Below are 143,191 nucleotides of genomic sequence, written 5' to 3' on the forward strand. Positions count from 1 at the left end.
GGTATGTAAGGCTAACCTAAAATATGGATTGAGTTCTTCCATATGCCTATTGATGTGTTGGATAGAAGTTGTGAAAGATTTGAACCTCTTAGAAAAGTTTTCTTGAAATTTTCCTAAACCCTAGAATATTTTTATATACTGGAAATTGATGTATGATTTCATGACTTGATTCTTAAATAGTCAACTTTTATATTATTGACTACAAATGTATCTTTGTATATAGATTTATAGGTATTGACGATATTCTTGAGTTGAGTTTTGTTGAGAGTATGGATTCATGTTTCATTCACATGAACCCAAGATGAGATTTCTTTGTCATAAATGTCTTGAGGTCAAGATGGATGATTTTGTGTATATGTATATTGATTGGAATGAAAAGAATGAATTGGATAGTTAAGAATGTCCTTTTGCTTCTATAAATTGAACATAGGACTAAAATAAAAATTTTGAAGTAGATGTTTGACGATTGATGTGATGATGATATTTGACAATGATGTGATGATAATGTTTGATAATGATGTGAATGATGATATATGATGATGATGTGATGATGATGTTTGATGACGATGTGAATGATGATAATTGACGATGATGTGAATGAAGAGGTTATGTTGATGAGGATGTTGTGTGATGAAGTGGATTGGAGTCTAATGTGATTATGTGGTATGTGATTTGCATAATTTGAGTTGATTGGAGTCTCCTGAATATTTTGAAAATAAATGATCTTTTGAGAAAGAGCTTTAAATAAATAATTTGTGAACCTTTTTGAATAAACTATTTATACACTATTTTGAGTCTAAAGAATGATTATTTTCATCTTTGATTTAAAAAGGAGTTTAAGCATGAGTTGAGTTTGAGGAGCCTCTAAATGAGTTGAGTATTTTTACATTAAAGTATCTATTTTGAGTTTGAGTTGAGGAGTTAGAATTATATTTTAAATGTACATAATATTTTCTACATCCATTGAGTTGAGATGGTATCAAATTTGAAGAGAAGAGTTTGATGATTGAGATGAGTCGATTTGAAAGAGGCTCCAATGAGACCAGACTGATTGAGTTTTGAAAAGAGTCCAATGAGACTAAATGAGTTGATTTGAAACTAAGTCCTAAGAGACTAAATGAGTATTTTGAATATTTTACTCACTTGATAGCTGTGCGCGTATTGAGTCTTGGGAGGAGTATTGAGCACTGAATTGGGTAAGAGTATAGTCCATACTCGAATTCCATAAACTACCCCGCCAACGTAGAAAGGGATTATACCGTGTCGGATGTTTCCCTATTTCATTGTCTTGACATGATAGGACTTGATTGATTGACGGATCCATGATGAGTTGATTTGTTCATACCCTGGCAAGTATGAACGGGCGTGGCAACGCTGTGACTCGTTGTGCATCACCTATATATAGGTGGTGGGATTGTTGTCGGTTAGAGAAACTCCCAAATTGAGTGGATTGTGCATGATATGATTGGTTTGATTGGGATTATCGATGATTGAGTTGGATTGTATAACATTGCTAAGTTCTAATGTGCATATTTATTGAGTTGAGTCCCTTGAGTTGATTGTTGAATTGATTTTTGAGTTGATTGTATATGATCGGATTGGATTAGATGAATTGTGATTGGATAGTGTACGATTGGATTGAATTGGATTAGATGATATGTTGATTGGGTTGAATGAGAGGATATATGATTGGATTGGATAGGATCGTATATGACCGGATTGAACCGATTGTATACGATTGGATTGAATCGGATGATATATGATTTGATTGGACTGTATTGTGTATGATTGGATTGGATTGTATGATGTGTGATTGGTCTTTGTCTAAAAATGTATTCTTACTTTAGACTTATGACGCCTTATTTGAGTCTCTCTTATCTTTCTGATTTGAGATATTTGGACCGATGCTATTCTTTCTTGAGGTATGTTTCATTCTGTCATATTACATACTCGTACATTCCATGTACTGACGTCCATTTGGACTTGCATCGTTTCATGATGCAGAGACAGGTTTAAGAGATCGTCAATAGGAGCATCATTGGAGATCTATTCACACTCAGCGTATTGGTGAGTCCTCCCCTACATTCAGAGGACACCGCTCATGTTATTCTTGTGTTGAGTTTAGCCTTTTCATTTTGATTTGAGGTAGCCATGAACATGTCATTGGCATCAATTAGATAGTAGTGATAGAGGCTTCATAAACTAGATAGTGATGGGTCGATTGAGTATCTCTTTCATTGAATTATTCTTGTCAAACTATTTTTAATGACAAATATTAGAGTTGATTTGTTGGCCCATGGCCTTTATTTTTTGAGTTAGATTGATGTTTTGAGTTGCCCACCGACTATTCTCTTTATTTTAAGTCTTCCGTTGATTGAATGGACGAACGGATGTCTGATCAGGCTATGTGGTTCGCTTGAAAGCCAGAAATGGTTTCTGAGTGCCGGTTACGTCTAGGGTACCCTCCCGGGGCGTGACAAAAACATAATCAACAAATAATATTAATTCTTGATTTTAACAGCACATGAGAGTTGAGACACTTCTCAAGAAGATCAAATAAAGAAAATTAAACATAACACTCATTATATAATAAAAATCATTCTTTTACTCATTAATTAATTTAATTTCATGGACACTTTGGTTCTCCTGTCTGTTTCTTCCAATCTCTATAGCAAGGACAACAATCTTTATTTTCCCCAACAAATCCTGGTGGAACACATTGGCACCATCCACAACAATGGTTGCAATAAAACAAACATCTTTTTTTGTGACCTTTTTGTGAGCATCTCACATTGCATGCCTCTTCACATTCTGAAAAACACAAAAAGTTAAAATAAAAAATAATTATAAAAAGAAGTTAGATAGTCGACGGATACATAATATATGTATAATATGTGTATAATCAATATATAATCTATGTATATCGAATAAAAAAAATTAATAGTAATTTTGACCGACTATTAATTGCTTTATTTTAGGGATAAAGTTATTTTCTTTGTTCCTTTTTGATTATCATGTTTACTAAAAATATCTGATCGAAATAAGTTGTCAATAGAGAAAATTAATTATCTTTTTCAACTTTTTCTTCAACAGTAATTATTCTAGAATTAAAAATGCTCATTCATCCATTAACACTTTCCACCATGACTAATTAATACATTCCACGCGGTGACAAGTACGTTTATAAAAACTTTGTTAATGATAGGGATATTTTTAATCGCAGAGTATAACAAAAGTTAAATATAAACTATTTCTGAAAGTAAATGATAAATATGACCTTTTCCCCCTTCTTTTATCCCAAAATTTGTGATTAAATAAAAAAATATTTTTCGAACAAACTCAACGTACTCAGTTTGAACCAATAAGAGGATGGATGTGCAAAAACAACACAAAATGATAAAAATAGGTACTTACGATCTTTAGGCACAGGACAAGTTGTTGAACCAACAGGAGGTTGAGCTTTTAACATTGAAGCCATAATGAGCAAAGCCAAAAAAATGTGAAGAAGCCTCATCTCTATTTTTCTTCAAAAACTAATGTTAGTTTACAATTTTAATTTTATTTTTGTGAGAAGATAATTGCAATGAATCCCTTAATTGTGTGCATATATAGGCAAGATTAATTATAATCATAATCTCAAACTAAGATGTAATCAATATTGTAGATTATGTTGCTAATATAGCATATACATGCGTGGTTGCATTTATTAACATTAAAGTTATGAAAATCCTACATTTACACCACCTTTTTTTCTATATTTTTAAAAACATTTATATTTAAGTGCAAGAAAATTATTATTACTAATAGATGGCAGACATAAGGGAACAAATATTTAAATTAAAACATGTTAACTCATGTTGTAAAGTCCCCATATGACATCAACCATAACAACAAACAAATTGTAGAATACATACCAAGGTATAATTACACCAATTAAACCTTCCAATAAAATGTTGAGAAGAAAATTTCTTTCATTGTAATTGATATTATTACTATACTTAGTAGGATAAATAAAGTGAATAAATGGCTATGATGGTGTGTGTTTCTTTTGTTAGTTAGATGGTGAGGTTGTGTTTGTTTGATAAGGATTGTTGATGTGGCATGACTTGATTGGTGGAGATGGGAGGACAAGGATTGATGAGTGGTATGGGTTATGGAGCATTTTGGGCCAAATTTGGTCTTGGAAAAATTGAATTTAAAATTGGGCCAATTACTAGACTTTTGGGATTTTTTGAACGAGGAAACTTTAAAAATAGCTAAGACCAAAAATATAATCATGCAAAATAGCTATAATTTGCTTAATTATGATTTATAGTTACATGTTAGAAGGGAAGATAGACAAGCGAGATTGGGAGAGGGAGGAGAGAGGCAAGAAAGAGATAGGGGGAGAGAGAGGAGAGAGAGATGAATTGTATTTGTATTTTTGCTGGATAATTGTATATATGTAACTAGTATGTATATGTATCAATGAATACATTTGTATTAACGAATACAATTTGTATCAATGAATAGATTATATCAGCGAATACAATTGTATCATATGTTGTATCAAGTTCAACATTTGTATTTGTATAATTGATTGTTATCATTTGTATCAAGGTTTTATCAATTGTATTAACGAATACAATTTGTATCAATGAATAAATTGTATCAGTGAATACAATTGTATAAATGTTGTATCGAGTTCAACATTTGTAGTTGTATAATTGATTTTTATCATTTGTATCAATGTTATATCAACGAATACATATGTATTTTATATCATTGAAAAAGATATGTATAGTTGACACTGATCATTTGTATTTGTATAATTGACGGTTAATATTTGTATTTATATGTAATTATTATCATTTGTATTGAGAGAGAGGAGACTCAGAGAAGCGAGAGAGCTAGAGAGAGGACAGGGAGAGGAGAGGAGCGAGGGAGAGATGAGAGAGAGGCAAGGGAGAGAGGGGGAGAGAAAATAGCTACAAAATCTTAACTATAGCTACAAATTGTAATTCTTTCAAACTATAATGGTGTATTGTAAATAAATATCACATATTTGCCTAATTACGTAATTTCCCCTTTTTGAATTGACTTAGAGAGAACATTTATATACACAAAATAAGACTGATAATACCAAATGTAGCAATAGATTTTCGTTTACCAAACATAGAAAAAGTTTTTTTCCTTCTAAATCATATTTTGAATCTCGCTCAAGGATTAAAATTTTGCTCATAATTTCATGAATAATTTTTTTTGAATATAGATATAAAATAAATTTTGTATAAAGTTCATGTTAGGTTTATGAAGAAGAAAAAAAGGTAAGAATTTTGCTCACAATTTTGTGTGTAAAAACTTTATAAAATCGAAATAAAATAGGTATATAATTGTATAAATTTCATTTTGGTTTCTGAAAATTTACTAAAATGACAACAACATTGTATAAATTTCATATTACAAGCAAAATACAATGGTTCAACTAAAAAAATTTACATTTGTTGTATTTTCTCTTTATGCTAGGGAATTGTCACTTATCTAGTAGAAATAGTCCCTATACCTTTTTAGGTAATTGATAAAAAGAATAATAGAAGGTACTGTTGGATTTAATTGATAGTTTGAATGAGAAATTGAGGGAAAAAGAAGTGGAGAGGAAAATGATATGTTCTCTCTTGCTTTATTAAATAAGCTTTGGTCCCACATAGGTGGTGGAAAAGAAAAGTCTCCTACTTAAAAGTAGAAGCACTCCTTCATGTTGCTAAAGGGTCAAGAAGAGGGTCTCCCCTCGCGCCGTCGTCGTCGTCGCTCGCTCGGCTCCGGCTACGGCTTCGGCTTCGGCTTCGGCTTCGGCTTCGGCTTCGGCTTCGGCTTCGACTTTGGATTTGGATTTGGATTTGGATTTGGTCAATTGATTGATAATCTTTTTGGACCAAATTTTCTTTAAATTTTTAATTAATTAATATTATTTATTTATTTAATTAATTAAGTGAAAAAATCCTGACCCGCGACCCGTTTCTTTCCCGGATTAATTTAAAATTTCCCTCCGTTTTTCCAACGGATTTTTGAAAGGTTGCAACCTGTCCGAAAAGTTGCAAACCTTTTCTCAACAGGCAAACCTTTTCCCAACAGGTGCCTTTTCTTAAAAGGTGTAAACAGTCTATATATATCTGTTAATCCTCAGAATGTTCCATACGAAATTCTATATATACCATCTTCTTCTTTCTGCACTTCCTAAAACTCGTGTGAAATACAGCCATCAAGTGGTTCGCAGTCACCAAAAATTAGCAGTACCTCTACTTTGGTGAGTAAATCGTTCTATCCTAGGAGGAAAGATTCCAAAACCTCGGGTACTTTGAGGGGAATAATTTTCTTAAGGACACACTATGCAGTCAGTGGGCTCGATTTTGTTCTTGAATTAATTTTCCAGATTCTGTGTTTTATTACTTTTAGTTGTTGTTACTGTTTTAATATTTTCCAATACAGTTTACTAACAATCTTAAGGAAATTATTATTATTATTGTTTTCTAATCAAACTGTATTCTGTCTTTGGAGACTAAAACCTGTGTGGTTTTCTACTCCGTATGAAATAAATATTCTGACTTGAAGAGTATAAAAACTTCGTTGGAATATTAAAGTTCATACCTGTACAACGGTTTGAAGAGTATAAAAACTTCGTCGTTGTTTTTGTAAAAGGTCTGATATTCTGAAATATTAAGACAGTTTGTCTATTTTTACAGTGAAAAGAAATGACAAGTGATACTGCTACTACTTCTGCGACTGTTGCTGCAACAAGCCGCACTTTTGTGCCACCGGCAGAAAAATCAAGAAAATTTTCTGGAGCCAACTTCAAAGGATGGCAGCAAAGGGTGTTCTTTTGGCTTACCACTCTTGGTATGCAGAAGTTCACTAACGAAGATCCTCCTGTGCCCGCTGCTGATATGCAGGCCAATGAAAAATTTATGATTACTGGGGCATGGACACAGGCAGATTTTCTATGCAAGGGCTACATCCTAAGTGCTTTGGATGATGATTTATACAATGTCTATAGTGCTGTGAAAATTTCTAAAGAATTATGGAACGCACTTGAGAAGAAGTACAAGACTGAAGACGCATGCTTGAAAAAATTTGTGGTTGCTAAGTTCCTAGACTATAAAATGATAGATAGCAGAACTGTTGGAACCCAAGTTCAAGAACTACAACTTATTTTTCATGACCTTATTGCTGAAGGTATGATAGTTAATAAAGCATTTCAAGTGGCTGCGATGATAGAAAAGTTGTCTCCTTCGTGGAGAAATTTCAAAAATTATCTAAAGCACAAGCGTAAGGAAATGAAGTTGGAAGATCTTGTGATTCGTCTCAAGATTGAGGAAGATAACAAAACAGCAGAAAAGAAGTTGCGTGGAAATTCAACAATTATGGGAGCGAACATCATTGAAGATGCTGCTCCAAAGAATAAGAAAAGGAAGCAACCTTTTGGAAAGAATCAGGAGCAGAACAAGAAAAAGTTCAAGGGCAATTGTTATAATTGTGGGAAAGTTGGACACAAAGCTCCAGATTGTCGTCTTCCGAAAAAGGACAAGAGAAAGGGACAAGCTAATATGGTGGAAAATAAAGAAGGTATTGATGATCTGTGTGCAATGCTATCAGAATGCAACCTAGTAGGTAATCCCAAAGAATGGTGGCTTGATTCGGGATCTACTTCGCATGTGTGTGCAGTCCGAGAAGCCTTCTCTACTTATTCCCCTGCAGCACCTGATGCGACGATCTATATGGGAAATTCTGCAACTGCTAAGATTGAAGGATATGGGAGAGTATTTCTGAAAATGACATCTGGCAAGGTGGTGACGCTGAACAAAGTGTATCATGTTTCAGAAATGCGAAAGAATTTGGTGTCTACCGGCCTTCTTATCAAGAATGGATTCAAGTGTGTTCTAGTTTCAGACAAAGTAGTTGTCAGTAAGAATGAAATGTATCTAGGAAAAGGCTACCTCACTAAGGGTCTTTTCAAACTAAATGTAATGGTTGTTGATGATAATAAAGTTCAAGCTTCTTCTTACTTACTTGAGTCAAATAATTTATGGCATTCACGTTTAGGACATGTCAATCATAAAACTTTGTGAAAACTGATTAATTTAAATATATTGCCTAACTTTGATTGCAATAAATCAAAATGTCAAGTATGTATTGAATCTAAGTATGCTAAGCATCCTTATAAATCTATTGAAAGGAATTCTAGTCCCTTAGAATTGATTCACACAGACATTTGTGATATGAAGTCTACACCAATTCGTGGTGGAAAGAAGTATTTTATAACTTATATTGACGATTGCACTCGATATTGTTATGTATATTTGCTTAATAGTAAGGATGAAGCAATTGATGCATTTAAGCAATACAAGAACGAAGTAGAAAATCAATTGAATAAAAGGATAAAAATGATTAGAAGTGATAGGGGTGGAGAATACGAATCTCTTTTTGAAAAGATATGTTTAGAATATGGAATTATTCATCAAACTACTGCCCCCTACACACCTCAATCAAATGGAATTGCGAAAAGAAAAAAACGAACATTAAAGGAAATGATGAATGCTTTATTAATAAGTTCTGGTTTACCGCAGAACTTGTGGGGGGAAGCTATCCTTACACCTAATCAAATACTCAACAGAGTACCCCACAGCAAAACACAAACTATTCCATATGAACTATGGAAAGAAAGAAAACCCAACTTGAAATATTTCAAAGTGTGGGGGTGTTTAGCAAAGGTCCAAGTTCCTTTGCCCAAAAGGGTAAAAATTGGACCAAAGACCGTGGATTGTATTTTTATTGGCTATGCTACAAACAGCAAAGCTTGTCGATTTTTGGTTCACAAATCGGACAATCCTAAAATTAATGTTAATACGGTAATTGAATCAGATAATGCTGAATTTTTTGAAAATATTTATCCGTATAAAACTAAATGTGAATCCTCAAGTGAAAGATCTAAACGACCAAGAGAAGTTCAAAAGGAAAGTAAACCAACCGAAGAGGATCCAAGGCGTAGCAAACGCCAAAAGATATCTACTTCCTTTGGATCAGATTTTGTGACATTCTTGCTTGAAAATGAGCCTCAAACATTTAAAGCTGCAATGTCTTCTTCTGATTCAGCATTTTGGAAAGAGGCAATCAATAGTGAGATTCAATCAATTTTGAATAACCATACATGGGAATTGGTTGATCTTCCTCCTGGAAATAAACCTTTAGGATCAAAATGGATATTTAAAAAGAAAATGAAAGCTGATGGCACTATTGATAAATATAAGGCAAGACTTGTGGTCAAAGGTTACAGACAAAAAGAAGGTCTTGATTACTTTGACACATACTTGCCGGTAATAAGAATAACATCTATTCGGGTGTTAGTGGCACTTGCAGCTGTATATGGTCTTGAAATTCATCAAATGGATGTTAAGACGGCTTTCTTAAATGGAGAATTGGAGGAAGAAATTTACATGGAACAACCTGAGGGTTTCGTAGTTCCAGGTAAAGAAAGGAAAGTGTGCAAACTTGTTAAGTCACTTTATGGACTTAAACAAGCACCTAAACAATGGCATGCAAAATTTGATCAAATAATGTTGACAAATGGATTTAAGATTAATGAGTGTGACAAATGTGTTTACATTAAAAATACTCCAAATCATGAAGTCATTGTTTGTTTATATGTTGATGACATGTTGATAATGAGTAAAGACATTGCCAATGTAAATGCTACGAAGCGTATGCTTGCTAGCAAATTTGACATGAAAGGCTTAGGGGTTGCTGACTTAATCTTAGGAATTAGGATCCATAAAACTCCACAAGGTCTAGCATTATCACAGTCACATTATATTGAAATATACTTGATAAGTTTAAATATTTAAATTTCAATGTTGCAAAAACTCCAATTGATGTAAGTTTTGCACTTCAAAAGAATGAAGGTAAAAGTGACTCACAATTGGACTATGCACGAGTTTTGGGAAGTTTGATGTATATTATGAATTGTACACGATCAGATATAGCATGTGCTATTAGCAAGTTGAGTTGATTCACGAATAATCCTAATCAAACTCATTGGATGGCAATGAAATGAGTATTGGGGTATTTAAAACACACCCAAAACTATGCTTTGCATTATAATAAATATCCCGCAGTAATTGAGGGATATAGTGATGCAAACTGGATCACCGGATCATCTGAAGTTAAATCCACAAGTGGATATGTTTTCACCGTTGGTGGAGGAGCAGTGTCTTGGAAATCATCAAAACAGACATGCATCGCCCGCTCTACAATGGAGTCTGAATTTATAGCTTTAGACAAGGCTGGTGAAGAAGCTGAATGGCTTCAAAATTTTTTGGAAGATATTCCATTTTGGCCCAAACCTTTGGCACCCATATGTATACATTGTGATAGCCAAGCGGCAATAGGGAGGGCAGGAAATGTTATGTATAATGGAAAATCGCGTCACATTCGACGGCGACACAATATTGTTAGACAACTACTCTCTAGTGGTGTTATCACTATTGACTACGTAAAGTCAAGAGATAATGTATCGGATCCACTAATAAAAGGTTTATCTAGAGAGGCTGTTGAAAGATCATCGAGGGGAATGGGGTTAAGGCCTAGGACAAGTCAATATGGCGGTAACTCTACCTAGTAGACTGGAGATCCCAAGAACTAGGTTCAAAGAGACCAAACAAAGTTATGATTAACGGTTCAACATTGTCAAATAACTCAACCCATTCTCGTGATGATGACAATGTTCAGAAACAAAGGATAAAACCTTAAGGCTTTTTAATGAGTTAATAAAGCTTTAAAGGTTTTTTAATGATTATCTAAATCTGACGGAAAATGACTAGATAGTGTATCTATAGGACTACACGTTTAGAAATCACCTATGTGAATGTGAAGTATAAGCCACTTCAAGGGAAATGACGGTAAAGGCCCATTCTCTATGCATTCACGAAACCAGGCGGTGTTCATGGCTGAAACGAACACAATCGTGAGAACCATAAATGGTTGATGATTAATTGTGTGACTTATATTGTCTAGTTATACAACAAAGTTCGATGGTTCAAAGATATCGCATCTACCGATTGATCGAGTATATCCTATATAAGTTCACTATGGAAAGTTCAAAGGGAAACCTACTTATTCAGATGCAATTAATCTTCGCTTGTATATCACACACTTATCCGTGCATTCCTTTATCTTGTAGACATTCCCCATTCATGTGGGGGATTGTTGGGTTTAATTGATAGTTTGAATGGGAAATTGAGGGAAAAAGAAGTGGAGAGGAAAATGATATGTTCTCTCTTGCTTTATTAAATAAGCTTTGGTCCCACATAGGTGGTGGAAATGAAAAGTCTCCTACTTAAAAGTAGAAGCACTCCTTCATGTTGCTAAAGGGTCAAGAAGAGGGTCTCCCCTCGCGCCGTCGTCGTCGTCGCTCGCTCGGCTCGGCTCGGCTACGGCTACGGCTATGGCTACGGCTTCGGCTTCGGCTTCGGATTTGGATTTGGATTTGGATTTGGTCAATTGATATGATTGATTGATCCGTTTCTTTCCCGGATTAATTTAAAATTTTCCTCCATTTTTCCAACGGATTTTTGAAAGGTTGCAACCTGTCCGAAAAGTTGCAAACCTTTTCTCAACAGGCAAACCTTTTCCCAACAGGTGCCTTTTCTTAAAAGGTGTAAACAGTCTATATATATCTGTTAATCCTCAGAATGTTCCATACGAAATTTTGTATATACCATCTTCTTCTTCTTTCTGCACTTCCTAAAACTCGTGTGAAATACAGCCATCAAGTGGTTCGCAGTCACCAAAAATTAGCAGTACCTCTACTTTGGTGAGTAAATCGTTCTATCTTGGGAGGAAAGATTCCAAAACCTCGGGTACTTTGAGGGGAATAATTTCCTTAAGGACACACTGTGCAGTCAGTGGGCTCGATTTTGTTCTTGAATTAATTTTCCAAATTCTGTGTTTTATTACTTTTAGTTGTTGTTACTGTTTTAATATTTTCCAATACAGTTTACTAACAGGTACCACTTTCACTTAGAAGAAACTTGTTTAACGAACAAGTCAACTATTTGATTGGCTCCTCTATAGTAGTGAAACAATATTTACTTCTTTCTTATTCAAGGCTTGATCAAACAATCCGATTTGTTGATCCCACTGGGGACTTAGTTGCTGATAAGATATTTATTTGTCTATTATAATCAAGTTAACAGGCTAGTGTTGGCCAAATCAAGAGAGTTGTTTGTTTGTTTGTTGTTTATACCATTAATTATCATCACTAAAACATACGATTTGTTCATAGAGATTTTAGAGCCTAGGGCTATGGCGATTGGGTAAAGCTTAATGATTAACATAAAATTAAAGAAAAAAAATATGATTTTCAACCGATAATAAATGAACATGAGAGGGTGGGGTGGGGTGGGGTGGGGGTGAGTGAGAGAGTAGAAAGAATATGCCATGATACTAGAAAATCTAATGAATTTTAGATAACAAAATACACATTTAATTTTATTTAAAAATCACCAGTCAATAAATGAATAAAGTCATGAAAATGCATATAATCGAAAATTGGAAAAAATTTGACGATTCACGTAAAAAAAATTAAATAAAAATATGATTTTCACCCGTTTTATTGAATAATAAACAAAGTTAGAGAGAGTAGCGGGGGAACGAACCTTTTTTGCTTCACCTTCCTACCCTTTCTCTCTCTCTCTTTTCTCTCTTCCTATCTATGAAATGTGTGTATTTTTTCCTATAATAACTTTTTTTTCTTCTTCATTGATTTACAAGATATGAGCTTTATTTAATTCAACAATTTCATAAATCTAATGCCTTCTCATGTATGTTTTCTTATACCCCTATAATCTTTTGTCTACATTTGTCATGTGACCTTGTGTATTTACAAATCTCGAATGTTTGAATGGAGAAGCTCTATGGCTCAGATCTTCAATATTTTCCTATTTAGGCAGAATATCTTCATTTTCTTTTTTGCATGAATTCAAATATTTCTTTTTTTTTTTAACTCTAAAATTTGTGTATAGACTTTCATGATTTGACAGATTGCATCTAGAATTTTTGGTTAGCAATTCTTGATTATTCTTTTTGTCCTTGATTTTTGCATTACAATTTTTATGTTTGAATTCTGTAAAAGTTTTCCATCTCTATATCTGTCATAGCCTAAGAAAATTCGCAATGTTATTTTTCTAATTTCAATTGATCTTAGGTTTTTGAATTCAACACGAAATTAATTTCTCATCTCATTTGCATGTTGTAGGATTTTCCTACAATATTGTGGACGTGTTGTTGGTGGTGGCAAGAGTAATATTAGTGACAATTTGGTCAATTCTTCGAACCTTCAAGATTTTTCAAAGTCGAAGAGAACAATAACAACAACAAAAAGAAGACAATCAATTCTAGAATAATCTTGCGAGTCCTTTTAGAATCTTCTAGAAACCAAGGAATACTTGCAGATACTTTAGTGAAAAGCTAAATGGATTCATTTACCACAACTCCTGTTCCAACTTCTGACATTCCAATTAATCAAGGTAATAATCGATCGATGAATCGTAGGCTTTCTGCCCGTTTTCCTTCATACAAAGATGCCACGTACTCTGATGACACAGGTCACGAATTTGGGCCGAGGAGCAGGACGTTGAATAGAAATGCAAGTAAAGTTCATAGAGGAAGCGCGAAGTTTGACCCTTCAATGTCTATAAAAAGATCATTCACGAGTAGTGAATGCGAAAAGGATGAGTCAGAGGAAGAGGAAAATGAGGAAGAGAGCGCGGAAGAAGGAAAGGAAGCAAATGAAGGAGAGGAGCCGGTTAGAATGTCATTGATGGCATTGTTAGCAGAGTCAGAAGGGTCATCATACATGATGGGAGAGGAAGAGGACGAGGACGAGGATGAGGACGATGGTGGTGGTGATATTAGTGGAGATAACTTAAATAATTGTTGTGTTTGTCAAGTTAGACATAAAGGTGCTGCATTTGTACCTTGTGGACATTCATTTTGCAGGTTATGTTCAAGGGAACTTTGGGTTGAAGGAGGTAATTGCCCACTTTGCAACAACTTCATATTGGAAATTCTTGACATTTTCTAATCACTTCATCAATATTGATCAAATTTCCATTTAGATATGTGTTGTTATTTATTTTCATTTTTTTAGAAAAAGGAAATTCCTTTTTTGTTTTACAGTTAGTCTTATTTGTTGGAGTCAGAAATGTATCTAGTATTTGAAGTTAATGAATACATAGTATTGCATGAACATAAAATGGGGTTTGACATTCGGTTTTATATTTTTTTGTATATTACATATGGATCATGACTTAACATGTTTTATACGATTTTTTTTAATTATATGCGATTTATAAATATTTCTTAAACTTTTTCATAGTTTCTATTTCTTAACATGTTATTTCAGAATTGCATTTATAATTTTAAATGGTCTAATAAGTATGTTATAAAATCATAGTACATAGATATCTAGTAATTCATCAAATATAGAGCCCGTTTGGATGGGCTTTAAGTTGGTCAAACCAACTTATAGTCCCTTTTTTAGTTTTTGGACGTATTTGTTTAATGCTAACTTTAAGCCATAAAGTTCGTAAAGTCAATCAAAAATGAAAAGTTAGGATTTGTAACTTTTTTTTTCTAAGTGCTTAAAGTCATTTTGTTTGACCATAGAAATTACTTTTATATCCCTTATATTTTAACTAAATCCCCAAACTACCCTTTTTATTCTTTTAACCCTAAAATTCAAACACTTATTTTCAACATAAGCACTTTTATCCAAACACCAACTGCTTATTTATAAAAATAACTTTCACCATTTCAAAGTTCTAAAAGCACTTCATACATAAAAATTACTTTTTTTAAGCCCATCCAAACGGGCTCATAGTTATCAAATTAAGTTCATTATTCATTATTAACAATACTTGTTTTATGGAGATCCATTGTTTTTATTGTTTGGTGATATTATATTTTAGCATAATGCGCGTAAGACAACACTCCCATGTAAAACTTGATCATTATAGTAAACATAATTTGTTTCAGAATATTTAGCATTTCGAAAAAAAGATTCCTTTTTTAAATATTCCATATACTATAGTGTAAATCAAGTAATACATATAAGGAGATATAAATAGTATTCTAAGCAAATACATATAGTGCTACTAAATATCTTTCTTCAAAATTTGGCAAAAAACTTTAACGAGCAATATCACGGGTTGAGGGAAACAACGCAACAAACATTACTATTTTAAATGTTGAATTCGTCTTTATATACATATATTACATATCTATTATCTATTTTTAACATAAGTGATTAAATTTGAGGCTAATTAATTGTTCGTGCTAATTCAAGAAAAAGTTAATATCCAATTCATGTTCATTTTCTCTTCAAGTTATTTCTAAAATGAGCAAATTATGATCTGTAAAGTTGTGGGTGATGATATGGAGTGATAAAGATGGTTGCCCAACTCATACTTCCCTTGCCTTCATTCATTTGAGGCTTAAAACATTATCATTATCTTTGTACGAGTTTAAGTTTTATATAAATATATGTGTAGGATAAAAAATAATTACAAAAATACATTATCCCAAATTTATGTATAAATAATCTAGTAAACATTACGTGGGTGAGATAGGGTGGAGGAATGAGGCGGCAGTGAGAAGGGGACACTAAGTTCGGAATACCACCTATAGAGCTGTTCTTTTTCCTATTTGCATCGAGGAAATCATTGCCTTAATTTTTAAGAAACTTATTTTCCTTCGAAAATTATTAAATCAATCGATCGAATATACAAAAATTTGAAATTCCCCCACTTACCAAATACACCCTAAGCCTAAATTTCTTCTACTTTTTCTAGCCCCTCCCCCTCCCTCCACCCCCAAATCCCCCAATATATATATATTCCTCTAGTAGAAGCTTGTCAAACATCTACATAAAAAATAAAAAAAAACCAACAAGAATTCTCCTTTAACAACTATAAAATTTTATATCAACCATATATAAGTTTTATTTTTTTCTATTTTTATTGTTGCAAAATATGTATTTTTATATAAAACTTGTATGTTTATTTGGTCTTTTTCTAGTGAGAGCTTTAGCCAAAGATGTACCCTATGATGTCAATTATAATATTATATTTGGGAATCAACATGTTGTATCCTTCAACCAAGGAAGAGAACTTCAGATTTCAATGGACAAATCTTCTGGTAATTTAGTTATCTATTTTATTTTATTTTTTTTTGCTATATTTTGTTTATTATATTTTGTTTCATATGTTTTGATTTGTTTGTCGTAGTTTGATTTGGATCAGAGTTTAAAAATGAAAAAAAAAACTTTTGAAATTTGTATCATAAATATGCAAGGATGAAGTTATGAGTCCGGATACAGAAACTCATTAGGTTTTACTCAAACATTATATTCGAATTAATCAATACATTAAATATGTATAAATATTAAATTTAGAACTCAGGTATCTATACATTATAAAGTTAAAATTCTAACTCCATCTTTGTAAATATGACATAACATTTGTGTGATTATAATGTTTTTGAAATTTATAATCTTAAATGTGTCATAACATCTATATGGCTATAAGCATCTTATTAAAAAAATATTGAAATATATCATTATTTTCAAAACACGTTAAAAGAAGGATATAGTGTCAAATATTAATGTAAAACAACGGAAGTATCACTATAGTAGCAGCAACAATATTTATTTCACTAAAACACTCCTAACTAACATAATTAATAATTTATCGTTAATTCATCGTTAAATTGGTTTAGTGACATAATTCGTCCCATGCTAACTTATTTTAGTATTTATCTAATCAAATGGGATTTTCTTGCATAGCTTGCTTCAGCCAAATGTTTGCAAGTTTAAACAGTTAAAAAGAGCACATTTTTGAACCATACCTTTCTTGAGGCAAATACTTGAAAAATATTTATCAAAATTTTGCTTAGCTACTTAAGCTGGGCGACTTTCTCATTTAAAAGTTTAAACGATTATAATTATATAGAAATTTTTTTGATAGCTTGATTAATTTAGTAATTATAGTAGTAAATACTAATTAATTTGTTGAAATATATATATATATATATATATAGGATCTGGCTTTGGATCTAAGGTGAAATATGGTTCAGGCTTCTTTCACATGAAAATAAAGCTACCAAACAAAGACTCTGCAGGAGTTGTTATTGCTTTTTATGTAAGTAATATTATCTTTTATTAATTTTTGAATTAGTTAATTATAAATAACTGATATACAAACGTCGTATTAAGTACTGATAAAAAATTTTAAGTGCTGTAAATTATTTTATAAATAAGTAATTTATAAAATTTAAAAGTGATATGTGCAAAAAAAAATTGATAAAAAAATTAAAATGCTCTTAATTTTTTTTTTATAGTAAAAAATCATAAATTTATTAAAAAATCTTTGTAAGGAAAAGAATAAACGGCTGATCATATGGAATGAAAAGAAATTTAGTGATTTTGTTTTTAAAATGATATTTTGAGAACAAGAAGAAGAAGGAAAAAGGTTAATGATAAAAGTTTTATCAAACTAATAGCGTAAAATAAACCAGAATACGATTACTATATATAAGTTAATTTGACCACTTATAAGCTAAGCCACACTTTCTTCTTTTAAGCAAATTGAATTTAACTTCTACTATATTAACACCTTGCCTCCCACCCCACCCCCACACCCACACCCACCGCTTCATAGTGTTTGTCTAGGTTATGCGTAAATATTTTTGAAATAATATTTTTTATTTAATTGTCAAACACTAAAAAAATAAATTAAAAAAACTATTAGTTTTCAGGAAAAAACATTTTTAATCATATCAAACATTCCCTAAAAGCAAATGACAATAATATACATACTATAACAAATCAAAATACACCGATAGTGTAAAATAGTTGATGTTATCAGTGTATATAAAGTTAAATCCAAATTAAAAATTAAAAATTTATAAATAATTGTGTATATTTTTTTCAGCTACATTCAAATACGATTAATCATGATGAAATAGATTTTGAGTTTTTGGGCAATAAAGAAGGCAAACCATATACTTTGCATACAAATGTGTTTGCAAATGGTGAAGGAAATAAAGAACAAAGGATGCATCTTTGGTTTGATCCAACTGCAGATTTTCACAACTATAAAATCATGTGGAATGAACATCAAATAGTGTAAGATAATTATGTACAATTTATGCCATATAATACATGATTTTACGTTCGTATGAATTAGCAATTTTCGATCCTTTCAATCTTATATTCTTGATTCAATGTAGAGACAGAGTATGTTTTATAGCCTTCATGACTCGTATATGACAAGTAGGGGGTGTGACACTATATATGTTTCTTTTTTATTTTTCGCATGGTATCTGGTACTCACAATTGAGATTTTGATTAATTTCAAATTTGAGTCAGAATATCTCACATTGAAAGGTGAAGCGATCCCTAACAAAAATAACTTCATATCCATGAACTATTACTTACTACTCCACCATACCAGACTTGATTTATATATGTTGTTTATTTGAGTTGAATCTTCTTTACCATGTTGTTATAACATGATCTTAGAAAGTGTTTGGCTAAACTTATAAGCGGGTGAAAATTACTTTATGAACACTTTTTGGCTAATTGCGCATATGGTAACACCAAAGGTGCTTTATAAGCCAACATTAGTCATAGATTGATTATCCCTAACTTAGTAATTTAGAGTCCGTTTGGATTGACTTATATGTTATTTATAACTTGTTTTCAGCTTTTTTGAGTGTTTGACTGACTAATTTAAAGTCATTTTGGGCTTAAAATAAGTCCCAATAAATAATTGAGTTTGTTCGGATGTACTTATTTTAAGCAACTTATAAGTTGAAAATAGCTTATAACTCAAAAATAATAAGTTGGGTTACACCTACTTTTTTTTTAAAACTTATAAGCAATTTTCAACTTATAAATTACTTAAAATAAATTTATTCAAACAGGCTCTTATACAATTTATAAGTATTTTTGGTTTGATCAATTTTTTTTACAATTTAAATCCTCATATCTTTTGTAATATCCGAAATACTCTTTCTAAAACAAAACTTTTCATCATATATCTATTCTCTTTTCATCATTCATCCCTTTTTATACAACAATACTCTTAAATTTATATTTCCCATACATAGCTTTAAGCACATTTTAGTCATTTTAATAGAAAAGTGTTTATCAAGTACAATATTTTTACCATACACACTAATTACTTCTTATTAACAGTTTCGGCATGTATATCCAAACAAGTAACCTCGTAGTTAGGGGCATAGGAGGTTAAATTGCACTATCTATGTAAAATATAAAATAAGTATAATTTTCTACATGACAGATTTTACAGCGTAAAATTATAGTGAATCATCAATCCACATCTTTTGTGCGCTCTAGTGTACAATTTTATTACATCTCAAAATCTTGACGGACACATTTATCCGATATCTATGTTGATGATTAGTGATCGATAGAACATAACATGTATACTCTGTAGAATTACTCAAGACGTACATGAGTTGATCCCGACACAACCAACTAAATTGCAATAGTTATATAAAGTGTACTTACATTACAAATTTACATAAATTAAATCCTTTTTGTGTTTTTTTTTCTTGAACATTTCTCAGGTTTTATGTGGACAATATTCCAATTAGAATGTTCAAAAACAATGAAAATATAGGAGTTGGCTATCCAAAACAACCAATGCAAATACTAGCTACAATATGGTGTGGAGATAGTTGGGCAACAGATGGAGGATTAACAAAGACCAATTGGTCTTTTTCACCTTTCAAAGCTCATTTTCAAGATTTCAAAATTGGTGGATGCCCAATAATTAACTCAAATACTAATAATTGCAATTCACAAAATTATTGGTGGAACCAAAGAAAATATTGGAAGTTGAGTTCTACACAAAGAAAATCATATGATGAATATAGAGCCAAGTATAAAACTTATGATTATTGTGATGATAGGGCTAGATTTCCTACTCCACCCCTAGAATGTGTTTCATAAATATGATCAACATATAGAAAAATGGTACTTTTGTATAAACGTCAGTCATTATCTATAATAATATTATAATGATCAAGTTTTTTTCACTTTTTTTTCAAATCAATTTTTCATGTTATATTATATGTTTTCTATAATAATATTTTATTATAACAGTAAAAAATTATCTAGACAAAGAATATTATTATAGAGAAATTAATCGTGCATATTTTTTTTATTTAATTTTATAACAATATACATATACTATATATAGTTCGAATTCTAGACCAGGGTTGTATATTATACCAATATACACTTTAAATTCCTTTGCCCCAAAACATATATCTTCTGTGCCACTTACCTCAATTACCATCGTCATCTCCTACCAATCATATTCTCTTTAATTTGACAACGACGATGACATTCGATGGGTCAAATCGTTGAATGAAATATCAGTTGGTGGATCGAATACATAAAAAACTAGCTACTCTTTTGATTTCAATTTTTACATTGAATTAATCGATAACCGATGAATCACTAAACAAACTAAATGAATCGAGATTTTATTAATTTTATAGCAATTTAACACGTAATTTTTTTTTATAAATGATAAGCTAAACCGTTAAATACAAAAATTGAACAGAACCACCCGATAAGCGCTCCTACTTTCTATTGCCCCACTTAACCGCTTACGAAACCCGATCCGAACTTTGACCCCGACTCGATCCGACCCGGTTCATGGCAAATTAGTAGTTAAACAGAATATGTGCACTTATTTTAATTTTCCCTCTTCCTTAGTTATCCCTGCAGGGGCCACTTCCAATTTTCAGTTCCTGCCAGCTCGTGTACAGAATTAGGGTTAGGGTTCCGATCAATTCCAAGTACGATGTACGCTGATCGGGTGGAAACAGTAACCAGGAGGTCCATAAAAGAAAGGATTAACGGCAATGCTGATGATGATTCTCGTCGCCGGAGACAAATTACCGGCAAGAGGTTTTTTTTTTCCAGCTATCTCTGTCTATATCATTTATTAATGTATGCGGAGCATCGCGCTACTCATGTTATTACTTTGTGCTATGTGTGCGACCTTATTAGTATACTTTTTTGTTTTTATTTAGAAAATAGTTTTACTGTATGTGTTTCGAGAATTGCACCAATTACTGCTTTGAGCTTAGAAAGAAATCTTGGTTGCACAAGGGTGTGGTCTAGTGATCCATGAAGTGGTTGAGAGTCCCAAGACAAAAAAAGCTAGGTGTTTCTTACCATCTGTCTTAGGATAGAGTTACCTGGACCTGGTGTTGGTGGGAGGTGACAGGTGTCTCGTAAAATCGGTCGAGCTGTGTGAAAGCTGGCCCAAGCACCATGGTCATTAAAGAACTAAAATAAACCTTCATTTTTTTTAAAAAATAATCAATTATATATGTGCTTTAAGCAGCAGGCGGTGTTGCAGCATTGCCTGAATTTTTGTGTGTGAATTTGGTTATTGGAGAACATAGAAATAAATTTTTGGTTATTGTTTTCCAAAATTTGTTCAATTAATTTATATATGTGGTTTAAGCTGCAGGTTTTGCTGCACTGCTGCCCAATTTTTTTTTTTTGAAACTGGAAAAAATTGGACCATTTCTCGATTTCTGTGTGTCATCCTTGGTATGGGCCATGCTAATCTTCTCTATATCATTCTAATTTTATTGGATGTCCCCCAAAGGGACAGTGCTGACAAAATATTTGTGTGTGGATTTGGTTAGATATATTGCTCAGTAGTTTAAATCAGTTTTTTTGCAGCAGACCGTAAGATGCCTTGATATTAAGGAGATCAATCATGAATATTTGTTTAAAAATGGCTTATCATGTGCACAAAGGGCTCCTGGTTAGTGCAGGGAAGGTAGAGTGAGTGCATACTGTAAGTAGCATACCCTTTTGCATTTCTGCGAAGAGGTTATCTTACGCCTCGAACCCATATGACCTACAGGTCACCATGTCATTACGGGAGTAACTATACCATAGTTTCTTACTGGAATGATTATTCTCTTCTTTTAGAGTATCACAGGAGAGGCTTGTAGTTAGCATTTAAACATTCACTAGCTCACTGTTTGTCGTGATCTAATTTATTTTTTTGGACTCACTGAACTCAGCTAGAAATGGATAGAATTCAGCTGATTAGATTGGGTCTCCAGTTCAATTTTAGCTGGTCATCTTGTTTATTTCCCTTAGAAGAATGCTAGCTTTGGCCAGATAAAGACATGGGAAGATTCTTCTGATGATTGAATTTTGTTTTATTGAAAGCTTCATTGTTGCTTATTTGGTTTTCCGCTTATTGCTTGTTTATGTTTCCTAGAATTGGAAACTAAAAAAATATTGTTGGGGGCACTGGATTCATGTAGATGGATTTGATGCTTGATGTTTCAATAGCATTGAAAATTTTATTCAATATAATACTATGATCAGTCTAGCGAAAATACCGTATGTGGCCATTATTTATTATGAGTAATTTTATGAGATGAATCATATTTATCTTTACAGCTCAAAAAAGCATTTTCTTTAGAAAAAAAGAATCTTTTTGATCTTTTTGTTAACAACTTTAATTCTTTTTTTTCAGGCGTAGAGAAGAGGACGATAAATGGGTGCATGACCTTTATGAGCCTCATGAACTTCAAGGATCAAGTATGTGGTGTTTGATAACCACGCTATTCATATAGCAATTTTTCTTAAATGAATGGGCAGTATTTTGTGTTCTGCAGTAGAAGGTTGATTTTTTCTTTTGTTGTGCGCTTGTATAGATCAGAGAGTTGGTACAAAGGATCTTCGTCTCAAACTCCAACGAAGAAGAAGTATCCAACAAGCTACTCAAATTATAAAAGGTTCTTTATCTGGAGGTATGAGGGATCTGCGGGAAAAGCTCTCTGGTACTGTATTCTCGCAAACAGTGAGAACTGATGCATCCCCAAAAAAGTTGAAGTCAATTCCTGAAGTAAGCCAACCTGCCAAGAGATGTGTCATAGCTGAAGCTCCTGCTTCGGAGACCAAAACTGTTGCCACCAAAGTTTCTAAGAAGAAGTCTCAGCAGAAGGCAAGTATATCTCACTTACCCAGATTAATTTTACAAATGAGATCCTTGCTGCTAGAAATTGTGCAGCCCGTTCAAAAATTCACAATCTAAGGCAAAAAGCGTGAGTTTGAGAATGTATTTAAGCTCCACTTTTGGTTATTGTTTTATAGAATGTTATGTTGCTACTAAAACAAAACAATCCTTAAAGAAAACCACCAGCGGAGAAGGGTGAAGGGAGGTCTTAGACAAAGTTCTTTAAGTATTAAGATACTTAAATTTGCTGTAGTTGGATGTTGGATCTTGTTTTCCTTGTAGCTATTGCGTGAAAGTTCAGAAAGTATTATGCTTATAGGAGTCTTCAGGTACGGAATTAGAATGCTGTGACATGTAATCAGATGACAAGTAGAAGTGGTTGCTTAATTTAGGTATATCTATTAGTCGTCAATTTTATTTGTGTGGTTCATAGTAACTTCTGTTTCTTGCTTACCATTCACTTCCATAGTTGAGTCTGCTGGAAGATTTAAAGACTTCATTGTTGTGTATGTGTTTTCTGTGGGTAGGAATGATATATGCTTCCTGGACTTCTCAATATGGCTGGAGTAACTGGCAGTGGACACTACATTACACTGTCAAGTCTTCATTATAAGAGCCTACTTGCAATACCTTATTGCCAGGGACCGAACTACATGTATATAATTTGCTTTATCGTTATTCCCAGTTTGATACATGTGCTTTCTGGACATATTTTGTTTTGTTGTGTATGATTATGCTGTGGGTAGGAGTGATATATGCTTCCCGGATTCTTGAAAATGGCTGGAGTGACTGGGCGTTGACACAACATTACACTGTGAAGTCTTCATTTTCCAGATCCTACTTGCAATACATGTCTGGGCCCGAACCACATAGAAATTACTTTATCGTTTATGCCTTGTTTGATAGAGGTGCTCTTTGGGTGTACTAATTTTATTTTCTTGTATATGCCTATGATGAGGGTAGGAATTGTTTATGCTACCTAAACCCTTCAATGTTGCTGGAGTGATCGGGTCAATAGTAGGTAAAACTTATAAGATACCACTGACTCTGATATCTGATAAGGTTTACGACCCACCTTTCTAAACTGAAAATTAGACCAGTGTGGTATTCAATATACTTTTCCAAGAAAGCAAAGCTAAGACGTCTCCTCTCCATTTGTGCCAATTGTTCAGTGTGTTCACTTCCTGTATGTGACATCCCGATCAACTAGTTAAATAAATAGAAGCCAAAAATGTTATTGCAAATAAAACGAATATGCTTGGTCAACATTATGCAAGGTAAGATCATTTAAATGGAGTGTCTTTACCCCCCGGAAGATGATTATCCACCTATTTCAGCACTTTCTAGTGCTCATGCGTTGTTGCCAAGGAGGAACACATACCTCGTAAAGATCTAATTAAAGATAGATGGTGAATGAGAAGTACTCAACCTTATTTTGTTTTTTATTTATTTAATTTTATTATAGACTAGGGAAGGATATTCTTGTGGACAGGACCCTCCACCTTCAACCATGAGATTGGGAGTTCAAGCTACCGAAGAAAGCAAAATGGGAAAGGACCACTGTCCCGGGGGTTGGTGCGACTAAGGTTTGCCGAAGTTAAAAAAAAAAGGCCGTGTGGTAGTTGGTTTGGAAATGAGTTATACATGTATTAATAATACCACGTTTGGTAGTTGGTTAGAAGGTAATTATTCATGTATAAAATTAATAAGGTGTTTGGTTTGCAATTTCCATGAGGTAGTTGGTAAGGTCTGTGTACATCCTATCCTCCCTAGACCCACCTCACTTGTGGGATTTCATTGGGTATGTTGTTATTGGTTTGCAATTTAGATATCCGCATAACTGAGACATGTAATAAGTTATAAGGTTTTCTATGTATTATTTTATGCAAGATAGAAGGTGAAATAAGTAATACATGAATAACTAATACATGAATAAGTAAACCTGCATAACTAATCTCTACATAAAATAATTCTTGGATTCCCTTATAACTGATCCATATATTAGTAATACTTGCATAACTCTAACCAACTACCAAACGACCCCTAAGGGTATGCAACCTTTAATACTTTCTAGTAAACTACCATTGCTTAGAAGCCAGAATTAGCATAAGAGTAATAGATGTATGGAGCTCAAGGAAGCTTTAGTGAAGGATTAAGAAAAGATAATGCTTACATATGAGGGGATGCCCCAGTGCGGAGGTGTGAGAGGTTAGCTATGGATGGTTTCAGAAGAGGTAGGGGTAGACCGAAGAAATATTGGGGAGAGGTGATTAGACAGGACATGGCGCAGTTACAACTTACCGAGGACATGACCTTAGATAGGAGGGTGTGGAGGACCCACATTAGGGTAGAAGGCTAGTTCATAGTCTCGTTATTCTCTCTTATTAGTAGGCGTATTAGCGCATTATAATTCCCTATGGTCTGATATCTATTATCATTTATTACTTTCATTACTTTCTGTACTTTGATTGCCCTATCTTGCTTTTCTATATCGCTTTGAACTCCTTATTCTTATCTGATTTTACTGAGCCGAGGATCTCTCGGAAACAGCCGTCCTACCTTGGTAGGAGTCAGGTCTGCGTACACTCTCCCTCCCCAGACCCCACGTTGTGAGATTTCATTGGGTCGTTGTTGTTGTTGTTGTATGAGGGGAAGTTCCAGTGACTAGATTAGGATTAATACAGGCTGGATTCTCTTCTATCGAATTCGCACTATGCACATTTTTATTTACTGATTTCTGCATTTTGGTGTTGACGAAGAGTTCTTGTCTGAAATTGAGGTATTGGATTTAGTTCAGGGAAACGTGGTGCTGAATGTCAACCAGCTTGTGCATCCATTGTTATCAAACAGGTTATAGATATTCAGTCAGACAGAAGAATCAAATGCTCCACTTTAAAGGAACAGTGAAATTGAGATGAAAATATTCATAGGATTCTGGATTTTCATGAGCGAAGTCTAAACCACTTATTTTCACAATTTGGGACTTTTATGAGAATTGTTTATTTGTAAAAGAAAAGAGAGCATAATAAGGATATAGTTCTGGATCATTTGGGTGGGGTTGTGCTAAGGAAACCTGAACTGAACAGAGAAGCAAAATACCATATACTTCACCTGTATGGAGAGATTATCCTTGACCAGATCTGAATCTCAAGGTCTAGGCAAGTCGTACTTACCCTTTAATCAAAGAAAATGCATAGGCAAGTCCTACATCTTCCATCTTGAACCAGGAAACTTCACCTGAATCCATGTTGGCTCCTACTGGAATACAAACCTGCAACAGTGCCTGTATGAATGTTATCATTCAACTTCACTTTGGTTTCATCCTCAATTATGGCCGTGATTTCTAAGACAGAGAGATCTGTATTTAATCTAGTCTCCTGTCCATTGCATTTTTACCTTATGAGAATTTAGATGCAGCCTATGTGTCCTTTCCAGTATTTTCACATCAACTATGTTGTGCAGCACACTTGCACATGTTTGTGGCTGTTTATCTTGAGCTTCCACAATCAGTTGACGTGCAATTACAGTACTCTACATCATGTTTTATACTTGTGCATAAATATTAATCTGTTTTTCATGCCATTCATACTGCTTATCTTTTTTCATTTGGTCTTTTCCATCTATGTTATCAGCAAGATTATAGAGCCTAATACAGTCAATAACTTTGAGGTTGCTTTCTTATGTTAAATATTTTTGGTGCAGGCTGAATCAGTAGACAGGTTTCTGCAATCGTTGGGTCTTGAGAAGTATGCAATTACATTTCAAGCTGAAGAAGTATGTATTTTTTTTGCTCCTATTGTCCTCTTCAATTTTACTCATCGAATAGCTGCTGAATATCACCTCTTCCCTTACCACCATTTTCTTGCAGGTCGATATGGCTGCTCTTGTACACATGACAGATGAAGATCTTAAAGCTATGGGAATACCAATGGTAAGCATCTTCTTCTTCTTCTTTTCTTAATAAACAAAGACATTAGTTCAATCTTTGTAGTGACCATTTACTAATTTTTCTTAAAAATTCTTGGATTTGCAACTTTAGAGTAAAAATTTAACAAGTCTGAATAATTAGGGTTATATCTTTCCCTTTATTAAGTGCCAAATTAAAGTAAATGTCCTTTGTTTTCAGGGTCCAAGGAAGAAGATACTTTTAGCATTGGAATCTAAAGTCTGATATTTTGGGGTTTACATCTTCTGCTAGCTTTTGTACAAGTCTATTTCTGGGATTTCCTTCCCTTTTCTGGGTGGTGGTGGTGGTGGTGGGTTATAATGTGGTTAACAAGAACATAGACTCATGAGCTCGACCTTAATGGTATTTACTTAATGGTTTTCGGTTGCTTAGCATGTAATTCGGGTGCCAATTGAGGCAAAGTTTGCTTCTTTAAAGTAAGGCAATGATATCATGATCACCATCTATAAAGAAGAATCTTTCTAAATTACTGCTCCAGTGGCCTTCAAGCATCTCTGAAATGAATAGATTCACTAGTTACTCGTGTAATTGACCCTTAAATCTCGATGGAATAGGATAACATATTGTGTTTGACTGTAATTCATGCAAATACCGTCATTTACATAAATGGCCTCTAAATAATGCCTTTCACTTTCAGACAACTCCTCTTGCATCAAAGGGCTTCACTTATAAAGTCAAGATAAGAAAGGATAAAAGATAATCTACTATCAAAGGGAAGGCCTTTTTTGTTAAAAGGGTTCGGTCTCAATTAAATCACATTATATAAATTGACACAAAGGGAGTAACTCTTTTTGGCGGGGCGTAAGTTTTATGCTCCATTTGTTCATTATTTTAAAAATATTTTTTTTTCACTTTTACTTATCATTTTTAACATATCAAGAAAAAACTAATCATTTTTTCCTATTTTACTTTTAGCTTTAATTACTTATTCTCCAAATCATTTTTTAAGACTTAATATTATACATCAATTAATATAATTATTATTATAATAAAATATACATATTTATCACTACTTTTCTAAAGAAACATACAAAGTCCAAAATAAATAAATAAAAATATACGAAAAATATATTTTCAAATCATTTTAAAAAAATTGCTCTCTGCTTGAGAAACCTTGCCACCAAACCCTAATTACATCGGAATCGCATCGGAGACATGGCCACCTTGGCCGTTGGCCAGCCTCCTCTGGTGGAGGTTGGGTCAATAGTTGTGTTAACAGAAGAACCAAGGAGGATGATGTATGCAAACACGAGCAAAACCCCCAAGCCCAATACAAGCTAATTCCTTTTAAACAGATTGCATACCTACATAGGGAACCAAGAATAGTTTGGGAAAAAGAGGAGATAGACCAGATGATTTTGAATGAAGTTCTTCAATATACAGTGATAGGCAAATTTTCATATGGGTGGCCTGACATTCAAGATCTAAGACCACTTATTCCTAAACAATGTGAGTTGAAAGCTGAGGTGAATAATGGTTTATTAAGTAGTCGACATATTCTGATTAGGACTACAAGACTTGATGACTATGTGAAGCTATTGTCGAAGCCACAATTTTATATTGCTCATAATCATTGGTCATACCCAGTGAGGACACTCAAATGGGATCCATGTTTTGATCCAAAAGAGGAGACATCAATGGCTATAGCTTGGATCTTGTTCCCATCATTACCATCAATTTTTTTTCCGCAAAGAGGCAGTTTTCTCATTGGTTGCAGCAGTAAGTAAACCATTGCAAGTTGATTTGGCCATACAAAAAAAAATTCGGCCAAGCTGTGCAAGGGTCAAAGTGAAAGTGGATTTACCAGCTGAATTTCCAAAAAGAATAAATATTGGCATAAAGATGAAATCAGAAGAATTGAAAGAAAAATGGATCACAACCAAATATGATTATGACCCCAAATACTGTAAGAATTGTAAGCTTCAAGGGCACAATGAAAAAGAATGTTTTATCATTCATCCAGAGTTGTACCCAAAAAAGAAAGAGCAAGAAGAACGCAACAACAATAAAAAGGAGGGAGAGGACAAAGATAACACGAATAATAATCCTGTGATGAAGGGGGACAAAGGGAAATAAAAGGAGGTAGAAGAGGCACCTTTCCAGGAGCAAGAAAGGAAAAAATACTATAAATGGGGGAGAAATCAGTACTGGGATAGAATGGAACAAAAGTGAAATTCTAGATAACAAACAAAAGATCAAGGGGCAACTATAGAGAACAAATTCAAGGCTTTGGAAGAGAAAACACAGGAGAACGGAGGAGATGTAGGAAATGAGGTGATTACAAAGAAGACTAAAGAGGTACAAACACAAGAATTAAAAGTAAACTCAAATAAAGATAAAGAAAAGAAGTCAGAGGAAAGAGTAGGAACACAATCTATGGAGTCCAATAGTAAAAGCAGGTAGCAAGATGATCAAAGTCCAGTCAATGAAATAAGTAATGAAGACATGATCAAAGATTCGAGGCAACCAGAAAAAACTCCAAAGAAAAGACAGTAGGTAATCATTGAAATCAGTGGGGAGGACAATAATGGAGGTGAGCATGAATTGCATCAGGTGGAGGAACCAAAAGAAGAAGATAAACAAATAGAAAAGGAAGTAGAAAAAAGTTTAGAAAAAATCAACAATTTGTCAGAACAACGAATCAAAGATAAACAAAATTTTGAGGAGGATGAATGCATGGATAACAATGTAGAAGGTGTCAGTAAAAGTGGTGATCTCTCACCAAGGAAGATTGCAAATTTTAAGGGGAAGATAAAGAAGACAACAACGCAGACTTAGTCTCAATCATAAATAATTATAAGGAAAAAAAAGGGTCCTCTACATCGGTTTAATGATTAATAAAGCCATTTTTTAAAATATTAGGTCAATAAAAACTCAAAAATCTTTTGAGCAATTAGTTGGGCATCATTACTCTTACGTAGCTTTACTAAAACTATTTACTAGCCCTACAGAATTAGAGGTATATAGGAGGAAGCTCGGGCTTCCTAATGCTAGGGAAAATTATTCATCAAAAATCTGAATTTTTTGAGAGGAAAATTGAGTGGAGAAAGGTTCTACAGATACTTATCAACAATTGACAATAAATTACCAACTAAGGAGAAGGAATGAATATTTCAGTGTGATAGCAGTGTATGCAAGATGTAGTGCTCTGGAAAGACTGAAATTATGGGATGACTTGGAGAGTATTTTTGAACATAGAACCATCCTTGAATGGTGGGGGGAGACTTCAACTCTATAGTAGATGAAGCAGAAAAGTTAGGTAGACTATCAGTGACACAACAAAAAACCACAAATTTTGCTTATTACATTAATGTTTATGCATTGAATGAAATAAAATTTGTGGAGAGCTGTTATACTTAGTGGAATGGAAGAATTGAAGATGACTTTATTTTTAAGAGATTAGACAATTTTTTTTGGAAATAATGAATTCATGCAGATGCTACCTAATTCTGAGGTGCATCATCTCATTAGACAAGGTTCAGATCATACCCCTTTACATATAGTTTGTGATATATCATAGGAGGTACCAGAGAAGCCTTTTAGATTTCTGAATTTCTAGACAAAGCACAAGGAGTTTCTGAAGGTGATGGAGGAAAGCAGGAAGGAGGACATAACGGGATCTTCTTTTTACATTGTTCATGCAAAGATGAAAATGCTCAAAATTGTGCTAACACAGTGGAGCAGATGTACATTCGGAAATATCTTTCAAAAAACTGCCACATTGGAGGATATGGTGAAAACAAAGAGGATTTAGATGAAAATTTATCCAACTGAAAAGAACAAGGGTCTACTCAACAAAGTAGAAGCAGAATTGAAGAAATTCCTTCACATAGAGGAGGAATACTGAAAGTAGAAAGCTGGTATGAAATGGTTCTCAAATGGGGAAAAAACACCAATTTTTTCATGCATATGTGAAGGGCAGAAGGAGAAAGTTGCAAGTAAATGAAATCCAGACAAGAAATGAGGATATTATAAATAGTCATAATAACATTGGGGAGGAAGCTGTCAATGTATTCAAGGAGCAGTTTATAAAGAATCAAGAGATGATGAACAGTGAAATCATACAAAGAATTCCTAAACTGATTACTGAAGATGGGAGTGAGGAGATAGGTAAAATGCCAAATATAGAAGAGGTGAAGCAAGTGGTTAGTTCATTAAATTGGGATAATACAAGTCAATCATATGGCTTTTCAGGTCTGTTCTTTCAATTTTGTTGGCATATAATTAGGTTGGATGTCACAAACATGGTCAAGGAATTCTTCCGTGGACAGGAGTTACCCAGGTATGTGGCTCATACCAACTTGGTGCTCATTCCTAAGAAGGAAGAGGTAAAAACTTTTGGAGATTTGAGACCTATAAGTTTGAGTACTTTCATCAATAAAATCATTTCTATATTGTTGCATGAACGGTTGGTAGAAGTGCTCCCTAAAATTATCTCTCCTAATCAATCAGGCTTTGTGAAGGGAAGAAGCATAACTAAAAATGTTTTATTGGCACAAGAGATTATCAGGAATATTAATAGGAGAAATAAGCTGCAGCATAATGTAGTAGTAAAGCTAGATATGGCAAAGGCTTATGATAAGATGTCTTGAAAGTTCATTGTAAAAATATTAAGAAAGTTTGAGTTTTCTGAAAGAATCATAGATATGATTGTGAGAATGATAAGTAACAACTGGTATTCAGTGTTGATGAATGGTCAGTCTTATGATTTCTTCCAATCAACTAGGGCACTTAAACAAGGTGATCCATTATCACCTACTCTGTTTATCATTGGTGCAGAGGTACTAGCTAGAAATCTAAATGGACTTTTTGAAGATCATGATTATAAAGGATATGGTATGCCTAAGTGGAGTCCTAAAATAAATCATTTATCTTATGTAGATGATACCATATTATTCTACTCAGGGCATAAGGGATCAATGAAAAAAAAAGATGAAGGTGCTAAGAGAATATGAACTGGTGTCAGGACAAATGATCAATCTGTACAAGAGCCTATTCTCTCTACATCAAAAGACTTCGGTGAGGATATGCAATCGTATCAAAAGAATAACATCAATCATGCAAGGAGCTTTTCCTTTTATTTATCTGGGATGTCCTGTATTTTATGGTAGAAAGAACAAATCTCATTTTGAAAGACTTAGTCTATGTCATAATCGATTACTATCATTTGGGGAAAGGTATATTCTTATTAAACATGTTCTGCAGTCCATGTCAGTGTACCTACTTTCAGCTATAAACCCTACTGTAAGTGTGATAAATCAGCTTCATAAAAAAAATACTTAAATACACAATTTATTTAAATAATTTTGCGAGGTCAGAAGAAGAGAAACACAGAGAGCTCAGGGCAGAGGGAACAAAAAAGAAAGAGTACTGAGTAATCTTTGACAAAATTCAGATATTTTTCTCAATTTAGGAAACCTAGAAATGATAATGGATCGGGTTTCTTTTTGGGCCTGCCATTATTTGTATTGAACTGATTTCTTGTTCATTCAATTTACTAATAAATGGGAAAATTACCCACTTACACATGTTATATTACCATATTTACTAATACTCCCAACTAGTTGGAAAAATATCAAAAATTCCTATTTTTTTTAACTCTCTCACTCTTTCACTGATACATCACTTTTACCTTATATCAGTTACCTAAATTCACGCCTATTCTTCAGCCTCCTCGATGACAGTTTCTTTTTTTTTCAATTTCAGTCCATCTATTACTCAATTTCAAGCATCTAAGTAAGGTATAATCAAGTTTTTCCTTTAATGGTATATTACTTCATTCTCACTTTCTTCGATTTCCTCTGTTTTTTTCTGTAATTTTTTTTACTCACATTGTTCACTGATACACATGAAATTTGCTCCATCTTTTAGTGTTGGTCTTACTCAGTTGAATAAAAATCAAGAAATTCTTGTTTCACCGGACGAGGTTAGATCCAAACATCGTAACGATCCATCAGTAATGGATAAGCTCTGTGAGAAATTGAAGTCGAAATCTCAAGTTCAACATTCACCCAAAGAAGCCGACAAGAAGATTGAAGGGGTTTCAACACGCCTTAATCTCCCAAAGGTATGAGTTTCTATAAGTTTTTTTTAATGTGATTTTTTATGAAGATTTACTGCTTCTGATACATATAATTTTATGTATCAGATTCGTATGCATCAAGCTAACATTAGAATCTGATACATCCTATTTTTTTTTCTAAATGTCATTTTTCTAAAGTTTTACTGATTCCTGATACATATACTTTATGTATCAGATTCTTATCTATTTTCTGATACATCGTATTTTTGTATCAAATGCTCATATATCAGGATTTATTGCTTCTGATACATATTATTTATGTATCAGATTCTCATGTATCAAGCTTACATGAGAATCTGATACATCCTGTTTATATAATTTTTTTAAATATCATTTTTCTAAAATTTTATTGATTCCTGATACATCTACTTTATGTATCAGATTCTTATCTTTTTTTTGATACATTATTTTTTTTGTATCGGATTCTCATTTATCAAACATTAATGCTCATGATACATCTTGTTTATGTATCAGAATCTCATGTATCAAGATATAATGCTTCTCATACATCATGTTTAAATACAAAAATTAAGTTGTATTTAATCAGTTTTCATGTCAATGCAGGGAATGAAGTACGTCATCAAGAAGATCCCCTCACACTCCCTAAGATTCAACACTGCATATACGACTAATTTTATTGATGATTTCAAATCATCAATAGGTGATGAAGCTATACAATTATTTCGACAAATCATATTTGATCACTATCTAGATATGTCACAGTATAATTTTCAAGGGCAAATCATCAAATGCGTCTTACTTCTTGAGTTCGAGAAAAAAACAGAGAGGAATTGCATACCTCCTGGTCAAGGAGAATCGATGGACGTCGAGTAGCTTTTTTTTAATTTTACAGTAATAGAATGTACAATTATGTTTTTGTATCAATAATAAACATTTTTTTCTGGCTATTCAACAATTTAGCAAACTTTTAAGTTTTTCTAATATTTATGTATCATATTTTGATTTATCAAACTTGAATGCTTCCGATACATCTATTTCATGTATCAAATTGTAATGTATCAATATTTAATGATTCTGATATATCTACATTTATGTATCAGAATCACATGCATCAATCTTTTACAGCTTCTGATACATATTATTTATGTATCAGATTGTAATGTATCAATATTTAATAATTCTGATACACCTATATTTATGTATCAGAATCACATGCATCAATCTTTACGGCTTCTGATACATATTGTTTATGTATCAGATTGTAATGTATCAAGATTTAATGATTCTGATACATCTACATTTATGTATCAGAATCTCATGCATCAATCTTTACAGCTTTTGATACATATTGTTTATGTATCAGATTGTAATTGATTGGTATTTAATGATTCTAATACATCTACATTTATGTGTCAAAATCTCATGCATCAATCATTACAACTTCTGATACATATTGTTTATGTATCAGATTGTAATTGATTGGTATTTAATGATTCTGATACATCTACATTTATGTATCAGAATCTCATGCATCAATCTTTACAACTCTTGATACATCTACAATCTATATCAATACAACATGTTATGTATCAACCACAATCTAGTTGAAAACTAATACAACAACCTTTAAAGTATCAACCTTAATACGTCGAATGTTTATGTATCCGCTATTCTTATATATCAGATTCGAAATTACTATCAATACCAAGTAACTTACAATGAATATAATTATCAACTATCCATGTATCAATTATTGATATTCAATTACTATTCTGGTTAGTTGATATATGTATAAAAAACAACCTATAATGTAAAAAAAAACTATGTAGATATAAGTACATGATCCAAATAGAATGTATCCTGGCATAACAAAACATCATTTCTCTTTGGGAATGAAATTACAACTCTTTCTGTTGTGGCCTTTATGGCCACAACGACTATAAGAATTTGTGCTCGTTCTTATCTTCTCATTAGAGTACTTTTTTCTTCTTTTCTTTGGTCTTCCTGCATCCTTTTGTATCTTGATGGCAAGACGAATTCTTTCAAAATTTCTTTCGGAACAGACCAATCTTTCTTATCTACCATTGGAATAATTGGAAATTCATAAGTATTTGCCAACGCCTCTGATTTGTAGTAATCAAAATAGTATGGGTGCATGCCTGTAATGTTCTTGCTCTTCAACACTGCAATTGCGTGTGGACATGGTATCTCGTCTAGTTGAAACCTGCCACAACAAGACACACAATGTATCTTATACTTGACTCATAAACAAAATAAAGATATTCTGATGAAGCAACAACCTGCAGTAAATAATTATCACAGATATGTATCAGCAATGATGTATCAAATACATAAATAATGTATCAGAACTGATATATCAGGTAATACTGATAACAAAAAATACAGAACTGATGTATCCTATAGCTATGTATCAAGCAACTATGTATCAAGTAGATAACTACTTAAAAAAAATAACTGGTGTGTACCTTCATTCTCGAACACTTCATTGTGTTTGATACTAGGATATCTTCGAATTTTCTACCAAAGTATGTTTTGTATAAGTTGCTATTTCCCTATTTTTGCAGTTCCAAGCACCAAACACACCCTTTTTTGTTAGAACTTATGCTCTGTTTTGAGTTTTCTTTCATAGTCAGATCTGTTTCTTTTTTTAAAAAATTCTTTGCCTTAATTAGCATGGTAATTGATTGAAACAATCAATCATAACTTGAATTACATTACTACCCATAAATAACCCAACAACATTAATTATTTTACACCAAAAAACTGATGTATCAGCACAACAAGTAATGTATCAAAAATTTGAAAAAAAAGAGAAAATTGCGTAATTTCATAAAAATGAGGGATATATTGTAATTGGGTCTTTTCACTATGTGATTTAGGCAAAATTTACTTAATAAAATGAATTAGAAATGGACTCAAAAATTTAATTAAAAAAATAATATATATATATATATATATATATATATATATTTCAAATCATAATATCTTACAAATTATATTGAGCGTCCTCGCTCGCAAACCTTGCAATTAAAACAAATTTGTGTTTAACAGTATTTGAATTTCAAAGTTGATAAAACCGCTGCTATTCACTCTTTCTCTAAAAACCCTAATTTATGCCCTTTTGATTATGAATTTTTTGGAGTTCTGAACAAATTCAGGTTCGATTTTCATTCGGATCCTTTAATTTCTTTGAAATTATCGCTTCAATTGTCTCGTGTTCTTAGTTTTTTTTTTTATCTGTTTGATCGATTAATTATACAGCCTTGTGTTGTGATCAGCAAAAGTTTCGCCTAATTTTTTGTGTTGTGACGAAAAAAAAATCATGTTTTTGCTCCAATTATATGTTATATATATTTACTGAAATTGTTTGTTATTAAGTATGAATAGATAGATAGCGGGTTTGGTGGTTGTTGCTATAGTTGTATGGGTAAGGTTACTTTGCAGCATCGCAAAGTAGAGGGGGTGGTGGTGGTGGACTGGTTTCTGTAGATTTGACATTCAGTCTAAAAATAGTCAACATCTGGAATTAATTGAGGTGCAAGTTGGCTTGGACAACATGATTATAAAAATAAAATAAAATAAGAGTGGAATGGATGTGTTGAATTTATATAGCCAACTCACTAGTTTGGGATTGAAGTGTTCAGTTGATTTAAGTTGTGTGTTTTCTTTCGAGCATCACAGAGTAAATGAGGGTTTATGTAGATTTGATATTCAGTCTAAAAATAGTCAAATTGTGTACTTGGTACCTGTTGTTGGTGGGAGTTGATGGATATTCTGTAGAATTAATCGAGGTGAGTGCAAGTTGGCTTGGACATCACGATTATCAAAAAATGTAAAATAGTGGAAATTGGATATGTTGGATTTATATAGCCAACACACTAGCTTGGGATTGAAGTCTGTTGAGTTGATTTAAGTTGTGTAGTTTCTCTTGAGCATCACAAAGTAAATGAGGGTTTCTATAGATTTGACATTCAGTTTAGAAATGGTCAAATTGTGTACCTATTGCTGGTGGAAGTTGATAGGTATCCCGTGGAATTAATTGAGTGCGTTCAAGCGGACCTGGACACCACGATTATCAAAATTTTTTAGAGTGGAATGGATACGCTGAATTTATAGGCAACACACTGGTTTGGGATTGAAGCGTGTTGAGTTGATTTAAGTTGTGTGGTTTCTTTTGAGCATCACAAAGTAAATGAGGGTTTCTGTAGATTTGATAATCAGTCTAAATATAGTCAAATTGTGTTGAATCCTCTGAATAGGGACAAATAGAGTGTAGGATACACTGGATTTATATAGTCAACTCACTAGATTTAAGTTGTGTGGTTTCTGCTAAAATTTTGCCAAATTGCTGAGTTTTTGTTTAAACAGTTCGATTTAAAGTGAGGATCCTCTTACTGCTTTCACACTGTTAATATTGGTTTTGAGGTTTTAATACAACAACAACAACAAAAAACCCAGTGTAGTCCCATAAGCGGGGTTTAGGGAAGGTAGAGTGTACCCAGAGGTAGAGAGCTTGTTTCTGAAAAATCCTCAACTCAAGTAACGCGCATCAAATCAGTTAAAGGAAAATACAGAAGTGAAGAAGACATAATAAGTTTTTGAGGTTACAATGTGGAAGTTAATTTTGTGGTCCGGGTCTTCTTTAACTATGTGTAAGATTCAAATTTGGACTTGAATGGGCTATGGTTAAGCCGGATAACTTTTCAAAGTCAAAGTTACTTAAAAAAAGAAGAAAAAGCTATTTGATTCTGTTGTACTGAGCTTAGTATTAAGCTGTAGAACTTGACTAAGGTTGGCAGATGGAGTGTGAAGGGTTCTAGTGATACTCACACAGTGCTATCAAACTTTCGATGTCCATGCTTTCCTATCCATTGATCGCAGTCCGATTTAACTTCTAATTTGCTAAAATACTCGAAAGCATACAACTTGCAATTTGCAAGTCTATTCATTTCTGCTTCTCGCCATGGTGTATGTTAAAAATCCACTTTAAGAGTTAATGCAGAAGTATACTTAGTAAATTTACGATACTTGAATTATACTGCCAGTTCTTGTTGTCCCTTGCATTATGATATAACAGATTATGATGAAAATAAACCCTAGCATAACTTCAAATTGTCTTTCCCTTTTCTTGATATATAATTTCACTTGACATCTTAGGAATCAATACTGTCGAAGCTAACCCCTGGAGATTACAACTGAGCATAGCATGAGTACCGGAGATAGAAGCGCACAACCAATTAGGCGTACAAGGTCCCAGTCGAGAAGAAATACTGTGCTAAATGTGGATCTAAATGCTGCACCACCAGCTGAGAACAGAGATCAGGAAGGAGCTCCTATTCATGTTGTGTCTGGGGATACAACACATGGACTAAGAGGTGCCTCTTTGACACCTGCAGCAATTGATGTTGAGGCACTTGATGATGATGTGATTATATCATCCCCTAGGGCGTTTGCAGCAGTATGTACATTCCAATACTATTCTATTTTCCTTCGTTAAGATTGTTTAGTGGTGCATCATGTATGTGATTACGGCTGATTTTTCCCATCAAGTCTAATATGTTAAGAGATTTTCTCATTTTTCATTAGGCTAAGAACAACGCCAGAAGGAATCAAGGTCGGGTTATTGTGCTTGATGTGGATTCTGGTAATTTATTCTTCTCTTACACCTGTTACACCTGCAGGTTGTTTGTTCATGTTTAGCTATAAAACTTCTTCTTCTTTTTTGCCTGATCAGGAGCTATAGAACTTTTTTATTTGCTCTAGATAGGAATTATCTGACTAGAATAGCTTAGAGTAGCCTCTCTTTTTCTTCTTTAATGATTAAGTAGATATGAGATTGCAATTATAGTATTCTCTTTATGGGTGGAGCAAGATGATCTTTCATCTCTTTTTTTTTTTTTTTTCCAGATCCAGATATTCTGGACCTGTGAAAGTCGTCCCTTTCCTTAAGGGTACCAATTCAATACTAAATTTGTGCACTCCAGGAGTATCTATTCTGATGGAATGGAGGATTCGTTTTTTCCTAGATAAATTCAAAGCAAGATAATGATACAGGAAAAATCAGGATTAAAATGAATCTTGAAGTGACATAATACTTTGCCAGTATCAACTGAATTTTCTTTAGAGTAATTTTTTTCTTGTTATCCTCTTGTGGTTGCGCGGAGAAGGAATGTGTAGATAACACAGGGAATTTGAGCTGTGGCATCTATGGTTCTCTAATTAATTTTGCATCAAAAGTGCTTGACCTGATGTAATTTTGGGTTGGTCCATTTTCATGAAAAGCTTGGCTTGATTTATTTCTTCCTTTACCCTTTGTGATCGACTTTGGTTGGTTCATGGCTATTGCAGAGGACCGTACGTCTAGGGGTAACAGTCGAGACAAGCGTAGAAGAGCCTCTACAAATCAAGCAACAAACAATGGTGATATTCACATTGATCTAGAAGGACATAGCTGTCCAAGGGTACATGCCATGTACTATAGCTGAAATTATCTTGTTTTTAAGTATCTATTTTTTTTTCCAAAAAATATATTTCAGTGGATCCACCATATTAAGTTTCAATACATTATTCTAATTAATTTTGCTCCTCGTTCCAGAGAGTTGATCTAAAAAGCGTAATACCAGCACCACCAAAAGAGCCTACATTCAGCTGTCCAGTGTGCATGGGTCCATTAGTTGAGGAGGTGTCGACTAAATGTGGTCACATTTTCTGCAAGGCGTGCATAAAAGCCTCCATTGCTGCTCAGGGTAAATGTCCTACGTGTAGGAGGAAATTGGCTATGAAAGACACCATAAGAGTATATCTTCCTACCACAAGCTAAGTCCAAGGTTTGTTTACCGCTCCCTCAATCTTTGTTCTCTCTCTTCCCCCCTCTCTTTCCTGAATAAATGGATAAGATTCGTTCTTTTGTTCTTGTGTTGTAATCTCCTCCTTACACACAGAAAGTGCTAAGTGGTTGTTTGGTTCACTTCCTAGTTATGTGAGAGTTATAATGTAAAGATGATTTATGCCTTGAGAATTATTCACTTTTTTTCTGGAATAATTCTACTTTATTTCAATATCAGTTTTGGTTATAAAAGTACCAAATCCAACTTGGAGTTTTGATTCCAAATTTAGGAAAGTGCTCCGAACTTTTTTTCCAACTCCATCTTCATAAATTCCAAAGCAAGTGTTCTCTTCTCGCCTCTGCAAAAAGTATAATCCAATCACCCCTTAGGTGATTTGGTGTGAGGTATAAGGTATAATAATCCAAGGGTGCAGGACTATCTATCCTGTGTTTGGTTGGAGGTATTAGGCGGTCCTGAGATTATTTATCCCACCATTTATACTTTAGGTGATGGGATAAGTTATCCCATATACATGGTGAAATAACTTATCCCGGAATAAATTGTTCCCAACCAAACGACCCCTTAAAGTTTTGCTATCTTGCAGATAGAACATCTCATGGCTATATTATATGACATGGTTAACCACCTTCTTTGACAGGATTTGGCTATCAGTTACATGACCTCTGGAGGAAGTGTGACTGTGAGAGTGGAAGGGAAGTATGACTGGAAATACTTTTATTAAGTTTTAGGTCACAATTAATGATGTACTCTTCAAGTTTGTGCCTTAAGATGGTGTAATTAGCAAATGGATTAAAGTTATATGCATTGACAACTTTTTTCACATCATTAGTGTAAAATACCTTGAGGAAATTCTATGAACCATTCAGCAAGCACCTGCCTAGGGCTCCCCTTCTTTTTTTTATAACCGAGACATTCTCGAGCGTCAGTGATAGGTGGTTCGAACTCGTTGGAAAAATGGGACTGCTATCTCCTTTCTGGGGTTCCCTTCTTCGATATTTGAAAAATCCTCGGAGTGTCAGTGACACACGGTTTGAAATTTGGCAGAGAATGGTCTTTTATCTAAGGCATTTTAGATCTTATCAATGAAGAATATAGGGAAAAGGAACGGTTTGGTACCCCCTCCTCCCCTTCTTACTTTTAGATCATGTCAATGAAGAATATAGGGATAAAGAATGGTTTTTGGAAAAGGCTAGGTCCCCCTTACTTTTAGATCTTATCAATGAAGAATATAGGGGAAGAGAATGGTTTTTGATGATGGCTAAGGCCCCCTTCTTTTAGATCTTATCAATGAAGAATATAGGGAAAAATCATGGTTTTGTCAACTTTTATCATTGAAGAAAAAAGTAGCAAACTAAGTTAGAATTAAGCCACTAAACAAATATATTTAGGCTTGTGTCTAGATTGGTGAATTGAAAAGGGCTTCAAGAAGATCACAATTGAGAAATGGATCCACCACCAAAGGTATGGTGGAATGGTTGAGATCTTTGTGCCTTTAACCAGTTGGGTTGAAATCCTATAAATAGAGATCTTTTTGGTATACAACGCTTTACTCTCTCATAGTAGATCTATTCAGTGTGAATTCAAATTAGTCAGACCAGTGGACTTCATGAATCGAATGCCTTAAAAAATGAATTTCTCATTGTTATTGAATTAAGATTTAAGTCAAGGTAAATCCTCCATGGAATTTTTCAATTATATAGAAGATGAGAAGAAAGAGTGCACAAATATCTTTCTCATCTACACCTTATTGATATCGATTATGTAGTAGAGTAAAATTTAAATCCTTGTGAGATTTAAAATTATTGTGTGTATTGATCGTTCATAAGTTGTTTTACTCATCTTTTTTTTCTGATTTAACCATCTGATATTCGAATCTTACGGGTTTGACCACTTAAGTATTCTCTTTGTATGGATTAACACAATCGACACACAAACATGAAACCAATTGTGTTGCATCACACAATTTACATGACCAATCCAGTGAGGAGAAGAAAACATAAATTTGTCAAAATACTTGAAATCATTGTAGCATCAATATTTGACGAGTTTTATAGCATCAATAATACAAACAAAGCTTGAACCATTGACCAACTCTTCATGAAACTCTAGTAATGCAAAACAGACTTAAGAGTCGGATCAAGACGAGTTTTGTCGGTTTAATTAAACACAACATTTTGCTCGAACTAAGTATACATATGTAAAAAAGAAACTTAAAATAATACGTATAATAAGACAACCATCACGTTCATCATAATATTCTGAATCCTAGATCCGCCTCTCAATCAGACAGAAGATTGACCATCTTTGCCTTGAGTTAGACACTTTGCAACCAAATCCATTATGGCCTTGAAGGGTTGGATACTAACATATGATACATTAGCTATTGCTTCTTCCTTGACTTCATACTCAATTGTTGCTTTTGTGATACATGTTTCTTTATCCTTCTCTATGACTTCAAACTTAACCTTATAAAGTGTAAATCCAAGATCAAGAAGTCCACCTTCCACCACTTGAGCTATTTTCACCCTCTTCTCATCATCAATAACAACAAATTTCTCTTTGTGAGATGTCAAAAGTGGTGTGCCAGGTGGAAATGTTACTTTGATGACTGTGCCAACACCACCATCACCTTCGAGTATATCGGCCCTATGAACGATATTCGGAAGCTCTTTAACTACAATATGTGCTAGTTGAATAGTGCCATAGATTTTCCAAGCTTCATTTGCTGGAACAGGAACTTCAATCTCTTCATAAATTGTTCCAAACATATTGTTTGATGAGTGAAAAATATAGTATAGTTTTGAAGATGTTTTGGTTATTGATGTTTTCCGTTCATGTATATTGAGTCATATATAGAGACAAAAGATAATAATTGGCATATAGTTGGGCCTACTGAATGAGAGATTAGATGTTGACATATTCTTAACTTATATTAGCATATGGCCGGCCAATTGTACCATCACATCTCTATATAATCGCGTATAGAGATTTTTTTAGTTTATTTACATACGGACTGTTATAGACATAAAAATTTTATACGACTTTACAAGACGCGTTCAATTTCAATTGAAACTCTAAAAGACATGTTCAATTTTAGTTAGGGTTCTTGGGAGCTACTCAACTCTAAACTCTAGTTCATGCCGATATAAAAGGTATTATATTATCTTAAAAATGCATCTCGAGAATTTCATAAATTCATGGAATAATCACAAATAGATCAAGATGAGGATAAATTTATTGTTGCTTTATGACTCATCTTCAAATGTGGTGGCATGATTGGACCTACTAATATAAAAGGTGTAATACATAAAACCAGCTTGTAACTTGCACTTTTAAATTAGGTAGGATTAAATTACCTACTAAGCTTTAATCTGAGCTCCTAGGCAAATAAGTGAATAACAAATGAAAAACCAAAGTATTTGGCATGGAGGAAAATATTTTTTGGAAACTATTTTTCAATTTTCCTTTATTGGTTGGTCAATATTTTTGGAAATCATTTTCTCTATAAAAATAAGTTCCTTAAAAATGAGGAAACTGACTTCCCTAATAGAAAGAAGGAAAACAAGTTGGATAAGTAACATTTTAAGCTTTTTTTGTTTCCGCCCAACACATCTAGTCCCTCCAACCACCACCCCTTGACCATCCAATCCCTGCCACTCCCAAACTCCCACTTCTCATCTTCCACCTTCATAATTTTTACTAGATAATATATAAATATTTTTGAAATAATATTTTCTTGTTTATTTTTCAAGCACTAAAATTACTGTGTGTACTGATCGTTCATAAGCTGTTTTACTCACCCTTTTTCCCGATTTAACCATATGATATTTGAATCTTATTGGTTTGACCACTTAAGTATGCTCCTTGTATGGATTAACACAATCTACACACATAAACATGAAACCAATTGTGTTGCATAACACAATTTACATGACCAATCCACTAAGCAGAAAGAAACACAAATTTGTCAAAATACTTGAAATCATCGTAGCATCAATATTTGATGAGTTTTGTAGCATCAATAATTCAAACAAAGTTTGAACCATTGACCAACTCTTCGTGATTCTCTAGTAAAATAAAACAGACTTAGAGTCGGATCAAGGGCGAGTTTTGTAGGTTTAATTAAATACGACGCTTTTGGCTCGAACTAAGTATACATATGCAAACAGAAACTTAAAATCATACATATAATATGATCACATTCATGTTCATGATGGTGTTCTGAATCCTAAATCCACCTCTCAATCAGGCGGAAGATTGACCATCTTTGCCTTGAGTTAGACATTTTGCAACCGAATTCATTATGGCCTTAAAGAGTTGGATACTAACATATGATACATTATTAGCTATTGTTTCTTGACTTCATACTCAATTGTTGCTTTTGTGATACATATTTCTTTACCTTTCTCTATGACTTCTAAATTAACCTTATAAAGTGTACATCCAAGATCAAGAAGTCCACCTTCCACCACTTGAGCTATTTTCACCCTCTTCTCATCATCAATAACAACAAATTTCTCTTTGTGAGATGTCAAAAGTGGTGTGCCTGGTGGAAATGTTACTTTGATGACTGTTCCAACACCACCATCACCTTCGAGTATATCGACCCTATGAACGATATCCGAAATCTCTTTAACTACAATATGTGCTAGTTGAATAGTGCCATAGATTTTCCAAGCTTAATTTGCTGGAACAGGAACTTCAAAGTTCAATCTCTTCAGAAATTGTTACAAACATATTGTTTGATGAGTGAAAAATATAGTATAGTTTTGAAGATGTTTTGGTTATTGAATGTTTTCCTTTCGTGTACATTTAGTTATATATAATACAAAAAGAAAATATTATTTGGCATATAGTTAGGCCTACCGTATGAGAGATGAGATGTTGACATATTCTTAACTTACACCTCTCTATAATCGCCTCGTTTGTATTGAATTTTTTTAAATTTATATAGAAATTGACTGTTATATGTATGTAGACATAAAATTTTTATACGACTTTACAAGACGTGTTCAGTTTTAATTGAAACTCTAAAAGACATGTTCAATTCCACTTAGGATTCTTGGAGGCTACTCAACTCTAAACCTTAGTTCATGCCGATATAAAGGGTATTATATTCTCTTGAAAATGCATTTCGAGAATTCCATAAATTCATGAAATAATCACAAATAGAACGAGATAAGGCCAGACTCTTCTTGACAATCAAATACTTCATGAAGATTCATAAAATTCTTTCGTGGAGATCAAATAAAGCTCAAAGAGGCACATCATCCTAATTCAAGAAATACGTCACTAAAACACATTATCTACAACACTGCACGGGTCGATACGCACAACGCCTAGTATCCATCATTTACGGCTAGGACTACTAGGGTATCTAATCTCATTCGCTCCCCTAACTTTTGTCTCTCAGCGTTAGTGTCGGCCCAGCAAAGTGCTTTCGCCGTTGGTGTTCTTTTTGATCTCTACACATTTCACTGCTCCACTGTAAATTCCCTCTGCCCCTACCGTACTCCAGCTTGGTAGTTTCCACCGCCTGTCCAGGGTTGAGCCCTTGGATTTGACGGCGGACTTAAATAGCCACCTATAGACGCTTTACGCCCAATCATTTCGGATAACACCCTTTCTCTTTTTCTAAATAAGGTAAGCTTTGAAGCCGTAGCTTGCTGACATTATGAATCAAATCCCATCTACACAGATGTTCGCGCTGCCCTCGAATCACAGAGAAATTTTAGAAAGAAGAATCAAGGGAACACATAAATATGTACTCACAATCTTGATAAATAAAATAATATTTTAAATTTATTTTGAGAAAATTTATTGCAAACAGCGCCTATAACAATATTTGATATTTAAAAATATTTATGTTTCAATAATTCAAAATTAAAGAAGGATAATTCATCATTAATAAGATTTGAATTTTTGTTGTCTAGTGAAAACCAAATATACGCCAGATCTTTCAATGTAAATTTTTTAATTTTACCAAAGTATGTATCAAAGTAATATTCTTTGTCAAAAATAGTGTATATAAAAATTTAAAATATTTGATCAAAATGCTAAACTATTACTACTATATATGGTTTTATAATAACAAAGCATTTAGTATTATTTTTAGGAAAAAGACATAAATTCCCTTTTGAACCTGTACCGAAAAGTTAGTTACACGTTTAAACTATCGTGATGATCTATTACACACTTAATCTTTTTCAAAGTGATATTAATATCACCCCAGAATTGACGTGAAAATTAAATTAAATATATATAAAAAATAGGCGCGTTTGAATCAAAAATAAAGTCACAATATATTTTAAATTTCCCCACTCCCCCACGCCTCCCTCTATTTCTTCTTCTTCTTCATGCTAATACCCTTATTCTCCTTCACACTTCTTTTCCTTCATTTTTTTCTTATCACAATTCAACAATCTTTCACTCAATTTCATCACAACCTAAGAAATTTTCCATTGATTTTGATGAATTTACATGTTGCTTCAATGGCTTCAATTGGATTAACAAAGAAGACTAAATTGGATAAAGTTATTGATTACAACAACAATTTATGTATCAATAATGGAGGAAGAAGAGAATGATATTGTGGGTGATTTTCTTAAAAACAAATATGAAGTTACTAAGGTGAGGAAAATGAGAGAAAATAAAGGCAAAAATGGAGTTCTTCATGTGAGAAAGAAGAGAGAAGATAGATGCAAAAATGGTTGGAAAAAAAGTGTGTTTTTTTTTTTAAAAAAAATAACACGTGTAGGCTTGCATAGATGTGGCAGGCGTGTGCATACCACGCTATATTGTGTGACTGATTTTGTACGTTTGAAAGGAGTATTAATATCACTTTGAAAAAGATTAGGTGTGTAATACGTTGTCGCGATAGTATAAGCATGTAACTGACTTTTCGGTACAAATTCAAGAGAAAATTTATGCCTTTTCCCTATTTTTTAAAATTTATTATGAAAATAAATGACTAGCAATAAAAGTGGGAAAACAGTAGACTAAAATAATTAATATTTGATAAGGTTGTTATAAAAGGGGTCATTTACAACGATCGGAAATCAGTTACAAAAGAAACTTGACTTTAATAGTGAAGTGTTATTTTTTTTTTATAAAAATGTTTGGTGGTATAATATGTGGTGGCATGATTGAACCTACTAATACATAAAACCAATACTTAATACGTAGCTTGTAACTTGAGCTTTTAAATTATGTAAAGATTAAATTACCTCCTAAACTTTAATCTGAGCTCCAATGCAAACATCAAATAAAAAATCAAGGTATTTGGTGAAAAATATTTTCAATTTTCCTTTATTGGTTGGTCAATATGTTTGAAAATCATTTTCTAAAATAAATTTCTTAAAAACAAGAAAAATGAGTAAGAAAAATAAGTTGAATAAGTGACATTTTAAGTTTTTTTTATTTCCTCTCGACACATCCAATCACTCTAACCACCACCCCTTGACCATCTAATTCCCTGCCGCTCCCAAACTCCCACTTTTCATCTCATTCCACTTTAATAATATTTTACTAGATAATATATAAATATTATTAAAATAATATTTTAAACCCTAAAATCTTAATTATACAATTTATTTCTGTGTCCCCAACAAATTTAGGGCACACTGAGATTCGTTAGCCATTGAAGATGAAGAGAATTTCTGTGCGAAAAGGCAATGATATTCCCTTTATCTCTTTCTTCCCTACTTGGGAAATTACAGTGAGAGATTATTCTTCCTATCATAGTGATAAATCCATTTTAGGAAAGGATAATGTTGGGTTAAATAGTAGCAATTTTGAGAAACTAAAGAGTTTAGATGATGCTGTTACTCTCTTCAATCAAATGGTTACAATGAACACTCTTCCTTCAGTTGTTGATTTCTGTAAATTGTTTAAGATTATGATAAGTATGAAGCATTACACTACTGTCCTTTCTCTTTTTCGAGAAATGTAGAAATTGGGTATCCCAATTGATGGGTTCATCTTGACTGGTGTGATTAATAGTTATTGTCTGATGGATCGTTCTGATTGTGCATTTTCGGTGTTACCCATTTACCTGAAGAATGGCATTCCATTTGATGTTGTCACCTTTAGCACCCTATTAAAGGGTATCTTTACTGAAAATAAACTTAAAGATGGAGTTGAATTGTTCAAAAAATTGGTGACAGAGAAAATTTGTGAGCCCGATGAATTCATGTATGCAATCGTCATGAATGGGCTCAGCAAAAGGGGGCATACTGAAAAAACTGTAAGTTTGCTCTGGTTAATGGAACAAGGGAACTCTAAGCTCGACACATATATCTACAACATTGTTGTTGATGCCCTTTGCAAAGATAGAAACTTAGATGCTGCTATCAACCTTTTGAACGAGATGAAGCAGAAACGCATACCTCCAACTGTAGTCACATATAATTCAATAATTGATGGTTTGTGTAGGATTGGTCAGTGGGAAAAGGTTAAGATTTTGTTATCTGAGATGGTGAACCTTAATATTTATCCAAATGTGCGAACCTTCAATATACTAATAGATGGACTATGCGAAGAAGGGAAAGTTGAAGATGCTGAGGATATAATTAAACACATGGTCAAAAAGGGTGTAGAGCCTAATATAATCACCTACCAACTTTGTGTTAATTACCAGGAAAATGCTATTTGTTATCTTCTGTATTGTCATTTTCTATCTATTTGAGTAGTAGTATATCTCAGATAGGTATTCCATTAAATAATGTCAATGGCAAGCTCATCAGTGAGTGTCACAATTTGCAGCAGTTGTGGGTAGGTTCTAGTTTGTGTTTTACTTTGGTATAGATTTGTGTGTTTTAACATTCGAGACTCGATACATTAACTGCATTTGTGATAAAATAGAAATGTTGTTCATGGTTATCATCCTAATACCTTCTGAGCATGTTGTCTAGTTGTCAAAGCAGAAGTCTCTCAGAGAAGAACAATAATCCTAACTTATTCATTGTTATGCTGATTCTGAAAACTGCCAGGGATAAATAAACAGCATAGATAAGCTTCGGTGTATAGTGAATAACGTAGCTGAACGATTAATGTCGAGTAATTTCTCTGAATAATTTGCTGGTCAGCCATATGGAGAATAACTTACTGTTGCATAGTTGTTGTTAACTGGATTAAAGACTTGTCAGTTATTTGATTTTTGATTCTACACTTTGACAATGAGTCTCTGTTGTCCAATACTTCAAAGTTGGAGACAATGCGATCCCTATGGGTGTCTAATTGTGCAGTAAGTTTTGAAGTATGTAAGCTGCTAGCTCAGAAGTTACCAAGGCTTAATGTTGAAGTTATAGAGGGAGGGGTCATCTGGATACGAGGCCAGAAAGTTGCCCTGTGTATACCGACCATGTATCACATCAAATAAATAAAATAATATTTGTTATAAGTAATTTTTTTTTTATACCAACCATGCATCGCACGAATACTAATATTATGAGATAAATAAAATAATATTTGTTATAACTAAAATTTTCTTATACCAATCACGCATCGATATTAATACTAGTTATAAGAAAAACAAAAAACATGAATGGTATTTGCTCACATTATCTGCCAAAAAAAACCCACCTTGTGTTGTGCATGGTCATTGTCACAACCTGTTGGATCTTGTAGAAGTTGCACCTTTCTTGGCAACTAGCCAAACAAAAAGGGCTCTTGGAGTATGAAAGACACCTAAATATGTTGCTAAACTAATATATCAAAAGTTTTGTTTAACATAAAATAGATAATATTATTTAGTAAAATACTATGGAGTCGGAATGAGCTAGAGAGGATGAAACTGTCAATTGATCTCTAATCCTCTAGGTGAATAGTATAACATTTAATCAAGTACACCATTTAGCATGTCGGCCAACATATAATATTATACCAATTTTAATTTTTTTTTTGCATAAAATATTTTATTTTACAAAAAAACCATGAATCCACTAATTTTTGATATTTCCATTAAAAAGGTCATTTTCTAAATTTGGAACTTTGTTTTTCTAAAATAATATTCATAATAACATTTCCCACTTAAAAGTCTCTTACAAAATTAGGTCACACTGAAAATTATCAGTAAGAGAGATTCCTTTGGCAATGGCGATGAGGAGAATTTTTCTGCGGAAGTGTTATGGTATTCTCTCTATATCTTCCTTTCATATTTCACATTCTTATTCTTCTGCATGCCCTAGTAAAGTAAAGGGTAAAGTTGGGTTAAACAGTAGCAATTTTGACAAAGTAAAGAGTTTAGATGATGCTGTGAATCTATTCAATCAAATGGTTAGAATGAAACCTCTTCCTTCACTTGTCCATTTCTCTAAATTGTTTAACAATATGATAAGTATGAAGTATTATACTGCTGTCCTTTCTCTTTTTCGAGAAATGCAGAAATTGGGTATCCCAATTGATGTTTTCATCTTGAATATTGTGCTTAATAGTTATTGTCTGATGCGTCGTTCTGATTGTGCATTTTCGGTGTTACCCATTTACTTGAAGAGTGGCATTCCATTTGATGTTGTTACCTTTAACACCCTATTAAGAGGAATCTTTGCTGAAAATAAGGTCAAAATGCAGTTGAATTGTTCAAAAAATTGGTGAGAGACAAGATTTGTGAGCCTGAGGAAGTAATGTATGCAACCGTCATGAATGGGCTCAGCAAAAGGGGTCATACTAAAAAAACTTTTAGTTTGCTCCGGTTAATGGAACAAGGGAACACTAAGCCCGACATATATATCTACACCATTGTTGTTGATGCCCTTTGCAAAGATGGAAACTTAGATGCTGCTATCACTCTTCTGAATGAGATGAAGCAGAGAAGTATTCCTCCAAACATAGTCACGTATAATACAATAATTGATGGTTTGTGTAGGATTGGTCAGTGGGGAAAGGTTAAGATATTGTTCTCTGAGATGGTGAACCTTAATATTTATCCAGATGTGTGCAGCTTCAATATACTAACAGATGGACTATGCAAAGAAGGGAAAGTTGAAGATGCGGAGGAAGTAATGAAACACATGGTCGAAAAGGGTGTAGAGCCTAATATAATCACCTACAATGCTATAATGGATGGGTATTGTTTGCGTGGTCAACTAGATAGAGCGAGGAGAATTTTTGATATGTTGATAGAGAATGGCATTGAGCTTGACATTTTTAGCTATAACATACTAATAAATGGATACTGTAAGAAAAAGAAAGTGGATGAGGCCATGCAATTGTTTTGTGAAATTTCTAGAAAGGGATCAAAACATGATACTGTTACCTACAATACTATCTTGCAAGGTCTGTTTGAAGTTGGAGGAATTGGTGTTGCAAAACAAATTTATGTTGAGATGCTATTTGCGGGGACCAAGCCAAATATATACACTCGTGCCATTTTGCTCAATGGTTATTTTAAGTGCGGACTTATTGAAGAAGCTATGTCACTCTTTAATAAGTTAGAAAGAAGCAGAGAATATACTGATATTGCATTTTATAGTGTTGTCATTAATGGATTGTGCAAAAATGGTAAACTCGACGCAGGTCATGCTATTTTTGAGAAGCTTTCTTTCGTTGGATTGCTTCCTGATGTGAGAACATACAATGTAATGATAAATGGATTTTGTCTCGAAAGGGTTGTTTGATAAAGCTAAAGATATTCTAAGAAAAATGGAAGACAACGGTTGTTCTCCAAACAATGTCACTTATAATATTATTTTGCAAGGATTTCTGAGGTGCAACAAAATTATTGAAATGACATCTTTTATGAAGGAAATGGCTAGAGGGGGTTTCTCATTTGATGCAACTACAACTGAGTTTTTGGTAAACATTGTAAGGGAGAATCCTTCTGTCCTTGACATGATACCAGAGCTTCACTCGAAAAAAAATAAGTGAATATTTCTTTTGTTTGGTTCATTCGGCTATGCTATCACTGTGATACAGCTTCCTTTTTTACCCTGCAAAAGAAATGACACCCAATGCATTTGCCAAATGTGATGGCAATTAGAACATCGCTTGAGCTTTCTAGGCAGACCTACTGAGGAGGTACATCAAATTTTGATATTTTGAGTTCTATATCCTCTTTTGTTTTTCTCAGAAATCAAATGTTATTGCATTTTTATAGTGTTGTCATTAATGGATTGTGCAAAAATGGTAAACTCAACAAAGCGCATGCTGTTTTCAAGAAGCTTTCTTTCACTGAACTGCTCCCGGTTGTGAGAACAGCTGGTTTTTTGGTAGACGTTGTAAGGGAGAATTCTTCTGTCCTTGATACCAGAGCTTCACTCGAATAATAAGAAGTGAATATTTCTTTTGTTTGGTTTATTCGGCTACGCTATCGCAATAATACAATTTCCTTATCATCCCTGCAAAAGAAATGGCGCCCAATGCAATTGCACAAGCTGATGGCAATTAGCATGTTGCTTGAGCTTTCTAGGCAGGCCTTTGGAGGAGGTACATCAATTTTGATATTTTGAATTTTTATTCCAGTCTCCTTTTTCTTAGAAATCATATGTTATCTAACTCTTAATATGTGAAAAGATGATGACTATACCTTTTTTAAAAAAAGATGAATAATGGTGAGTTCCCTTATGTGTATACAGTCTAGTAATATCATTTTTAGTGCTGTTTAGTTATCTTTTGGTATTTTTATTATTGTTGTCATCAGGTTTTATCATTTTCTATTTTTTCTTAGAATCAATAACAACTGATTTTAACTTACAGATTGCTACCAGAATAATCTTCTTACTGGTTTCTGAAGTCGTAGTTACATCATTGGGAAATGGAATGCTAGAACTGACAAGATCAACCCAATCCTTACCAAGGGGTGATTCATTAAAGGAGAACTTTGGTTGCATGGACGTAGATGGAATGTTGAAATTGTTCCATGATCATGTCTCCACATGTTAGCTTCATCATAGTTGTCTTTATTTTTTTTAATGACGGTGGTGTTCGGGCCCACCTGTGTGTACCTTCTACTATTCAACAAGTACATGCTACCTCCCACCAACACAAGTACCGGTTATCTTTGACTACTAGATATATTCAGTTGTCTATGAAATATTAATCTTTTGGACAATTTAAGCTAGGAGTTACACATATTTATTTCCTTCTAAGTTTAGTTTATCACGTGACGTGATCATATTCTGTCACAAATTTAACCTCGTCTTTAGAATCATTTGAATGTCAGTTGTGATCTTTTGTTTCTTCTTCATTAACGTAATAGAGTGCACTTGATGTTTATGAATGTCATGCTGATACTTTCTTGTTGCGTTCGCTTGCCTTGTTTTGGCCATGTGAAGGGCAGCATTATAAAATAAGTAATGTTTGGGAAAGGAATACACAAACAATTGCCATGCTGAAGGGTTTTGAATATCCATTTTCTACTTTGTAGTATTTGCAAGATCGTAGTTAGATGCAAATTTAATAAATGCCATTTGTTCTTCTCTTTCTTTTTATTCCTTCTTCTCACCTCTAATTCATTAACTCTGTTGAACCAGATTATCTCAAGAAAATCATAGTAGAAGATCATTCAAGTCAACAAAAGTCAAAGGATGTTATGACCGAAGAGGTAATCCTTAAAACTTCATCTTGCTATGATCTTGAGTACTTTGCAACATGTTAGAGCAGTTTGTACTGGTTTATTGCAAATTTTGACCTTCAAATAAAAATTAAAAGGCTATTTTCTGTTTGGATTTATTTATTCGTTTCTGTATCATGTTTTTAGTGTTTTTTAGAACTTAATTTTGGGTTTAGAGTTCTAACTAACTGAGATGAATGCATGTTCATAAAATAAGACACATTTTCTATTGGAAATAAATACATAAGTATTTTAAAAGGGTCAAATATACATCCTTGGTTTTAACTGAGGACTAGTCACCAGGCTTGCATGCTATGCTTATGTCAAAATTCCGTAAGCTTAATATAGTCAATTAGCTTATTGTGGAAAAAGCACAAAACATCCACTTGTCCTTGTCAGTTTCTTAATAGACTCTAAAGTATGTTAAGACTTAATTGACTATTGGACTTAATACTCTAGGCATCTATACTTAATTGACTATTGGACTTAATACTCTAGGCATCTCTTTTGATCAAATCTCATAGAATTGTCTTTGATCCTTCAAGTCGACGGAATTAATAGGCATCCCTGATTTCTACAGTTCTATGTATCTTTGTAAACAACAGTTGTCATCAGATATCTTTAATTGTTTTAGGATGAATTAATGTCATGTGAAATTTTCCAATAGACTGCACATGATACCCCTTTTTGCAGGAAAAACTGCTGCGAGAAGAAAACGAACTTCTGGAGGACCATGTAAATATTACCTCACAACATATGCTCTTCTATCTGTCATGTTTTTTCCTAACTAATTAATATGCATTATGTCCATACAGATAGCTACTATCAAGAAAAACACAAAAGTGAATGAGATGTCAATGGACTTCACTGACCTTCCACCACCCCACATAATTTGTGGACAACAGAGAGCGACCCTGAATTTCCTCTACCGATTATTGTTGTATTTGTCAAATAGCCCCGGGAGTAATAACCTGCAAAATTATCACAAGTCAAGGTGTCTCCAGGAATAGCTAATATTGTGCAGTTTCAATAAAACTAATTATTCATCTGAGCTTTGGCCCTCCGGCTTGTGTTTTCGTTGCATGTCCATGAACTTATTCATGTTTCTATTGGAGGATGATTAATTTATATCTGTACTTGAGGCCATGCAATTGTTTTGTGAAATTTCTAGAAAAGAATCAAAACCTAATATTGTTAACCTATAATACCATCTTGCAAGGTCTGTATTAAGTTGGAAGAACTGGTGAAGCAAAACAAATTTACGCTGAGATGCTATTTGTAGGGAGCAAGCCGAATATATACACTCATGTCACTTTGCTCAATGGTTATTTTAAGTGTGGACTTATTGAAGAAGGTATGTCACTCTTTAATAAGTTAGAAAGACGTGGAGAATATACTAATAATGCATTTTATAATGTTTTCATTAACGAATTGTGCAAAAATGGTAAACTTAATGAAGTGCATGCTGTTTTCGAGAAACTTTCTTTCCTTGGATTGTGCCCGGATGTGACTTGTGAGAACATACACTAATGATAAATGAATTTTGTCTTGTAGGGTTGTTGGATGAAGATACAAAAATTCTAAGAAAAATGAAAGACAACGGTTGTTCTCCAAACAATGTCACTTATAATGTCATTGTGCAAGGATTTCTCAGGTGCAACAAAATTAGTGAAATGACATCCTTTATCAAGGAAATGTCTGGAAGGGGCTTCTCATTTGATGCAACTACAGCTGGTGTTTTGGTAGACATTGTAAGGGAGAATTCTTCTGTCATTGACATGATACCAGAGCTTCAATCGAATAATAAGAAGTGAATATTTTTTTTGTTTGGTTTATTCGGCTACGCTATCGCTGTGATACAATTTCCTTATCATCCCTACTAAAGAAATGGCATCCAATGCAATTGTACAAGCTGATGGCAATTAGCATGTTGCTTGAGCTTTCTACACAGGCCTTTTGAGGAGGTACATCAATTTTGATATTTTGAGTTTTTATTCCAGTCTTCTTTTTCTTAGAAATCAGATGTTATCTCACTCTTAATCTGTGAAAATATGGTGACTATATCCTTTTTTTTTTAAAAAAAAAAAGAATAATGGTGAGTTCCCTTATGTGTATACATGTCTAGTAATATCATATTTAGTGCTATTTAGTTATCTTCGGGCTTTTTTTTTATTGTTGTCTTCAGGTATTATCATTTTCTATTAGCTTCATCATAGTTGTCTTTATTTTTTTTGTAATGATGGTGGTGTTCAGGCCCTCCTGTGTGCACCTTCAACTATTCAGCAAGTACATGCTACCTCCCACCAACACAAGTACCAGATATCTTTGACTACCAGATATGTTCAGTTGTCTATGGAATATTTAATCTTGTGGACAATTTAAGATAGGAGTAAAACATGTCTATTTCCTTCCAAGTTTAGTTTATCAAGTGATGCAATCATGTTCTGTCAAAATTTAACCTCGTCTTTAGAATGTTTTGAATGTCAGTTGTGATTGTTTGTTTCTTCTTCATTAACGTAATAGAGTGCACCTGATGTTTATGAATGTCATGCTGATACTTTCTTGTTGCATTCGCTTGCCTTGTCTTGGCCATTGAAGGGCAGGATTATAAAATAAGTCATGTTTGGAAAGGAATACACAAACAATTGCCATGCTAAAGTGTTTTGAAAACTCAAAAGTATATTATGACCAAAGCGGTAATCCTAAAACTTTATCTTGGTATGATCTTGAATACTTTGCAACATGTTAGAGCAGTTTGTAATGGTCTATTGCAAAATTTGTGCTGGCTTGGCCTGACCAGACCTTCAAATAAAACCCTATTTTCTGTTTGTATTTATTTATTCATTTCTGTAGCGTGGTTTAGTGTTTTTTAGAACTTAAGTTTTGTAACACCTCGAAAATTTCTATGCCAAGACCCAATCATTCTTCATGTGTGTGTAGGATCGAACTCGGTGACTTCGAGTTGTATATATGAGTTAGGATCTATTCCTAAGTATTTAAGGTGTATTAGATGTGGTTTGTGGTCATAAGGGATCTTTAACACCAAGCCGAGTCCAAAGAAATTTTATCGGCTAAGTTTTCATATGAATTCGTATAAGGGTCAACTTCAAACGATCATATCTCCTAGATTATAACAAATTGGGTGGACCATGACCTATCAATTAAAGGTCTTTGAGTCTTTTTTTCAACGCCATCAAGATTGCATTTTTTGGAGTTCGGAGTCAAAAATTATGACTGTTTTACCAAAGTCTATCGCTGCAGTAGGTCTTGGCGCGGCGCGCCAGCAGAGCGCCCAAAACTAGCTACAGTAGTTTGGGTGATGGCGCGACGTGCCACTATCGCTCCTGCAAGCCACTGGACTCGTTTTTTTAGTGTTTTCTTGAGAAAAGGGCATTCTGGACCTTTCCCACTCATCCTATATCTAAACCACTACATTAGGGATCACCATTTCCGTCTCCATATAAGTTTCTAAGGAGTTTTCTCTCCAAAAACACCCGAGAACGTTGAGAGCAAGAATTGGAGAAGAAGAGGCTAGAGTTCAAGTTCTTCAAGTAAGGCCATCAAATCCTTGATTTGTTCTTCAATTTAGGTATGTAAGGCTGCTCATAACATGGATTGCATTCACCCATGCGCCCTACATCTTCTTTGAGTTAACTGTTCATAGGAATTGAGTTTTCTTGATAGATTCATGTCCTAATGAGTTTTACATCTACTAACTTGATTTTGTTAGGTTGATGTTGATAAGTTGAGAAATTGATAAATGCTTCATTTCTTCATCCCCATGAACCCGAATTGATTCCTAAATTATAATATTCTTATACTATGGTTGGGTCTAAGAGTTGATTGATATGAGTTGTTATATATGTTTTTGTAAAACTTAAATATTTGAGTCTCCTTAATTGTTGATTTGGAGTCTTGATTGTGATAGAATCGATGAATTGATGAGAGTCCAAAAGAGACTTGTCGAAATGATTAAATTGAACTGATTGGATAGAGTTTTATGAGCATCGAGTCTTGGGAGGAGTGTCGAGCACCGAATTGGGTAAGAGTAAGTAATAACTCGAACCCAATAACTACGTCGCCAAACGTAGGAGAGGATTGAATCGTTAAAGTCGGATGTTTCCCAAATTTTTTTCCTGACAAGATATAACAAGTCTTCTTTTTCTTCTTTTCAAACAAAATTCAAATTTAAATTCAAGAGAAGTGATAAAAAATATTTACTATAAAAACAAGATCATCTAAAGCCACATAATAAATTTACAAAATTTGGGGTGTTACATCATCATTGTCGTTCACTTCTTCGTGATGAATGGGTGTTCTAATGCCTGAGAAACAGTGATTCTCATTAGAGGATCTAACACAGATTATTTCTATCAAATCTTTGAAGTGAGCCAACATCTTTAATTCTTCACCTGGGTCACGTGAAATTACTGAACTGATATCTTTCGGCTTCATGTTGACAATCAGCTTCCTTATAGCCTGCAAACAAATAGAAGCACATGCAAATCTTAAAAGTACAACAAAGTTATTACCATTCTTTATCATAAAGGGTTGTTTATCGGGGATTGAAAAGACGGGCTCAAGGGTCTACAAGACATACCTTCTTTGTAACATGATCCTCTTCAGTGGCGAGGAAATTGAGATCTTGGTCAAAATATTGATATGTAAATGCACCCTGTGATAAAAGAAGAACAAAGAGTATTATTATTTCCATACTAGCTATATCATGTCATTACTCATTACAAACTATAAAAGCCACCACATAATACAATCATCATAACAGAATTATCCACAGCAAATTATTGACAAGCCTATGAACTTCAAATCATAAACGTTTTCATTCAGAGAATGTCTTAAGACGAACCTTTCTAAGCATCTTCTTCGGAAATGGACCTTTCAGTTCCATATGAAGACGGAGCATGTTATTATTAGTACAACCTGGAAATAAGACTTTCCCAGCATAAAGCTCAACAAACAGCAATCTACTGACCAAATATCCATCGGATGATCGTATGACAAGCCAAGTACTGCAACAAGAAAAAATACATTAACAAACAAAACCCCAGATCCATAAAACTACTTAGGATCAAAACATTGGAGCATCAAACAAAAGAAGCAAAGTGAAAAGGAAGATCAAAAAATAATAGATGGAAAATCTTGAGAAATGATACTTACTGATCTCGGGGGCGCAGTAAAAGCGGCTCACGAGGTATGGCAAATCTTGAGAAATGATACTTACTGATCTCGAGGGCGCAGTAAAAGATGGCAAATTTCGTTTTTTCCAGCAAACATAGCATTGCCAAAGTCACAAAGCTTCAGCTTGTCTTTCACTTCATTTACCTTAACAATTAAATATAGAAAAGTCATCATAGGCATACAAAAACAAAGAAATGAAAAGATACTCTCAGCAGATGCAAAGTGGGTGAATCAGCAAGCCAGCAAAAGATACAATACTTAAAACATTTCACTTACCAAGACGTGGTCAGGTTTAATATCACAATGAAGCACGCCACAACCCTTTCGATGCTTCAAAGCACTGAAAAGTTGCTTGGCGTAAAGCCTCACAACGTCAAGGCTGAGTCCAATGTTACGCCCAAACTTCTTCTGGATCTCACGGAGATTCATCCAGAGAGACTCAAATACTAGACAAAGATGATTCCGGTACTTGAAGCTAGAGATTAAATGAACACAGTGGCGCTTGTCTTTAGGATCTGAAGCAACTAGCTTCTTCAATATGACCAACTCTTCCATATCCGCTTTATACATTATGGTACGAAATGGAGAAATTAATAGATTAACTCACATCGTTTCATTATTATGAATGATTTTTATTGCTACTTTTATCGGGTCATCGGGTATAGCCTTCAAATATTTATCCCGAACAATAGTATAAAACACGCATTTCCCATGAGCAGAAAGAATCTCATAACGGCCATCAAGAATTTCTCCGAAGCGGTATCCTGCAAAAGTCAATGAGAATTACAACATCAACTAAGACAAAAGTTACCAGCCATTACAGGAAAAGTTGACAAAAATAGGCTGAAGGATAAAGCTATTTTCTTGAGGTAACAATGTCAACTTGCAGTATGATATATCAAATAACAGAATGAAGGGACTGTCATGAGCAAATATCAAGGAAAAGGGAGAAAAAAACTAAATTTTAAAGTGTGATCAACATGCTATGAAGCAAAAGCTCAAATAAGAAGGATCCAAGCAAAATGTGAGATGATATACTCACTATAATACCCTTCCGGATCATTCCAGTTATCATGAAGACAATTGCGCTCTGTCGGCATGCCATCTCCTTTGCCCTGCAAAACGGATATAACCAGACACATGAAATCAGTTTACTTATTACAGCCTGATTTGCCAAAGAAAAGACTCTCCATAAGCACAATAAATTATTTCCCACCATTCAGTCTAAGCACGAGTACAAAAAACAGAACAATCCTCTTTTTTTCTCTCACTTATTGGTCGGGGTTTTACCTTAGAGCATACAACACAAGATAGAGGGATTCATAGAATCAATAGAGTTCAAACAGTACATGATTCCTAGATATCACACTCTAAACTGAACAGTAGTAGCAAAGGACAAAGGAAATAACCTTCAACTTGAAACATAATAAAATAAAAGCCATTTTGCAATCATCACTTTAATAAATGGCTCCTTTTTACGTTGCATTTTGTGTTCAGTAGGAAAGAAAGGAACACTCACATTTTGTTTGAATTAATATAACAATAATAATAATTTCCGAAGACGTTACCAAGACAGATTCACCGTTTTCGAAATGACAGCAGATGATTCTCCAAATATATCATCACAAAACATGTTAGCTGACCTCTCACTCTGTGAAGTGTTAAAATAGTAAGTTAATCATCATATAGAAGAAGCCAACATTTAGTAAAAACACTAAAGGAGAAAAAAGCTAAATCGTTATACTCCGGTTGATGCTGTTGGAGATATTCAATTTGTTTAGCAAGCTCTTTCACTAGCTTTTCTGTAGGAAACTGCAAAGTAATGACTAATGATCAAAAAAATAAGTTGTATTATCAGCATAAAGTATTTTTATTTTTATTTTTGAAAATTATCAGCATGCCAAAGTATTTGAGCCCAGTTGCTAGAAATTCAGTGGTCAACTATATTTAACAGGTTATTTTCAGAAGTATACAGTTCAATTCCATCCTGTTGCTTAACTCTGTCCTCATGCTCTTGTTGATGTTGTTTGAATTTTTCTATTTGTATAGGAAGCTCCTTCACTAGCTCTTTTGTTAAAAACTGCAAAGTAAAGACAATGATCAGAAAAGTAAGCTGCAATATCAGCATTTCGAAATATTATTTCATCGACTAATTTTAAAACAAACCCATAACACGGGAGAATGATTACAAGCTCACATAAATAAGTGTTGAAAGATAGGGGGAAAAGAGAATGAGGACGTATTCTAACCTGTGGTTGCTGTTGGAGACGTTCAATTTGTTTCTCAAGCTTCTTCACTAGCTCTTCTACTCCTCTGTTGAAAACTGCAAAGTAATGACTTATGATTAGAAGAAATAAGTTGCATTATCAGCATCCCAAAATATTTGAACCCAATAGGGAAGTATTTCATCAACTAATTCTAAAACAAACCCCTAACAAAAGGAAAAAGTATTAAGATCTCCCAGAAATTAGTGTGGAAGATAAATAAAACAAAAAGAAGAATGGTATCACCAGAAAAGAAAAACCCATTTGAATCTCAGGGTCAAGTGAACACACCTACCTCTGGAGTAGCCTGTCCCAATCCACCGGCTCCAGAAGCCTTCTCTTCAACATTATTACCACCTCGCGAAGGTGATTTCCCAAAACAAAATGTTGGCTCATCAACATGGACATTTGCACCATTGGTTGGACCATCAATGGGCTCTGGTACAACACTATCTCCAGCTAAAGGCTTCTTAGCAGAGAGAGAGAGAGAGACATGCAGAGGAACAACAGAGAAAATAGCTCTGAAGAGGCTCAGGTGCATTTACAATCTTCATAAAATCTTAAGTGGAGACAATATCCAACTCAAATCCTAAATTATATAACACGCACATTTAAGAGTTCGGATCCAAAATTAAAATACATTAAGAAAGTAGGAACTTGGCAGTTAAATTGATTAGCAAAATTAGGTTATTAATTAGTCAACAACAACAACAACAACATACCCAGTATAATCCCCAAGTAGAATTTGGAGAGGGTAGGATGTACGCCTACCTTACCCCAACCTTTGTAAGGTAGAGAAGTTGTTTCAGGTAGACCCTCATCTCAAAAAAAATTGGAACACAACCAACCAAGGACCCTTCCCTCTTTAGATAGAGCTCTATAACAGGCAAAAAGAAATATAGCAAAACTGAATTGAATTATATTTTACAAAAATCACAGGTCAAATTGTCGCGCCCCGAGAGGGTACCCTAGGCGTGGCCGGCACTCAGAAACCATTTCTGGCTTCCGAGAGAACCACTTGGTCTCATTTCTTATTTATTCATCAGCGGAAGACTTAAGAATACTAATGTGGGCTTGTCATAATCAAAGGAAAAATAGATAATTCTTATAAGAAGTAGTTTCTAAGGAGAACTACTTCGATTACATCATCAGACTCTGTCTATGAAGCCTCTAATACTCTTAGATGGTGCCAATGACATGTCCATGGCTACCTCAAAAGAAACATCATACTCAACAATAATAAAAGGATAAGGAGTTCCTTCGAATACAAGAAGGACTCACCAAATAGCTGAAAAGAAATGATCTTCAACGATGCGCCTGTTGAGGATCTCTAACACCTGTATCTGCATCATAAAACGATGCAGGTCGAATGACGTCAGTACGTGGAATGTACGAGTATGTAAAATGGCAGGAAGGTAAGGACAGATATCAAGAAACTCCTCTCAGCTCAGAACTCAACATCATCTCAACATGAATATGTAATGCAAGTTTAAAAAAATAATAAAAATAATAGTAATAAGCAATGCTTACTCAGTTGGGAGTTTCTCTAACCGACAACCATCACTTATGAGCTAGCGATGATACAACGAAGCGATGTCGTTGCCACATCCATCCAATACCTTGCCAAGGTAAAGGACATCACCATCTTGGATCCATTCATCAAAGTCCTCTTTTTGGGACTTAAGAGGCATAGCCTCCATCCTACGATGGCTACGTAGTTCTGGGGTTTGAGTCAATTAAACTCTTACCCAACTCGGTGCTCAATACTACTCCCAAAATATGTGCTCATATTAAACTCATCATCTAGTCTCATTGGACTTTAATTTAAATCATCAAACTCATCTCATTTCATGTTCATCAATCATTATACTTCCAAAAACATCATTTACATCTCATCAAAACATCTTGCTCAAAATATCATTTTTTCTCAAATTCATTCAAATTCAACTCTTTTACTCTTTCAAAACTCAATAAAATACATATATAGTATTAATTCATATAACTCTCTTTTTATCAATAAAAATAATAAAAAGCCAACATCTTTACTCAAAACATATGTAAAAATATTCATGAACATCAAATCAATTAGAATTCATGGGAAAGTAGCCATGAACAATAATTCCAATAATATGAGAGATAACAATATTAATATTAATGCATAAATATATCAAACTCAATAGAAGAAGAATTAATTCATCTAGAATTCAAGATTTGAATAAAACTCAACTATAACTCAATTATAATAAATTTAAATATTGGGCGCATGGACGAACTCAATTCAATGCTATGAAAGCCTTACATACCTTAAATCCGAAGGTTTACTCCGAATTGGAATACTCTTGGATCCCTAGCCTTTTCTCCTCGCCGGAGCGTTTTGTGTACTACCCGGAGTATAAGAATAACCGGAGTAGTATTTTTATACTACTAAAACTAAAACTATATTTGAGAAGAAGTATATAGAGAGAAGAAATGCTTAGGAAAGCTTGATGAATAAAATGAGGAAATAAGGTGGGTATTTATAGGTGGGAAAGAGGGACCTAACAATAAATAAAATAATTATAAAGAAAAATCTGAAAATTTAATGGAATATATTGATGTCATGGATGATGTTAAATGGAGGACAATTTATGTCATGCATGATGTCAAATGCATCTAGATGTTTCCATGGTAGGTAAGATGAGTTCTTTTTAACAGAATACTCATTTTCGAAGCTACGTTTGAATAAGATAAATTCCTTATTAGGATTTGGTTTCTTCATAAAAATTGTAGATATGGAAGTCTAGTTTCTTTATTGATTTGTGGTAGCCATGAATATGTCATTGTCACCTTTTAGATTGTTGATAGAGGCTTCATAGACTAGAGTGTGGATGATGTTGATTTGTTTCGTTTTGACTAGTTTCATTCTTACTAGTTGTTGATTGGATATGTGGTTGACCTTTGGCCTTACTTATGAATAGTATTCTTGTGAGTTGAGTCTTCCGTTGATAGAATTTAACTGAATGAAAGTATGATTGGACCAAGTGGTTCGCTTAAAGGCCAGCAATGGTTTTCGAGTGTCGGTCACGTCTAGGGTACCTTCCCGGGGCGATACACGTTTTGGCTTTGTTGTCTCCGGAATAGACTTGTTTGTATCCCCTAAATACCATGCATGCGATATTTTCCAAGGACTTTTTTCCTTCAAATCTTTCTTTCTAATTTTCTGCATAACGTGTCACCAGATAATCGCATCAAGCACATTCTAGTCGTTGATTAGACTGGTATGGCATCCATGCAGATGTTGTCTATGCTGTTGCAAGTGAACATTGGGATGAGCTGAACCGTTTAAATTCTACATATAAGGAGGTCATTAGATGTTGATGGAAAGAAATATGCTTGGGTCTACTGTTTGGAAGGAGACCTTTCAAAATTTGACTTTACCTCTCTTTGGTAAACTTTTTAATTCTTTGTACCTATTTGCATTGTTAAGGGGAGCCTTGGTTCAAAAGTAAAAATTATTGTCGTGTGACGAAGAGGTCATAGGTTCAAACTGCAGAACACAACCTTTTTTTCATCAAATTTTGATTAAGCTTCTGCACGGATTGCCCTTATTTCAGGATGGTCTTTAAGTTTTGCTCTTGCTTTTCATAGTTAAAGAATATATGACATAGTTTTGCAACTTGTCCGTGAAAAGTTCCGTAGGAATAAAGTATGCATAATTATTGTGAGCTGTCAAGCTTTTCTTCTGAAGTTTCTCTTCTACAAACATCAGAAGCTTTTCCTATACACTGCAGTTAAGCCACCATCATGGTCTATCTGCATGAACTTCAGCTTCCCTGTCAAAAGAGAATCATAAGAAATTATGTCATGAATAATTGAGTTTTGAGAAACAAAAGCAATATACATTCAAGATTCAGCAAATCATCTATTTTCCTTTATATTTGTCTCCCCCACTTGCAACCTTTTTATACTACTCAATGTGTGACAAAATCGAATAGCCCCACCTTTAAAAACCCTTCGAGACCTCCTTAACTCATCTCTCCCATTCAAAACTTGCTTTCCTTAGTCTCTCTAATGTTTTCATGCTACCAAAGCCTCTCATTCTGCCACCACTCCCCTTTTACTAGAGATCCTTCTTTAGTGATCTCATCCATTATTTCCTTGACATGCCGAAGGCACCATCTCAGTTCACTATTACTTCCATGACTAGTTATTTTGCCATTTTTACAAACCCACCCTGCTAAAGTTTTGCTTTCTCATAAAGTACATGGTTACTAGTTGTGACGCAATACAAACTACACTCGATATGGAACTTAATATTAGGAATAGAACATATATATTGGTAGCACCAACATTTGGATCAATTTCCCCTACCATTTCCTTATTAGCCATTTTGGTCTCGTTATCCCACAAATCACCCCACAAAAATGTCATTATCATCTTTTCACTTGTGCTCGACAAGCTAATTGCTAATTTTATCTTAAAACTTCTTTTTGTTAGTATTGATCTAGTTATGTACTCATCTACACCCACAAAAATTACATTGTCATCTTCTCAATTGTGCTCGACAAGTTAATTGCTATTATTGTCATAATACTCTTTTTTGTGAGTATTGATTCCTTAATGGTCAATGTTCAACAAAGTAAGCAAACTAGCTGACAGCCTGTTCAAAGGGTACAAAATGAAAAATCAACGATATTATTGCAATCGGCAACTCTATTAGTGCTTTAGTACAAAACCTGAAGTTCACAAAGGTGTTTTTAAAATCACAAAGAAACCGATTCTATGTCAATTCTAAAGAAAGGAAGAGCCTCTCTCTTGCACCCATTCATTAGGGTGCACTAATGTTGGAATAATAGTTCAAAATATCCTTTTTAGACTCCAACCCCCAATCTCCTTCCTAAGATTCACATCAAAGAAGCCTCTGATTCAAGTGGCAAGTCACGTCTTTCACATAAAAATCTAACCAAGAAAGTCAATTTTATGAAATTAAATCAATACTCTTAAGATGATTTTCACAACCCAAAATAACTCTATACTTAGACATCCAACAATCATTATAAGCACAAAGTAAGGGATGGTACCAAGTGTGAGATTTTGTTCTTCAAAATGAACAAAATAGAGTAAGGCTTTTCAATAAAGAAAGCTGAATACTTTTATTTAAACCAAGAATTGAATCAATTAAAACCCTGAGGGTATGGCCAAATGGTCAATGAAGTGACAAACATGAGGTATCAGGTTTTAGATCTCAGTAGAGGCAAAACACTATGTGATTTCTTCTCATCTAAATCTTGGTGGATTGAGTTACCCAGTACTAGGTGATATTAGTGGAGGTGCATATAAAATTGGGAGACAAGAGGTCATGATAGCTATTGTGACTTTAACGTATTCATAACCCAACTACAAAATTGTACACTCAATGATAGCTAATTTATCCAAGTGTCCAAGAGTCAAGACATACTTTCTAGCAACAAAATCAATATGACAACAACAACATCAACATACCTAATGTAATCCACACGTGAGTTTTGGGAAGGTTATAGTGTACGTTGACCTTACCTCTACCTTGGGAGGTAGAGAGGTCATTTCTGATATCTTAGCAAAATAAATTAAAAGGAAAATTCAAGTTTATGTGCAAACGACGAAGCTTTAGTGTTCCAAAAGCTCAAACAAACATCAAGTATAGATCCTCAAAGCAAATAATCAAGCAATTATGTCGACCTCCTTAGCTCGAGTAAGTAGCTTTAGTACCTTAATACACAACCAAACACCCACTAAGGGTTTGAAATCTGAAGATGTTTAAAGAAATCATGATGAATATCAACAAGATATAACAAGTCTTCTTTTTCTTCTTTTCAAACAAAATTCAAATTTAAATTCAAGAGAAGTGATAAAAAATATTTACTATAAAAACAAGATCATCTAAAGGCACATAATAAATTTACAAAATTTGGGGTGTTACATCATCATTGTCGTTCACTTCTTCGTGATGAATGGGTGTTCTAATGCCTGAGAAACAGTGATTCTCTTTAGAGGATCTAAGACAAAGATTCTCTCCATCAAATCTTTGAAGTGAGCCAACATCTTTAATTCTTCACCTGGGTCACGTGAAATTACTGAACTGATATCTTTTGGCTTCATGTTGACAATCAGCTTCCTTATAGCCTGCAAACAAATAAAAGCACATGCAAAACTTAAAAGTACAACAAAGTTATTACCATTCATTATCATAAAGGGTTGTTTATCAGGGATTGAAAAGATGGGCTCAAGGGTCTACAAGACATACCATCTTTGTAACATGATCCTCTTCAGTGGCGAGGAAATTGAGATCTTCGTCAAAATGTTGATATGTAAATGCACCCTGTGATAAAAGAAGAACAAAGAGTATTATTGTTTCCATACTAGCTATATCATGCCATTACTCATTACAAACTATAAAAGCCGCTACATAATACAATCATCATAACAGAATTATCCATGGCAAATTATTGACAAGACTATGAACTTCAAATGTTAAACGTTTTCATTCAGAGAATATCTTAAGACGAACCTTTCTAAGCATCTTCTTCGGAAATGGACCTTTCAGTTCCATATGAAGACGGAGCATGTTATTATTAGTACAACCTGGAAATAAGACTTTCCCAGCATAAAGCTCAACAAACAGCAATCTACTGACCAAATATCCATCGGATGATCGTATGACAAGCCAAGTACTGCAACAAGAAAAAATACATTAACAAACAAAACCCCAGATCCATAAAACTACTTAGGATCAAAACATTGGAGCATCAAACAAAAGAAGCAAAGTGAAAAGGAAGATCAAAAAATAATAGATGGCAAATCTTGAGAAATGATACTTACTGAACTCGGGGGCGCAGTAAAAGCGGCTCACGAGGTATGGCAAATCTTGAGAAATGATACTTACTGATCTCGGGGGCGCAGTAAAAGATGGCAAATCACGTTTTTTCCAACAAACATAGCATTGTCAAAGTCACAAAGCTTCAGCTTGTCTTTCACTTCATTTACCTTAACAATTAAATATAGAAAAGTCATCATAGGCATACAAAAACAAAGTAATGAAAAGCTACTCTCAGCAGATGCAAAGTGAGTGAATCAGCAAGCCAGCAAAAGATACAATACTCAAAACATTCCACTTACCAAGATGTTGTCAGGTTTAATATCACAATGAGGCACGCCACAACTCTTTCGATGCTTCAAAGCACTGAAAAGTTGCTTCGCATAAAGCCTCACAACGTCAAGGCTGAGTCCAATGTTACGCCCAAACTTCTTCTAGATCTCATGGTGATTCATCCAGAGAGACTCAAATACTAGACATAGATGATTCTGGTACTTGAATCTAGAGATTAAATAAACACAGCGGCACTTGTCTTTAGGATCTGAAGCAACTAGCTTCTTCAATATGACCAACTCTTCCATACCTTCTTTATACTTGATGAGTAGAAACAACAAAAATAGGCCACCAAAACAAGCAAGGTTGGTACGAAATGGAGAAATTAATAGATTAACTCACATCGTTTCATTATTATGAATGATTTTTATTCCTACTTTTCTCGGGTCACCGGGTATATACTTTAAATATTTATCCCAAACAATAGTATAAAACACGCCTTTCCCATGACCAATAAGAATCTCATAACGGCCATCAAGAATTTCTCCGAAGCGGTATCCTGCAAAAGTCAATGAGAATTAGAACATCAACTAATACAAAAGTTACCAGCCATTACAGGAAACGTTGACAAAAATAGGCAGAAAGATAAAGCTATTTTCTTGAGGTAGCAATGTCAACTTGCAGTATGATATATCAAATAACAGAATGAAGGGACTGTCATGAGAAAATATCAAGGAAGAGGGAGAAAAAAAACCAAATTTAAAAGTGTGATCAACATGCTCTGAAGTAAAAGCTCAAATAAGAAGGATCCAATCAAAATGTGAGATGAAATACTTACTATAATACCCTTCCGGATCATTCCAGTTATGATGAAGACAATTGCGCTCGGTCGGCATGCCATCTCCTTTACCCTGCAAAACGGATATAACTAGACACATGAAATCAGTTTACTTATTACAGCCTGATTTGCCAAAGAAAAGACTCTCCATAAGCACAATATATTATTTCCCACCATTCAACCTAAGCACAAGTACAAAGAACAATCCTCTTTTTTTCTCTCACTTATTGGCCGGGGTTTTACCTTGGAGCATATATCACAAGATAGAGGGATTCATGGAATCAATAGAGTTCAAACAATACATGATTCCTAGATATCACACTCTAAACTAAACAGTAGTGGCAAAAACTGCCACCAAGTAATACAGTCCTACAATATGGACAAAGGAAATAACCTTCAACTTGAAACATAATAAAATAAAAGCCATTTTACAGTCATCACTTCAATAAATGGCTCTTTTTTACGTTGCATTTTGGGTTCAGTAGGAAAGAAAGGGACACTCACATTTTGTTTGAATTAATATAACAATAATAATAATTTTCGACGACGTTACCAAGACAGATTCACCATTTTCGAAATGGCATCAGGTGATTCTCCAAATATATCGTCACAAAACATGTTAGCCGACCTCGCACTCTGTGAAGTGTTAAAAGAGTAAGTCAATCATCAGATAGAAGAAGCCAGCATTTAGGAAAAAACACTAAAGGAGAAAAAAGCTAAATTGTTATACTCCGGTTGATGCTGTTGGAGATATTCAATTTATTTAGCAAGCTCTTTCACTAGCTCCTCTATAGGAAACTGCAAAGTAATGACTAATGATCAGAAAATAAGTTGTATTATCAGCGTAAAGTATTTTTATTTTTATTTTTGGGAATTATCAGCATGCCAAAGTATTTGACCCCATTTGCTAGAAATTCAGTGGTCAACTATATTTCATAGGTTATTTTCAGAAGTATTCAGTCAAATTCCAACCTGTTACTTAACTCCGTCCTCATGCTCCTGTTGATGTTGTTTGAATTTTTCTATTTGTATAGGAAGCTCCTTCACTAGATCTTCTGTTAAAAACTGCAAAGTAATGACTATGATCAGAAAACGTAAGCTGCAATATCAGTATTTCGAAGTATTATTTCATCGACTAATTTTAAAACAAACCCATAACACAGGAGAATGATTACAAGCTCACATAATTAAGTGTTGAAAGATAGAGGGAAAAAAGAGAATGAGCACGTATTCTTACCTGTGGTTACTGTTGGAGACGTTCAATTTGTTTCTCCAGCTTCTTCACTAGCTCCTCTAGCTCCTCTGTTGAAAACTACAAAGTAATGACTTATGATCAGAAGAAATAAGCCGCATTATCAGCATCCCAAAATATTTGAACCCAATGGGGATGTATTTCATCAACTAATTCTAAAACAAACCCCTAACAAAAGGGGAAAGTATTAATATCTCCCAGAAATTAGTGTGGAAGATAAATAAAATAAAAACAAGAATGGCATCAACAGAAAAGAAAAACCCATTTGAATCTCACGGTAAAGTGAATACACCTACCTCTGGAGTAGCCTATCCCAGTCCACCAGCTCCAAAAGCCTTCTCTTCAGCATTATAACCACCTCGCGAAGGTGATTTCTGTCACGCCCCGGGAGGGTACCTTAGACGTGGACGGCACTCAGAAACCATTATCCCAAGCGAACCACTTGACCGATCACACATCTGTTCATTCAATCAATCAGTGAAAGACTTAAAATAAAGAGATAATTAGGTGGACAATCCCAATCAACAATCTAACTCAATAAAGAAAGGCCAAGGGCCAACAAGTCGAACTTCAATCTATTTCATTAAATAGTTTGACAAAAACAAATCAAGAAAATAAAATACTCAATCGATCCATCATTATCTAGTCTATGAAGCCTCTATCACTATTATCTAATTGGTGCCAATGAAAGGTTCATATCTACCTCAAATCAGAATGAAAAGACTAAACTCGACGCAAGAATAACGTAAATGGTATCCTCCAAATGTAGGGGAGGACTCATGTAACACCCAAGAATTTTTTTCTGCAAAGATTCGAATATTTCTTCACGTGAGTGTAGACTCGGACCGGAGGACTTGTAATTTTACACATGAGTTAGGATTAATTCCTAAGTAATTGAAGTGTGTTAGATCTGTTTAGGGGTCATAAGGGACCTCTAACGCCAAGTTGAGTCCAAAGAACTCCAATCGATTAAGTTTTCGGACGAGTTAGTATAAGGGTCAACTTCGAACGACCATATCTCCTAAAATAGGATGAATTGGGTGGACCATAACCTATCAAATTAAAAGTCTTTGAGTCTTCTTTCCAACGCCGCCAAGATTGTAAATTTTGGAGGTCAGAGTCAAAAGATATGACTATCCTAAGACGGACTGGTACTGCAGGAATTTCAGGCCTGGGTTGTAACTGCAGGAAACCTGGGCTTGGCGCCGCAGTGGCGCGATGCGCCACTATCGCGCCATGAAACAGCTTTAGTAGTTTGGTCCCTGGCGCGACGCACCACTATTAGGCTTGCAGGGTTTTCAAGCCTATTTCCCAAAACCCAAAAAATTAGGCTTGGCGCTGTAAGGGCGCGACGCACCACTATCGCGCCATGAAATAGACTCAGTAGTTTGGTCCCTGGCGCAACGCGCCACTATCGCACCAAGAGTGTTTTTGGACCATTTTTCAGTTCCTCTCTCTCTCTCTAAAAAGCCCTAGAAAATCTCCCTCTCTTCTTCTTTAAATCCTCCTACAACAAAGACTGCCTTCAAGAGCTTCAAGACTTCAAGCCTTCCATTGAAGACCTAACATCAAGGTTTCTTCAAAGTCTTCAAGCAAGGTATGTAAGGCTAACCTAAAATATGGATTTAGTTCTTCCATATGCCCATAGATGTGTTGGATAGGAGTTGTGAAAGATTTAAACCTTCTAGGAAGGTTTTCTTGAAATTTTTCCTAAACCCTAGAATATATTTATATACTAGAATTGATGGATGATTTCATGACTTGAGTTACTAAATGGTTATCTTTCATATTATAGACTACAAATGAATTGTTGTATATAAATTAATATATATTGATGGTATTCTTGAGTTGAGTTTTGTTGAGAGTATGGGTTCATGTTTCATTCATATGAACCCAAGATGAGATTTCTTTTGTCATAATTGTCTTAAGGTTGAGATGGATGGTTTTGTGTATATATGTATTGATTGGAATGAAAAGAATGAATTGGATAGTTAAGAATGTCCCTTTGTTTCTATAATTTGAACATAGGACTAAAATGAAAATTGTGGATCAGATGTTTGATAATGGTGTGATGATAATATTTGATAATGATGTGATGATAATATTTGATAATGATGTTTTGATGATGGTGTAATAATGATGCGAATGACGATGTTTTGATAATGGTGTGAGTGATGATGTGAATGGTGGTTATTTACCATATGTAGAATGATTGATGAAGAGGGTATGTTGATGACGATGTTTGAGGTGAAATGGATTGGAGTCTAATGTGATTGTGTGACATGTGATTTGCATAATTTGATTTGATTGGAGTCATATGAGTATAAATTATGGTTTGAGGAGTTTTAAATAAATGATTTGCGAACATTTTTGCATAAACTATTTATACACTATTTTGAGTTTGAAGAATGACTATTTTCATCTTCGATTTAAAAGGAGTTTAAGCACGAGTTGAGTCTGAGAAGTCTTTTAATTATTTTGAACATTAGTATGTTGAGTATAAACGAGTTGAGCATTTGTACATAACAATGTCTATTTTGAGTATGTGTATTTGGAGTATAAATGAGTTGAACATTTTTTTGTCATAAAAATGTCTATTTTGAGATTGTATCCAGTTTAAAGAGAAGAGTTTGATGATTGAGATGAGTCGATTTGAAAGAAGGTCCAATGAGGCCAGATTTGATTTGAGTTTTGAAAAGAGTCCAATGAGGCTAAATGAGTTGATTTGAAAGAGTCCAATGAGACTAAATGAGTATTTTGAGTATCTTACTCACTTGATAGATATGAGCATATTGAGTCTTGGAAGGAGTATCGAGCACCGAATTGGGTAAGAGTATAGTCCATACTCGAACCTATAAACTACGTCGCCAAACATAGGAGGGAATTAAACCATTAAAGTCGGATGCTTCTCATGGGATCGAACCGTTAAAGTTGGATATTTCCCAAATTATTGTTCTGACATGATAGGACTTGATTGGTTATGGATCCATGAATGTTGATTCGTTCTTACCCTGGCAAGGTATGAACGGATGTGGCAACAACGTCGGCTTGTTGTACTATCACTCGCTCATATGGTGATAGTTGTTGGTTAGAGAAACTCCCAATTGAATGGATTGTGTTTGATATGATTGGTTTTATTGTGATTGTAGATGATTGAGTTTAATTGTAAAACATTGCATAATTTAATTTGCATATTTATTGAGTTGAGTCCTTTGAGTTGATTGTCGAGTTGATTGTTGAGTTGATTGTTGAGTGGATTGTGTATGATTGGATTGGATTAGGTGATGTGTGATGGATTGAATTAAAGGATATGTGATTGGATAGTGTACGATTGGGTTGGGTTGGATTAGATGATATGTGATTAGGTTGAATAGAAGGGTATATGATTGGATTGGATCGGATCGTGTATGACCGGATTGAACCGATTGTATACGATTGGATTGAATCGTATGATATATGATTGGATTGAACTGTATTGTATATGATTGGATTGGATTGTATTGTATGATGTGTGATTGGTCTTTGTCTAAAAATGTATTCTTACTTTAGACTTATGACTCCTTATTTGAGTCTCTCTTACCTTTCTGATTTGAGATACTTGGACCGATGTTATTCTTCCTTGAGGTATATTTCATTCTGTCATATTACATACTCGTACATTCCATGTACTGACATCCATTTGGATCTGCATCGTTTCATGATGCAGAGACAAGTTTAAGAGATCGTCAATAGAAGCACCATTGAGGATCTATTCACACTCAGCGTATTGGTGAGTCCTCCCCTACATTCGGAGGACACCGCTTATGTTATTCTTGCGTCGAGTTAGCTCTTTTCATTTTGATTTGAGGTAGCCATGAACATGTCATTGGCACCAATTAGATAGTAGTGATAGAGGCTTCATAGACTAGATAGTGATGGGTTGATTGAGTATTTCTTTCCTTGAATTATTCTTGTCAAACTATTTTGATGACAAATATTGGAGTTGATTTGTTGGCCCATGGCCTTTATTCTTTGAGTTAGATTGATGATTTTAGTTGTCCGCCAAATATTCTCTTTATTTTAAGTCTTCCGCTGATTGAATGAATGAACGGATGTGTGATCAGGCTATGTGGTTCGCTTGGGAGCCAGAAATGGTTTCTGAGTGCCGATCACGTCTAGGTACCCTCTTGGGCGTGACAACTCACCAATAACCTGAGTGTGAACAGATCCTCAATGGAGCACCCATTGATGATCTCTTAAACCTGTCTCTGCATCATGAAACGATACAGGTCCAAATGGACGTCAGTACATGGAATGTACGAGTATGTAATATGACAGAATAAAACATACATCAAGGTAGAATAATATCAGTTCATATATCTCAAATCAGAAAGATAAGAGAAACTCAATCAAGGTGTCATAAGTCTAAAGTAAGAACACATTTTAGACAGAAAACAATCATATATAATCCAATCCAATCATATACCATCCAATCCAATCCAATCATATACAATCCGATCCAATCCAATCATGTACAATCTAATTCAATCCAATAATTTACAATTCAATCACATACCATCCAATCCAATCTAATCATATTCAATCCAATCCAATCCAATCATGTACAATCCAATCTAATCGCTTACATTCCAATCACATACCATCCAATCCAATCCAATCATATACAATCAACTCAACAATAAAGTCAAAGGACTCAACTCAATAGATATGCAAATTAGAATTTACCAATGTTTTACAATTCGACTCAATTTTCTACAATCACAATCAAACCAATTAGTTGGACCATCAATGGGCTCTGGTAAAACACTATCTCCAGCTATAGGCTTCTCAGTAGAGAGAGAGAGAGAGAGAGAAAGACATGCGGAGGAACAACAGAGAAAATAGCTCTGAAGAGGCTCAGGTGCATTTACAATCTTCATAAAATCTTAAGTGGAGACAATATCCAACTCAAATCCTAAATTATATAACACGCACGTTTAAGAGTTTGGATCCAAAATTAAAATACATTAAGAAAGCAGGAACTTGGCAGTTAAATTGATGAGCAAAACTGGGTTATTAATTAGTCAACAACAACAACAGCATACCCAGTATAATCGCCAAGTAGAATTTGGAGAGGGTAGGATGTACGTCTGCCCTACCCCAACCTTTGTGAGGTAGAGAAGTTGTTTCAGGTAGACCCTCATCTCAAAAGAAATTGGAACACAACCAACCAAGGACCCTTCCCTCTTTAGATAGAGCTCTACAACAGGCAAAAATAAATATAGCAAAACAGAATTGAATTATATTTTACAAAAATCACAACTTACCATTGTCTCCGGATTGAGTAGCTTGGTCCTTCTGTGAAGGCTGATTCTTATACTTTTCAAGAATAGCTTGCCTGCGTCTTCTGCTCTCCTTCTTAATTCTAGCAAGTTCTTCTTCTTCTTCTTCCTGTTGAGCAAGTTGGAAAGCAATTTTTTCCTGGTAGTCCTCTTGTACAACTTCATCTCTGCAATGAGAGAAACAAAAACCAGTATCAGAAACAAGAAACTAAATACATTGACTAGTTTTTTAAAATAGAAGAAAACCATAGAATTGCCAATACCTTTTAGGTTTCTCACTCTCTGTCTCTTCAGTTTTTTGCTTTTCAGATTTTACAAGATCAACTGTTCCATCCCTCTCAACGTCAGTCTCATAACATCTATTACGTCTATGGTAAGCATGATCATCGTCGTCAAGGTCATCATAGTCCCTGAAATGTCCATTTCTATCACCATCCAAGTTACTTGTTTATCTTTCCCTTTACACCTCATATGCATCATCTTGCTTGTGAGACTTATGAGACTCCTCTAAAATACTTTCGGATTGCAATCCTCCTCTATGAGACTTGTTAACTTGCCCCTCTTCATCATAAGAAGACCACGCCTCAATGTAATCAAAGCTCAGTATGAGAATAGGTAATTATCATGTCTCGCGTTGTTGTGCAACATATTAATAATTTGATATGTTGTCATAGAATTTTTTTAATATTTAAAAATAATTTGATTTTAAATTTTCTATATCATCCTTCATGAGATGATTATAATTACATGATCATATATGAATTGCTTTAAAATACATGTTCCAGAATTTTCTTTATTAAATTCCACTCTCAGCAATATATTATCACATAAATTAAAATATTTTTAGTAATTATAAGTTTCCCAAAAACATCAACAATGAGGAAAGTGTATAAACCAATTTTGAGGTTTTCAAACTAAAAGCATATTTTTACACATATATTCCTACTTCTATTTTGTACTTTAATTAAAAAAGAATAAAATGTATAAAACCTAAAGAGTTTTAATACAACAACATGGATTTTTTTCCCTTTAATATTGAAGACTAAAGAGATATATGTGCATGTAAGTGATTTCTTAAATACATCCACGTAATATTGCTTATGTTGATTGTGAATAATATTGAATTTTTTAAAAATACTAATAAACATAAAGTTTCGACTTAGAGCAACAAATCTCAACATTTGTTCTATTAAATCACTCCATTCGTTCATATTTTACTTATTTATATTTGATTTAGTACATTCTTTAAAAAAATAATAGAAAAAATTATTATATCACTCCTAATTATTATAAGTCATCTTACTCATTAAAAATTGAATTGAAAATAACTAATACTTAATAATAAAATATAAGATAGACACAAAGAAATGAAAAGAAATGAAAAGGTTAAAGAGCCATGAAGAATAAGGGGGAAGAAATGAAATCATATAAAAGTACATAATTGAGTGGTTAAAATGTCTAATAAATTGGTTTATATTTTAAATATTCATTACACTTTGCCTCTCATTATTTTACAAGCCTTATTGAGTTTCTTCTTACCCCGTGGTTGTATGTTATTTTAAATTTAATTTTATATAAAAAATTCTTGTTCTTGCCAAGTCAATTGAAGATTTATCTAAAAAAAAAGTAATCTTCTAAGATATATGGTTAATACTTCTAAGTAAGTGACTTGAAATCGTTGTTTGGGACGGACCTTCGAATAAAAGACTATTTTTATTTTTTGAGTTGATATAGTTATTTCTAAGATAGATTTTAGTTTTATTGAAATCTTAAAGCTAAATTTATATTTGAAAATCAAAATGAGATATGTGTTATTTTTTCTAAATAGCTTCCTTTCTTCGACCACTATAAATTTATCTTCTTTGAAAGTGGCTATCGATTTGCAATGCCTATTTTGGTTTTAGTATATTCTTAAGAAACACGAGCGTATACGCGTGTATAATACACCTCAACTATTCTTTTAAAGTCAATGACTTCTCATGCTCCAAAACTTTTTTTACATTGTTATATTTTTATCTTTCTGATACAACACTACACTTGACAGATAACCACTTCAAATGTATATCAATAATTGATTAAAACAGATAACCACATCAAGCATATCTCAATAGTTGATTAAGAGTGATATCATAAAGGGTGGTCCATTGAAAACGTTGTCCATGCTATTAAATTATTTTTTATGGCATTGGACACCTCTTGATCACCCCTTCATCCTCATGTTCTCAATTAGAATATATTGAAAAATCTTTGTTTATTGAGGTAATTTATTTTATCAAGATTTTGGAGATTATTTTATGTAAAAATTGGATATTGATGTAATTTCTCAAAAATCATTTCAAATTCAAATTAACTTATTTGAATTTATCCACATATTTGGAGTATTCGAATGTGTATGATGGATAATGTATTTTCTTTATCAATAGAAAGTGAATTTTCATGTTACTAGCCATGGAACTTTTGTTAAGTAAAAAGATATCCAGAGTATTAGTCACTAACTCACTATTGTTTCTATTTTATAAGCATTTCGTAAAGTTATATTATTGTCTTCTCGCGTCAAATTGTTGAAAAAGTCGTATAATTATTTTATGAGCATTTTTTTATTGGTTAAATCGAAAATCGAACCATTAGGAACCAAAAAAGATAAACTGAAAATCGATAAAAAATATCTTATTGATTTGTTATTTGTTTAGCATATTTAAAAATTGAAAATCGATAAACTGAACCGATAATATATAAAATTGAATGAACTGATTGATACACACCCTTAGTGGAGAGGATAAAGTGTATACAAACGTGACATCTACCTCAAAGATAGAGCCAAAATCTAACTCTATATATCAATTAATATGGTAATGATGATAATAAATATACTCATATTAATCATTATTTGTTAAAAAATATGTAATAACTAAAATTGAAAAAGAAAGCATGACATTCTTTTTGGGATCAACTAAAAATAATGATATAAATTACATTAGAAAAAGTAATAATTTATAAGAATTATTTACTTTTTTACTTGTAAAATATTCTAAAAATTTCCAAAAAGCACAAAGTCTATACATTAGGCCACGCTGAGCAGAGCAACACTGACACATCCATTAGCCATTGAAGATGAAGAGAATTTCTCTGCGAAATGGCAATGATATTCCCTTTATCTCTTTCTTCCCTAATTCACATTCTGCTTCCGCAATTACAGTAAAGGGTAAAGTTGGGTTAAACAGTAGCAATTTTGACAAAGTAAAGAGTTTAGATGATGCTGTGAATCTCTTCAATCAAATGGTTAGAATGAAACCTCTTCCTTCAGTTGTCGATTTCTCTAAATTGTTTAAGAATATGATAAGTATGAAGCATTACTCTGCTGTCCTTTCTCTTTTTCGAGAAATGCAGAAATTGGGTATCCCAATTGATGGGTTCATCTTGACTGGTGTGATTAATAGTTATTGTCTGATGCATCGTTCTGATTGTGCATTTTCGGTGTTACCCATTTACTTGAAGAGCGACATTCCATTTAGTGTTGTCACCTTTACCACTCTAATAAGGGGAATCTTTGCTGAAAATAAAGTTAGAGATGCAGTTGAGTTGTTCAAAAAATTGGTGAGAGAAAAGATTTGTGAGCCCGATGAATTCATGTATGCAGCCGTCATGAATGGGCTCAACAAAAGGGGGCATACTCAAAAAACTTTTAGTTTGCTCCGGTTGATGGAACAAGGGAGCACTAAGCCCAACATATATATCTACAGCATTGTTATAGATTCACTTTGCAAAGACAGAAGCTTAGATGCTGCTATCACTCTTTTGAATGAGATGAAGCAGAGAGGTATTCCTCCAAATATAGTCACGTATAATACAATAATTGATGGATTGTGTAGGATGGGTCAGTGGGGAAAGGTTAAGATATTGTTATCTGAGATGGTGAACCACAATATTTATCCAAATGTGCTCACCTTCAACATACTAACAGATGGACTATGCAAAGAAGGGAAAGTTGAAGATGCGGAGGAAGTAATGAAACACATGGTCGAAAAGGGTGTAGAGCCTAATATAATCACCTACAATGCAATAATGGATGGCTATTGTTTGCGTGGTCAACTAGCTAGAGCGAGGAGAATTTTTGATATCTTGATAGATAAGGGCATTGAGCCTAGCATTTTTAGCTATAGCATACTAATAAACGGATACTGTAAGAAAAAGAATTTGGCTAAGGCCATGCAATTGTTTTGTGAAATTTCTAGAAAGGGATCAAAACCTGATATTGTTACCTACAATACTATCTTGCAAGGTCTGTTTGAAGTTGGAAGAACTGGTGAAGCAAAACAAATTTACGGTGAGATGCTATTTGCAGGGACCAAGCCGAATGTATACACTCATGCCATTTTGCTCAATGGTTATTTTAAGTGCGGACTTGTTGAAGAAGCTATGTCACTCTTTAATAAGTTAGAAAGAAGCAGAGAATATACTGATAATGCATTTTATAATGTTGTCATTAACGGATTGTGCAAAAATGGTAAACTTAATGAAGCGCATGCTGTTTTCGAGAAGCTTTCTTTCCTTGGATTGTTCCCGGATGTGAGAACATACACTGTAATGATAAATGGATTTTGTCTTGAAGGGTTGTTTGATGAAGCTAAAGATATTCTAAGAAAAATGGAAGACAACGGTTGTTCTCCAAACAATGTCACTTATAATGTTATTTTGCAAGGATTTCTCAGGTGCAACAAAATTATTGAAATGACATCTTTTATGAAGGAAATGGCTGGAAGGGGTTTCTCATTTGATGCAACTACAGCTGAGTTTTTGGTAAACATTGTAAGGGAGAATCCTTCTGTCCTTGACATGATACCAGAGCTTCACTCGAAAAATAAGAAGTGAATATTTCTTTTTTTTGGTTCATTTGGCTACGCTATCACTGTCCTGCAAAAGAAATGACACCCAATGCATTTTCCAAATGTGATGGCAATTAGAACATTGCTTGAGCTTTCCAGACAACCTGTTGAGGAGGTACATCAGTTTTGATTTGAGAAAAAATGGTGACCATACTCAGTCTCTTAAAAAAGAAATAATGGTAAGTTCCCTTTTATGTACACATTATAAGTCTAGTAATATCATTTTCAGTGCTATTTTATATCTTCAGAAACATCGAAATATTCATGTTTTTGAGTAAACCCTCCCAAAGAAAAAAAAATGTCTATTAATATTTTCTTTTGCCGATTTCTCCAGCATTGCTTGTAAATCAAGCAGCAAATTTTGTTGGCATAAAACTGGGCCAAAATATATCCTAGTAGATCCTACTTTTGGTTTTTGAGGCTTAAAATAGCTTACATAGTGTGTAGATCTGCTCTTAGTTAGCTCAGATTAGCTCATCTGCCTAAGACTAACGTAAAATTGAGTGATGATTTTTTCTTATATTGTCTAGTATGAAATTCTATTGTATTGGAGCTCATTTCCCAATCAGCTTACTTACAGTTAGTCCAGATTGTCTTACCTGGAGGGTTGATTTTGTAATCTAGAACACCTAGTTCTACGAACAGCTTCATCCTATGTAAGCCAATCGAAACAAAATTTTCCTTTGAGACTGATATGTCCAAACACTTATCTGCTCTCTGTAATTCTTTCATACAGCAGCATTCAGAAAATCAAGATGAATAGCTTTAGTCTGCTATATTTTTGGTGTAAACAAGATTTGGTGGGGGAGGTAGAAAGTTTAGTGGACTTTATAGCTCAATTGTAAAGTTTTTGCCCAGTTTTTGGCTTTTGAAATTACCCCCTGGGGGCTGTAAATCCCACCTGATCAGGTTTTGCTGTTGAGTATTGATGTGAATATAAAGTTACCTTTATCCAAAAGAAAAAAAAAATCTTTCATACAGTTTAGTGGTGTTATTTAAGATTTGAGTCTTTACTATGCTTTTGTGACAATCTTGCTGTCGTTTTCATTTCTTGTGCCATCATATCAAATTCCATCATTGTAGTTCTGTTATCTTAACTTGATGCTTTGAAATCTGACTTTAAATTTAAGAGAAATATCAGTGAAAGAATTGTTGGCTACGATTTGTTTAAACTATTGTTATGATTCCTCTGAGTGGAAGTGATGTCTGTTGTGAAATGCTATATGTGATACATCTAAGACTAATTCTTAACTTAGCGCGTTCAATTTTTCTTTGTTAACCCTTTGTAGGGTATCCTGGAAATTCAATTGCCTTCTGGTGGTGTAGTATCTATACAGTGTACTGCTTTTAGGCTGGACTGCTGCAATACTATTCCAGTGTTCATAAACTTCATGCGTTCTCCATTGGTGAGAAACTAAAGGTGGGGGGAGTTGGGGTACATGAGCCTTGCAAGTCTATTTGTATGATATAGACCTCTTAGCATTTTCTTGTTGTAGTATTGTTCTGTGTTTTTGTTACTTATTGTCTCTTGGACTTCCAGTACGTCTTTTCTGTAGACTGTTTTTGTCTTGAGCCGAGGGTTTATCGGAAACTGCCTCTCTACCTCACCTTTGAGTTAGAAGTAAGATCTACATACACTCTACCCTCCCCAGGCCCCACTTTGTGGGACTACACGGGGTATGTTGTTGTTGTTGGCCTTTAGCATGTGATTGATTAACATCGACTGCTCCATTTTGACGATGTACGATCTTTTTGATGTGTTTTAGATGGAGCATGGCTTTTATTGTGTGGCCTAAGTAGTAGCTAAAGTGGCATCTGATGCAGTAAGACTTTCATGACTTCTAGACTTCTAGTTGAAGTATCCTTACCTAGTTGTATTTTTTAGTATTCACATCATTTCTTGTTCATCCATTGTACTATTACTTGTTTCTTTTGCTGTGTGTATCCCTCAGCTTTGTTGTCGCTATTTTCCTTTCATTCATGCTTTGATTTTTACATTTTTTTAAGTCGAGGGCTATCAGAAATAACTTTTCTACCTTACAAAGATAGGGATAAGGTATGCGTACATCCTACCTTTCTCTCACCCCCACTTGTGGGATTTCACTGTGTTTGTTATTGTTGTTGTTGACTTGGAATTGACGGTCAAGTCGACCTTTAAATAAAAGGGGTTTACTTTATTTAAACTTTTAAAATTTGAATTTCAGTTTTAAATTACAACTGACATATATGTTCATCAAATAAAACACCTTTCTTCTAACCTCTATAAATTACGTTGTCCTTGAAAGTGGCTTATCGCTTTGCAATACACATTTTGGCTTTATTATATCCCTGAAGAAACTTGTTTGTATTCTCCTAAATAAATAAGGATAGTGATTTTTGCACGCTTTAAAATTTTCTTTCAATTTTGTGTTTCTATTTTTCTAACACAGACATTTCACTTGCCAGATAACTGCATCAGGCACACTCTTGTTGTTATTCGTTGGAGATGTTCGTCTCGTTGCAAATGAATGTAGGGATGAGCTGAACCATTTAAATGCCTACATACAAGGAGGTATTAGATGATGATGGCAAGAAATAAATGGATCATGCCCTTAATCTTGTAAACAGCAACATTCTTTGGTTTACTGAACTATTTTTTCAGTTAAGTGTGCTTATGATTTTCTTTAAATGTTTTTGGGGGTAGGGGAAATGGGGGAGGGAGTTAAAAGGTGCGGGAATCGAACGCTCACCAACAAGGTGAATGTTGAAGAAGTTAACCAATTGAGTTATTAAGATTTCTCCGTGTGCTTATGACCAACAATTGCTTGATATTGACATATTCTTGGACTTGTTTTTTAGGCTTTTAAATGCTGGAACATATGTATCTAGTACAACCTTTCAAATTTGTGAGTTTGCCCTCTTTTGTAGCTATATCCTTTTTCTTGGCAACATTTTTTTTGCATTTTGAACAACCTGCTCTACTCTCCATCTATGCTACATAATAACGTATGGTATTATTTAGTACTATGTTTGGCAGGAATTTTGGGCCTATATGTATAACTATTAAGGGTCGTTTGGTTTGAATACAAGTTATGATGGGGTTAGTTATGATAGGATAAGTTATATTGGGATTAGTTATACTGAGATTATTTCTTATTGAGTGTTTTGTTTGTTGTTTGGTAGGAATTTTGGGCCTATGTATAACTATTAGGGGTCGTTTGGTTTGAATACAAGTTATGATGGAATTAGTTATGATGAGATAAGTTATATTGGGATTAGTTATGCTGAAATTATTTCTTATTGAGTGTTTGGTTTGTTGTATTCAAATTAATATACATTGCATAAATTTTAATAATAGGTTGTTTGTTTACAAATATACCTTTCACTTTATTTGTTTTTTATATTTTCTTTGCAAGCTTTAGTTATTCAATATTCATTTCTTAAAATAAAACTTTCATCTTCTTTACAATAAATATTTTTATGTGTGCATTTCCATGATGTTCATATGTATTTAAAAATAAAACTTTCTTCTTATTTAATTTAAAAAGAGAATTTTATTTTAAGTTTGTTAAAATAAAACAGGATTTATGAGCAATCAAAATATAAATAAACATAAGAATTGGTCAAACAAATTTATAAATTAAAATTATACTATATAGTGAAATTTTTTATAGAAAAAATATGAAGAATTATTATAAAAATAAGGAGTGAATGTTGTTATATATGGTATTAAAAATAATGTAAATATATATATGAATGTGAAAAGTGAGGTATATAAAATATTTAAAGGGATATATTTGTCATTTATCTATTTTATCTTGGATAACTTATTCCGGGATTAGTATATCACCCAAGAGGAGAATAACTTATTCAGGTATTATTTATTAACTCCGAGATAAGTTATCCCGGACTTGCCAACCAAACACCAACTTACAACAACAACAATCCAGTGAAATCCCACAACGTGGGTCTGGGGAGGGTAGAGTGTACGCAAACCTTACTCCTATTAAATAACTTATTAGAAATACAAGACAACCAATCAGAAATGTTACGAAATCCCTCCAAGGTAGGACAGCTATTTTCAAGAGATCATCGGCTCAAAAAAGGCATAAAAAGGGATCAGATAAGGTTAAGAAATTCAAAGCGTTATAAGAAAATAAATAACGAAAGCGTCGTAGATAAAATAGAGTAATCAAAGTACAGAAAGTAATAAATAATAACAGAAATACTAGAAAAGAGAGTACAAGAAATTGTAATGTGCTAATGCGCCTACGAATAGGGAAGTATAACGAGACTATGTATTAGCATTCTACCCTAATGTGGGTCCTTCATACCCTCCTATCTAAGGTCATGTCCTCGGTAAGCTGTAATTGCGCCATGTCCTGTCTAATCACCTCTTCCCAATACTTCTTCGGCCTACCCCTACCTCTTCTGTAACCATATATGGCCAACCTCTCACACCTCCTCACTGGGACATCTGTATCTCTCCTCTTTAGATGCCCAAACCATCTCAGTCGCATTTCCCGCATCTTGTCTTCCACTGAGGCCACTCTCACCTTTTCCCGAATAGCCTCATTTCTAATCCTGTCGCTTCTGGTGTGACCACATATCCATCTCAAAATTCTCATCTCGGCAACTTTCATCTTTTAAATGTGAGAGATCTTAATTGGCCAACACTCTGCCTCATAGAACATAGTCAGTCTAACCACCACTTTGTAGAACTTGCCCTTAAGTTGTGGTGGCACCTTTTTGCCGCATAGCACTCCGGAAGCGAGCCTCTATTTCATCTACCCTGCCCCAATACGATGTGTGACATCATCATCAATCTCCCCGCTACCTTGCATGATAGACCCAAGATAGTTGAAACTACTTCTCTTTTGGATGGCTTGGGCACCAAGCCTAACTTCCACGCCTACCTCCTGAGGTGTCTCACTGAACTTGCACTCTAAGTAATCTGTCTTGGTCCTACCCATCTTAAACCCTTTAGACTCAAGGTATGTCTCCAATCTTCTAGCTTAGCGTTAACTCCGCTACGGGTTTCATCGATCAGGACTATGTCATCCACGAAAAGCATACATCATGGCACCTCACCTTGAATTTGTCGCGTCAATCCATCCATCATCAAGGCAAATAAAAATGGACTAAGAGCTGATCCTTGATGCAACCCCATCACAACTGGGAAGTGCTCTGAGTCCCCTCGTACTGTCCTTACCCTGGTTTTGGCTCCCTCATACATATCCTTGATCACCTTAATGTATTCCACAGGTACATCTTTAGCCTCCAAACATTTTCATAGTAGATCTCTTGGAACTTTATCGTAGGCCTTTTCTAGGTCGATGAATACCATATGCAAGTCCCTCTTCCTCTCCCTATACTGCTTCACCGGTCTCCTCATAAGATGGATGGTTTTTGTAGTTGAGCGTCCCTACATAAATCCGAATTGGTTCTCTAAAATAGACACGCCTCTCCTCACCCTCATCTCCACCACTCTTTCTCACACTTTCATAGTGTGGCTTAGTAGCTTGATACCTCTATAGTTGTTGCAACTCTGGATATCCCCTTTGTTTTTGTATAGAGGGATCATTATGCTCGACCTCCATTCTTCGGGCATCGTTGCCGTTTTAAAGATGACATTAAATAACCTAGTCAGTCACTCCAAACCTACCGAGCTCGCGCTCTTCCAAAATTCCCCAAGAATTTCGTCAGGTTCGGTTGCTCTTTCCCAGCGCATCCTGCGAACACCACCCTTGACCTCTTCGACCTTAATACTCCTCCAATACCCAAAATTGTGACTCCTCCCTATATGATCCAAATCTCCCAACACAAAGTCTCTGTCCCCTACGTCATTCAAGAATTTTTGAAAGTATGACTGTCATCTCCGTTTAATGAGAGTCTCATCTACCAATACTTTTCCATGTTCGTCCTTAATGCACTTCACTTGATCCACATTGCGTGCCCTTCTCTTCCACGCCCTGGCTAGCTTGAACAATTTCCTATCCCTACCTTTCTCTTCTAGTTCAGCATAAAGGCGTTCAAAAGCTGTCGTTTTTGCCGTCGAAACAACCGACTTCGCCTCCTTCCTCGCTATCTTGTAAAGTTCCTTATTCGTCCACTTCTCCACCTCATTCGTGCTTTCTATCAACTTCGCGTACGCCATCTTCTTTGCTTCCACCTTCCCTTGCACTTCTCCATTCCACCATCAGTCCCTTCGATGTCGACTATGACTACCTGTCGAGACTCCCAACACTTCCCTTGCTACAACCCTAATACAACTAGCCGTCCTATCCCACATACTGGTCGCATCCCCACTACTATCCCAGGCCCCCATGTCCTTCAATTTCTCTCCCATCTCCAGGGCACTAGCTGTGGTCAAACTCCCCCATCTGAACCTAGGTCAATCATCCCCGACCCTCTTCTTCCTCGTCATCTTGATCTCTAAATCCATCACCAAGAGCTTATGTCGGGTTGTAACGTTGTCTATCGAAATAACCTTACAGTCTTTGCACAGACCTTTATCATTCTTCCTAAGGAATAAAAAGTCTATCTGAGTCTTAGCCACCGAACTACGGAAGGTTACAAAGTGGTCCTCCTTTTTTGGGAAACTCGAATTGGCTATCACCAACCCAAAAGCTCTTGCGAACTCCAAAAGTGAAACTCCTTCTCTATTTCTGTCCCCGAAGCCAAAGCCTCTATGCACATCATCATACCCTCTCGAAATAGACCCGATGTGGCCATTGAAATCCCCTCCCACGAAAAGCTTTTCAGTAGGCGGTATGCTTCCCACTAACTCACCCAAATCCTCCCAAAAGCGTCTCTTCTCCTCCTCGGCTAAGCCCGCTTGCGGTGCATAAGCACTAATAATGTTCAAAGTAGTCCCTTCAACGACCACGTTAATCGACATCATCCTATCAGTGATTCTCCTAACCTCCACCACCCGATCCCTTAAATCACTATCAACTAAAATGCCTACCCCATTCCTATACTTCGATCTACCAGAGAACCAACGCTTATACCCGTCTACCTCCTTAGCTTTAGTACCTACCCATTTGGTCTCTTGGACACAAGCTATATTAATCTTTCTTTTTTAAAGAAATTTAACTAGCTCTATGAACTTTCCCGTTAACGTCCCAATGTTCCAAGAACGTACTCTCAGGCTAGACACTCCTTTAACCCACTTACCCCTCGTTACAAACACCAACTTAAGTGCAACTATAATTTAATTCCAAAATTATTTGGTGTTATCCTTTACACCAAACAACCCGTCAGTTATACACCTAAATCATTTGGTGGTATATTAGTAATACATTTGTTTAATATCATGGGATTAAGCTATGTAAAGACAAAAATACCCTTCAAATCCTTTTAATCATTTTATTTATTTTATGTTTTATATTTGTACTAGTAAATTTATTTAAATAAATTAGCTTACAAATTTTAGAATTAACATCGGTCTGATTTTCTATTGATTTAAAAGTCGATCTATTTTTGATAGTCACAATTAGTTTTTAGATCCATATTATTAGTTGGACCAAAAATGCTTCACTTTAGCAAATTTAAGAAACTAGAGATATCCAAAATTATATATGAGACTTTTTAATCATGCTCTTATGAATTCCTAAAGCAATTTAAAATTAACAAGCAATACAAATTGGATTGAAAATTAAATATTCGTCAAGTTCATAAATGACCCTAAAATGAGTTGCTCTTGATATGTAAAAAAAAATTTATATTAAAAATGATCTCCATTAGACGTAATTTCCTCTAAATATTCATGTAAATTTTAGTCTTTGATAAATAAACAAATATTTTTAGTGTTTATATGTTATCAAAAAGCGGGATGAGATAGACGGTAGAAGTCAAAAGGGTTAGATAGGGGTATGCATCGGTCGATTCAGTTCAGTTTTATATATTATCGATTTTTAATTTTTAAATACGTTAAACCAAAAATCAAATTAGTAAGATACTTTTTATCGGTTTTGATCCTTAACAATTCAATTGTCGATTTAACCAATAAGAAAATGCTTATAAAAAAATTATATTACTTCTCCAACAATTTAACGCGACATGCTCAGAAAATAGATTCAGTAGTAACTAACATAAAATGATTATACTAGTGCAATACAAATAAAAAAAAACTAAGAAAAGAATGTGAATTGAAGAATAAATGGCAAATATACTAACTAATAATTTTCTCTAAATTTAATATGTCTTAATAAGTTATCAGTTTATCCAATAATCTAATATCAAAAAATCAATATTGAATCAATAAAGTAAAAGGATGAGAATTTCTAATTCTTATTCTTCCTTTCATATTTCCCATTCTTACTCTTCACCTTCACGCACTACTAAAGTAAAGGGTAAAGTTGGGTTGAATAATAGCAATTTTGAGTGTTTAGATGATGCAGTTACTCTCTTCAATCAAATGGTTACAATGAAACATCTTCCCTCAGTTGTCGATATCTCTAAATTGTTTAAAAATATGATAAGTATGGAATATTACTCTGCTGTCCTTTCTCTTTTTGGAGAAATGCAGAAATTGGGTATCCCAATTAGTGTTTTCATCTTGAATATTGTGATTAATAGTTATTGTTTGATGGGTTGTTCTGATTGTGCATTTTTGGTGTTACCCATTTACTTAAGGAGTGACATTCTGTTTACTCCCGTCACCTTTACCACTCTAATAGGGGGAATGTTTTCTGAAAATAAGGTCAAAGATGCAATTGAATTGTTCAAGAAATTGGTGAGAAAGAAAATTTGTGAGCCCGATGAATTCATTTATGCAACCGTCATAAATGGGCTCAACAAAAGTGGTCATACTCAAAAAACTTTTAATTTGCTCCGTTTAATGGAACAAGGGAATACTAAGCTCAACATATATATCTACATCATTGTTGTTGATGCCCTTTGCAAAGATGAAAACTTAAATGCTGCTATCACTCTTTTGAATGAGATGAAGCAGAGAGGTATTCCTTCAAATGTATCGCTGGTTTGTGTAGGATTGGTCAGTGGGAAAAAGTAAAGATTTTGTTTTCTGTGATGGTGAACCTTAATATTTATCCAAATGTGCGCTCCTTCACCATACTAATAGATGGACTATGCAAAGAAGGGAAAGTTGAAGATGCCAAGGAAGTAATCTCCATTTTTTCACATTTTAAAATCTATTTTTTGTCACAATTATGTAATGCAGTTTGATTAGGTACAAAATTTAAAAAATATGAGAAGATTTTGTAATGTTAATTTTAACATATCAAGAAAATATCAAGAAAATACAATTACTTTTTTTTTAAACTCTCAAGATTAATTACTTGTCGTTCAAAACATTTTTCAAGATCTAAGATTATCCAACAAAACAACAACATACCTATATAATTTCATAAAGTAGGTTGTGGAGAGTAGGGTTATTGATTCGATATTAGTTTTTAATATTGACTTATTGGGTAAACTGATAGCTTATTAAAATAATAGTAATTTACTACTTTACACCTAAATAAATATTAAATTTTAATATCAATGCCTTAGTGGTTACTATCTTTGTCCTTTAACATTCAATTCACATTATTGTCCTTTTATTTGTGCTATACTTGCAAAGTTCTTTTCATGTTAGTCACTAACTCACTATTGTTACTATTTTATGAGCATTCCGTAAAGTTATATTATTGTCTTCTCGCGCCAAATTATTGAAAAAGTCATATAATTATTTTATGAGCATTTTTTTATTTGTTAAACCAAAAACCAAACCATTAGGAACCAAAAAAGATAAACTGAAAATCGATAAAAAATATTTTATTGCTTTGTTATTGGTTTAGTATATTTCAAAATTGAAAATCGATAAACTGAACCGATAATATATAAAATTGAACCGGACTGATTGATGCACATCCTTAGTGGAGAGGATAAAGTGTATACAAACATGACCTCTACCTCAAAGATAGAGTCAAGATCTAATACTGTATATCAATTAATATAATAATACATATACTCATAATATTCATTATTTATTAAGAAATATGTAATAACTAAAATTGAACAAGGAAGCCTAACTTCTTTTTGGGATCAACTAAAAAAAATGACATAAATTCCGACAAAAAAAGTAAAAATTTATAAGAATTATTCACTTTTTTACTTGTCAAATATTCTAAAAATTTCCAAAAAGCACAAAGTCTATACATTAGGGCACGCTGAGCAGAGCAACACTGACACATCCATTAGCCATTGAAGATGAAGAGAATTTCTCTGCGAAATGGCAATGCTATTCCCTTTATCTCTTTCTTCCCTAATTCACATTCTGCTTCCGCAATTACAGTAAAGGGTAAAGTTGGGTTAAACAGTAGCAATTTTGACAAAGTAAAGAGTTTAGATGATGCTGTGAATCTCTTCAATCAAATGGTTAGAATGAAACCTCTTCCTTCAGTTGTCGATTTCTCTAAATTGTTTAAGAATATGATAAGTATGAAGCATTACTCTGCTGTCCTTTCTCTTTTTCGAGAAATGCAGAAATTGGGTATCCCAATTAATGTTTTCATCTTGACTGGTGTGATTAATAGTTATTGTCTGATGCATCGTTCTGATTGTGCATTTTCGGTGTTACCCATTTACTTGAAGAATGGCATTCCATTTGGTATTGTCACCTTTACCACCCTATTAAGAGGAATCTTTGCTGAAAATAAGGTCAAAGATGCAGTTGAATTGTTCAAAAAATTGGTGAGAGAGAAGATTTGTGAGCCCGATGAAGTCATGTATGCAACCGTCATGAATGGGCTCAGCAAAAGGGGCCATACTGACAAGACTTTAAGTTTGCTCCGTTTAATGGAACAAGGGAACACTAAGCCCAACATATATATCTACAACATTGTTATAGATTCCCTTTGCAAAGATAGGAACTTAGATGCTGCTTTCACTCTTTTGAACGAGATGAAGCAGAGAGGCATTCCTCCAAATGTAGTCACATATAGTTCATTAATTGATGGTTTGTGTAGGATTGGTCAGTGGGAAAAAGTTAAGATTTTGTTCTCTGAGATGGTGAACCACAATATTTATCCAGATGTGTGCAGCTTCAATATACTAACAGATGGACTATGCAAAGAAGGGAAAGTTGAAGATGCCGAGGAAATAATGAAACACATGGTCAAAAAGGGTGTAGAGCCTAATATAATCACCTACAATGCGATTATGGATGGATATTGTTTGTGTGGTCGACTAGATAGAGCAAGAAGAATTTTTGATATCTTGATAGAGAAGGGCATTGAGCCTAGCATTTTTAGCTATAACATACTAATAAATGGATACTGTAAGAAAAAGAATTTGGCTAAGGCCATGCAATTGTTTTGTGAAATTTCTAGAAAGGGATCAAAAGCTGATATTGTTACCTACAATACTATCTTGCAAGGTCTGTTTGAAGTTGGAAGAATTGGTGTTGCAAAACAATTGTTTGTTGAGATGGTATCTACTGGACCAGTACCTGACTTATGCACTCATCACACTTTGCTTGATGGTTATTTTAAGTACGGACTTGTTGAAGAAGCTATGTCACTCTTTAATAAGTTGGTTGGAAAGAAAGAAACTATTGATATTAGATCTTACAATATTATCATTAATGGATTGTGTAAAAATGGTGAACTCGATAAAGCTCATGCTATTTTTGAGAAGATTTATTCAATGGGATTGCTTCCAAATGCGAGAACATACAATACAATGATAACTGGATTTTGTCTAAAAGGGTTGTTAGATGAAGCTATAGATATGCTTAGAAAAATTGAGGGGAACAATTGTCTTCCAAACAATGTCACTTACAATGTTATTTTGCAAGGATATCTTAGGTGCAGGAAAATAAATGAAATGGTAACTTTTATGAAGGAAATGACTGGAAGGGGCTTCTCATTTGATGCAACTACAGCAAAGTTATTGGTAAACTCTATAAGTGAGAATCCTTCCGTCCTTGACATGATACCAAAGTTTCATGTGGAAAACAAGAAGTGAATATTTCTTTCGCTTGGTTTATTCGGCTATGTTATAACTTTGATACAATTTCGGTTTATCACCTCACATGAAAAGGAATCCAATGCAATTGTGGAAGATGAAAAATGAAAATCAGAACGTTGCTTGGGTTTTCATGCTGGCTTATCGAGGAGGTACATCACTTCTGATATTTTAATTGTTTTTCCACTATTCTTTATCTTGAAAATCTGGTATTACTGGTCTCTTGATATGATAAATAGTGTGAGTTACCCTTATGTGTACACATTATATGTTTAGGAATAGCATTTCCAATGCTATTTGTTATCTTCTGTATTGTCATTTTCTATCTATTTGAGGAGTAGTATATCTCAGATAGGCATTCCATTAAATGATGCCAATTTAATTAATGTGTGGTTTGCAGAACAGGTTCATCACGGTCACGCCTGAAACTGAAGTTCTGAAAGCGAAGCAACTGATGATAGGTACTACTTTCTGCTTCATTTCTTTTTTGAATGCCCTTTTTTAGTGTATTTGCTTTATACACAATAAGATTTGCAATAATGTACTATATGATGGACTTGAGGAGTAACATATGATATACAAACAATTTAAGCCACGCCAAAACGAAAAGAGAGTATACAAGAACAACAATTTTGAAAGAACAAATTTTGGAATACTTAGCAAGACTACTGTTTTTTAACTATAAAGCACACAAAATGAAGAAAAAAAGGGGGAAACTTGACAAGAGTTCTTATTCACCACAACAGACTTGTCTGAGGATTTATCTTTTCCCTCTAAGGCTGATGTACTGGCAAAGAAAATTGTATCTCGTATTCCTTACACGCCCTCTGCAAAGAAAATTACACTGGTTGAAGAAATCGGAATAAAAGAAGAAGAGAACTTACTCCATTTTATGTGGCACTCTTTTTTTCTTTTTAGCATGTTTTTAATAGTACAACGCCTTTCTATAATTGAAAATAATTTAATTATAAATTTCTCATTTTACCTTTAATGACATGCTTTTATAGCCACAAATATGACATGGCATGTTTAAGACTAGAAGTTCCTTCCTTTTTCAAACTCGGTGTCCAGTCAAACTCTACCACATAAAATTAAATGGAATATGTAATAAGTTCCATCTATACTTGCATATTTCCCAAGGTAATAGCGCTCACTACTTTTCACTCATGGTGCTTAAATAACGAGATATTATTCAGGCCAAGGACCTGAAGCTCGTCCCCTCCCCTAATATCTTCAGCATATTCCTTAATTTTCTTAGCGGAATATTCAAGTTTAGGGCTCTCTACAAGTCTTTCAATTTTAATGAATAAATATCGCTGAAACTAGGCTGAATCTCCTCAAGCTTACGACATCCCCAGTGTACTAATTTCTGACGCACGGGAAAGGATTCCTCCCCAACCTCCCACTTGGCAAGAGTCAGTTGGCTCATATTAAACAAAATTGAGATTCATAAAGGTGTCTTCCTCCCCCATGTTCCATTTTTCTCCCTGGATAATTGAGTCAACAAGGGTCAGCTCTTCAAGGTTGGGCAGTCTCCCTATTGTGGATAGTGAATTGGATGTCAGAGGAAAGTCAGACGACCACAAATTTTTCAAACTCAATGGGAAGTGAAAATCCCTTGGCTGATTTGTCTCTACACTGTCATTTGTGTTTGTACTTATCAAACCTACTGTAAGCGATTCTAGTTCATTACAGACATCCAATTTTGGGAACCAATATCGGTCTGTTGAATAATCCCATGCTTTCTTGAGACTCAATTGAAGATTGGAAAACCTTTTGAAAATATCTTTTGTATCTTTTGAATAGGAAACCACAAGTTTATCTAAACATCTCAAGTTCTCTAACTTTGTATCCTCTGCTAACAGTATTGGTTCATCTGTATCCATATCAAAAAAAGAACAAGCACTCAAGTATACGTGAAAGTCATGCTCAAACAACTTTTCATTTCTTTCTTTTCTCAAACAGAAGTCCTGAAGTTGGAAAGTCGGGTATATACCTATCTCGTTGAAAAGAACTACCAAGCTACTGTAAATTAAATTATCCAAATAAACGTCCATCACTTCTTCCACACTCATCATCTCAGTCTGCTCCTCAGCACACCGTACCATTTTCAAAACATTGACTGAATTATCTCTGTCCTTCTGGAAAGTTGCAAGGTAAAGAAAGCATGGCTTTTGGTGATGTTGTAAATGGTCATAACTTAATTCTATAATCTTCATCACTTCCACTTCACTGTTGAAAATAAAGGAACTCAAATTATTTTGAACTTCAAGCCACACAAGTCTTTTTCTTTTCCAAACCTGCAATGACTCCAGCTATCAGATCAGCCACCAAAGGAAGACGATGAAATTTTGGGCTATTTCTTTTCCAACACCCAATAGTTCATCAGGGCAACTCTCTTTTCCAAATGCCCTTTTCTCTAATAACTTCAATCTTTCATCTGGTCTGAGCAATTGAAGGTTAAGAGATGTGTCGTTTTCCATGCAAAGCCACTTTCTTTTCTCGAGTAGTAAAAATAATTCTACTACCTTCTCAACGTATGGAAAAGGTCTTGTTAACTCATCCCCTGTTGTGGTATGCCATAAGTCATCTAAGACAATAAGATACCACTTTCCATACAATTGTTTCCGTAGCTTATCATCAACATCAATATTCTCACTCAATTTCGAACCAATCCAATAACTTGACTAAAAAATTTATTCAACAACTCCTAAAATATTCTTGGTGGATTGTGCACCATGCGCGAATGTCGAAATGACTAGAAACTGATTTATCAAAAACTGATTTATCATTGTATACTTTGTACGCCAAAGTAGTTTTACCCGAACCTGGCATACCAGCAATCGTAATAATATCTAGATCTGCCGGTCCACTCGTGAGCTTCCTCATTATCCAATTTGTCTCCTCCTCAAAACCTACAGTTATGTCACTCACAATTTGCTTCAGGAATCTGAGTGAACTGGACTTGGGAGAAAGTGAATTGGAAGACCTCAGTGGCCATTGGCTTAAGTCATTTTCCTGAGATCTCCATGCACACCGCTTTTGTCACTTAACATTCCTTGTTCGGCTTCTGGGGTCAGCTTCTCAGCTTTGGAGCATCTAGTTTCTCGCTCTCCTCATTTAAGCACTCTTCGGCTCAATCGTGCTATGTCCATCGAGAAACTTCGATAGCTACTTTGCTATGCCTCCCAGTTGGTTGAATATGGTACCGGATCCTCACTGCTGACATACAGGCTGAAGTTCTTAAACATATCTCAAGCTTTTTCAGGCTGCAATCAACTCAAAAGCTTGAGTGAGGTTTGGCAGGCCGTGCCAGCCTACTATTTATCCAGTCTACTCCAAACTCACCTCTTTGAATTTAAGCTATGCTGCCATTCAAATACCTTGTCTTGGCAAACTTTCTTGGCAACTCTTCAGCGCTTTTTAACAACACTGGTGATACGCCTAAACTTACACTTCAATTAAGAAATACAAAGCGATCGCTGTCAAATATAGAATCCAACTAGGTTGGGGTTGAACCCACAGGGAATACGGAGGAAATAAGTCTACTAGCACTTAAACTCAGTTGTAGTCAGTATTTCCAAAATAATAAACATGCATAAAGTAAATGGGGGATTTATTGTTTTAATAAGTAAAAGTTCACAGTAATAGGATAAAAACCTAAGATTGTTAACAATTTGAGACAATAACTAGGACTGTGTTCCCCATGACATATAACTTAGTAGTCGCTAAGTATTGGTGATATCGTATCAATGCGTAGTATACAAAATCTAGCAAGTTATGTACATCTAAACATCTCCCGGCCCTATTAAATGTATTTCACTCATCTCCTCTCGGTATCAGAGTGTATTGCCAACTAACGCTTGCTTTGGATCTCAGAAAACTATCCCGACCCGGACTCAAGTTCTTAGACGCAGGTTATGCTTCAAATATCTGTTGTAGTTATCTTTTTCTAATCACTACCCCTCTCCTAAGCAAATCATGAATACAGACGAGTTTTAATGCGTGCATTCATTAAAAGGAAAACAAGACGAAGAAAACTACAATACAATGCTAAACACTAACCGACAATCACCTATACGTTTGCCTACTTCATTATTGTGCCATGGTTCCCACAACCCTAGTTATGGGGTTTAGCTACTCATAATCGCAAGGAATGAATCAAGAATTAATGTTGAATTCATAAAACAATACTTACGTTTATAGAAAAGTAAACCTTGAATCACAAGATGAATGACGAATCAAGAACGAATAAAGGATTGAATTTCGTTTGTATCTTGAAAAGTCACCAAAGTATGCTTTCACAATGTTCACAATATGTCAAAACTAAGAATAAAATGTGTAACCCTCAAAATAGAACAAATTAGGGTATTTAGTGCTATTTAGTTATCTTCAAGCATTTTTTTTATTGTTGTCTTCAGGTATTATCATTTTCTATTTGTAATGACTGCTTTTAACTTACAAATTGCTACCAGAACAATCTTCTTGCTGCTTTCTGAAGTCGTAGTTACATCATTGATAAATGGAATGCGAGAGCTGACAAGATCAACCCAATCCTTACCAAGGGATGATTCATTAAAGGAGAACTTTGGTTGCGCGGACGTCGTTGTAATGTTGAAATTGTTCCATTGTAATGACCTTGAGGGTGATTTTCGAAAATTTGTACAAAACACGCGTGAACAGTAACACGCGTGAACAGTAACTTTTTTGGCAGAAAATGCCCCTTTCTTCCCATTTCAATATTTTTCATCATTTGTTTGAGTTCTTGAACTCCTTGAGGTGATTTGAGAAGAGATTTTTGAGGCAAAGTGTTGGGTAAGTGATTTTTGACCTAAAACCTTCCTTTTTCATTAAGTTTTTGACGATTTTAACTCTTAAATTTTAGTTTCAAACCCCAAAAATCTTTGTTTCTTCCCTAATCCGAATTTAAGGAAAATTGTGATTTCCAACTCGTTTTGAGCTCTATTTTTATGGGTTTTTCAACCATGAGTTCCTTATTACCAATAGAATGGGATTGTTCAATAAATTTCCAGATTTGACCCTTTTCGAAAATAGTTAATTTTTGGACCATTTTACCCCCGGTTCCGAAACCTATCAATATGGGTGTCATTGGACTCCTTGTGACGTGTATGTTTCATTGTTGATAGTGGGTTGTCATTCCGGGCGCTGAATTCGAGAGTTGCTTGTCCGGTGGAGGTATTCGAGTGCGGCTTCGGCAATTGAGGTAGGTTTGGCTATCTTTCTTTGAGATTGAGATGGGGTAATTAGTCATTCATATGTTATAGACTTTGGGATGGGGTTGTAGTATGAGTTGAGAATGTTATATATATTGTGATGTCCGTGTGGAGGCTTATTTATTAATGTGTTGCCGTGACGGGGTTTATTTGTATTACATAGCCCGTGTGGGGGCCTTATTTGTTATCTTATTTGCTTTGAGAGCATGTGAATTATGATTTGCCTAAGAGAGAGGCTTGAGTATATTATTTGACTTGTGATGCCGCCTGAGAGATTGAGTTGGGGGTTTTGAGCATACTTGAGTATTGAAATATTGTTGAGAAAGGGGTGAATATTTAAATGAAAGTGTGTTCTTCCCGTTACTATTTATTGAGGGTGAATATCATGTGTAGGTTAAGTTTTGAGAACTTTGAACCTTATACCACATGTGAGTTGATTATTACTTCCATGCATATGTGTTTTGATGCATTCATCCTCATTCATCATATCATGAAACATGGGAAGTTGAGAAATATGAAAATTCTTTTTGAGAAAGAAAATGAAACACCTTTAAACCTTTGTATCTTGAGTCCTTGACCGAGGCAGTTTTCCGGCAGGGTAGTGGATGCATTGTGATCCCAACCTTTGTATCTTGAGTCCCTGACCGAGGCAGTTTTCCGGCAGGGTAGTGGATACATTGTGATCCCAACCTTTGTATCTTGAGTCCCTGACCGAGGCAGTTTTCCGGCAGGGTAGTGGATGCATTGTGATCCTAACCTTTGTATCTTGAGTCCCTGACCGAGGCAGTTTTCCGGCAGGGTAGTGGATGCATTGTGATCCCTTGACCACGAGGAGGTGGCAAGGATAATGAGATATTGTGATTGAGGTATATGGTCTGCGAGACCCCCATGGGTCCTGCTTGGTAGCACAGCTCGGCAGGTGTATACGACAGGCTGTGCGATAGTCTTGATTCCACCGTACCACCACATCATTGCATCATCATATTGCATTGCATTGCATTGATATCTGTGCTGCTTGAATTATCTGATTAATTGTGATTATGAGCTGTTATTATGGGTTTACTTTACTCGTGCCAATATATATATAAACTGGCAGCACCGATGCCGAAGTGGGACTTTTCTGTATGCAGGTGGAAGCGTTCCTTAGTTTATTTCATAGGTTTGATTAATTCCTTATACTCAGTCAGCTAAAACCTACTGAGTACATGTGAATTGTACTCACCCCTACTTCTGTGTCCCTTTTTGATGCAGATACTAGTCGGGGTACCCCACGTGGCAGTTAATATTCTAGCGGATTGTGTATTCTCAGATTAGTGGTGAGGTCCTAGAATTCGGATCGTCACTAGTCTATCTTTATTTTTCAGTCTTTTGTATCATTCAGAGACTTATGTTGTATCTTCAGATTCGAACCTTGTATTAGATGCTCTTTATACTTATGACACCAGGTTTTGGGATAATTTCTTTTTTTTTTTTCTTTTTATTTAAATCGTGGCATCACTTTCCCCTTTGGGAGTCTTGTATGAGTTTTATTTTTAGGGTTACACATCAGATTGGGTTTTGAGATGTGTGTCATCATGACCTCAGTTTTTGGGTCGTGACATCCATGTTCATGTCTCCACGTGTTAGCTTCATCATAGTTGTTTTTATTTTTTTTAATGACGGTGGTGTTCGGGCCCTCCTATGTGTACCTTCAACTATTCAGCAAGTACATGCTACCTCCCACCAACACAAATACCAGTTTCTACTTTGTAGTATTTGCAAGATCGTAGTTAGATGCAAATTTAATAAATGCCATTTGTTCTTCTCTTTCTTTTTATTCCTTCTTCTCACCTCTATTTCATTAACTCTGTTAAACCAGATTATCTCAAGAAAATCATAGTAGAAGATCATTCAAGTCAACAAAAGTCAAAGGATGTTATGACCGAAGAGGTAATCCTTAAAACTTCATCTTGCTATGATCTTGAGTACTTTGCAACATGTTAGAGCAGTTTGTAGTGGTTTATTGCAAATTTTGACCTTCAAATAAAAATTAAAAGGCTATTTTCTGTTTGGATTTATTTATTCGTTTCTGTAACATGTTTTTAGTGTTTTTTAGAACTTAATTTTGGGTTTAGAGTTCTAACTAACTGAGATGAATGCATGTTCATAAAATAAGACACATTTTCTATTGGAAATAAATACATAAGTATTTTAAAAGGGTCAAATATACATCCTTGGTTTTAACTGAGGACTAGTCACCAGGCTTGCATGCTATGCTAATGTCAAAATTCCGTAAGCTTAATATAGTCAATTAGCTTATTGTGGAAAAAGCACAAAACATCCACTTGTCCTTGTCAGTTTCTTAATAGACTCTAAAGTATGTTAAGACTTAATTGACTATTGGACTTAATACACTAGGCATCTATACTTAATTGACTATTGGACTTAATACTCTAGGCATCTCTTTTGATCAAATCTCATAGAATTGTCTTTGATCCTTCAAGTCGACGGAATTAATAGGCATCCCTGATTTCTACAGTTCTATGTATCTTTGTAAACAACAGTTGTCATCAGATATCTTTAATTGTTTTAGGATGAATTAATGTCATGTGAAATTTTCCAATAGACTGCACATGATACTCCTTTTTGCAGGAAAAACTGCTGCGAGAAGAAAACGAACTTCTGGAGGACCATGTAAATATTACCTCACAACATATGCTCTTCTATCTGTCATGTTTTTTCCTAACTAATTAATATGCATTATGTCCATACAGATAGCTACTATCAAGAAAAACACAAAAGTGAATGAGATGTCAATGGACTTCACTGACCTTCCACCACCCCACATAATTTGTGGACAACAGAGAGCGACCCTGAATTTCCTCTACCGATTATTGTTGTATTTGTCAAATAGCCCCTTGTTGAGGCCCCGGGAGTAATAACCTGCAAAATTATCACAAGTCAAGGTGTCTCCAAGAATAGCTAATATTGTGCAGTTTCAATAAAACTAATTATTCATCTGAGCTTTGGCCCTCCGGCTTGTGTTTTCGTTGCATGTCCATGAACTTATTCATGTTTCTGTTGGATGATGATTAATTTATATCTGTACTTGAGGCCATGCAATTGTTTTGTGAAATTTCTAGAAAAGAATCAAAACCTAATATTGTTAACCTATAATACCATCTTGCAAGGTCTGTATTAAGTTGGAAGAACTGGTGAAGCAAAACAAATTTACGCTGAGATGCTATTTGTAGGGAGCAAGCCGAATATATACACTCATGTCACTTTGCTCAATGGTTATTTTAAGTGTGGACTTATTGAAGAAGGTATGTCACTCTTTAATAAGTTAGAAAGACGTGGAGAATATACTAATAATGCATTTTATAATGTTTTCATTAACGAATTGTGCAAAAATGGTAAACTTAATGAAGTGCATACTGTTTTCGAGAAACTTTCTTTCCTTGGATTGTGCCCGGATGTGAGAACATAAACTATAATGATAAATGAATTTTGTCTTGTAGGGTTGTTGGATGAAGCTACAGAAATTCTAAGAAAAATGAAAGACAACGGTTGTTCTCCAAACAATGTCACTTATAATGTCATTATGCAAGGATTTCTCAGGTGCAACAAAATTAGTGAAATGACATCCTTTATGAAGGAAATGTCTGGAAGGGGCTTCTCATTTGATGCAACTACAGCTGGTGTTTTGGTAGACATTGTAAGGGAGAATTCTTCTGTCATTGACATGATACCAGAGCTTCAATCGAATAATAAGAAGTGAATATTTTTTTTGTTTGGTTTATTCGGCTACGCTATCGCTGTGATACAATTTCCTTATCATCCCTGCTAAAGAAATGGCATCCAATGCAATTGTACAAGCTGATGGCAATTAGCATGTTGCTTGAGCTTTCTACACAGGCCTTTTGAGGAGGTACATCAATTTTGATATTTTGAGTTTTTATTCCAGTCTTCTTTTTCTTAGAAATCAGATGTTATCTCACTCTTAATCTGTGAAAATACGGTGACTATATCCTTTTGTTTTTTTTTTTTTAAAAAAAAGAATAATGGTGAGTTCCCTTATGTGTATACATGTCTAGTAATATCATATTTAGTGCTATTTAGTTATCTTCAGGCTTTTGTTTTTATTGTTGTCTTTAGGTATTATCATTTTCTATTAGCTTCATCATAGTTGTCTTTATTTTTTTTGTAATGATGGTGGTGTTCAGGCCCTCTTGTGTGCACCTTCAACTATTCAGCAAGTACATGCTACCTCCCACCAACACAAGTACCAGATATCTTTGACTACCAGATATGTTCAGTTGTCTATGGAATATTTAATCTTGTGGACAATTTAAGATAGGAGTAAAACATGTCTATTTCCTTCCAAGTTTAGTTTATCAAGTGATGCAATCATGTTCTGTCAAAATTTAACCTCGTCTTTAGAATGTTTTGAATGTCAGTTGTGATTGTTTGTTTCTTCTTCATTAACGTAATAGAGTGCACCTGATGTTTATGAATGTCATGCTGATACTTTCTTGTTGCATTCGCTTGCCTTGTCTTGGCCATTGAAGGGCAGGATTATAAAATAAGTCATGTTTGGAAAGGAATACACAAACAATTGCCATGCTAAAGTGTTTTGAAAACTCAAAAGTATATTATGACCAAAGCGGTAATCCTAAAACTTTATCTTGGTATGATCTTGAATACTTTGCAACATGTTAGAGCAGTTTGTAATGGTCTATTGCAAAATTTGTGCTGGCTTGGCCTGACCAGACCTTCAAATAAAAGCCTATTTTCTGTTTGTATTTATTTATTCATTTCTGTAGCGTGTTTTAGTGTTTTTTAGAACTTAAGTTTTGTAACACCTCGAAAATTTCTATGCCAAGACCCAAATCATTCTTCATGTGTGTGTAAGATCGAACTCGGTGACTTCGAGTTGTATATATGAGTTAGGATCTATTCCTAAGTATTTAAGGTGTATTAGATGTGGTTTGTGGTCATAAGGGATCTTTAACACCAAGCCGAGTCCAAAGAAATTTTATCGGCTAAGTTTTCGTATGAGTTCGTATAAGGGTCAATTTCAAACGATCATATCTCCTAGATTATAACAAATTGGGTGGACCATGACCTATCAATTAAAGGTCTTTGAGTCTTCTTTTCAATGCCATCAAGATTGCATTTTTTGGAGTTCGGAGTAAAAAATTATGACTGTTTTACCAAAGTCTATCGCTGCAGTAGGTCTTGGCGCGGCGCGCCAGCAGAGCGCCCGAAACTAGCTGCATTAGTTTGGGGCTTGGTGCAGCGCGCCCAAAACTAGCTACAGTAGTTTGGGTGATGGCGCGACGTGCCACTATCGCTCCTACAAGCCACTGGACTCGTTTTTTTAGTGTTTTCTTGAGAAAAGGGCATTCTGGACCTTTCCCACTCATCCTATATCTAAACCACTACATTAGGGATCACCATTTCCGTCTCCATATAAGTTTCTAAGGAGTTTTCTCTCCAAAAACACCCAAGAACGTTGAGAGCAAGAATTGGAGAAGAAGAGGGCTAGCGTTCAAGCTCTTCAAGTAAGGCCATCAAATCCTTGATTTGTTCTTCAATTTAGGTATGTAAGGCTGCTCATAACATGGATTGAATTCATCCATGTGCCCTGCATCTTCTTTGAGTTAAATGTTCATAGGAATTGAGTTTTCTTGATAGATTCATGTCCTAATGAGTTTTACATCTACTAACTTGATTTTGTTAGGTTGATGTTGATAAGTTGAGAAATTGATAAATGTTTCATGTCTTCATCCCCATGAACCCGAATTGATTCCTATATTATAATATTCTTATACTATGATTGGGTCTAAGAGTTGATTGGTATGAGTTGTTATATATGTTTTTGTAAAACTTAAATATTTGAGTCTCCTTAATTGTTGATTTGGAGTCTTGATTGTGATAGAATCGATGAATTGATGAGAGTCCAAAAGAGACTTGTCGAAATGATTAAATTGAACTGATTGGATAGAATTTTATGAGCATCGAGTCTTGGGAGGAGTATCGAGCACCGAATTGGGTAAGAGTAAGTAATAACTCGAACCCAATAACTACGTCGCCAAACGTAGGAGAGGATTGAATCGTTAAAGTCGAAATTTTGTCCTAACAAGATATAACAAGTCTTCTTTTTCTTCCTTTCAAACAAAATTCAAATTTAAATTCAAGAGAAGTGATAAAAAATATTTACTATAAAAACAAGATCATCTAAAGCCACATAATAAATTTACAAAATTTGGGGTGTTACATCATCATTGTCGTTCACTTCTTCGTGATGAATGAGTGTTCTAATGCCTGAGAAACAGTGATTCTCATTAGAGGATCTAACACAAAGATTATTTCCATCAAATCTTTGAAGTGAGCCAACATCTTTAATTCTTCACTTGGGTCACCTGAAATTACTGATATCTTTCGGCTTCATGTTGACAATCAGCTTCCTTATAGCCTGCAAACAAATAGAAGCACATGCAAATCTTAAAAGTACAACAAAGTTATTACCATTCTTTATCATAAAGGGTTGTTTATCGGGGATTGAAAAGACGGGCTCAAGGGTCTACAAGACATACCTTCTTTGTAACATGATCCTCTTCGGTGGCGAGGAAATTGAGATCTTGGTCAAAATATTGATATGTAAATGCACCATGTGATAAAAGAAGAACAAAGGGTATTATTGTTTCCATACTAGCTATATCATGTCATTACTCATTACAAACTATAAAAGCCGCCACATAATACAATCATCATAACAGAATTATCCACAGCAAATTATTGACAAGCCTATGAACTTCAAATCATAAACGTTTTCATTCAGAGAATGTCTTAAGACGAACCTTTCTAAGCATCTTCTTCGGAAATGGACCTTTCAGTTCCATATGAAGACGGAGCATGTTATTATTAGTACAACCTGGAAATAAGACTTTCCCAGCATAAAGCTTAACAAACAGCAATCTACTGACCAAATATCCATCGGATGATCGTATGACAAGCCAAGTACTGCAACAAGAAAAAATACATTAACAAACAAAACCCCAGATCCATAAAACTACTTAGGATCAAATCATTGGAGCATCAAACAAAAGAAGCAAAGTGAAAAGGAAGATCAAAAAATAATAGATGGAAAATCTTGAGAAATGATACTTACTGATCTCGGGGCACAATAAAAGCGGCTCACGAGGTATGGAGTAATTTCGTTTTTTCCAGCAAACATAGCATTGCCAAAGTCACAAAGCTTCAGCTTGTCTTTCACTTCATTTACCTTAACAATTAAATATAGAAAAGTCATCATAGGCATATAAAAACAAAGTAATGAAAAGATACTCTCAGCAGATGCAAAGTGGGTGAATCAGCAAGCCAACAAAAGATACAATACTCAAAACATTTCACTTACCAAGACGTTGTCAGGTTTAATATCACAATGAAGCACGCCACAACCCTTTCGATGCTTCAAAGCACTGTAAAGTTGCTTGGTGTAAAGCCTCACAACGTCAAGGCTGAGTCCAATGTTACGCCCAAACTTCTTCTGGATCTCACGGAGATTCATCCAGAGAGACTCAAATACTAGACAAAGATGATTCCGGTACTTGAAGCTAGAGATTAAATGAACACAGTGGCGCTTGTCTTTAGGATCTGAAGCAACTAGCTTCTTCAATATGACCAACTCTTCCATATCCGCTTTATACATTATGAGCAGAAACAACAAAATTTGGCCACCAAAACAAGTAAGGTTGGTACGAAATGGAGAAATTAATAGATTAACTCACATCGTTTCATTATTATGAATGATTTTTATTGCTACTTTTGTTGGGTCATCGAGTATAGCCTTCAAATATTTATCCCGAACAATAGTATAAAACACGCATTTCCCATAAGCAGCAAGAATCTCATAACGGCCATCAAGAATTTCTCTGAAGCGGTATCCTGCAAAAATCAATGAGAATTAGAACATCAACTAAGACAAAAGTTACCAGCCATTACAGAAAAAGTTGACAAAAATAGGCAGAAGGATAAAGCTATTTTCTTGAGGTAACAATGCCAACTTGCAGTATGTTATATCAAATAACAGAATGAAGGGACTGTCATGCGCAAATATCAAGGAAGAGGGAGAAACAAAACAAATTTTGAAGTGTGATCAACATGCTCTGAAGTAAAAGCTCAAATAAGAAGGATCCAAGGAAAATGTGAGATAATATACTTACTATAATACCCTTCCGGATCATTCCAGTTATCATGAAGACAATTGCGCTCTGTCGGCATGCCATCTCCTTTGCCCTGCAAAACGGATATAACCAGACACATGAAATCAGTTTACTTATTACAGCCTGATTTGCCAAAGAAAAGACTCTCCATAAGCACAATAAATTATTTCCCACCATTCAGTCTAAGCACAAGTACAAAAAACAGAACAATCCTCTTTTTTTCTCTCACTTATTGGTCGGGGTTTTACCTTAGAGCATACAACACAAGATAGAGGGATTCATAGAATCAATAGAGTTCAAACAGTACATGATTCCTAGATATCACACTCTAAACTGAACAGTAGTAGCAAAGGACAAAGGAAATAACCTTCAACTTGAAACATAATAAAATAAAAGTCATTTTGCAATCATCACTTCAATAAATGGCTCCTTTTTATGTTGCATTTTGTGTTCAGTAGGAAAGAAAGGGACACTCACATTTTGTTTGAATTAATATAACAGTAATAATAATTTCCGAAGACGTTACCAAGACAGACTCACCGTTTTCGAAATGGCAGCAGGTGATTCTACAAATATATCGTCACAAAACATGTTAGCTGACCTCTCACTCTGTGAAGTGTTAAAATAGTAAGTTAATCATCATATAGAAGAAGCCAACATTTAGGAAAAACACTAAAGGAGAAAAAAGCTAAATCGTTATACTCCGGTTGATGGTGTTGGAGATATTCAATTTGTTTAGCAAGCTCTTTCACTAGCTCCTCTGTAGGAAACTGCAAAATAATGACTAATGATCAAAAAAATAAGTTGTATTATCAGCATAAAGTATTTTTATTTTTATTTTTGAAAATTATCAGCATGCCAAAGTATTTGAGCCCAGTTGCTAGAAATTCAGTGGTCAACTATATTTAACAGGTTATTTTCAGAAGTATACAGTTCAATTCCAACCTGTTGCTTAACTCCGTCCTCGTTCTCTTGTTGATGTTGTTTGAATTTTTCTATTTGTATATGAAGCTCCTTCACTAGCTCTTCTGTTAAAAACTGCAAAGTAAAGACAATGATCAGAAAAAGTAAGCTGCAATATCAGCATTTCGAAATATTATTTCATCGACTAATTTTAAAACAAACCCATAACACGGGAGAATGATTACAAGCTCACATAAATAAGTGTTGAAAGATAGGGGGAAAAGAGAATGAGGACGTATTCTAACCTGTGGTTGCTGTTGGAGACGTTCAATTTGTTTCTCAAGCTTCTTCACTAGCTCTTCTAGCTCCTCAGTTGAAAACTGCAAAGTAATGACTTATGATCAGAAGAAATAAGCCACATTATCAGCATCCCAAAATATTTGAACCCAATAGGGAAGTATTTCATCAACTAATTCAAAAACAAACCCCTAACAAAAGGAAAAAGTATTAAGATCTCCCAGAAATTAGTGTGGAAGATAAATAAAACAAAAAGAAGAATGGTATCAGCAGAAAAGAAAAACCCATTTGAATCTCAGGGTCAAGTGAACACACCTACCTCTGGAGTAGCCTATCCCAATCCACCGGCTCCAGAAGCCTTCTCTTCATTATAACCACCTCGCGAAGGTGATTTCCCAAAACAAAATGTTGGCTCATCAACATGGACATCTACACCATTGGTTAGACCATCAATGGGCTCTGGTACAACACTATATCCAGTTAAAGGCTTCTTAGCAGAGAGAGAGAGAGACATGCAGAGGAACAACAGAGAAAATAGCTTTGAAGAGACTCAGGTGCATTTACAATCTTCATAAAATCTTAAGTGGAGACAATATCCAACTCAAATCCTAAATTATATAACACGCACATTTAAGAGTTCGGATCCAAAATTAAAATACATTAAGAAAGCAGGAACTTGGCAGTTAAATTGATTAGCAAAACTGGATTATTAATTAGTCAACAACAACAACAACATACCCACTATAATCCCCAAGTAGAATTTGGAGACGGTAGGATGTACGCCTACCTTACCCCAACCTTTGTGAGGTAGAGAAGTTGTTTCAGGTAGACCCACATCTCAAAAAAAATTGGAACACAACCAACCAAGGACCCTTCCCTCTTTAGATAGATCTCTATAACATGCAAAAAGAAATATAGCAAAACTGAATTGAATTATATTTTACAAAAATCACAGGTCAAATAACTTACCATTGTCTCCGGATTGGGTAGCTTGGTCCTTCTGTGAAGGCTGATTCTTTTACTTTTCAAGAATAGCTTGCCTGCGCCTTTTGCTCTCCTCCTTAATTATAGCAAGTTCTTCTTCTTCTTCTTCCTTTTGAGCAAGTTGGAAAGCAATTTTTTCTTGATAGTCCTCCTGTTCAACTTCATCTCTGCAATGAGATAAACAAAAACCAGTATCAGAAATAGAAAACTAAATACACTGACTAGTTTTTTAAAATAGAAGAAAAACATAGAATTGCCAATACCTTTTAGGTTTCTCACTCTCTGTCTCTTCAATTTTTTGCTTTTCAGATTTTACGAGATCAATTGTCTTGTCTCTCTCAACATCAGTCTCATAAAGGCCATCAAGAATTTCTCTGAAGCGGTATCCTGCAAAAATCAATGAGAATTAGAACATCAACTAAGACAAAAGTTACCAGCCATTACAGAAAAAGTTGACAAAAATAAGCAGAAGGATAAAGCTATTTTCTTGAGGTAACAATGCCAACTTGCAGTATGTTATATCAAATAACAGAATGAAGGGACTGTCATGCGCAAATATCAAGGAAGAGGGAGAAACAAAACAAATTTTGAAGTGTGATCAACATGCTCTGAAGTAAAAGCTCAAATAAGAAGGATCCAGTTATCATGAAGACAATTGCGCTCGGTGGGCATACCATCTCATTTGCCCTGCAAAACAGATATAACCAGCTTACTTATAACAGCCTGATTTGACAAAGAAAAGACTTCATAAGCACAATAAATTGTTCCCACAGTTCAGTCTAAGCACAAGTACAAAGAACAGAACAATCCTCTTTTTTTCTCTCACTTATTGGATAGGGTTTTACCCTGGAGCATACAGCACAAGATAGAGGGATTCATAGAATCAATAGAGTTCAAACAATACATGATTAATAGATATCACACTCTAAACTGAATAATAGTAGCAAAAACTGCCACCAAGTAATGCACTACCACAATATGGACAAAGGGAATAACCTTCAACTAGAAACATAATAAAATAAAAGTCATTTTGCAGTCATCACTTCAATAAATGGTTCCTTTTTAAGTTGCATTTTGGGTTCAGTAGGAAAGAAAGGGACACTCACATTTTGTTTGAATAAATATAACAATAATAATAATTTCCGACGACGTTACCACGACAGACTCATCATTTTTGAAATGGCAGCAAGTGATTCTCCAAATATATCGTCAAAAAACATGTCAGCCGACCTCTTACTCTGTGAAGTGTTAAAACAGTAAGTCAATTATCAGATAGAAGAAGCCAGCATTTAGGAAAAACACTAAAGGAGAAAAAAGCTAAACCAACCTTTTGCTTAACTTGGTCGTTATACTCCGGTTGATGGTGTTGGAGATATTTAATTTGTTTAGCAAGCTCTTTCACTAGCTCCTCTGTAGGAAACTGCAAAATAATGACTAATGATCAAAAAAATAAGTTGTATTATCAGCATAAAGTGTTTTTATTTTTATTTTTGAAAATTATCAGCATGCCAAAGTATTTGAGCCCAGTTGCTAGAAATTCAGTGGTCAACTATATTTAACAGGTTATTTTCAGAAGTATACAGTTCAATTCCAACCTGTTGCTTAACTCCGTCCTCGTGCTCTTGTTGATGTTGTTTGAATTTTTCTATTTGTATAGGAAGCTCCTTTACTAGCTCTTCTGTTAAAAACTGCAAAGTAAAGACAATGATCAGAAAAAGTAAGCTGCAATATCAGCATTTCGAAATATTATTTCATCGACTAATTTTAAAACAAACCCATAACACGGGAGAATGATTACAAGCTCACATAAATAAGTGTTGAAAGATAGGGGGAAAAGAGAATGAGGACGTATTCTAACCTGTGGTTGCTGTTGGAGACGTTCAATTTGTTTCTCAAGCTTCTTCACTAGCTCTTCTAGCTCCTCAGTTGAAAACTGCAAAGTAATGACTTATGATCAGAAGAAATAAGCCACATTATCAGCATCCCAAAATATTTGAACCCAATAGGGAAGTATTTCATCAACTAATTCAAAAACAAACCCCTAACAAAAGGAAAAAGTATTAAGATCTCCCAGAAATTAGTGTGGAAGATAAATAAAACAAAAAGAAGAATGGTATCAGCAGAAAAGAAAAACCCATTTGAATCTCAGGGTCAAGTGAACACACCTACCTCTGGAGTAGCCTATCCCAATCCACCGGCTCCAGAAGCCTTCTCTTCATTATAACCACCTCGCGAAGGTGATTTCCCAAAACAAAATGTTGGCTCATCAACATGGACATCTACACCATTGGTTAGACCATCAATGGGCTCTGGTACAACACTATATCCAGTTAAAGGCTTCTTAGCAGAGAGAGAGAGAGACATGCAGAGGAACAACAGAGAAAATAGCTTTGAAGAGACTCAGGTGCATTTACAATCTTCATAAAATCTTAAGTGGAGACAATATCCAACTCAAATCCTAAATTATATAACACGCACATTTAAGAGTTCGGATCCAAAATTAAAATACATTAAGAAAGCAGGAACTTGGCAGTTAAATTGATTAGCAAAACTGGATTATTAATTAGTCAACAACAACAACAACATACCCACTATAATCCCCAAGTAGAATTTGGAGACGGTAGGATGTACGCCTACCTTACCCCAACCTTTGTGAGGTAGAGAAGTTGTTTCAGGTAGACCCACATCTCAAAAAAAATTGGAACACAACCAACCAAGGACCCTTCCCTCTTTAGATAGATCTCTATAACATGCAAAAAGAAATATAGCAAAACTGAATTGAATTATATTTTACAAAAATCACAGGTCAAATAACTTACCATTGTCTCCGGATTGGGTAGCTTGGTCCTTCTGTGAAGGCTGATTCTTTTACTTTTCAAGAATAGCTTGCCTGCGCCTTTTGCTCTCCTCCTTAATTATAGCAAGTTCTTCTTCTTCTTCTTCCTTTTGAGCAAGTTGGAAAGCAATTTTTTCTTGATAGTCCTCCTGTTCAACTTCATCTCTGCAATGAGATAAACAAAAACCAGTATCAGAAATAGAAAACTAAATACACTGACTAGTTTTTTAAAATAGAAGAAAAACATAGAATTGCCAATACCTTTTAGGTTTCTCACTCTCTGTCTCTTCAATTTTTTGCTTTTCAGATTTTACGAGATCAATTGTCTTGTCTCTCTCAACATCAGTCTCATAACGGCCATCAAGAATTTCTCTGAAGCGGTATCCTGCAAAAATCAATGAGAATTAGAACATCAACTAAGACAAAAGTTACCAGCCATTACAGAAAAAGTTGACAAAAATAGGCAGAAGGATAAAGCTATTTTCTTGAGGTAACAATGCCAACTTGCAGTATGTTATATCAAATAACAGAATGAAGGGACTGTCATGCGCAAATATCAAGGAAGAGGGAGAAACAAAACAAATTTTGAAGTGTGATCAACATGCTCTGAAGTAAAAGCTCAAATAAGAAGGATCCAGTTATCATGAAGACAATTGCGCTCGGTGGGCATACCATCTCATTTGCCCTGCAAAACAGATATAACCAGCTTACTTATAACAGCCTGATTTGACAAAGAAAAGACTTCATAAGCACAATAAATTGTTCCCACAGTTCAGTCTAAGCACAAGTACAAAGAACAGAACAATCCTCTTTTTTTCTCTCACTTATTGGATAGGGTTTTACCCTGGAGCATACAGCACAAGATAGAGGGATTCATAGAATCAATAGAGTTCAAACAATACATGATTAATAGATATCACACTCTAAACTGAATAATAGTAGCAAAAACTGCCACCAAGTAATGCACTACCACAATATGGACAAAGGGAATAACCTTCAACTAGAAACATAATAAAATAAAAGTCATTTTGCAGTCATCACTTCAATAAATGGTTCCTTTTTAAGTTGCATTTTGGGTTCAGTAGGAAAGAAAGGGACACTCACATTTTGTTTGAATAAATATAACAATAATAATAATTTCCGACGACGTTACCACGACAGACTCATCATTTTTGAAATGGCAGCAAGTGATTCTCCAAATATATCGTCAAAAAACATGTCAGCCGACCTCTTACTCTGTGAAGTGTTAAAACAGTAAGTCAATTATCAGATAGAAGAAGCCAGCATTTAGGAAAAACACTAAAGGAGAAAAAAGCTAAACCAACCTTTTGCTTAACTTGGTCGTTATACTCCGGTTGATGGTGTTGGAGATATTTAATTTGTTTAGCAAGCTCTTTCACTAGCTCCTCTGTAGGAAACTGCAAAATAATGACTAATGATCAAAAAAATAAGTTGTATTATCAGCATAAAGTGTTTTTATTTTTATTTTTGAAAATTATCAGCATGCCAAAGTATTTGAGCCCAGTTGCTAGAAATTCAGTGGTCAACTATATTTAACAGGTTATTTTCAGAAGTATACAGTTCAATTCCAACCTGTTGCTTAACTCCGTCCTCGTGCTCTTGTTGATGTTGTTTGAATTTTTCTATTTGTATAGGAAGCTCCTTTACTAGCTCTTCTGTTAAAAACTGCAAAGTAAAGACAATGATCAGAAAAAGTAAGCTGCAATATCAGCATTTCGAAATATTATTTCATCGACTAATTTTAAAACAAACCCATAACACGGGAGAATGATTACAAGCTCACATAAATAAGTGTTGAAAGATAGGGGGAAAAGAGAATGAGGACGTATTCTAACCGGTGGTTGCTGTTGGAGACGTTCAATTTGTTTCTCAAGCTTCTTCACTAGCTCTTCTAGCTCCTCAGTTGAAAACTGCAAAGTAATGACTTATGATCAGAAGAAATAAGCTGCATTATCAGCATCCCAAAATATTTGAACCCAATAGGGAAGTATTTCATCAACTAATTCAAAAACAAACCCCTAACAAAAGGAAAAAGTATTAAGATCTCCTAGAAATTAGTGTGGAAGGTAAATAAAAAAAAAGAATGGCATCACCAGAAAAGAAAAACCCATTTGAATCTCAGGGTAAAGTGAACACACCTACCTCTGGAGTAGCCTGTCCCAGTCCACCTACTCCAGAAGCCTTCTCTTCAGCATTATAACCTCCTCACAAAGGTGATTTCCCAGAAGAAAATGTTGGCTCATCAATATGGACATCTGCACCATTGGTAGGACCATCAATGGGCTCTGGTACAACAATATCTCCAGCTACAGGCTTCTCAGCAGACAGAGAGAGAGAGACATGTAAAGGAACAATAGAGAAAATAGCTCTGAAGAGGCTTAGGTGCATTTATAATCTTCATAAAATCTTAAGTGGAGACAGTAGCCAACTCAAATCCTAAATTATATAACACGCACGTTTAAGAGTTCGGATCCAAAATTAAAATACATTAAGAAAGCAGGAACTTGGAAGTTAAATTACTTAGCAAAACTAGGTTATTAATTAGTCAACAACAATAACAACATACCCAGTATAATCCCCAAGTAGAATTTAGAGAGGGTAGGATGTACGCCTACCTTACCCCAACATTTGTGAGGTAGAGAAGTTGTTTCTGGTAGACCCTCCCCTCTTCAAATAGAGCTCTACAACAGGCAAGAAGAAATACAGCAAAACAGAATTGAATTATATTTTACAAAAATCACAGGTCAAATAACTTACCATTGTCTCCGGATTGAGTAGCTTGGTCCTTCTGTGAAGGCTGATTCTTATACTTTTCAAGAATAGCTTGCCTGCGCCTTTTGCTCTCCTCCTTAATTATAGCAAGTTCTTCTTCTTCTTCTTCCTTTTGAGCAAGTTGGAAAGCAATTTTTTCCTGATAGTCCTCCTGTTCAACTTCATCTCTTCAATGAGAGAAACAAAAACCAGTATCAGAAACAGGAAACTAAATACACTGACTAGTTTTTTAAAATAGAAGAAAAAACATAAAATTGCCAATACCTTTTAGGTTTCTCACTCTCTGTCTCTTCAGTTTTTTTGCTTTTCAGATTTTACGAGATCAACTGTCTTGTCTCTCTCAACATCAGTCTCATAACATCTATTACGTCTGTGGTAAGCATGATCATCGTCGTCAAGGTCATCATAGTCCCTGAAATGTCCATTTCTATCATCATCCAAGTTACTTGTATATCTTCCCCTTTCCATCTCATATGCATTATTTTGCTTGTGAGACTTATGAGACTCCTCTAAAATACTTTCGGATTGCAATCCTCCTCTATGGGACTTGTTAACTTGTCCCTCTTCATCATAAGAAGACCACGCCTCAATGTAATCAAAGCTTAGTATGGGAATAGGTAATTATTATGTCTCGCATTGTTGTGCAACATATTAATAATTTGATATGTTGTCATAGAATTTTTTTAATATTTAAAAATAATTTGATTTTAAATTTTCTATATCATCCTTCATGAGATGATTATAATTACATGATCATATATGAATTGTTTTAAAATACATGTTCTAGAATTTTCTTTATTAAATTCCGCTCTCAGCTATATACTATCACATAAATTAAAACCTTTTTAGTAATTATAAGTTTCTCAAAAACATCAACAATGAGGAAAGTGTATAAACCAGTTTTGAGGTTTTCAAACTAAAAGTATATTTTTACACATATATTCCTACTTCTATTTTGTACTTTAATTAAAAAAGAATAAAATGTATAAAACCTAAAGAGTTTTAATACAACAACATGGATTTTTTCCCTTTAATATTGAAGACTAAAGAAATATATGTGCATGTAAGTGATTTCTTAAATACATCCACGTAATATTGCTTATGTTGATTGTGAATAATATTGAATTTTTTAAAAATACTAATAAACATAAAGTTTCGACTTAGAGCAACAAATCTCAACATTTGTTCTATTAAATCACTCTCTTCATTCATATTTTACTTATTTATATTTGATTTAGTACATTAAATTATTCAAGCTAGCCAGGGCCCGGGAGAGAAGGGCACGCGATGTGGATCAAGTGAAGTGCATTAAAGACGAACACGGAAAAGTATTGGTAGAGGAGACCCTTATCAAACAAATATGGCAGTCATACTTCCATAAACTTTTGAATGACAAAGGGGACAGAGAAATTGTGTTGGGAGATTTGGAACATGAAGGAAGTAGTCACGATATTGGGGGTTGTAGGAGTATTACGGGCGATGAGGTTAAAGATGTCGTTCGTAGGATGCGCTGGGGAAGAGCGACCGGACCTGATGAGATCCCTGGAGAATTTTGGAAGAGTGCGGGCTCAGTAGGTTTGGAATGGCTGACTAGGTTATTTAATGTCATCTTTACGATGGCAACGATGCCCATAGAATGGAGGTCGAGCATCATGATCCCTCTATACAAAAACAAGGGGGATAGCCAGAGTTGCGACAACTATAGAGGTATCAAGCTTCTAAGCCATACTATGAAAGTGTGGGAATGAGTGGTGGAGATGAGGGTGAGGAGAGGCGTGTCTATTTCAGAGAACCAGTTCGGATTTATGATGGGACGCTCAACTACGGAAGCCATCCATCTTATGAGGAGACTAATGGAGCAATATAGGGAGAGGAAGAGAGACTTGCATATGGTATTCATCGACTTAGAAAAGGCCTACGATAAAGTCCCACGAGAGATACTATGGAGATGTTTGGAGGCTAAAGGTATACCTGTAGCGTACATAAGGGTGATCAAGGACATGTACGAGGGTGCCAAAACCAGGGTAAGGATAGTAGGAGGGGATTCAAAACACTTTCCAGTTGTGATGAGGTTGCATCAATGATCAGCTCTTAGTCCATTTCTATTTGCCTTGGTGATGGATGTATTAACGCGACAAATTCAAGGTGAGGTGCCATGGTGTATGCTTTTTGCGGACGACATAGTCCTCATCGATGAGACTCATAGCGGAGTTAACGCTAAGCTGGAAGATTGGAGACGCACCTTGGAGTCTAAAGGGTTTAAGTTGAGTAAGACCAAGACAGAGTACCTAAAGTGCCAGTTCAGTGAGACTCCTCAAGAGGTTGGCGCGAAAGTTAAGCTCGGGGACTAAGCCATCCAAAAGAGAAGTAGTTTTAAGTACCTTGGTTCTATCATGGAAGGCAGTGGGGAGATCGACGAGGATGTCACACATTGTATTGGGGCAGGATGGATGAAATAGAGGCTCGCCTCCGGTGTGTTATGTGACAAGAAGGTGTCACCACAACTTAAGGGCAAGTTCTACAAAGTGGTGATTAGACCAGCTATATTATATGGGGCGGAGTGTTGGCCAATTAAGGTCTCACACCTACAAAAGATGAAAGTTGCTGAGATGAGAATATTGAGATGGATGTGTGGGCATACCAGGAGTGACAGAATTAGAAATGAGGCTATTCGAGACAAGGTTGAAGTGGCCCCGATGGAAGACAAGATGCGTGAAACGCGACTGAGATGGTTTGGTCATGTGAAGAGGAGAGTCCCAGAGGCACCAGTGCGGAGATGTGGGAGGTTGGCCATGGATGATTTCAGAAGAGGTAGGGGTAGGCCGAAGAAATATTGGGGAGAGGTGATCAGACAGGACATGGCGCATTTATGACTTACCGAGGACATGACCTTAGATAGGAGGATGTGGAGGACACATATCAGGGTAGAAGGCTAGTACATAGTGGCATTATCCCCCCTTATCCGTAGGCGTATTAAGACACTATGATTTTTTGTACTATGATTTATGTTATTTATGTTATGTATGTTATGTTATCTTATGTTATTTATGGTATTTATGCTATTATTTGACGATATCTACTGTTGTTTGGTGCTTTGACTATAATATTGTTTGGAACTCTTCCGTTATCTACTTTCTTACTATTAATATTCTTGTCTGACTTTTTTTCCTATGCTTCTATTGAGCCGAGGGTCTTTCGGAAATAGCCGTCCTACATTGGTAGGAGTCAGGTCTACGTACACTTTACCCTCTCCAGACCCCACGATGTGGATTTCACTGGGTTGTTGTTGTTGTTGTATATTTGATTTAGTACATTCTTTAAAAAAATAATAGAAAAAATTATTATATCACTCCTAACTATTATAAGTCATCTTACTCATTAAAAATTGAATTGAAAATAACTAATACTTAATAATAAAATATAAGATAGACACAAAGAAATAAAAAGAAATGAAAAGGTTAAAGAGCCATGAATAGGGAAGCTCAAAAGAATAAGGGGGAAAATGAAATCATATAAAATCACATAATTGAGTGGTTAAAATGTCTAATAAATTGGTATATATTTTAAATATTTATTACACTTTGCCTCTCATTATTTTGCCTCCCCTTATCGAGATCCTTCTTACCCTACCCTGTGATTGTATGTTATTTCAAAATTCAATCTTGTATAGAAAATTTTTATTTTTGCCAAGTCAATTGAGGATTTATCTAAAAAAGTAATCTTCTAAGATATGTGGTTAATACTTCTAAGTAAGTGACTTGAAATCGTTGTTAGGGACGGACCTTTAAATAAAAAACTATTTTTATTTTTGAGTTGATACAGTTATTTCTAAGATAGATTTTAGTTCTATTGAAATCTTAAAGCTAAATTTATATTTAAAATTCAAAATGAAATATGTGTTATTTTTTCTAAATAGTTTTCTTTTTTCGACCGCTATAAATTTATCTTCTTTGAAAATAGATTGTAATAAGAATGCTTTGATTTGCTTGTTCCTGAAAATATTTTATGGTCTACACGTCGTAGAGAATTGAGAATTCGGAGTTTTTTTAATTCTTTGAATTGTAATTGCAAATAAAATTTGATTTTAAATAATGTAGGTAAATATTATATATTAGAATTTGACCATCCATTATAATTCGTGTACAAATGATACATAAAACAAAATAGTTAAAAAATCTCCATTTTTCACATTTTAAAATATATTTTTTGTCACAATTATGTAATGCAGTTTGATTAGGTACGAAATTTAAAAAATATGAGAAGATTTTGTAATGTTACTTTTAACATATCAAAAAAATATAATTACTTTTTTTTATTTTACTCTCAAGATTAATTACTCGTTGTCCAAAACATTTTCCAAGATCTAAAATTATCCAACAAAAACAACAACATACCTATATAATTCCATAAAGTAGGTTGTGGAGAGGATAAAATGTACACAAACCAGACATCTACATCAAAGATAGAGCCAAGATCTAACACTATACATAAATTAATATGATTATGATGATAATACAGTAAACCTCACTAAATTAATACTTAGTAAATTAATAATCTCTCTATGATAATATTTTCCTCTGGTCCCGACTTGGGGCAATGAAAAATATCACTCATTTCGATAAGATAATATATTTTCAGAAGACCCCTATATAAATATGTGGTCTCATTAATATTATAAATTCGTCAAGGAGATTGGTGGTGGAATGGAGAAGTACAAGGCAAAGTGAAAGCCAAGAAGGTTGCCTATACAGAGTGGTTGGAGTGCGTGGATGAGGAGGAGAAAAATAGGCTTAGAGATATCTATAAGAAGGCAAAGACGGAAGCGAAGTTGGCGGTCACCAGTGCTAAGACGACAGCTTTTGAAAGCCTGTATGTCGAGTTAGGGGAAAAAGGTGAGGATAAGAGATTGTATAGGCTCGCCAAAGCGAGAGAGATAAAAGCACGCGATTTGGACCTAGTAAAGTGCATCAAGGAAGAGGAAGATGAAGTGTAAGTGGATGAGACCTCTATCAAGCAAAGGTGGCAAACTTACTTCCACAGACTCCTAAATGAAAAAGGAGACAAAGACATTGTACTGGGTGATTTGGCGTACTCTCATAGTCTTCGAGACTGTAACATCCCCTAAAAACGTTGTATACGGTGCTTCAATTTTCGCCTAAACTTGATACAGCCTCTGTATTTTGGGTATAACTTTTCATAGGAATATCCACATTGAGTGATTCAAATTTCTGAGTAACCACAAGATCATTACCTACAACTTTTATGAAGACCATAGTTTAAGATTCGGAGGTTACATAGGTCAAATAAATTAATTTTTGTAAGTTAGAATGTTGTGACGGAAATGAGTGTTTATAGAAGAAAAATTATATCTCACTGTAGGTGTATCCAAATTAGTTGATTCTTGAACGATAGGAAACTAGACTTCCATATCTACAATTCTTATTAAGACACCAAATCCTAATAAGGAATTTATCTTATTCAAACGCAGCTCCCAAAAAGAGTATTCTGTCAAAAACAACTCATTTCACCTACCATAGAAAGATCTAGATACATTTGACATCACTCATGACATAAATTGTCATCCATTTAACATCATCCATGACATAAATATATTCCACTAAATTTTCATATTTTTTCTTTATAATTATTTTATTTATTGTTAGGTCCCTCTTTCCACCTATAAATACCCACCTTATTTCCTCATTTTATTCATCAAGCTTTCTCAAGCAAATCTTCTCTCTATACACTTCTCTACATATTCTCAAATATAGTTTTAGTTCTTAGTAGTGAAGAAATACTATTCCGGTGATTCATATACTCCGGGTAATACACAAAACGTTCCGGCGAGGAGAGAAGCTAGGACTCAAGAGTGTTCATTAAGTCTTTTGGTACCAACTAAAGCTTCGGTTTTCAGGTATGTAAGGTTTCAATGAGAGTATTCCTTCCACTCTCATGTCTAAATTATTTTGATTATATGATAAATTATATTTATTTTCTTTAAGCTCTACTCTAAGTTATGTGTGTGTTTATCCATGGGTTCTTCCACCCATGTAGTCCAAAAACTCTTTCAATTAAATATCTTGATTTCAAGTAATATTTTCTTATGGTAAATTCTTATTTTTACTTAATAGTATGAATCATGGTTAAACTAATGATTATTGCTCTATTTTGATGCAACATAATTTCATATATATGAATTGATGGTTTACAAGTAATTCCTCTATTTATCTATTTAAAAGCTCTTGAAATTCATGGTGGGTTGTTTAAAGCATGATTTTTAATTAATGGATTTCAAAGTATTTATGAATATTTATTTACATACATATTTGCAAGTTGAAGTGATTTGAACCCACCTAGTTTTACTATGTTTTTAATAAAGTTTGACTTGAAAGCTTTGACTCCAAATAAATGTTTATGAAAGTAATATCTATGATCAAAAAGGGAGTCTTATGAAATAAAAGAATGATGAAATGATATGAATGATGGATTCTTTATGCAATAAGGACAATTCTTGCATATTTGAATTATCAAATGTTTTAATGAGCTATTCTACCGAATATGATATTTGAATTCTCAAGTTATATGCTATGAATATTTTGAAGTATTAAACTATTCCATGGGATTGACTTAGCACCGAATGAGGCATTGAGGTGGGATTCGGTAAGGGAATCCTAGTAGCAACCCGTTGTCTCATTAACTATGTGCCAACATAGGAGCCCTTGTAGGCTTAGGCTAATGGATCCATAAATAGCCCTTAAAGTTAAAGTTAAAGAAATAAATGAAGTTGACGGAGTTCTACCCGGCAAGTAGTCTCCCCGGCCAACGTAGGGGGTTATGTTGGATTCCATGTAATAGCTCGCATGGTCTTAAATGTCGGTTATGGTTAATTTCCCACAAAATGAATCTTTTAAAGGATATATATATGATTTATTATGCATACATTAAATTATGTTCTATATTACATAAATGTTTTTAATGTTTTCTCAATGTTCATGCATCCTTACATACTTAGTACATTCAAAGTACTAACGCATACTCTTTTGCCTACATGATATCACCATGTAGGGATCGGTGCTCTTCCTCGTTCTCCTCCATGTGGCTAGTTGATATTCCATTGAAGACTACTTTTGGTGAGTTCCCATGTTCCGGGAACAATACTCCTTTATCTTTCTAGTTATGATATGTTAAGATATTTTACTATGAAATTTCTTCTATTATGATTGAGGGTGAGCTAGGGACTTGTCTTAGCCCCATTAAATCTAATAGTTAGAGGTATTGTTGGACATATGTAAGTTGAAGATTTACTATTATGATTTCCGCTTATTTATTTATCATCATTACCTATGAAAGGCTAAAAGAATGCTAAGAGGCTTGATTGAGGTACTTTCGGGTTTCTCATTCACCATGTCACGTCTAGGCCCTAGGGTTGGGTCGTGATAGAGACTTTGGGTACTGTAGGTGTTTTAAGGTTGAGAAGGTTGGATGTGCTATTAACAGAATGAGGAGGGGGAGAGCGACAAGGCCTAATGGGATTCCGGTGGACTTTTGAAAGAGCACTGACAAGGCAGGTTTGGAGTGGTTGACTAAGTTATTTAATGTTATTTTAAAGACTGCTAAGATGTCTGATGAATGGAGGTGGAGTACTATGGTTCCATTGTACAAGAACAAGGGTAATATCCAAAACTGTAATAATTACAGGGGTATCAAACTACGAAACCACACTTTGAAGATTTGAGAGAGAGTGGTGGAGATGAGGGTGAGGTGAGGAGTGTCAATCTCAAAGAATCAGTTCGGATTCATGCCGGGGCGGTCGACTACTGAAGCAATCCATATTATGCGGAGACTGGTGGAGAAATTTAGAGAAAGAAAAAGAGATATCCATATGGTGTTCATTGACCTTAAAAAGGCTTATGACAAAGTTCCGAAGGATGTTCTCTAGAGGTGTCTGGAGGCTAAAGGTGTCCCGATGGTATAAATTAGGGCGATAAAGGACATGTATGCTGGAGCCAAGACTCGGGTTAGGATGGTGGGAGGTGACTTAGAGCATTTTTCTGTTGAGGTGGGACTACATCAGTGATCTGTGTTGAGCCTATTTTCTTTTTGCCTTGGTGATGGATGAACTGACACGGTATTCAGGAGGAGGTTCCATAGTGTATGCTATTTGCGGACGACATAGTTTTGATTGATAAGACTTGGGACGGAGTTAATGATAAGTTGGAGGTTTGGAGACAAACTCTAGAGTCCAAAGGGTTCAGATTGAGCAGGACCAAAACTGAATACTTGGAGTGCAAATTTAGTGTTGCGATGGATGAAGAGGACAGGGAAGTGAGGCTTGCCACCCAACCTATCCCCAAGACAGAAAGCTTTAAATATCTTGGATCCATCATCCATAGTAGTGGGGACATCGATTATGATGTCACGCACTGCATTGGGGCAGCATGATTGAAATGGAGGCTAGCCTCTAGAGTATATCCTACCCTCCCCAGACCCCACTTGTGGATTTCACTGGGTATGTTGTTGTTGTTGTTAAAAGTACAAATATATATAAGACAATTTAGTGAAATTTGATTTTATTGTATTTTGCTTTTTGTTAAAATTTAAATCTAGTTGAAGCTCATCTTTAACTTTTTTTATTGCATCCAAAAGTTTCGGCATTGTCTTTTGGAACTGCACCATAAAATTGTGAAGAGTTCTAGATATGATAAGTGTTTCTTTATGCATAACAGGTTTTAAAGGTATTGTATCATCTTCAACATTGTTTTTTTCAATGGTATCCACAATTTTTTCTAAGCTCTAGATCTCTGAACATGTATCATTTTCATCTGGATAATTCAACAGGTTATTGACGTCTATTTTATTGCGATGACTTCATGTTCAAGAATGACATTTTACAAATGGGTTCATTAAAAAAAATTACATTTTCTCTTATGAATTTTCAATTTCATCTCCGCGTCTTGTATATTAAAATTAATCTTAAGTGAACATCAAAACACTCTTTCAATTAATAAATATTAATTTATTGATTAAATAATATATTTATAAAATAATAATATTTCATTATCCAACCTATATTAATTTAGTAAGATTTTACTGTATACTCATATTAATCATTATTTTTAAAAAAACTGTAATAACTAAGATTAAACAAAGGGAGCATGCCGTTCTTTTTGGGATCAACTAAAAAAAAATTACAACAAAAAAAGTAATAACTTATAAGAATTATTCACTTTTTTACTTGTCCAATATTTTAAAATTTTCCAAAAAGCATAAAGTCTATACATTAGGGCACGCTGAGCGGAGCAACCCTTAGTGGAGAGGATAAAGTGTATACAACCCTTATTCACATTTTCACACTGGTGCATCTGGGACTCTCCTCTTCACATGCCCAAACCATCTCAGTCGCGTCTCCCGCATCTTGTCTTCCACCGAGGCCACTCGTACCTTGTCTCGAACAGCCTCATTTCTAATCCTGTCTCTCCTGGTATGCCCACACATCCATCTCAACATTCTCATCTCGGCAACTTTTATCTTTTGCACGTGGGAGACCTTAACTGGCCAACACTCTGCCCCATATAACATAGCTGGTCTAACCACCACTTTGTAGAACTTTCCCTTAAGTTGTGGTGGAACCTTCTTGTCACACAACACACCGGAGGCGAGCCTCCATTTCCTCCATCCTGCCCCAATACGATGTGTGACATCCTCGTCGATCTCCCCGTTGCCTTGCATTATAGAACCAAGGTACTTAAAACTACTTTTCTTTTGGATGGCTTGGTCCCCGAGCCTAACTTCCGCGCCAACCTCCTGAGGGGTCTCACTGAACTGGTACTCTAGGTACTCTGTCTTGGTCCTACTCAGCTTAAACCCTTTAGACTCCAAGGTACGTCTCCAATCTTCCAGCTTAGCGTTAACTCCGCTACGAGTCTCATCGATGAGGACTATGTCATCCGCAAAAAGCATACACCATGGCGCTTCACCTTGAATTTGTCGCGTCAATACATCCATCACCAAGGCAAATAGAAACGGACTAAGAGTTGATCCTTGATGCAACCCCATTACAACCGGGAAGTGTTCTGAGTCCCCTACTACTGTCCTCACCATGGCACCCTCGTACATGTCCTTGAAATCTTAAAGCTAAATTTATATTTGAAATTCAAAATGAGATATGTGTTATTGTTTCTAAATAGATTTCTTTCTTCGACCACTATAAATTTATCTTCTTTGAAAGTGGCTATCGATTTGCAATGCCTATTTTGGATTTAGAAACACGAGCGTATACGTGTGTATAATACACCTCAACTAATGAATTTTCATGTTACTAGCCATGGAACTTTTGTTAAGTAAAAAAATATCCAAAGTATTTGTCTTTACGTTAAATATTAAATAATACATCAAATAAATTATTATTCTCAAACAATTGGGCACCGTCACACAAAAATTAAAAATAAAACCACAACAATAGATCCAATGTATTCCTGCAAGCAAGATTGGGGAGGATCGTGTGTATCTAGACTTTTTCTTTTATTAGTAAACGTACGTAGTTAACTCGTATATTGTGAAGACAAAATTATTTTCGCTAAACCAATAAAAAATAGATGGTAATAAGAATGCTTTGCAAATAAAATTTGATTTTAAATAATGTAGGTAAATATTATATATTAGACCAATCCATCACTTTTTAAGTGTCACATAATACTTTTAGAATTGGAACTTCTTACATTTATGATGGATAAAAAGATATTTATTATTAATTTTCATAAAAGTGACAAAATAAACTTAATTTGAATAATCAAACATTGAAATTTCTACTAATTGGGCAATGATATATTTATTGACTATGCTTAACATGTGGAATTCAAAATGATGCATTAAGCGATTCAATCAAAACGAATCAAAATATTGGATGGTGAATTAAATTATAGTCCAAAAATAAAAATTATTTAATTTTGAAGAAATTAAGCTAATATAAAAAATTATGTTTCCAATCCCAAATAGATTAAATTTGACCATCCATTATAATTCGTGTACAAATGATAAATAAAACAAAATAGTTAAAAAATCTCCATTTTTCACATTTCAAAATATATTTTTTGTCACAATTATGTAATGTAGTTTGACTAAGTACGAAATTTAAAAAATATGAGAAGATTTTGTAATGTTACTTTTAACATATCAAGAAAATACAATTACTTTTTTCTTTTACTCTTAAGATTAATTACTTGTTGTTCAAAATATTTTTCAAGATCTAAGATTATCCAACAAAAACAATAATATACATATATAATTTCATAAAGTAGGTTGTGGAGAGTAGGGATGTGCAAAAATCAAACCGACCAATAAATCGAATCGAAAAAATGTTATTTGGTTAATAGGCTTTTTATGGTTATATAAAAAAAATCATTGGGTTATTGATTTGATATTGATTTTTAATATTGGGTTATTGGGTAAACTGATAGCTTATTAAAACAATAGTAATTTACTACTTTACACCTAAATAAATATCAAATTTTAATATCAATACCTTATTGGTTACTACCTTTGTCCTATAGCTTTCAATTCACATTATTGTCTTAGTTTTTTTATATGTGTTGCACTTATAAAGTTCTTTTCATGTTAGAACCCGTTTGGATTGGCTTTAAGTTGGTCAAAACCAACTTAAAGCCTCTTTTTAGCTTTTGGACGTGTTTGCCTAATGCTAACTTTAAGCCATAAAGTTCTTAAAGTCAGTCAAAACTGAAAAGTTAGGATTTCTAACTTTTTTTTTCCTAGTGCTTAAAGCCATTTTGTTTGACCATGAAAATTACTTTTATATCCCTTATATTTTAACTAAATTCTCAAACTACATTTTTTATTCTTTTAACCCTAAAATTCAAACACTTATTTTTAACATAAGCACTTTTATCCAAACACTCAACTGCTTATTTATAAAAATAACTTTCAGCACTTCAAAAGTTCTAAAAGCACTTCATACCTAAAAATTACTTTTTAAGCCCATCCAAACGGGCTCTTAGTCACTAACTTACTATTATTTCAATTTTATGAGCATTTCATAAAATTATATTATTGTCTTGTCGCGCCAAATTATTGAAAAAGTTATATAATTATTTTATGAATATTTTTATATTGGTTAATATGACCATGAGATCACGGGTTCAAGCCTTGGAAACAGCCTCTGGCAGAAATGCAAGGCAAGGCTACGTACAATAGACCCTTGTGGTCAGGCCCTTCCCCGGACCCCGCGCATAGCGGAAGCTTTAGTGCACCGGGCTGCCCTTTTTTTTTGGTTAAATCGAAAATCGAACCATTAGGGACCAAAAAAATAGACTGAAAATCGATAAAAAATATCTTATTGATTTGTATCTTATTGATTTGTTATTGGTTTAGCATATTTCAAAATTAAAAATCGAACCAATAATATATAAAATTGAACCAAACTGACTAATGCACACTCTTAGTAGAGATGATAAAATGTATACAAATCTGACATCTCTCTCAAATATAGAGCCAAAATCTAACACTATACATCAATTAATATGATAATGATGATAATACATATACTCATAATAATCATTATTTGTTAAGAAATATGTAATAACTAAAATTGAACAAGGAAGCATAACTTCTTTTTTTTGGGATCAACTAAAAAAAAATGACATAAATTCCGACAAAAAAAGTAAAAATTTATAAGAATTATTCACTTTTTTACTTGTCAAATATTCTAAAAATTTCCAAAAAGCACAAAGTCTATACATTAGGGCACGCTGAGCAGAGCAACACTGACACATCCATTAGCCATTGAAGATGAAGAGAATTTCTCTGCGAAATGGCAATGCTATTCCCTTTATCTCTTTCTTCCCTAATTCACATTCTGCTTCCGCAATTACAGTAAAGGGTAAAGTTGGGTTAAACAGTAGCAATTTTGACAAAGTAAAGAGTTTAGATGATGCTGTGAATCTCTTCAATCAAATGGTTAGAATGAAACCTCTTCCTTCAGTTGTCGATTTCTCTAAATTGTTTAAGAATATGATAAGTATGAAGCATTACTCTGCTGTCCTTTCTCTTTTTCGAGAAATGCAGAAATTGGGTATCCCAATTAGTGAATTCATATTGAGTGGTGTGATTAATAGTTATTGTCTGATGCATCGTTCTGATTATGCATTTTCGGTGTTACCCATTTACTTGAAGAGTGGCATTCCATTTGATGTTGTAACCTTTACCACTCTAATAAGGGGAATCTTTGCTGAAAATAAGATTAAAGATGCAGTTGAATTGTTCAAAAAATTGGTGAGAGAGAAGATTTGTGAGCCCAACGAAGTCATGTATTCAACTGTCATGAAAGGGCTTAGCAAAAGGGGGCATACTGAAAAAACTTTAAGTTTGCTCCGTTTAATGGAACAAGGGAGCACTAAGCCCAACATATATATCTACACCATTGCTGTTGATGCCCTTTGCAAAGATGGAAACTTAGATGCTGCTATCACTCTTTTGAATGAGATGAAGCAGAGAGGCATTCTTCCTGATGTAGTCACATATAGTTCATTAATTGATGGTTTGTGTAGGATGGGTCAGTGGGGAAAGGTTAAGATATTGTTATCAGAGATGGTGAACCACAATATTTATCCAAATGTGCTCACCTTCAACATACTAATCGATGGACTATGCAAAGAAGGGAAAGTTGAAGATGCAGAGGAAGTAATGAAACACATGGTTGAAAAGGGTGTAGAGCCTAATATAATCACCTACAATGCAATAATGGATGGGTATTGTTTGCGTGGTCAACTAGATAGAGCGAGGAGAATTTTTGATATCTTGATAGATAAGGGCATTGAGCCTAGCAGTTTTAGCTATAGCATACTAATAAACGGATACTGTAAGAACAAGAATTTGGCTAAGGCCATGCAATTGTTTTGTGAAATTTCTCAAAAGGGATCAAAACCTGATATTGTTACCTACAATACTATCTTGCAAGGTCTGTTTGAAGTTGGAAGAACTGGTGAAGCAAAACAAATTTACGGTGAGATGCTATTTGCGGGTACCAAGCCGAATGTATACACTCATGCCATTTTGCTCAATGGTTATTTTAAGTGCGGACTTGTTGAAGAAGCTATGTCACTCTTTAATAAGTTAGAAAGAAGCAGAGAATATACTAATAATGCATTTTATAATGTTGTCATTAACGGATTGTGCAAAAATGGTAAACTTAATGAAGCGCATGCTGTTTTCGAGAAGCTTTCTTTCCTTGGATTGTTCCCGGATGTGAGAACATACACTGTAATGATAAATGGATTTTGTCTTGAAGGGTTGTTTGATGAAGCTAAAGATATTCTAAGAAAAATGGAAGACAACGGTTGTTCTCCAAACAATGTCACTTATAATGTTATTTTGCAAGGATTTCTCAGGTGCAACAAAATTATTGAAATGACATCTTTTATGAAGGAAATGGCTGGAAGGGGTTTCTCATTTGATGCAACTACAACTGAGTTTTTGGTAAACATTGTAAGAGAGAATCCTTCTGTCCTTGACATGATACCAGAGCTTCACTCGAAAAATAAGAAGTGAATATTTCTTTTGTTTGGTTCATTTGGCTACGCTATCACTGTCCTGCAAAAGAAATGACACCCAATGCATTTTCCAAATGTGATGGCAATTAGAACATTGCTTGAGCTTTCCAGACAACCTGTTGAGGAGGTACATCAGTTTTGATTTGAGAAAAAATGGTGACCATACTCAGTCTCTTAAAAAAGAAATAATGGTAAGTTCCCTTTTATGTACACATTATAAGTCTAGTAATATCATTTTCAGTGCTATTTTGTATCTTCAGAAACATCGAAATATTCATGTTTTTGAGTAAACCCTCCCAAAGAAAAAAAATATCTATTAATATTTTCTTTTGCCGATTTCTCCAGCATTGCTTGTAAATCAAGCAGCAAATTTTGTTGGCATAAAACTGGGCCAAGACATATCCTAGTAGATCCTGCTTTTGGTTTTTGAGGCTTAAAATAGCTTACATAGTGTGTAGATCTGCTCTTAGTTAGCTCAGATTAGTTCATCTGCCTAAGACTAACGTAAAATTGACTGATGATTTTTTCTTATATTGTCTAGTATGAAATTCTATTGTATTGGAGCTCATTTCCCAATCAGCTTACTTACAGTTAGTCCAGATTGTCTTACCTGGAGGGTTGATTTTGTAATCTAGAACACCTAGTTCTACGAACAGCTTCATCCTATGGAAGCAAATCGAAACAAATTTTCCCTTGAGACTGATATGTCCAAACACTTATCTGCTCTCTGTAATTCTTTCATACAGCAGCATTCAGAAAATCAAGATGAATAGCTTTAGTCTGCTATATTTTTGGTGTAAACAAGATTTGGTGGGGGAGGTAGAAAGTTTAGTGGACTTTATAGCTCAATTGTAAAGTTTTTACCCAGTTTTTGGCTTTTGAAATTACCCCCTGGGGGCTGTAAATCCCACCTGATCAGGTTTTGCTGTTGTGTTTTGATGTGAATATAAAGTTACCTTTATCCAAAAAAAAAAAAAAACTTTCATACAGTTTAGTGGTGTACTATGGGATTATACTGGGTTTGTTGTTGTTGTTGTTGTTGTTGTTGTTGTTGTACAGTTTAGTGGTGTTATTTAAGATTTGAGTCTTTACTATGCTTTTGTGACAATCTTGCTGTCGTTTTCATTTCTTGTGCCATCATATCAAGTTCCATCATTGTAGTTCTGTTATCTTAACTTGATGCTTTGACATCTGACTTTAATCTTAAGAGAAATATAAAAAATAAAAAAAAGGGCAGCCCGGTGCACTAAGAGAAATATCAGTGAAAGAATTGTTGACTACGATTTGTTTAAACTATTGTTATGATTCCTCTGAGTGGAAGTGATGTATGTTGTGAAATGCTATATGTGATACATCTAAGACTAATTCTTAACTTAGCGCGTTCAATTTTTCTTTGTTAACTCTTTGTAGGGTATCCTGGAAATTCAATTGCCTTCTGGTGGTGTAGTATCTATACAGTGTACTGCTTTTAGGCTGGACTGCTGCAATACTATTCCAGTGTTCATAAACTTCATGCGTTCTCCATTGGTGAGAAACTAAAGGTGGGGGGAGTTGGGGTACATGAGCCTTGCAAGGCTATTTGTATGATATAGACCTCTTAGCATTTTCTTGTTGTAGTATTGTTCTGTGTTTTTGTTACTTACTGTCTCTTGGACTTCCAGTACGTCTTTTCTCTAGACTGTTTTTATCTTGAGCCGAGGGTTTATCAGAAACAGTCTCTCTACCTCATCTTTGAGTTAGAAGTAAGGTCTACATACACTCTACCCTCCCCAGACCCCACTTTGTGGCACTACACGGCGTATGTTGTTGTTGTTGGCCTTTAGCATGTGATTGATTGGCATCGACTGCTCCATTTTGACGATGTACGATCTTTTTGATGTGTTTTAGATGGAGCATGGCTTTTATTGTGTGGCCTAAGTGGTAGCTAAAGTGGCATCTGATGCAGTAAGACTTTCATGACTTCTATACTTCTAGTTGAAGTATCCTTACCTAGTTGTATTTTTTAGTATTCGCATCATTTCTTGTTCATCCATTGTACTATTACTTGTTTCTTTTGCTGTGTGTATCCCTCAACTTTGTTGTCGCTATTTTCCTTTCATTCATGCTTTGATTTTTACATTTTTTTTAAGTCGAGGGCTATCAGAAATAACTTTTCTACCTTTGTAGGGATAAGGTATGCGTACATCCTACCTTCCTCTCACCCCCACTTGTGGGATTTTACTGTGTTTGTTATTGTTGTTGTTGACTTGGAATTGACGGTCAAGTCGACCTATAAATAAAAGGGTTTTACTTTATTTAAACTTTTAAAATTTGAATTTCAGTTTTAAATTACAACTGACATACATGTTCATCAAATAAAACACCTTTCTTCTAACCTCTATAAATTACGTTGTTCTTGAGAGTGGCTTATCGCTTTGCAATACACATTTTGGCTTTATTGTAGTCCTAAAGAAACTTTTTTGTATTCTCCTAAATAAATAAGGATAGTGATTTTTGCACGCTTTAAAGTTTTCTTTCAATTTTGTGTTTCTATTTTTCTAACACAGACATTTCACTTGCCAGATAACTGCATCAGATACACTCTTGTTGTTATCCTTTGGAGATGTTCGTCTCGTTGCAAATGAATGTAGGGATGAGCTGAACCATTTAAATGCCTACATACAAGGAGGTATTAGATGATGATGGCAAGAAATAAATGGATCATGCCCTTAATCTTGTAAACAGCAACATTCTTTGGTTTACTGAACTATTTTTGCAGTCAAGTGTGTTTATGGTTTTCTTTAAATGTAGGGGAAATGGGGGAGGGAGTTAAAAGGTGCGGGAATCGAACGCTCACCAACAAGGTGAATGTTCAAGAAGTTAACCAATTGAGTTATTAAGATTTCTCGGTGTGCTTGTGACCGACAATTGCTTGATATTGACATATTCTTGGACTTGTTTTTTAGGCTTTTAAATGCTGGAACATATGTATCTAGTACGACCTTTCAAATTTGTGAGTTTGCCCTCTTTTGTAGCTATATCCTTTTTCTTGGCAACATTTTTTTTGCATTTTGAACAACCTGCTCTACTCTCCATCTATGCTACATAATAACGTATGGTATTATTTAGTACTATGTTTGGCAGGAATTTTGGGCCTATATGTATAACTATTAGGGATCGTTTGGTTTGAATACAAGTTATGATGGGGTTAATTATGATGGGATAAGCTATATTGAGATTAGTTATGATGGATAAGTTATACTGAGATTATTTCTTATTGAGTGTTTAGTTTGTTGTTTGGTAGGAATTTTGGGCCTATGTATAACTATTAGGGCCGTTTGGTTTGAATACAAATTATGATGGGATTAGTTATGGTGAGATAAGTTATATTGGATTAGTTATAGGGCAGCCCAGTGCACTTAAGCTCCCGCTATGCGCAGGGTCCGGGGAAGGGCCCGACCACAAGGGTCTATTGTACGCAGCCTTACCTTGCATTTCTGTCAGAGGCTGTTTTCAATGCTTGAACCCGTGACCTACTGGTCACATGGCAGCAACTTTACCAGTTACTCCAAGGAGATAAGTTATATTGGATTAGTTATGCTAAAATTATATTTTGTTGAGTGTTTGGTTTGTTGTATTCAAAATAATATGCATTGCATAAATTTTAATAATAGGCTGTTTGTTTACAAAAATACCTTTCACTTTATTTGTTTTTTATATTTTCTTTGCAAGCTTTAGTTATTCAATATTCATTCTTAAAATAAAACTTTCATCTTCTTTACATTAAATATTTTTATGTGTGCATTTTCATGATGTTCGTATGTATTTAAAAATAAAACTTTCCTCTTATTTAATTTTTAAATAGAATTTTTATTTTAAGTTTGTTAAAATAAAAATGGATTTATGAGCAATCAAAATATAAATAAACATAAGAATTAGTTAAAAAAATTATAAATTAAAATTATACTATATAGTGTAATATTTTTATAGAACAAATATGAAGAATTATTATAAAAATAAGGAGTGAATGTTGTTATATATAGTATTAAAAATAATGTAAATATATATATGAATGTGAAAAGTGAGGTATATAAAACATTTAAAGGGATATATTTGTCATTTATCTATTTTATTTTGGATAACTTATTCCGGGATTAATATATCATTCAAGAGGAGGGATAACTTATTCAGGTATTATTTATTAATCCCGAGATAAGTTATCCGGATTTGTCAACTAAACACCAACTTAAAGTATAACTATAATTTAATCCCGAAATTATTTGGTGTTATCCTTCACACCAAACGACCCTTAGTTATACACCCTAAATTATTTGGTGGTATTAGTAATACATTTGTTTAATATCATGGGATTAAGCTATGTAAAGACAAAAATACCATTCAAATCCTTTTAATCATTTTGTTTATTTTATGTTTTATATTTGTACTAGTAAATTTATTTAAATAAATTAGCTTACAAATTTTAGAATTAAAATTGGTCTGATTTTCTATTGATTTAAAAGTCGATCTATTTTTGATAGTAACAATTAGTTTTTAGATCCATATTATTAGTTGGACCAAAAATGCTTCACTTTAGCAAATTTAAGAAACTTTTTAATCATGCTCTTATGAATTCCTAAAGCAATTTAAAATTAACAAGCAATACAAATTGGATTGAAAATTAAATATTCGTCAAGTTCATAAATGACCCTAAAATGAGTTGCTCTTGATATGTAAGAAAAGTTTTATATTAAAAATGATCTCCATTAGACGTAATTTCCTCTAAATATTCATGTAAATTTTAGTCTTTGAAAAATAAACAAATATTTTTAGTGTTTATACGTTATCAAAAAACGGGATGAGATAGACGGTAGAAGTCAAAAGGGTTAGCGCATGCATCGGTCGATTCGATTCAGTTTTATGTATTATCGGTTTTTAATTTTTAAATACGCTAAACCAAAAACAAAACTAGTAAGATACTTTTTATCGGTTTTTTTAGAAATCACCATTGCAGCAGCCTGAGAGTTGCAATTTCTAGAGAGAAGCTTGAAAAGAAGAGTGTAAAGTTTTAGAGAGAGGAAATGTTTATTCTGAAAATATCTACACATACATTCTGATTACTTTTACTTAGCAAAGCTAAGTATACTCTAATCTCAACTAACTCCCTTAATTAGCGTGGGACCCACATCTAACAAAAACACACACACATAATACTAACACCACTAACTAACACATTATTTACACCAACTAACTATCATTTACACCATGTGCTTATATGTGCATAGCACATGTTAATGTTCAATAGTTTTAACTTCATCGGTTTTGATCCTTAACAATTCAGTTGTCGTTTTAACTAATAAGAAAATGCTTATAAAATAATTATATCACTTCTCCAATGATTTAACGCGACATGCTCAGAAAATAGATTCACTAGTAACTAACATAAAAGGACTATACCAGTGCAATAATAAAAAAAAACTAAGACAATAATGTGAATTGAAGGATAAATGGCAAATGTACTAACTAATATTTTGCTCTAAATTTAATATGCCTTAATGAGTTTGTAAACATCAAATTTTTGAGCCAAAATAAATAAATAATCAAGACTGAAAAATTAGAGTAATAAAGTGTAATATTTGATTTCAAAATGTAGTGTGTGTTACAATCTCTATGATAATTCTCTGATTCTTCAAGTAATATGAAATATGTTGAACCTGAATTTGATTTAGAGTCAAGGGCTTGAATAGCTTGATCTTGAATCTTCGTTTTCAAATTTGGATTTGAATTATTCATCACGAACACTTGTACGGTTATGATGAATAATAAATATGAAGAAGTAACTTGATCTCGAACTTTTTGATATTTGCCTTCGTTTTTTATCTTGAACTTGAATTTGATTACTTGAACTTTATAGTTTTGTAGAGAATTTGCGGCCTTTGATCCACGATCTCTCTTCATGCTTCTTGTTCTTCAAAAAAAAACCTTTCTGAGAATAATGAGGACCCCTATTTATAGTTGTAGGGAGTGGTATGCTTGTGTGATTTGATTGGTCTATTTGAACTGACCAATCAGATACCTTTGGTGAAAAGCTTCAATTTGATTGGTCATAACATGTCACATATACACGTGATATTATTCTAGTGACTCATTTAATTTGACTTGAATTACCACAGAACTTTGACATGTGGCATGATTTTAGTGGCTTATTTAATTTGACTTGAATTGTCACCTAACTTTGGCACATGACATAATTCTAGTGACTTATTTAATTTGACTTGTATTGTCACATAACATTGACACGTGGCATGATTTTAGTGGTCTATTTAATTTGACTTGAATTGCCACCTAACTTTGGCACATAACATAATTCTAGAGCCTTATTTAATTTGATTTGGCATGACACGTCACTTGACACATGGCATCAAAATGGGCCTCTAGGATGAGATGATATTGGACTTAACAAAGTGGACTCATTTTTATAGCCCAAATCAATGGATTTGAATTTTTAATTAAATCCACATTTGTTGGACTTAAATAATTGACCCAATTTTATTAATCCATAATATTTATTTGGACTAATATATCTTGAATTTAATATAAATTGAATCATTTTATAAATTTATATTTAATAAATTTTAAATGATTACAAATGCCCCATGCTTCAAGTCTTGTCAAAATATTTTATTTTTTGAAGACTGGCTTGAAGTATTAACTTAATATTTTAATTGAGATCAAAATTAAATTATACATGTAAACCTCGCACGCCATAATCGGATAAAGGCCAAAAATTGAAGGACCTATATAAGCATGACAATCAAAGTTATAATAATACAACAACAATAACAACCCAGTGAAATCCCACATCATGGGGTCTGGGAGGGTAAAATATACGCAGACCTTACTCCTACTTAAGTAGGACGATCGTCTTTAAGAGACCCTCGACTCAAAAGAAGCATAAAAAGAGATCAGATAAGGCTAAGAAGTTCAAAGAGATATGGGAAAGTAAATAACGAATAACGTAAATAACTAAAGCGACACAGATAAAGTAAAGTGGAGTAGAGTAATCAAAGTACAGAAAGTAATAGAGAGATAATAACAAATAATAACAGAAGTTAGAGCACAAGAAATTATCGTGCGCTAATGCGCCTACTAATACGAAAGAATAACGAGACTATATACTAGCCTTCTACCCTAATATGGGTCCTCCACACCCTTCAATCTAAGGTCATGTCCTCGTTAAGTTGTAACTGTGCCATGTCTTGTCTAATCACCTCTCTCCAATATTTCTTCGGCCTACCCCTACCTCTTCTAAAATCATCCATGGTCAACCTCTCACACCTCCGCATTGGGGCATCTGTGTCTCTCCTCTTCACATGCCTAAACCATCTCAGTCGCATTTCCTGCATCTTGTCTTCCACCGAGGCCACTCCTACCATGTCCTGAATAGCCTCATTTCTAATCATGTCACTCCTAGTATGCCCACATATCCATCTCAACATTCTCACCTTGGCTACTTTCATCTTTTGAACGTAGAATACCTTAACTGGCCAACACTCCGCCATATATAACATAGCCTGTCTAACCAGCAATTTGTAGAACTTGCCCTTAAGTTATGGTGACACCTTCTTGTCACATAGCACACCGGAAGAGAGTTTCCATTTCATCCACCCTAATCCAATAAGATGTGTGAAATCCTCGTCAATCTCCCTGCTGCCTTGCATAATAGACCCAAAATACTTGAAACTACTTTTCTTTTGGATGGCCTAGTCACCTAGCCTAACTTCCGCGCCAACCTCATGAGGTGCCTTACTGAACTTGCACTCTAAGTACTCTGTCTTGGTCCTACTCAGCTTAATCCCTCTAGACTCCAAGGTATGTCGCCAAACCTCCAACTTAGCGTTAACTCCGCTACGAGTCTCATCGATCAGAACTATGTCATCCTCGAAAAGCATACACCATGGCACCTCACCTTGAATTTATCGCGTCAATCCATCCATCACCAAGGCAAATAAAAATGGACTAAGGATTGATCCTTGATGTAACCCCATCGCAATTGGGAAGTGCTCTAAGTCCCCTCATACTGTCCTTACCCTTGTTTTGGCATACTCATACATGTCCTTGATCACCCTAATGTACGTCACAGGTACACCTTTAGCCTCCAAACATCTCCATAGTATCTCTCGTTAAACTTTATCGTAAGACTTTTCTAGATCGATGAATACCATATGCAAGTCCCTCTTCTTCTCCCTATACTACTCCACTAGTCTCCTCATAAGATGGATAGCTTCTGTAGTTGAACATCCCGGCATAAATCTGAACTGGTTCTCTAAAATAGACACATCTCTCCTAACTCTTTTTTCCACACTTTCATAGTATGGCTTAGAAGCTTGATACCTCTATTATTATTGCAGCTCTGGATATCCCCCTTATTTTTGTATAGCGGGATCATTACGCTTGACCTCTATTCTTCGGGCATCATTGTTTTCTTAAAGATGACATTAACCTAGTCAGCCACTCCAAACCAACCAAACTCACGCTCTTCCAAAATTCCCCAGGGATCTCATCAGGTTCGGTCGCTCTCCCACCGCGCATCCTACGCATAGCACACTTAACCTCTTTGACCGTAATACTGCAACACCCAACATCGTAAAGCCTTCCTGGATGTTCCAAATCTCCCAACACAATCTCCCTATCCCCTTCTTCATTCAATAGTTTTTGGAAGTACGCCTTCCATCTCTGTTTAATAAGAATCTCCTCTACCAATACTTTTCCATGCTCTTCCTTAATGCACTTTATTTGATCCACATCGCGTGCCCTTTTATCCCGCGCCCAGGCTAGCTTGAACAATTTCATTGTAACACCCAGAATTGTTTTTACAAAGACTCGAACATTTCTTCACGTGTGTGTAGACTTGAACCGGAGGACTTGTAATCTTACACATGAGTTAGTTAGGGGTCAAAGGTTTAAAGTCCACAAAATGTAACTACAATTGTATGAGCAAAGAATAGATATGGAATCCAGAGGTACCAACTCCAGTTGAAATGAACCTAGTTGCCGCCGAAAAATATTGTTTAATGAAGTAATAATTCATTGAGGAATTTCATAGAACACCTTAAAACATTTATGTAATATGGAACATAATGTAATGCATGCATAATAAATCATATAGATATCATTTAAAACATTCATTTTGTGGGAAAATGACCATAACCGACATTTAAGACCATGCGAGCTATTACATTGAATCCAACATAACCCCCTACGTAGGCCGGGGAGACTACTTGTCAGGTTGAACTCCGTCAATTTCATTCATTTCTTTAACTTTAACTTTAAGGGCTTTCATTGATCTATTAGTCTAAGCCTATAAGGGCTCCTATGTTGGCACATAGTTAATGGGACAAAAGGTTGCTACTAGGATTCCCTTACCGAATCCCACCTCAATGACTCATTCGGTTCTAAGTCAACCCCACGAAATAGTTTAATACTTCAAAATAGTCATAGTATATAGCTTCAGAATTCAAATATCATATTAGGTATAATAACTCATTAAAATATTTGGTAATTCAAATATGCAAGAATTGTCCTTATTGCATAAAGAATCCATCATTCATATCATTTCATCATTCTTTTATTTCATAAGACTCCCTTTTGATCATAGATATTGCTTTCATAAACATTCATTTGGAGTCAAAGCTTTCAAGTCAAACTTTATTGAAAATATAGTAAAACTAGGTGGGTTCAAATCACTTCAACTTGCAAACATGTATGTAAATAAAAATACATAAATACTTTGAAATCCATTAATTAAAAATCATGCTTTAAATAACCCACCATGAATTTCAAAAACCTTTAAAGAGATAAATAGAGAAATTACTTGCAAATCGTCAATTCATACATATGAAATTATGTTGTACCAAAATAGACCAATAATCATTAGTTTAACCATGATTCATGCTATTAAGTAAAAATAAGAATTACCCATAAGAAAATATTACTTGAAATCAAGAGAATTAATTGAAAGAGTTTTTGGGCTACATGGGTGGAAGAACCCATTGATAAAAATCCACATAACTTAGAGTAAAGCTTAAAGAAAATAAACATAATTTATCATATAATCAAAATAATTTAGGCATGAGAGTGGAAAGAATACTCTCATTGAAACATACTTGGAATCTGAAGCGTTACTTAGTCGAAGGACTTAATGAATACACTTGAATCCTAGCCTTTTCTCCTTGTTCGAGCGTTTTGTGTACTATCCGGAGTATATCAATCACCGAAATAGTATTTCTACACAACTAAGAACTAAAACTATATTTTGAGAATGAGTAAAGAAATGTATAGAGAGAAGAGTTGCCTGAGAAAGCTTAATAAACAAAATGATGAATTAAGGTGGTATTTATAGGTGTAAAAGCGGGATCTAACAATAATTAAAATAATTATAAAGAAAAATCTGAAAATTTAATGGAAGATTTTGATGTCATGGATGATGTCAAATGGAGGACTATTGATGTCATGAGTGATGTCAAATATATCTAGATCTTTCTATGGTTGGTGAGATAAAGTTTCTTTTAAAAGAATACCTTTTTTTGGAGCTGCGTTTGAACAAAATACTTCCTCATTAGGATTTGGTGTCTTCACATGAATTGTTGTTCTAGAAGTCTACTTTCATGTCGTTCAAGAATTAAATGATTTGGAGCATCCTACAGTGAGATGTGCTTTTTCTTCTACAAGCACTTCATTTCATCACAGCACCTTGTCTTACAATAATTAATTTATTTGACCTACTTAACCTCTGAAACTTAAAATATGGTCCTCCTAAAAGTTGTAGATAATGATGTTGGGGTTATTCAGAAATTTAAATCACCTAATTTGGACCATCTTACGAAACGTTATGCCCAAAATACAGAAGTTGTATCATTTTCATCGACAATTGGAACATCATATACAACGTTTTTAGGGGATATTACAATTGCTCTTCGTACAATTGTTGGTTGAAGTGTTTTCGTCACTTTTTCAGAGCTTTGGCATACTGTGGTAAAAAATTTATATCTTATTGTAGATACATATAAATTATGAATGGTTTGATTTTTTAGAAACTAGACTTCTCAATCTACAACATATCTAAAATTAAGAATTTAATGCCTTCATGACCATTCTAGATAATTTTTTTAAGTTAGCTCTAGATTCTGTCATGCTAAAGTTTCAGATTTGCGTGATTTTACTAAAACTCTTGTATCTTAATGTAGGAACTACAAAATTACAAGCCACTAGATTATTCTGAATTTAGATACAAATTTCTATGACATATTCAATATTCAAAATTTAATACCTTAGGAATTCTTTCAGATATTATTACAAAGTCATCTTTAGAATTTGACGCACCAATAATTCCAGATTTGCGTCAAGGTACCAATTTTTTTTATTTCAATGTAGAAGTATCGAAATTGCAATTCGCTTGATTTTCTATAAACTAGACAAGAACGACTACAACATATCCCAAATTTAGATTTAAACTCCTTTAATATCATTCTAGATAATTTTTTGAAGTTTAACTTTAAATTTTGTCATGCTGAAAATTTCAATTTTTTGTTGCCTCACAAAATATTTTATATCTTGATTTAGGAACATCATTCCTGAAAAGGGTTGGGATTGCTAGAAACTAGACTTCAAGGGCATCATTATCACCAAGAAAATCTTGTCTCAAGTCTAGCCTATAATATGTCTTTGGTTTTGAGTCAGATTGAGTTCTCAGAACTTGACGACGTGATTTATAAATATCATAGAATGACTGTAGCATCCCTTTTGGGAGGATGCCACTTACAAAACAAAGGGTAGTTTTACTTTTTTTAAAATTTAAATCACAAATAGTCAACACCGTTGCAGGTCCATAAAATACACAAAACTCGAATCAGTAGTTATTACAAAACCATTATCCTCCTTGGTGAAAAATGACAAGTCAACATATAAATGCAATACAGACATGACTTGAGTTAAAAGCACACTCCAAAATAGCAAAACTAGTCACTCTATTCAAGTTACAAACATATAATTTTGTTTTCACAAGCCACATGTATCATGTATAAGTCCCCCAAAATATTTACAAAAATTAGATGCATATGCAGATATGATCTTTACAAGGGCTCCAGAAAGTCTACTTCAAATGGTCATCTTCATACCTCATCCCGTACATTACCTACGATAGAAAACAACTATCGTTAAGCATAAAGCTTAGTGGTGTAAAAACTTTGGACATGGAGCCATTAAATTCTTCAACTTCCTGGTTCATCGCAGGTGGCTCAATAAGGTAAAAGAAAGCCCAAGTGAACAAGCATATCAAAGTATTGAATACAAACCTTGAAGAGTTTCAAAATCAATATCAATATTTGAAGGTTCAAGTATCAATAAACTTATAATTCAATTCGAAAGAGTTATCAAATAATCAATTTTGCCCAATAGGTACGTCATGCCTTCACACTAAGCACAATCAATATCAAGATGGACCTAAGCCCCAAAATTAAGAAGGGTCGTCACCCAATATCAAGAGAATCAAGAACCATGTTGAAAGTGGCTTTCCACTCGTACTCGACAAGGGACGAAACCCCATCGTCAAGACAAAATGTAAATCCAAAGTCAAGATGAGAAAGATCCGAATCGAGAGGCATGCTAATATTAATGACAAGTCACCATAACAAGAAGGACAAAGTCCCAAAAAGAATGCAAAATGATCAAGCAATTCGTACAAGTGGGCGATTTAGCGAAAGTTTTGCAATACTTGAGATAATAATCATACCACGATATAAGACAAAGAATAAGAAAACAACCCATCAATATACTTTAAATTTTGGAAAGTAAAATATTCCAAGTTCAAGTTTAAAGTTTATACACGAACCTTGGCATTTTAGCATACAACAGGTTCTACCACAACTCGAGAAGCTCAATTCCTCTCTGCCATAGACCAACCAAAATCCACTTCGTCACATAATTCCTCTTAGCTTGTATAAGCACATATACACATTAAATACACAATCAAATATTTACTTAAGTTTAAGAGTCTCATCATATCGAAACTAAACATGAAATTAATAAAAAATCATCCCAAACTATTCAAACCAAAATTCTGGACAGCCTACTCTCCTATATTGTTGCTCCATTTCAAAGAGGTAAATGGGGGAAATAGGCTTTATAGACTCAATGAAAGTTATATACATGTGTCTTAGGGTCGTATACAATTTCGAATCACCTCTACAGCAATTATGTACAAAAATATATGTCCAAAATACCAACAGCTGTCCATGTAGGATTTCTAAAACAAAATCTGAGCAGCACCTCTCCTATACTTCATCACCCTTTTTCAAGTAGCTAAAAGAAAAACTGAGTTTTTGAGCCTAAATAAAAATTATATACCTATGAAATATCTTTCCAAAACATCTTGAATCACTTGAAACAAATCTTTACACAAGGAGTTATATTAATATTACTAACGGCAGTCATATCCAAAAATGGGTTTGCCACCAAGAATAAGAACCTCCTCGTTGACCCAACCAGTTTATTTACATTACTAAATACCTCCATTTGATCGAAGAACACCTTAGCTAATTAATTGAAGGAAAAAAATTGAAGGGCTTACCTTTCTTCCTTGTTGCTGTCGTAGGTACTCTCTCTTATTCTCTAAGTTTCTAAGTGTAAAAGATGAACAATGAGAACCCTTAGTCATTAGTTGCCTTATATACTTCTCCCTTGAGAGTGACACATGTCAGCCCCTAAGGGTGACATGTGTCCAGCTCTTAAGCCATCACCTCATTCCATGCATCCACCCTATGGCTGCCACGTGGTGAGGTAGGGTCCACCCAAACAAGTGCGTCACCTACATGGTCCAAGCAGGTGCGTCACCTACTTAGTCTAAGTAGGTGCATCACCTACTTATTTCAAGTAGGTGCTATGTCTCCTTATTCCTCTTCCGTGGGTTCGTAATCTCGTCTTACTTTAGGAATTTATATAATCCTTGCTACCTCAGCTCGACATATACTCAAGTAACTTTGTTATGTAAGGCATCTAAGTCAGCACCTTACGCAAGTAGGTTGATTACCACGACTCATTACTTGGCCTCCAACTCCTTCAAATCCCTCTAGACCTATTTCCAACCGTCACTACTCACGTAGAACTTCATAGATAACGTGGATCACCTTGCAATCTTTTATAAAAACCATAAAAATAAAATTGGGGTGTTACAATGACAATGTTACTTTTCCATATACTACTTGGAAGAGGGTGGAAGACAAGTCAACAAAAGCTGCTAAGTAAAGACCAATTCAAAGAAGGAAAAAGTAGACAGAAAAGTAAAATTCTGGCCAAGGAATTTCCAAGTATAATTGGGTTTTTCTTTTTCTAAAAGGAAAACACAAAGTTTCCATATATTTGGATAGTCCTTTTTCTTATAGGAAAAGATTTATGACTCTATAAATATAAGTTCATTCCTTCTAACATGTTGGTATCCACAATTCAGAAAGAGATAGAGTAAAAAACACAAAGAGAGTTATACACCAAGATAAATATTATAGTCTTGAGTGTCTTCTTTAGTGAGTTTCTCCTTTTACAAGATAAAAGTGTTAATTGTTGTTTTCTCCTTATATTTGAAAGTGGTGTACTCTTATATTTAAATAGTAAAATCCTTCTATCATGTGGTTTTTCCTCTCTATTTGTTTGAGGTTTCATGTAAAATTTTTGTGTCCAATTTATTTTTATTGTTTTTATCATATTAAATTTTAGTTTTGGTGCTTCCTCCTTCAACAATGGTATTAGAGCCCCCAGTTATTTCGTATATTTTATGCAAAGGTATTATTTATGAATAGTAAATTTTCGTGAATAGTAAATTTGGTAAAAAGTATTATTCACATAAATAGTAAATTTTGGTGGCAGTATATTTTATCACGATTATTCGCAAAAATATTCAGAAACGATCTAGAAGGGTATGAAGTAAATAACAATATTGAATACAACAAAGTTTGACGTTGAGAAATTCAATGGGACCAATT

The 143,191-nt window shown here is 34.3% G+C and overlaps 13 protein-coding genes, 3 long non-coding RNA genes, 1 other non-coding gene and 4 pseudogenes across 33 annotated transcripts; 14 read left to right on the forward strand and 7 right to left on the reverse strand.

The window, feature by feature from the left end:
* Positions 1–2,480: 2,480 nt before the first annotated feature.
* Positions 2,481–4,016, reverse strand: LOC129900940 (uncharacterized). The gene is made up of 2 exons (XR_008769729.1): positions 3,915–4,016; positions 2,481–2,811 (listed from the first exon to the last, which is right to left on the reverse strand). It is a non-coding gene; the product is annotated as an uncharacterized LOC129900940 (long non-coding RNA).
* Positions 4,017–12,729: 8,713 nt separating this feature from the next.
* LOC129901415 (uncharacterized) lies at positions 12,730–14,286 on the forward strand. The gene is made up of 2 exons (XM_055976580.1): positions 12,730–12,851; positions 13,286–14,286. Exon 2 carries the CDS (start codon positions 13,502–13,504, stop codon positions 14,111–14,113), a length of 612 nt encoding a protein of 203 aa, XP_055832555.1. The 5' UTR covers positions 12,730–12,851; positions 13,286–13,501; the 3' UTR covers positions 14,114–14,286.
* A 1,312-nt stretch (positions 14,287–15,598) lies between these two features.
* On the forward strand, positions 15,599–20,144 carry LOC129900792 (xyloglucan endotransglucosylase/hydrolase protein 2). The gene is made up of 4 exons (XM_055975841.1): positions 15,599–16,227; positions 17,128–17,228; positions 18,021–18,214; positions 19,684–20,144. The coding sequence occupies exons 1-4, from the start codon at positions 16,062–16,064 to the stop codon at positions 20,066–20,068; spliced, it is 846 nt and encodes a 281-aa protein (XP_055831816.1). The 5' UTR covers positions 15,599–16,061; the 3' UTR covers positions 20,069–20,144.
* Positions 20,145–20,837: 693 nt separating this feature from the next.
* LOC129900959 (uncharacterized) lies at positions 20,838–27,669 on the forward strand. The gene is made up of 6 exons (XM_055976054.1): positions 20,838–21,037; positions 22,641–22,705; positions 22,822–23,111; positions 26,826–26,897; positions 26,992–27,054; positions 27,250–27,669. The coding sequence occupies exons 1-6, from the start codon at positions 20,931–20,933 to the stop codon at positions 27,292–27,294; spliced, it is 642 nt and encodes a 213-aa protein (XP_055832029.1). The 5' UTR covers positions 20,838–20,930; the 3' UTR covers positions 27,295–27,669.
* LOC129901939 (U6 spliceosomal RNA) lies at positions 21,651–21,753 on the reverse strand. The gene has a single exon (XR_008770015.1). It is a non-coding gene; the product is annotated as a U6 spliceosomal RNA (small nuclear RNA).
* Positions 27,670–36,166: 8,497 nt separating the features above from the next.
* LOC129901442 (uncharacterized) lies at positions 36,167–40,882 on the forward strand. Its single transcript, XM_055976618.1, has 6 exons — positions 36,167–36,312; positions 38,312–38,612; positions 38,741–38,798; positions 39,503–39,615; positions 39,750–39,981; positions 40,640–40,882. Exons 2-5 carry the CDS (start codon positions 38,361–38,363, stop codon positions 39,972–39,974), a joined length of 648 nt encoding a protein of 215 aa, XP_055832593.1. The 5' UTR covers positions 36,167–36,312; positions 38,312–38,360; the 3' UTR covers positions 39,975–39,981; positions 40,640–40,882.
* A 1,402-nt stretch (positions 40,883–42,284) lies between these two features.
* LOC129898859 (norbelladine synthase-like) lies at positions 42,285–45,611 on the reverse strand. Its single transcript, XM_055973571.1, has 3 exons — positions 45,511–45,611; positions 44,405–44,610; positions 42,285–42,748 (listed from the first exon to the last, which is right to left on the reverse strand). The coding sequence occupies exons 1-3, from the start codon at positions 45,609–45,611 to the stop codon at positions 42,285–42,287; spliced, it is 771 nt and encodes a 256-aa protein (XP_055829546.1).
* Positions 45,612–47,611: 2,000 nt separating this feature from the next.
* Positions 47,612–48,688, forward strand: LOC129898861 (putative pentatricopeptide repeat-containing protein At1g12700, mitochondrial). The gene has a single exon (XM_055973572.1). It carries the CDS (start codon positions 48,014–48,016, stop codon positions 48,686–48,688), a length of 675 nt encoding a protein of 224 aa, XP_055829547.1. The 5' UTR covers positions 47,612–48,013.
* A 1,366-nt stretch (positions 48,689–50,054) lies between these two features.
* LOC129900936 (putative pentatricopeptide repeat-containing protein At1g12700, mitochondrial) lies at positions 50,055–50,609 on the forward strand. The gene has a single exon (XM_055976024.1). The coding sequence runs from the start codon at positions 50,095–50,097 to the stop codon at positions 50,593–50,595; it is 501 nt and encodes a 166-aa protein (XP_055831999.1). The 5' UTR covers positions 50,055–50,094; the 3' UTR covers positions 50,596–50,609.
* LOC129900935 (pentatricopeptide repeat-containing protein At1g62670, mitochondrial-like) lies at positions 50,609–51,753 on the forward strand. The gene has a single exon (XM_055976023.1). It carries the CDS (start codon positions 50,625–50,627, stop codon positions 51,615–51,617), a length of 993 nt encoding a protein of 330 aa, XP_055831998.1. The 5' UTR covers positions 50,609–50,624; the 3' UTR covers positions 51,618–51,753.
* Positions 51,750–56,101, forward strand: LOC129900937 (uncharacterized). 3 transcript variants are annotated; one of them, XM_055976026.1, is made up of 7 exons: positions 51,750–52,425; positions 53,472–53,542; positions 54,245–54,286; positions 54,367–54,545; positions 54,834–54,905; positions 55,106–55,515; positions 55,805–56,100. In XM_055976026.1, the coding sequence occupies exons 1-5, from the start codon at positions 52,359–52,361 to the stop codon at positions 54,883–54,885; spliced, it is 411 nt and encodes a 136-aa protein (XP_055832001.1). In that variant the 5' UTR covers positions 51,750–52,358; the 3' UTR covers positions 54,886–54,905; positions 55,106–55,515; positions 55,805–56,100. The 3 variants fall into 3 exon arrangements, 2 of the variants coding, with proteins under 2 accessions (XP_055832001.1, XP_055832000.1); XM_055976025.1 differs by lacking the exon at positions 55,805–56,100 and adding an exon at positions 52,696–52,876 and having other exon boundaries at positions 55,106–55,594; XR_008769728.1 differs by lacking the exon at positions 51,750–52,425 and adding an exon at positions 52,472–52,986 and having other exon boundaries at positions 54,367–54,905; positions 55,805–56,101.
* A 1,742-nt stretch (positions 56,102–57,843) lies between these two features.
* LOC129898862 (uncharacterized) lies at positions 57,844–61,552 on the reverse strand (annotated as a pseudogene).
* A 5,411-nt stretch (positions 61,553–66,963) lies between these two features.
* Positions 66,964–76,730, reverse strand: LOC129898863 (serine/threonine-protein kinase prp4-like; annotated as a pseudogene).
* Positions 76,731–78,602: 1,872 nt separating this feature from the next.
* On the forward strand, positions 78,603–82,345 carry LOC129901717 (putative pentatricopeptide repeat-containing protein At1g12700, mitochondrial). 2 transcript variants are annotated; one of them, XM_055976972.1, is made up of 2 exons: positions 78,603–80,589; positions 82,177–82,345. In XM_055976972.1, the coding sequence occupies exon 1, from the start codon at positions 78,639–78,641 to the stop codon at positions 80,394–80,396; it is 1,758 nt and encodes a 585-aa protein (XP_055832947.1). In that variant the 5' UTR covers positions 78,603–78,638; the 3' UTR covers positions 80,397–80,589; positions 82,177–82,345. The 2 variants fall into 2 exon arrangements, with proteins under 2 accessions (XP_055832947.1, XP_055832946.1); XM_055976971.1 differs by lacking the exon at positions 82,177–82,345 and adding an exon at positions 81,700–81,933.
* A 473-nt stretch (positions 82,346–82,818) lies between these two features.
* LOC129901105 (uncharacterized) lies at positions 82,819–83,320 on the forward strand. Its single transcript, XR_008769756.1, has 2 exons — positions 82,819–82,961; positions 83,094–83,320. It is a non-coding gene; the product is annotated as an uncharacterized LOC129901105 (long non-coding RNA).
* A 5,347-nt stretch (positions 83,321–88,667) lies between these two features.
* On the forward strand, positions 88,668–89,408 carry LOC129898864 (putative pentatricopeptide repeat-containing protein At1g12700, mitochondrial). Its single transcript, XM_055973574.1, has one exon. It carries the CDS (start codon positions 88,668–88,670, stop codon positions 89,406–89,408), a length of 741 nt encoding a protein of 246 aa, XP_055829549.1.
* Positions 89,409–90,538: 1,130 nt separating this feature from the next.
* Positions 90,539–97,167, forward strand: LOC129900561 (putative pentatricopeptide repeat-containing protein At1g12700, mitochondrial). 4 transcript variants are annotated; one of them, XM_055975563.1, is made up of 3 exons: positions 90,539–92,517; positions 92,766–92,826; positions 96,841–97,167. In XM_055975563.1, exon 1 carries the CDS (start codon positions 90,608–90,610, stop codon positions 92,363–92,365), a length of 1,758 nt encoding a protein of 585 aa, XP_055831538.1. In that variant the 5' UTR covers positions 90,539–90,607; the 3' UTR covers positions 92,366–92,517; positions 92,766–92,826; positions 96,841–97,167. The 4 variants fall into 4 exon arrangements, with proteins under 4 accessions (XP_055831538.1, XP_055831539.1, XP_055831536.1 ...); XM_055975564.1 differs by having other exon boundaries at positions 92,771–92,826; XM_055975561.1 differs by lacking the exon at positions 96,841–97,167 and adding an exon at positions 95,312–96,834.
* LOC129900563 (putative late blight resistance protein homolog R1A-3) lies at positions 94,672–95,305 on the reverse strand (annotated as a pseudogene).
* A 243-nt stretch (positions 97,168–97,410) lies between the features above and the next one.
* Positions 97,411–102,099, forward strand: LOC129901665 (uncharacterized). Of its 5 annotated transcripts, none has more exons than XR_008769896.1 (8): positions 97,411–97,589; positions 98,851–98,915; positions 99,458–99,528; positions 100,231–100,272; positions 100,353–100,544; positions 100,770–100,904; positions 101,100–101,509; positions 101,805–102,098. It is a non-coding gene; the product is annotated as an uncharacterized LOC129901665 (long non-coding RNA). The 5 variants fall into 5 exon arrangements; XR_008769899.1 differs by having other exon boundaries at positions 100,833–100,904; XR_008769895.1 differs by having other exon boundaries at positions 100,353–100,904; positions 101,805–102,099.
* A 1,776-nt stretch (positions 102,100–103,875) lies between these two features.
* LOC129898867 (uncharacterized) lies at positions 103,876–110,357 on the reverse strand (annotated as a pseudogene).
* Positions 110,358–126,354: 15,997 nt separating this feature from the next.
* On the forward strand, positions 126,355–131,064 carry LOC129901051 (putative pentatricopeptide repeat-containing protein At1g12700, mitochondrial). 7 transcript variants are annotated; one of them, XM_055976170.1, is made up of 4 exons: positions 126,355–128,374; positions 129,594–130,127; positions 130,746–130,851; positions 130,974–131,064. In XM_055976170.1, exon 1 carries the CDS (start codon positions 126,424–126,426, stop codon positions 128,179–128,181), a length of 1,758 nt encoding a protein of 585 aa, XP_055832145.1. In that variant the 5' UTR covers positions 126,355–126,423; the 3' UTR covers positions 128,182–128,374; positions 129,594–130,127; positions 130,746–130,851; positions 130,974–131,064. The 7 variants fall into 7 exon arrangements, with proteins under 7 accessions (XP_055832145.1, XP_055832143.1, XP_055832140.1 ...); XM_055976168.1 differs by having other exon boundaries at positions 129,594–129,724; positions 130,071–130,127; positions 130,746–131,064; XM_055976165.1 differs by having other exon boundaries at positions 130,746–131,064.
* The last annotated feature ends 12,127 nt before the right edge of the window (positions 131,065–143,191 follow it).

The sequence above is a fragment of the Solanum dulcamara genome, chromosome 8, assembly GCF_947179165.1.
Source record: "Solanum dulcamara chromosome 8, daSolDulc1.2, whole genome shotgun sequence".
Classification (NCBI taxonomy): Eukaryota; Viridiplantae; Streptophyta; class Magnoliopsida; order Solanales; family Solanaceae; genus Solanum; species Solanum dulcamara.

What these genes read in the sequence shown, in the direction of transcription:
- LOC129901415 (XM_055976580.1), top strand. Translation starts at nt 13,502, where the DNA reads ATGGATTCATTTACCACAACTCCTGTTCCAACTTCTGACATTCCAATT.
- LOC129900792 (XM_055975841.1), top strand. Translation starts at nt 16,062, where the DNA reads ATGTATTTTTATATAAAACTTGTATGTTTATTTGGTCTTTTTCTAGTG. An exon ending in TTCAATGGACAAATCTTCTG is followed by an intron (nt 16,228 to 17,127) that starts GTAATTTAGTTA and finishes ATATATATATAG; the next exon opens with GATCTGGCTTTGGATCTAAG. An exon ending in TGGAATGAACATCAAATAGT is followed by an intron (nt 18,215 to 19,683) that starts GTAAGATAATTA and finishes AACATTTCTCAG; the next exon opens with GTTTTATGTGGACAATATTC.
- LOC129900959 (XM_055976054.1), top strand. Translation starts at nt 20,931, where the DNA reads ATGTACGCTGATCGGGTGGAAACAGTAACCAGGAGGTCCATAAAAGAA. An exon ending in TCATGAACTTCAAGGATCAA is followed by an intron (nt 22,706 to 22,821) that starts GTATGTGGTGTT and finishes GCGCTTGTATAG; the next exon opens with ATCAGAGAGTTGGTACAAAG. An exon ending in TTACATTTCAAGCTGAAGAA is followed by an intron (nt 26,898 to 26,991) that starts GTATGTATTTTT and finishes ATTTTCTTGCAG; the next exon opens with GTCGATATGGCTGCTCTTGT.
- LOC129901442 (XM_055976618.1), top strand. Translation starts at nt 38,361, where the DNA reads ATGAGTACCGGAGATAGAAGCGCACAACCAATTAGGCGTACAAGGTCC. An exon ending in TGTGCTTGATGTGGATTCTG is followed by an intron (nt 38,799 to 39,502) that starts GTAATTTATTCT and finishes TGGCTATTGCAG; the next exon opens with AGGACCGTACGTCTAGGGGT. An exon ending in AAGGACATAGCTGTCCAAGG is followed by an intron (nt 39,616 to 39,749) that starts GTACATGCCATG and finishes TCCTCGTTCCAG; the next exon opens with AGAGTTGATCTAAAAAGCGT.
- LOC129898859 (XM_055973571.1), bottom strand. Translation starts at nt 45,611, where the DNA reads ATGATTGGGCGTAAAGCGTCTATAGGTGGCTATTTAAGTCCGCCGTCA. An exon ending in AACTACCAAGCTGGAGTACG is followed by an intron (nt 44,611 to 45,510) that starts GTAGGGGCAGAG and finishes TATCGTTCATAG; the next exon opens with GGTCGATATACTCGAAGGTG. An exon ending in TTTAGAAGTCATAGAGAAAG is followed by an intron (nt 42,749 to 44,404) that starts GTAAAGAAATAT and finishes CAATTTATGAAG; the next exon opens with AGATTGAAGTTCCTGTTCCA.
- LOC129898861 (XM_055973572.1), top strand. Translation starts at nt 48,014, where the DNA reads ATGGATCGTTCTGATTGTGCATTTTCGGTGTTACCCATTTACCTGAAG.
- LOC129900936 (XM_055976024.1), top strand. Translation starts at nt 50,095, where the DNA reads ATGGCGATGAGGAGAATTTTTCTGCGGAAGTGTTATGGTATTCTCTCT.
- LOC129900935 (XM_055976023.1), top strand. Translation starts at nt 50,625, where the DNA reads ATGTATGCAACCGTCATGAATGGGCTCAGCAAAAGGGGTCATACTAAA.
- LOC129900937 (XM_055976025.1), top strand. Translation starts at nt 52,759, where the DNA reads ATGCTAGAACTGACAAGATCAACCCAATCCTTACCAAGGGGTGATTCA. An exon ending in CCATGATCATGTCTCCACAT is followed by an intron (nt 52,877 to 53,471) that starts GTTAGCTTCATC and finishes CTGTTGAACCAG; the next exon opens with ATTATCTCAAGAAAATCATA. An exon ending in CAAAATTATCACAAGTCAAG is followed by an intron (nt 54,546 to 54,833) that starts GTGTCTCCAGGA and finishes TGCTATTTGTAG; the next exon opens with GGAGCAAGCCGAATATATAC.
- LOC129901717 (XM_055976972.1), top strand. Translation starts at nt 78,639, where the DNA reads ATGAAGAGAATTTCTCTGCGAAATGGCAATGATATTCCCTTTATCTCT.
- LOC129898864 (XM_055973574.1), top strand. Translation starts at nt 88,668, where the DNA reads ATGAGAATTTCTAATTCTTATTCTTCCTTTCATATTTCCCATTCTTAC.
- LOC129900561 (XM_055975563.1), top strand. Translation starts at nt 90,608, where the DNA reads ATGAAGAGAATTTCTCTGCGAAATGGCAATGCTATTCCCTTTATCTCT.
- LOC129901051 (XM_055976165.1), top strand. Translation starts at nt 126,424, where the DNA reads ATGAAGAGAATTTCTCTGCGAAATGGCAATGCTATTCCCTTTATCTCT.